This window comes from Mesoplodon bidens (genome assembly GCF_964165515.1).
Source record: "Mesoplodon bidens genome assembly, chromosome: 18".
NCBI classification, from domain to species: domain Eukaryota; kingdom Metazoa; phylum Chordata; class Mammalia; order Artiodactyla; family Ziphiidae; genus Mesoplodon; species Mesoplodon bidens.
Window position 1 is genome coordinate 27,689,369 of NC_138175.1, and position 143,693 is coordinate 27,833,061.

At 43.3% G+C, this 143,693-nt stretch overlaps 4 protein-coding genes across 9 annotated transcripts; 3 read left to right on the forward strand and 1 right to left on the reverse strand.

Moving 5' to 3' along the window:
- Positions 1–3,571: 3,571 nt before the first annotated feature.
- Positions 3,572–16,062, forward strand: PRSS54 (serine protease 54; the record flags this gene model as incomplete). The annotated part of the gene is made up of 7 exons (XM_081216004.1): positions 3,572–3,620; positions 3,763–3,858; positions 5,981–6,156; positions 10,649–10,903; positions 11,500–11,631; positions 15,324–15,587; positions 16,036–16,062. 7 exons carry the CDS (start codon positions 3,572–3,574, stop codon positions 16,060–16,062), a joined length of 999 nt encoding a protein of 332 aa, XP_081072130.1.
- A 201-nt stretch (positions 16,063–16,263) lies between these two features.
- CFAP263 (cilia and flagella associated protein 263) lies at positions 16,264–66,615 on the reverse strand. Of its 5 annotated transcripts, none has more exons than XM_081216889.1 (9): positions 46,784–46,956; positions 44,510–44,636; positions 43,366–43,527; positions 40,629–40,784; positions 39,575–39,655; positions 37,040–37,195; positions 32,246–32,353; positions 17,993–18,148; positions 16,264–16,397 (listed from the first exon to the last, which is right to left on the reverse strand). In XM_081216889.1, exons 1-9 carry the CDS (start codon positions 46,882–46,884, stop codon positions 16,269–16,271), a joined length of 1,176 nt encoding a protein of 391 aa, XP_081073015.1. In that variant the 5' UTR covers positions 46,885–46,956; the 3' UTR covers positions 16,264–16,268. The 5 variants fall into 5 exon arrangements, with proteins under 5 accessions (XP_081073015.1, XP_081073018.1, XP_081073017.1 ...); XM_081216892.1 differs by lacking the exon at positions 16,264–16,397 and adding an exon at positions 44,713–44,769 and having other exon boundaries at positions 17,475–18,148; positions 46,784–46,858; XM_081216891.1 differs by lacking the exons at positions 16,264–16,397; positions 46,784–46,956 and adding an exon at positions 66,103–66,615 and having other exon boundaries at positions 17,475–18,148; positions 44,510–44,769.
- Positions 66,616–82,845: 16,230 nt separating this feature from the next.
- On the forward strand, positions 82,846–121,824 carry CSNK2A2 (casein kinase 2 alpha 2). 2 transcript variants are annotated; one of them, XM_081216900.1, is made up of 12 exons: positions 82,846–82,987; positions 83,809–83,920; positions 92,722–92,823; positions 95,226–95,276; positions 104,820–104,879; positions 109,931–110,014; positions 110,825–110,935; positions 111,746–111,847; positions 112,717–112,817; positions 113,882–114,030; positions 115,459–115,552; positions 121,423–121,824. In XM_081216900.1, exons 1-11 carry the CDS (start codon positions 82,884–82,886, stop codon positions 115,533–115,535), a joined length of 1,053 nt encoding a protein of 350 aa, XP_081073026.1. In that variant the 5' UTR covers positions 82,846–82,883; the 3' UTR covers positions 115,536–115,552; positions 121,423–121,824. The 2 variants fall into 2 exon arrangements, with proteins under 2 accessions (XP_081073026.1, XP_081073025.1); XM_081216899.1 differs by lacking the exon at positions 121,423–121,824 and having other exon boundaries at positions 115,459–117,105.
- An 8,997-nt stretch (positions 121,825–130,821) lies between these two features.
- CFAP20 (cilia and flagella associated protein 20) lies at positions 130,822–143,305 on the forward strand. Its single transcript, XM_081216905.1, has 6 exons — positions 130,822–131,176; positions 139,974–140,053; positions 140,768–140,879; positions 141,708–141,896; positions 142,254–142,364; positions 142,877–143,305. The coding sequence occupies exons 1-6, from the start codon at positions 131,093–131,095 to the stop codon at positions 142,880–142,882; spliced, it is 582 nt and encodes a 193-aa protein (XP_081073031.1). The 5' UTR covers positions 130,822–131,092; the 3' UTR covers positions 142,883–143,305.
- The last annotated feature ends 388 nt before the right edge of the window (positions 143,306–143,693 follow it).

Here is a 143,693-nt window from a genome sequence, read left to right on the forward strand (position 1 = left end):
AAAATTTCCAAATCATGGCATGACACCATTAAAATATTTTTGTCATTTTCAAACAAGCACAATGACCTCTTTGGTATATAAGTTATAGATTTTTTTTTCTGGAATGAGGGCATTATAATGCTTTCTTGAATTCAAAATTCTTGCTTTTTTTTTTCCTAAGCAGAAAAGATATCTAAATGGCAAAAGCCTGATTCAAAGTTATGCTCTTCATAGCAGACATCATACCATGATTGGGAAGCCTTCAGTGAGCGACATTAATGAAAAATAACTCAAAAAGAAGGCAGCATGATCTAGCGACACAATTCCTGTTCAAGAGACTTTGTAGGATGTTGTCTCAGTATAGTAGAAAAGTCACCCCAAGCAGGTGAGCAATGACTATGACATATTTGGGTGAGTAGATATTTTGCTTAACAATTCAACAAACCAGGGATGAGTAGGAAGCAATGCCTGGAAAATAGGTGGTACATAAATGAAGAAATGCTTGATATTTTTTCTCCTGTTAATTTCACAAGAGACTTCTGAAGTGTGGTAAAGCTCTTATTGGCATGTTTAAAAAACATTTTCCAAAGCTGCAATGGGACATGAAGAAATATTTTCCAGAGGGAAAAGAAACCAAGCAGACTAGAAATCCAACCATCACTATCTCTCAGAATCAAACTTTCAACTTTCCAGAAGAAAATTTCAACTCCCCAGGTTTTGAGCATGGTGGGCAGGCCCCTGAGCACCCGAGAACAGTCATCAGTGAAAAAGCTCTCTCCGTGATTTTAGAGTCCACGTTCAATCTGAATACACTGAACTGAATATCTGATGGAGCCCCCAGAACAGGCTGCGATTTCAGACGTCCTTTGAGAGTTAGGATTTTTCTAACTTAATGTAAATAAAGAGTAAAAATAGAAAGTGACAGGTTGAAAAACTACATATGTTTCATGTTGTCACTGTCCTGGATATGGAGCCCTTGCTGTAAGATTGAAAATGAATTTCCTCTCAAAGATATAAAATAAAAATTTTATTATTATTAACCTTAAAGAATTAAATAATTATTTAAAACATTGTGATGAACTTTTAAAAAATTTACCTAAAGTTGGCAGTCTGTAATAAGTGGCCCAGAGAGGATGAAAATTTGAGGCCCACTGTCTATAAGGTCCGCTGGGCCCCTGCAGGATTCTGAGCCTTTCTTATCGTGGGTTATGCTACATTCTTCCTGTGAGGAGACAGAGTGTTTCTGGTGGTTTGCGCATGACCTCTTTTCCTGAAGAAATTTAAAGAGGAATCTGGAGAGAGTCAGGGTCTTGGGCACTAACCTCAGCATCTCCATTCTTAAAGAGCAGACTTTGACTTTGCCCCAATCACTGTTGCTACTTCCGTCCCCTATAACGTTGGCACGTGGTCCAGGCTGAGAAATGCAGACTTGGAGATCGTTGACCCTGGAGTTGGAAGGATCTGGGTTGGAATCCTGCCCACATTTTCCAGGTGTTCGGCTTTAGGGTAGTGACTTTCCCACCCTGAGGCACTGTGTTTCCATCTGGAAACTTGGGTAATTCCCTCATCCTGGCACAGTGATTGTGAATACTGAATGAGAAAATGTGAAAGCTCTTTGAGACCTGCAATGTGGAGCATACTGAAGGATCAACAGCTTCCATCTCTCCCACTGCCCAAAATCTTACCGATTCCATTCTCCCAGCAGAAGCCAAGCCCTGCTCGGTGCTGGAGGTGATAGAGGCTGGCGAGGCACACATGGGATGGGCGTCAGGGAAACCGTGAGGGGAAGGAGATAGTGGCTCCTCTCTAGTCAGGCTTCGCTCTCTATCCAACCATCCTTCCCCCATCAGCCATTCATTTGTCTGTCCAATGAGTGCCATTTACACACCTGTGCCAGCAGCCTGCGAGCCCTCTGGTTCCGTGGAGTTACATCTCACCACAAAGTTCTCGACACTTTCCTGAAGTCCTGGCATTTGTGCTGAAGCCAGAGCTGTTCGTAGCGGCCAGAGTGCAGATCCATCTGGCCCGGTGGTCTGGCAGGGCCCTTCTGGTAGCTCCACGTGGACCCACAAGCCATGGGAGCTAAAGAAAACTGGGCTGAGCCTCCAGAAAACCACAGAGGGAGTGTAAGAAATGTTGTCAGGGATTGGAAAAACCAAACCCACCCAAGTCGTGGGCTTCCTCCATCCAGTCAGACAGACTTATGTAGACACAGGGCAGGTGCTGAGGAGGCAGACAGACCACGGCCACGACTGGACCAGACTCTGTGATCTAGCGAAAGGGATGCCATCTCAGCCAGACTCGGGGAGAGGCAGGCTTCCAGAATAGCCCTGCCAAGTTTAGGAAACAGGCAGGCTTTTCATCCTGGCTCCTGCTGAGTCCCCATGTCCAGACGTTTGCTTGGTGACACCATGGTAACTATGATGCCACAATGGAACATTCTTCCCAAGGGGGTAGCAGGAATCCCTCTGTTGAGCTCTGCGGTGTAAGGTCAGGGTGAGTTCATTTCTCCTTTAGCAGGAGCAGTTCAGGGAAGAACTCTGAGAACCATCCTGACGACAAGAAACACTTGGTGTCATGAGCAGAACGTGGTGACTGAGGACGGCATGCATGGGTTCCTTGGGCTCTTGTGTATTGTCTGAGGTGACGGTAGGCCTGGTGGTGGGGCTGATGGAGGAGCACGCCTGGGCTTTGAATTCCAGCTCCACCACTTGGCAGCTGTGTGACCTTGGGTGGGATTCTCAATGTCTCTGAGTATCAGTTTCTGAATCTGTAAAATGGGAATGATGATAGTGTCCACCTCACAGGGTGATTGTGTGAATGAACTGAGTGACACGCTGGGGCAGTTACTATGTAAAAGGATGAGCTGTCACCAATTAGAAGAAATTCCAGTAGAGTTTAGTAGGAGGGGCAAAATCAGGGTAGGCTTTCACGGAACACCTGCTTTTTGTTTTCGGCAGCATTTTACGGCTACAGAGTTAAGGCTAGGGTCGAATTCCACGAATCAAAAGATGACCCTGGGCTTCCCTGGTGGCGCAGTGATTGAGAGTCCGCCTGCCGATGCAGGGGACACGGGTTCGTGCCCTGGTCCGGGAAGCTCCCACATGCCGTGGAGCGGCTGGGCCCGTGAGCCATGGCCGCTGAGCTTGCGCGTCCGGAGCCTGTGCTCCGCAACGGCAGAGGCCACAACAGTGAGACGCCCGCGTACTGCAAAAAAAAAAAAAAAAAAAATGACCCTTTTCTGAGACCCAGCTCTGTGGGAAAGCCAGAGACCCTGGATTGCAGACTGTGGAGAAAACTGACTGGCGTGGCCACCTTCTCTCACTGGGCTGTCTTACGCATCGCTGGCTGAAGAGCGGGGTTGGGCAGCTGGTCCCTGCCTCTTTATGGCACGGACCCCAAAAATAGGGATGTGACAGGTCTGTTCCCCACGTCTTGGAAGTTTTGTCCGTGGAAAGGAAAAGAGGCAGGGACTCTGACGCTGGGGGGAAATCATCACCTTGGGGAGGAGAGGAAAATCCCATGCGTTTGGCTGTTCTGTGTTCACAGCTGCCCGTGGGGTCTGCTGCGGCTCACTCTGGGGATGGCAGCGATGAGAGGGACGTTCTTGGTGCTGTTCTACGTCTCCCATGCTTCTGCCAGTGAGTGTGCTTCTCTCTTCCTTCCCAACTTTAGCTGATTGTGTGACATGGCAGGGGGAATCATCCCGGAAGAGGAAATGGTCCTTAATGTCCAGAGAGGGACTCAGGGTGTAGGTGACTCAGGGCATTTTGTTCTGGGCAGCTTGCGTTGGTGGTGGGAACCAGGGAGAGAGTGGGACGTGGGGCGTGGACGTAGGCAACTGTGGCTTCAGCAGCCTGATGTCAGGCCTAGTCCTTGGTGAGAGTACGGTTAGGGAGACAAGCCTTAGGCTATGGAGAGGCCCCCTGCGCGGAGGGGCTTGGCGTGAGGCCTGCCTCCCCTCTCACAGCCCTGCCCTGCTCTTCCGGGGGCACATTCCCTGCGTCCGTCAGGTGGCGGACATCCTTCCTGAGCCGGGGTGGGGGTCCGAGGTGCGTCTTACGCACTTGGGAACTGGGCCTTCCCTGTGTTTCTACTTCAGTATTGTTCCGATGAAGCCCTTTATCCTTAAACCTTATTGTTACCTCTAAACTGACCCCCAACGGCAGGGCCCGGCCCGGGAACAGGGAGGTGCCTGAGAGGCTGCCTGGCCTCAGTTGGCAGAAGTGGCAGCTGCAGTCCCCTCCCCGACCCCCAGGTTGTCCAGGACTAAAATTCTGGCCTGGAAAGGGGAGATGGAGGGGGGCACCTGACTAAAGCAGGCTCTGCCCCACCTTCTGCCACCCCAGCTGGCTCTCTCCTGTCTTCCTGGAGTTAGATGGGGGACAGGAGAGGCTTCCCGTGCACGCACACACGCATACACACACCAAAAGGACTGCCCCACTTTCCAGGCCTCCTCCATCTCCTTGCAGCCCAAGGAGACAAAACACAGACAGGGCCTCTCTCCTCTCTTAAAAAGCCTCAGGCAAGTGACCCGGGGCAAACATTTCATCTCTGAGGCAGATTTCCTCATTATATCCTGGCTGTTCAAGAGTTTTATAAGGACAAATGAATCAGCCAGCTAGAGCTTTGAAAAAGCAAAAATCATCACAAACCTGTAGGTTCTTCGTGGGTTAGGAAGAGTTGGTTAGTGCCTCGTTCACCACAGATTGCCAATGTCCTGTGAAAAAAAAACGGAATTCTTATCTTTGGTGATCCTGAAGCACTTGGTGGCCTTACAGACATCATCTTGCTAACAACCAGCTCTTGTCACTGTTTCAGCAAAGACTCCAAGTGTCAACTCACAGAGATGTTTGATCACATGACGCCCTAGCATGGAGAGGTCTGCTGTGGTCCTTTAATGACTATACTAAATGTTCAGTCAATTTCAGCGTCATGGTTTGGAAACTCTCTGTCATTGATGCTCACCTCAGAGGGTCACCTCCTGGGGGAAGCCCTCCCAGACTTCATGTTCTGGGCAGAATCCGTGCCCCCTCCTCTGTATACTCCGGGCACTGTCCCTTGTGTCACAAGTCTCTCTGAATGCTGTCACTCTCCAATGTGTCTGTCTCCCTTGTGCACTGTGACCTCCCCTGGGGTGGGGACAGGATCCTGAAATCCTTCCCTACCAGCCCAGCCCCTAACTCAGCAGGGCTGCGTGTGCGGTTGGATGAATGGCTGAAAAAGAAGCCACCAATGACCTGACTTTTTCAGCTGGTGCTACCCACCATGTGACATACAGAACCCAGGGCCACCAACTTAGAAAAAAGCACTGGGTACTCATGCAGCGGCTACCAGAGCAGTGGTTTACATGGGGAAAAGATGGAATTGTCCACTGGGCTTAGCATTATCAGTCATGGGGACACAACACCCCTCTTGTGAGAGGCATGTGTTATCCCACCTCTCATAAAAGGAAACTGAGGCCCAGACAGAGGAGTGCCTCTCCCCAAGTCTCAACACATAGGGGCCAACTAGACATGGGACACTGTGTCCAGGGACTTCCTGAAACACTAGTGGTTCTCAACCCCAAGTACACATTCGAATCTATCCTGGGGAGCTTTTGGAAAACATCAATGCCCAGGCCTCGTCTCCAGGGGTCTGGGTGGGGCCGGGCAGCAGGCAGATGAAATGTTCAGTCAGCTTGAGAATCCCTATACTCCACTCTGCATAGGCGAGGATGAGATGGGCACCCTTGGTCCACTAAGGAGGCCGGGCACGGGGACTCATCGGGACAGGGCACATGGACTAGGGAGGGAGACCCACCAAGGGTCTTTTATGGGGAAGAAGACCCACTAGGAAAATAAACATGGGTGGTAGAGTTAGTGGTGACCAAGACAGAGAGCCAGAAAAAGTGGGGAACCAGCAGAAGTGTGAGCGGGTCTTGGGGTCTGGTGCCGTGGCGGCAGCCCCAGGCCTCCAGCTCCTTGCCCCAGTAGTGAGGCCCCTGCACAACCCCCTGCAGCTTGCGGCATCCAGAAAAGCAACATTGTGGAAACTTCCGAGGAGGGTTTGGTCGAAGACGAGGAGTTCCCGTGGGTGGTGTCGCTGCAGGATGTCCAGTACACCCACCTGGCTTTCGGCAGCATCCTCAGTGAGTTCTGGATCCTCAGCATCGCATCCGCCTTTCAAAACAGGCCAGTACCCCTCCTTTGGAGTCTACGTGGCTCACCGAGGCGGAGTTGGGGGGTTCTGTTTCCTGCTCAGCTTGGGGAGTCCTGGAAGGTGGATGCCCAGTGACAGGGCAACAGGGCTTTTTACCAGCGCAGTGCTCGCTGTGAGTTTGGGGCTCCTGAAGTCACCAGTTGCCAAGGTTGGCGCAGTCTGTGTCTCCTCTGCTGTGAGGACTGCCAGCTGCACAACTGCAAAGTGAAATGATTGTTTCTCCATCTTCTACAGGAAGGATATTTGTTCCCATTTTATTACAATCACAAAGGCACTCTTTTTTTTTTAGACACTTTAAAAAAAATTTTTTTTAAACATCTGTATTGGAGAGGCACTGACTCTTGATACTAAAGATTCCTATTGCTTATCTTGTTAAGTGAATTGATAGGAGCCCTTACCTTAACACACTTACCTCAGGCCTTAACAATGTGACTGCCACAAATACATGCACGTAGAGAAAACGCTTGAAGGAAATACGCAAACACTTGAAGAGTGCCCATCTCTGGATGCTCAGAATGCATGTGATTTATTTTCTTCTTTGAACTTCTCTGTATTCTCCAAATTTTTTACAACAAATGGGCATTCTCTTAAATCAGAAAAAGAAAAAAAGCCTATACATGCTATTAAAGGAATAACTTTTTTTGGTAAAACATCTCACTTTCTGACCCAATGATTTCACTTTTGGGCATCAACATTAAGGAAATAATTTCAACCACTGGAAAAGTTTTATGCACAAAGTTGTTCATAGGATGTTTAATTACACACAGAACACTGGAAGTGTAATGTCTGATTATCATGGATAAGTAAATTATGCTATAGTTACTATTTTATAGTTTATAATACATTATATATGATACATAGTATATAACTTCTATATATAATTACATATAGATCTATCTACTCAATATATTATATAGATATATATTATATGTGATATACACTATATATAGTATATATTATACAGTATATAATATATACTATATATAGTACACATACTATATTATTTTATAATTTATAATTATAATTTATAAATATATAGTATATTATATAATTTATAGTACACATACTATATATTATATACTATTTATACATTATATATTATATATACACATATAGAGTATGGGGGGAGAGAATATAATTACTATAACTGGCCAATACATTATAGTGTAAACCCTTGATGAGATATTGTGCAATTGCTGAATTTTTTTTAATTGTTGAATTTTTAACATACGATTTGTATTTTTTAATTAAAAATACATGTATTTAAATGAAAATACATGTAATACTGTGATGTTCATGAGGAATCAAAGGGTGTGTAATGAAAATCAGCTCCTCCCCTTCCCTGCCCTTCAGTCATCATTTCCCTCCCTTGAGCCATTTCTGTTACCAGTTTCTTGGGTGTTCTTCCTGAAACACTCCATGCACTCATGGGTATCTATATACCTATAGGTCTATCTATATTGACTCTTATATCTATTGACAGAGAGAGAATTTTCTTTCTCCCCTGTATTAATCTGCTGGGGCTGCCACAATGAAATACTACAGACAGGGTGGCTTAGACAATAGAAATTTATTTCTTACCGTTCCAGAGGCCTGGAAGTCCAAGATCAAGGTGTCAGCAGGGTTGGTTTCTCCCAAGGACTCACTCCTTGGCGTGTGGACGGCCACCTTCTCCTTGTGTTCTCCCATGGCCTTTCCTCTGTGTGCACACGTTCTTGCTGTCTCTTCTTCTTATAAGGACACCGGTCCTGTTGGATTTAGGGCCCCACCCTATGGACTCATTTAACCTTAATTACCTCCTTAAAGGCCCTATCTCCAAACACATTCGCACTGGGGGTTAGGGCTTCACGTATGAATATGGGGGGACACAATTCAGTCCATAACACCCACCAATACAACTAGTAACACACCATATACATTATTCCACTCTTAGCTTTTTTCACTCTGTCATGAATGTTGGGTGATCCTTTCCTATCGATACATAGAAAGTTACCTCATTTCATGCATCAGTTAGCTGCCCAGTATCCCATATGGATGTACCATAACTACACAGTCCTCTAATAATGGAAATTTGGGTTGTTTCCAATCTTTCACTAGTAGCAAAAAATGCTGCAGTAGATATACTTGTACACACATTATTTCACATACATGGAAGTATATTGTTGCACAAATAAACTAAGAGTGGAAAAACTGGACTAAATCTTGATAGCTGTTGCCAACCAGCCCTCCAGAGAGGTTCTGTTTTCTATGTAGTGTTTTCATTACTGCTATTTTCTATCTGGTCTGCTGTTTTGGTTTTGATTTCCTCTCTGACTCTGGGTTTTATTAAAGACCATTTAAAAATATCCAGGTAATAGGGTGATTGTTTTGTATTTTAACATGATTTAAGTTTGAGTTAGACTGCATGGTGATCTATTAAGGAATTTGTTGATGTTATCTTTGTGGTCTACTATGTGGTCCATATGAATATTTTCCACAAGTAAAGAGCTCATTTTCTGTCCTTGGAGTACAATTTAATATATAAAATTAGGGCAGGGAGTCTACTTGATCTATCCTAGGCTGACTGAGGTGAATTACAAATTTCTGGCTTTTTCTCCTCCTATTTCCTGGAATTTAATTCATGAACATTTTATCACTTGCTGCAGATATTTATAAATGAACTCTTCACTGTAGACTGAATTCCTTATCATCATGAAAAGCCTTTCTTTGTCTTGTTGCATGCTCTTCTGCTCTGGTGTTCAGAATGAAGCTCCTGCTTTTTGTTTTTATTTTAGACTGTTCTGTTTTTATTGCTTGCTGTTTTTCTTTTCATTATATGGCTTTGTTTTGTATGTCTCTTCTGACAAATTTGGAAAGTTTGAACTTGTGTTCTCGTGGTCATCTTAGAATTAGAATTTCATGGAAGACACACAAATCTTCTGTTTCTCTCTGGATAGTCCTCTCTAGATTCTACTGTGGCTGATGCCAGAATTCCTGTCTTTTCACTTCTTCCCTCGTTCTTCATGACCACCCAATTTTAGTAGGTTATTTATGTACTTTAATGTTTACCTTGATTCATATATATATTTGTACACCCTTGTTATTTCATATAATAGCTATAAATAAATAATAGTTTAGATTCCCATAAAAGATGAGAAAATTGGTGCATATACCTACCTCTGCTGGTTTACATCACTACTCCAATCCATAACTTTAAAAGTTTCTCTTTTGTTTTAATTTTAGACCCATATTATAATGAATTCCACACTTACTGACCGTCGCTTTGCTGGATTTTTTCCATTCAACACTAGAATTGGCTAAAATTTGTCTTCAAGTAGTTTCTTTTCTTTTCTTTTTCTTTTGGCCACGTTGCACAGCATGTGGGATCTTAGTTCCCTGACCAGGAATTGAACGTGTGCCCCCTGCAGTGGAAGTGCAGAGTCCTAACTACTGGACCACCAGGGAAGTCCCTCCAAGTAGTTTCTTAAAGGGCTCCCAAGAACCATATTTCCTCGAGTTTTACATATTCAGAAATGTTGTGCTGCCCTTAAATCTGAACGACCACTTAAGTGTAGAATTCATGGATCATGCCTGCTTCCATTTGAAGACTTAACAGGCATTCTCACCCCCACCCCACCTCAGCTTCTGGTATTATATCTTGCTGTGGAGAAGTCTGAAGCCATTCTGAGTTTTTCCTCTGTAGGTGGGAAATTACACATCCTAGTATTCCCCAGGAGAGGCCTGGTTTACACCTGTTATCCTATTGTTAGCATCCCCTTTCACTCTCACAAGTTCCCCAGCTTAGACAATAAATTAGAGGACAAACTTAAGATGACTTAATCTGTTTTGTGTGGATGCCCAAGGATTCCTTCTTTGTCACTGAAGTCCAGCAACTTTACCAGCCATGCTGGATCTCTCCCATTTGCCCCTCCAGACCCACTCTCTACTCTTTTCCATTCTGCTGGGTGCCAGGAGGCTGACCTGTGTGGGTTACACCAATGGGCGCTCTTGCCTTCTGGGTTCCAGTTGGGTTTGGCCAAAGGGAGCACTGGCAAGAGATCAGAGGGAGGAAGGAAGTGAGGTCAGGTATTCCCCTGACAGGTACTGCAGACTGGATGCCTCCTCCAGCCAAGGGACCCACTCCCCATAGCTCTGTCTGACCACTCCCTCCCACCAACACCCTATTGTTACCTCAGCAGAAAGCTGCATATGCCACCCGGAACCCAGCATACTGCACTAGTCTCTGTGATTTCCCTATGTCCTGCGAGACCTTTGTAAAGAGTCCCTTTATTAAACTTTCCTCAGTTTACCTTATTTGAGTGTGTCATCTGTTTCCGGCTGGGAGCTGACAAGGGTATGTCTCAGTGTTGAGCATTCTGTATCGATTTTTCCCTATGATACGGAGTACGCTTCCACACTGTAGACACAAGTCTTATTTCTGGAAAACTTTCTTGGCTTCTCAAGATTACCTTGCTCTCTCTCCAGGAAGGACGCTGTTGCTATAGTTGGTATAGCTAAGATGGATGCAAAACTGATTGCTCACGAAGAATATCCAGTCAACACCATCATCATCCATGAGGACTTTGATGATAAAACAATGAAAAATAACATAGCCCTCCTGAAGACAGACACGGCGATGCAGTTCAACAACCTGGTCCGGCCCATCTGCTTCCTCGGCAGAAAGTTGCATATGCCACCAGCCTTGCAGAACTGCTGGGTGGCAGGATGGAATCCCACATCTGCAGTTAATGCCTTTCTTCTCCTAGAGGAGGCTGTGTGTGTGCTAGCAGTGGGGGTGACTGGGATGAACCATTCTAGGGCTTAGCTCAATAATTCAGGTGGCCTGAGGGTCTAGAGTTGGGCTGGAACCCTCACTTAATCCATCAAGATTCCCAGTGCTTGCCCTCTTGAGACCATTCTTACATCTGGTCCTTTTTCTTCTATTCCAACACCAAAATTGGAAGTACATGGGCAGCAAGCAGCCTGAAATGAGTGCAAGGTTACCGAGGGGCCAGGGGACATTATTCCCTGAACCAGAGCTGACAGTCCTCTTGTCTGAGCCATCCTTGTTTTCTTTGATTTTTGGGAAACAAACAAGGAAATGCATTCATTCTCTGTAGATGTGGAGGAAGGGTGAACATTTTCTCTGCCTATTTTCCATTCAAGTTCAAAGCAAAGGTAGTTTTCAGTAAAAACTGAGACACAGGTTCGGATTTCTGTGAGGAAAAGGGGGTTTATCAGAACATTTCCTACTCACTCCCATCTGGATACGTGAGTTGTAGTTGCGTTGACTCGGGGGATGTCTTCTTGTGAATAATTCTCGGGCTCTCTGTTGTCCAGACAGGAAATCACATGACGATGAGTATCCTGAGGAAAATCTCCGTGAAGGACATTGACTTGTGTCCCTTAAACAAAATCGAGAAAACAGGATGTGGCAATCACATAGAGATGGAAACTGATGCCGTCTGCTTGGTAAGAATGCAGTGGAACAGAAGCTACAGGCTGAGAGTAAGCAGTGGTCACTTCATGGGGGAGCCTCAGGACTCCCCCTCGCTGCATTGTGAGCTCCGTGAGGGCAGGGACTGTCACCTGGGAGTCACGGACGTCTCCAGGGCGAACAGCACTTGGCAGGTAGCAAGTGCTCAATGACAATCTGCCGAATGGACTAAGCAGTCACCGTTTTCAGTGTGACATGACTAAGCGTGGCTAAGTCACATGCTTTTTCATTAGCTAAAAGTTTGAAAGAGTGAGTCCAAACCACACATGCAGATATACGCTGCGCACGCCTACAGCGTGGGCTCACTGTATTCGGCTTCTTTGGAACCCAGCCTGATGCTATTGTTCATCAATTCCTGGGTTTCCCTGTGAGAAGCCCTGCCCTCTAGCTGACTGTGAGCTGTCCAGATGTGGCTGTCCTACTGCCACAGGAAAATGTGGAGAATTCACAAACACCTGTCTAGGCCCCCTCATATCTGTATCTGGAAAAAGTGTGGCTTACCAGGGCCACACAGTTCATAAACCTTAAAGGCGAGAACGCAGGTCTGCCACATTTCCAGGCAGAGTTTCCCTCCGCTCCTCTAAAATCGTCTAAGACACTCATCAACCACTTTTCTCGAAGTAACCTTCAGGATTCCCTGATGGGGCAATTTTTTTTTTCCAGAGGATCTAGGGAAAGTTTTTTAGAGAAAAGGGAAAAAATACTATGTGCGGACAATTCTTTCTCAAAGTCATTTTATTGCAAAAGCATGAGGGACTGCCTTTCATCAGGAAATAAGTTTGCCCTTCTAAAGCTGGTTCAACATTTATCAAGTGCTTACATTGTCCTGGGCTCTCTTCCAGGTGGAGGATTGTAGAAGCTTTTTAAATTAGAGAATGTGTTAAAATACAGTAGAAGACGTAGCTACTTAACAAAATCCTGCCATCAGCCACTCCATCAACCTAGTACCACACTTCATCAAATCCAGGATGCTGTCAGGTGCAGAATGCACCATTATTTTATGTAACACTGAGAAGGTAAAAACGCTGCCACTCAAACTCTGGAATCCACTGATTAAAAGACACATCCCGGGCTTCCCTGGTGGCACAGTGGTTGAGAATCTGCCTGCTAATGCAGGGGACATGGGTTCAAGCCCTGGTCTGGGAGGATCCCACATGCCACGGAGCAACTAGGCCCGTGAGCCACAACTACTGAGCCTGCGTGTCTGGAGCCTGTGCTCCGAAACAAGAGAGGCCGTGATAGTGAGAGGCCCGCGCACGGCGATGAAGAGTGGCCCCCGCTTGCCACAACTAGAGAAAGCCCTCACACAGAAACAAAGACCCAACACAGCAAAAATAAAATAAATAAATGAATAAACTCCTACCCCCAACATCTAAAAAAAAAAAAAAAAAGACACATCCCATTTCAAAGATGCTAATTTTTAAGAGCATCTTAAATTCACTGGAATATGGTAAGCTGCTTACCCTCTAAATGATCACCTCTTTAAACCATCCACAAAGGTCAGATTGGTTTTTAACTGTAGCACACCTGTGGACTGTCCTTTGTATTTTAAGAGAATTGTGCTTGCAAAAAAAAAAAAAAAAAAAGGTGCCTTGTCTACCTAGGATCCTTCCTAGGAAATGTGTTCTAGTGTCCAGAGGTCCTCAAAGCCACACTTCTCACATGTAGAATAAGCTACCCAGGTTCAGTGTCTGCCCTAATGGGTCCTCAAAAACCCAGCAAAAGTAGAATTGCTCTGAACTCACCCCTCCTTTTTTCCCACAACGGTTAGGGCTTTTGCTGGATGTCAAGGTTGAGGATCACGCTATGAAAGCGGGTCGCTCCCCTGGGAGATGAGGTGGTGCTGGAGCGCCTGGTGCTTTTTGCCTCCATTGCTTGAGCTTCAGAAGTCTCGGCCTTACACGCCATGGGGAAGAGAAACAGAGTGTATTCTACACCCAAGTGGAACAGCAACTTGCAAAACTACACAATAGCCAGGGATGTTGACCGCACAGTCATTTGTCAAAACTATTTGTCCTGAATGGCATTCTTTTTCTTCCTCAAGCTGTAAAAGCACAGTTAAAACAAATTGGGAGTGGAACTGGTGAACGGAGGGGAGACCACTCCATCCTTGGCCAGAGAGCCTCTGTGCCCCAGGAAGACACAATGAGGTGCAGATGAGAGCCAGTTCACCAGTCCCAGGAGGACCAGCCAGAGCTCAGGGATGAAATCACCCTCTGCTGTTTGGCAGCATGGGATGCAAACAGTAGAATGTGAAAAACGGAAAAAATCAAGAGTTCCACACTCAAGCACCCCCTTCCATCTAATTAGAAGCATAGAGCGAAGTATGGAATGTCATCCTCGTGCGTGTGCAGCTGTGGGACAACCAGGGCATTATGGCAGCCTTGCAGAGCATGCCTCCCATGGCCCTGCTTGCAGAAGTGTTCTTTGCTTCCCCCATTTGCCTGCATTTCTGTTCTGGTGTGGCCTCCTCAGAAAAAGGAGGGTTTAGTGAAAGAGGCTGCATGTGTGTAGAAACCCAAGAAAGCTCAAACACCCAGGCCTGGGAATGGGCAAGGGCTGAGGTGACCACTGTTTTGCCTCTTGAATTCTCACTGTTGAGTCTGTTCAGACTGTTTCCCATTGTCTGCTGCAAGCCCCCTCCCTCCATGCCTCAGTCCACAAAGTGAGAACAAACTGTGATCACCCAGCCTGTCTCACCTGGCAGGTCACATAGGTCAAAGGTGGCTGGCCAGCCTTTGATGATAAACTCCCTCTTGGACCAAGATGGACCACAGGCTGGTGCTGGGGGGCAGGTATTCCTTTAAGAGGAGGCCCAGGGGCGGGGGGTAGGGTGGAGCACAGGTAAGGTAAATTATACCTAGTAGCTGTCTTGTTGCTTTTCCCACATTTCTCAGTTTTTCACGTTAAAAATGATGGCCTTTTCTGCACACCAGGGTAATAGCAGCTAACTGTTTACTGAGTGCATCCCGTATGTCAGGCCCTGTGCCAGGAGCTCTGCCGGTGTTACAGGCACTAACCGTGTCCCCACTTTAGCTCATAGAATTAGCTAACCTGCTAGGGTCACATGTCCAGCCAAGTGTGCCGGGCTTCCACCCACTCACCTGAAGGGAGATAAGGTCTGTGTGGCAGAACTCCCAGGGCCCAGAGGACTGCTGCTGAGAGGTGCACTGGCAGGCAGCTGCCAGGTTGGAAAAGCTGTGAACCCAGCCCGGCAGCGTGTGCTTCCTGCAAGTCTGACTGACCCTAGCAGGACTGTGGGTAGGTGCAAGCAGCTTGAACGAAGGATGTAAACAAAATAGGGAAGAGAAGGAAAAACGGGAGCATTCCAGGCCAGAAAGGAACAAAATAACATTTGAGGAGTGAGAAACCAAAAGAGAGGATTTATTCAAAGGACTAGAAAGGGGCAAGAAAATGAAATGGGATCCAGGAAGCTACAGGCAAACTGCAGGAGCCTACAAATAATTTGTATAATGAAAGGAAAAGTCATCTTGTTGGAATTTGTGGTGGAGGTGGCCTAGATTGGAAATATTATCCTATAACTTACCCCATTTCCAGTGAGAACCAGTGTAAAACTTTTCTAGAACAGATAGTAAATTGCACAGGGACATATTAAAAAAGAAAACAAGTTTTTCTAAGACCTGAAGCTTTCTGTCCTTTGTCACAGGGGGACCCAGGAAACCCAATGATGTGTGAGCTGAAGGAATTGAATCTGTGGGTGCTAAGAGGAATCCTGTCTCAAGGTGGTGAGAAATGCCCTGGCCTGTTCCTGTACATCAAGGTGGAAGACTACAGCAACTGGATCACGTCCAAGACCAATAAGACCAGCCCTCCCCTGTCTTCCTTCCATCACTGGGAAAACCCGATTCCTTTCCCCAGCCACTCATCACGTGATGTTGTGACACAGAAAAAACATGCTGGGCTGAGCCAGGTTGGATGGTCCCAACCACACTTCCAAGGACAAAAAAGGGCCACCATGCATTCATGGTCACAAATGGCAAATGGCACGCCAGTGAGTCTAGACTTTAGGGAAAAGGGTCTGAGGGAGTCAGACAAGTCTGAGGTGGCCACCCAACCCATGTACTATGACTACTACGGTGGGGAGGTTGGGGAGGGCAGGTCTCTATCAGGCCAGAACAGGTTACATCAGCCCCAAGAAATTACCTTATTTTTCTTTGTGCTTGTTTTCTGTGGTAATGATATCTTAGTCTAGGAGCTAACCTTCCAAACGGAAGAGTAAGCTCAGAATGTTGAGTGCCAGGCATTCACCACGCTGCTTTGGTGTCTCTTTTTGAGAGTTGCACAGCTGCGTTGCCATGGACAGGCCCACAGTACAGACTCGGCTGGCTCTCCCTCCTCTGCCCCACTCCCACATGCAGGAAGGTCATTCTCATGTGTGCTTGTGAACTAAATGTGAGCTAACAAGTGTCAAACCATTAGAGTGCCCCGTGGTTCTTTCAGTATTTATGGTTCCCGGAGCCAGGCTGTGAAAACACTCCCCGGGGGCCGATGTGGCCTGGGAGGTGACCAGCAGCCTGGCTGGAGAATTGGGGACACCAGCCAGCACAGGAAACAGTGAGAGGACCCCATGACTAGAGAGGAGCTGATTACTTTAATGGATCACTTTTTGGTCCGCAGCCGTCGCCTCCCTCTGGCTATTTCCCAGGGGGCAAATTGCCTGCAACTGTTCATTGGTGATTTTCATTTTATTCCAAGCCTTGTGGTAGCCTTTTAAGGACATCTGCAAAAAGGAGAAAGGGGGAGGAGGGAGAAGGTCATTTGGGACAAACGGATTGTGCCTATTCTACCTGCATCCAGCCCTGTGATGGTATGGATGACCTCGTATGTGGGGCAGTGTCTGCATGCGTGCTGCGGATGCAGGCCACCTTGGGGCATCTGGAAGATTCTTCTAAAGAGCTTGTCTCTGTTCCATGAAGTGAGAAGTTGCAGGTTCCTTCTGCACTTCTTTGCTACTTCTTAGCCCCAGATGTGATGGGCCCAAGTATGGATCCTAATTTACTTTCCTGCTGCCAAGTGACCACTGGAAGGGCAGGTAAACGCACTGTGGAAAATGGAGCTGGGGTCTAGATGTGAGAATGCCAAGCTTCCCAAGTGACCTGACTGGGTTTTTAAGCTACCCTAAGGATGTCTTAAGTGCCCTCAGTGTGCAACCTGGCCTGTGGCAGTCTTGGTGCTTTCCTTTTTTTTTTTTTTTTTTTTGATGCCAGCGTATCATTTGCACTTTTCCTTTTTCTCTTCCATGGCTTACAAGGGGCAAGGGTGCTTCTGTGCACACTGTACCATATGAAAAGGCTTCGGGGTTAGTCAACATCAAAAAGACCCATGGGGCTTCCCTGGTGGTGCAGCGGTTGGGAGTCCGCCTGCCGATGTGGGGGGCACAGGTTCGTGCCCCGGTCCAGGAGGATTCCACGTGCCACGGAGCGGCTGGGCCGGTGAGCCATGGCCGCTGGGCCTGCACGTCCAGAGCCTGTGCTCCGCAACGGGAGAGGCCACAACAGTGAGAGGCCCGCGTACCGCAAAATAATAATGATAATAATAAATAAATAATAAAAAAAATAAAAATAAAGACCCATGGCAAATATGTAAATGTATGGAATCGGGTTCTGAGTGATATTAAAATCCATTATTGGGCTTCCCTGGTGGCGCAGTGGTTGAGAATCTGCTTGCTAATGCAGGGGACACGGGTTCGAGCCCTGGTCTGGGAGGATCCCACATGCCGCGGAGCAACTAGGCCCGTGAGCCACAACTATTGAGCCTGCGCGTCCGGAGCCTGTGCTCCGCAACAAGAGAGGCCGCGACAGTGGGAGGCCCGCGCACCGCAATGAAAAGTGGCCCCCACTTGCCACAACTAGAGAAAGCCCTCGCACAGAAACGAAGACCCAACACAGCAAAAATAAATTAATTAATTAATAAACTCCTACCCCCAACATCTTAAAAAAGAAATCCATTATTATCTCAATTTTTAAAAACTGGCTTCTCCATGTATAAAATAGCAGTCACTAAATTATCAGTGGTGGGGGAGGGATTCAGAAGCTTCCAGAGATCAATAAGAAAACAAGCAACTAAAAACACACCATTACTAGAGTCTCTTCCTGATAACCTGAAAAGACGCCCCTAACAAGAAAAAGGACCTTTAAGGAAAAAAAAAAAAAAAAAGCCATCCTTTATTTTGGTGTAAGGGTCGAAGCAACAGCTGAGATTTCTCACAGGTATTATGTGTCTAAAATCCTGTATTCTTACCTCAGAAAACAAAATCCTAAACAAAAATGTGAGGGGCATAAGATATCGCGGGTCTCGGGACTTCCTGTAACTCACCTCTGCAATCTCCACTTCCCTCTCCCACATCCTGATGGTCTTCTCCAGGTCCCTGTTTCGAATCTTCTCCCGGACGTACATCATCACCTGTGGCACTCGGAACTCAGACAGCTGCTTCCGGAGCTGCTTGTTCAGAGCCATGGCCTTGGCCCGGTCCTGGGTTGGGAAGGACAAATTAAACATGGGGGTCCCTGGCAGTTCTAGCCTCCTGGGACTTACTGGCCCTGGCATCTCTCCCCAGTTTCAATGTAGTTATAAAAATAACGTTTACATTTTCAAAGGAGTGGGTGAAATCACAAGATTCTTTTTCTTTACAGATCATGACATTTTCGTCCACTTTAGAAACATTAAGTAGAGTCTAAAACAGTCTTTTTCCCTCCCTTCCTTCCTCCCTTCCTTCCTCTATTAAGGAATATGCTTTACCTTTGATCGCTTAGGGGCTATTTTTGCTTTGGAAAAATTAGGTATTTAAGTATAATTTGATTAGATCAATTTCAATTCATTTTCCTGTCTTTTTTTTTTTGACAGAATACACATAACATAAATTTTCCCATTTTAACCGTTTTTAAGTGTACAGTTCTGTGGCATTCACAGAACAATTCACATTGTTTTGCAACATTTATCACCAGCCATCTCCAGAATTTTTTCATCTGCCCCAACTGAACCTCTATACCCATTATACGCTAACTCCCCAAACCCCCTCCCCATAGGCCCTGGCAACTACCATTCTATTTTCTGTCTCCATGAATGTGATTACTCTAGGTACCTCATATAAGTGGAATCATACAATATTTGTCCTTTTGTGACTGGCTAATTTCACTTAGCATAAATGTCTTCAGGGTTCATCCATGTTGTAGCGTGTCAAAATTTCTTTCCTTTTTAAGGATGAATATTATTCATCCTTAAATTAATATAAATAAAATAATATATACTATTATATGCATATACAGCTCACTTTGGTTATTCACTCATCTGTCGATGGACACTTGAGTTGCTTCTACATTTTGGCTATTGTAAATAATGCTGCTACAAACATGGGTGTACAAATACCTGTTGTTCAAGTTCATGCTTTCAATTATTTTGGGTATATATCTGGAAGACAACTTGCTGGATCATATGATTATTCAATTTTTTGAGGACTCTGTCTTTTTAATTTCATTTTCAAAAATTATTATACAGTAAAATTAACTAGTCTTTTTCTTCTGAGTGACTTTTTGAATTAGCATTGTCCTTTTAACAATTGTTTTGAATAGGCAATACATTCAATTCAAATGGTATAAAAGTACACAGTGACAAGCTCCCAACCCACCCCTGTCCCCAGTGCTGTGATTACAAATTTTCTGGGTACACATCATTTTGTAAAAATGCAAGTACAGTATATCAGTAGGATAAGCTACTGAAAGTGATATTGCTTATTCTAAGGCAGTGGTTCTCAACCAGAAGCTATTTTGCCCCCAGGAGACATTTGGCAATGTCCAGAGAAATTTTTGTTTGTCACTATTAGGGGAGTGCTACTGGCATAGGGTAGGTGGAGGCCAGGGATGCTGCTAAACACCCTGCAACGCACAGGATGGCCCCCACAACGAAGAATTATCTGACCTGAAATGTCAGTAGGGTCTAGGTTGAGAAACCCTGCCCTAAGCATATGTGTATGTATGGTAAATGGTGCTAACTTGCCTTCTATTATAATGATGAAGCCAATTATACTTCTGCAGCAATGTTTGAGACTGCCTGTTTTCTCCATTCTCGTGACACAATCTTACTTTTTCATCTTTGTCAATCTAACAGAGGGAAAATGGTACCTCATTATAGCTTTATTTTCTGTTCCTTATGAGCAAAGAGGAACATTTTTCATATGTTTGAGATTTTTTTAGCTTTTCTGTAACTGTTTAAATCTTTGGCCCAGTTTTTTCCTACTTTTTGTTAGATTTTTCTTGTTAATTTATAAGACATTTATCTTTTAAGAAAATTAGCTCCTTGTGATATTAAATACAATATTTTTCCAGTTAGTTATCTTTGGGCTTCGCTTATGATGGTTTTTGCCATGCAGAAAATTTTTAATTTTTATATAGCTGACTTTATTGATTTCATGGTTTATAGGTTTCACATTTTAAGAGTCTTCCATATTCCAAGATTACAATAAAAATGTTCCCACTATATAAGTTCAGGACTTTAATGGTTTTATTGTTAACATTTAAATCTCTGATATGCCTGGATTAATTTTGCTATTACATATAGTTCCAAATTAATTTTTTCCTAAATGGCTACCCAGTCATTGCAAATCATTTATTGAATAATCTGTTGTCTCTCATTGCAATGCCACCTTTATCATAAACTAAATATATCAATATCAAAACTATCAGAAACTTGATCATATACATATCATATATGGTCTGTATTAGAGTTCATCATATGGCTTACATTTTTTTCTTTTATCTTCCTGTCTATTCATGGATTTGTTCTAAATACTGTAACTTCATAACATGTTTCAGTATCTAGTAAGGCTAGTCTCCTCCTTATTAAGAATTTTGTGGATATTCTTATTTATTTTTACAAAAGAATTTTTGAGTCAGTTTATTTAAGCCTTTAAAAAAATCTCCTTGTGGGACTTCCCTGTTGGTCCAGTGGGTAGGACTCCACACTCCCAATGCAGGAGGCCTGGGTTCAATCCCTGGTCAGGGAACTAGATCCTGCGTGCATTCTGCAACTAGGTGTTTGTGTGCCGCAACTGAGAGTCCATGTGCCGCAACCAAGAAGTCTGCATGCCGCAGCTAAGAAGCCCGTGTGCCATGACTTAAAAAGATCCCGCATGCCATGACTGAGGATCTCGCATGCTGCAACTAAGACCCGGTGCAGCCAAAATAAACAAACAAATAAATAAATAAATAAAAATTTAAAATCTCCTTGTTATTTTAATTGGAATACTATTATTTCACAGATCACCTTAAACAGAACTAACGTTTTTTATGATGTTGAATCTTCCTAACCTAGTATTGTATTTTGATTCCTTGCTGTGACACTGGCATCACTTGGGAACTGGGTGAACATGCAAAGCCTCAGGCCACCGATACCTATCCAATCAGAATCTGCTTTTAACAAGATCCCCAGGTGACTAGTTCTCACCTTCTGGTTTGAGAAATGCTGTTTTAATCCAATAAAATTATTTTTTTATCAACTTGTTTTCAGAATGCAACAAAAATTTGTCAGGAAGTGTTCAGTGCATATCTATTATTGGTCTAGCATGACATACAACTGTGGGGAGACCTAAAAATGTACCCGGAACCATCAGTGGACACTCTTGTGAGAATGATGATTACAGAATACCTAAGATAAAGTATAATGAAGTAGCAAGAATTAAAGCATTAAAAAATAGGTACTAGCTATGAGGGATACGCTGAGACGACCCGGGACTGCAGTCCCTATGCAGCACCCCACTTGTAGAGCAGGGGTGAAACTACAGGAAAGACAGGCCACTGTTCCCACACCCAGCTCCAGTGCAATGGTGCAGAAATTTTGCCCAAGGAGAGAGGCTGTAAAATATAAAGCTCTGGAATACTGCCTAAGAAGGTGAACTTTATGTGGATCAGAGCGTGGGGAGTTCATGCTAAGGACTTTGTGGAAAACAATGGAGATCTTTGGGGTGAGCAATTAAGATCAATCTGATAGTCCCATATTAGTAGCAACAAGCAAAAAGTAGATTAGCTAGATGTTTAACTTAACCAGAGAAAGAGACAATTAAGGGCTTTATGGTGTTAGAGCAAGCCTCAGTGACTGGCAACACTTTGCCCCTGTGACAGGGCCTGACTGTAATTAGACCAGAATGTGGAACAATTCACGTCTCAGAGTGTTAAAGCAATAGAGCAATTAGCTAGTAATTAATAGAGGCTAACAGCTAGGTGTGATACCAATAGAGGTAGACTGGCAAGAAGTTTAGCTGGAAGATGGAGGAGTCAAAGAGAACTAAGCTGAAATCACACTGGTTGTCAGGGAGATTGTATCCATGATCAAGGCTGTACCCTCTGGGGAGCCACATCAGAGGCTACTAACAGCAGGAGAAATAGACTTTACTGAATTAGTCCAGCCAAATTACTACACAACAAGCAAAAACAATGACAAGACCAAGATGAGTATCTGGTGATACTAAAGTATATTATCTAAAAAGTCCAGTATTCAACAAAAATTATGAGATAGGAAAGAAACAAGGAAGTGTGACCCACACAGGGAAAAAAGCAGGCAACATAAACTGCCTTTCGGAGAATCCAGATGGTGGACTTAGCAAAGTCTTCAAAGCAACTATAATAAAGATGTTCAAAAAACTAAAGGAAAGAAGAATTTAAAGAATTAAAAGAATATATGATGATAGTGTCTTATCAGAGAATATCAATAAAGAGGTAGAAATTATTTAAAAAATAAAAAGAAGAACCAAATAGAAAATCTGGAGTCTTTCCAAATGGAATGAAAAATTCACTAGAGGGGATCAACAGTACATTTAAGCCAAGAGAGGAAATAATCAGTTAACTTAAGGTAAATTGATAGAGACTATGCAATATGAAGAACACAGAGAAAAAAGAAGAAAGAAAAGTCTTGGAGAAATGTGGAACACCCCTAACTGCACCAACACACATGAAAACTTCCCACATTTGATGAAAAACATTTACACATCCACAAACTTCAACAAACTCCAAGTAGGATTAGTGCAAAGAAATCCATGCCCAGATACTTTGTGCCCAAAATGTTGACTGACAAGGCAAAGAGAATATATTGAAAGCAGCAAGAGAAAACAATTCATCACATACAAGGGAAGCCCAATAAGATTAATAGCTGACTTCTCATCAGAAACAAAATGGAGGCCCAAAGGCAGTGGGATGACATATTCTAAGTGCTGAAAGGAAAAAAAAAAAAACTTCAACAAAGAATCTTACATCCAGCAAAACTATCTTTCAAAAGTGCAAGAAAGCGGGGCTTCCCTGGCAGCGCAGTGGTTAAGAGTCCACCTGCCGATGCATGTGGCACAGGTTCGTGCCCCGGTGCAGGAAGATCCCACATGTCGCAGAGCAGCTGGGCCCGTGAGCCATGGCCGCTGAGCCTGCACGTCCAGAGCTTGTGCTCTGCAACGGGGGAGGCCACAACAGTGAGAGGCCCGCGTACCACAAAAATAAATAAATAAATAAATAAAACAAAGCTGCTTTAAAAAAAAAAAAAAAAAAAGTGCAAGAAAGCAATGAGCAAGCACACCCAGATCTTGGTTTCCAATATTAATCAAATAAAAAGACCCAGGACTTCTTGGAGAAATGGCTAATTCTAGGACTGGGGCAGGAAATATACAAGAAGAGCCTGGAGCATCTTCTAATTCCAGAAAGGAAAGAGGTGCTCAAAACAAAACACACACACATACAACGACAACAATAACCACCCACAAAAATGGGGATATACCAGAGGAACACAGAACCTGACTGAAAGAGCTCTCAATTGCCAACTGGAACAATGGGAGCAACAAAATAAATAATGTTAGATTATAAACCAATATATAAAATTAATATTCATGAATTGATGCTGATATAAATAAATAATTTTTAAAATAAACAAATGGGGTAGAATTGACAAATCTTTCACAGAGAAGAATTCCAAAAAATTTATAACCCCTACTTCTTAAGCGTGGCCTGCACACAGGACCTTCCTTCCAAAGAGTAAAGTCTGAAAAGTGGGAAAGAGTAACTGCAGTGGAGAAACCTGTGGAACACCATCTCAGCCAGGTGATCAAGGTTAACATCAGCAATGAAAAGTCTTGTTGACAGGATGCTCCCTTGATATGAAAATAGCACTTTACTTCTGTAGAAGAAGGCTACATCCAAGAAAACAAATAGCACAAACACAGGTAATTATGTAGGTAATTATAAAAAAAACAGCATAATTGCATATTTTCCTTCTTTTAACTGATTTAAAAAGCATTTTCATAAAACAGTGTATATAATTTTATATTGGACTTATATAAAATGTAATATATTTGACAATAATAGCACAAAGGCAGGCTGAAATAAATCTGCATTTGAGTAGGAAAATAACACCAGATGGTAACTCAAATCTACAGGAAGAAGTGAAGAGAACTACACAAGTGGTAAAGGAAGGATAATGTAACACAGTCTATGAACATACTGCATCTCCTTTCTTCTTTCAGGTTTTGGATCCCTTCCTCACACCATTTACAAAGTAACTCACAATGGATCATAACCTAAATTTAAGACCTATAAAAGTCTTAAGAAAAGACATAGGAGGGACTTCCCTGGTGGCACAGTGGTTAAGAATCCACTTGCCAATGCAGGGGACACATGTTTGAGCCCTGGGCTGGGAAGATCCCACTTGCTGTGGAGCAACTAAGCCCATGCACCACAGCTACTGAGCCTGTGCTCTAGAGCCTACGAGCCACAACTACTGAGCCTGCATGCCACAACTACTGAAACCTGTGTACCTAGAGCCTGTGCTCCTCAACAAGGGAAGCCACTGCAATGAGAAGCCCGCACACCACAACGAAGAGTATTCCCCACTCGCCACAACTAGAGAAAGGCCTCATGCAGCAACAAAAAACCAACTCAGCCAAAAATAAATAAATAAAATAAATAAATTTATTTAAAAAAAAACTGGGCAAACGCCTTGAAGAGACATTTCTGCAAAAAAGATAGACATGTGGCCAAAAAGCATATGAAAAAATGCTTCATGTCATCAGTAATTAAGGAAATTCAAATCAAAACCACAATGAAATACCACTTCACACGCACTAGGACAGCATTAAAAAAAACACCTGAAAATAACAAGTGTTGGTGAAGATGTACAGAAATTGGAACACTCACACGTACATTTTCTTGTTTAAGTTCTAGGAATTTTCTTTATATTTCCACTCAACTTTCATGTATTTTTTTTTCTTATTAGTCATCCATTTTCTACACATCAGTGTATACATGTCAATCCCAATTGCCCAACTCATCACACCACAACCCCCACCCCCGCCACTTTCCCCCCTTGGTGTCCATACGTTTTTTCTCTACTTCTGTGTCTCAATTTCTGCCCTGCAAACCGGTTCATATGTACCATTTTCTAGGCTCCACATATATGCATTGATATACGATATATGTTTTTCTCTTTCTGACTTACTTCACTCTGTATGACAGTCTCTAGATCCATCCACGTCTCTACAAATGACCCAGTTTCGTTCCTTTTTATGGCTGAGCAATATTCCATTGTATATATGTACCACATCTTCTTTATCCATTCGTCTGTTGATGGGCATTTAGGTTGCTTCCATGGCCTGGCTATTGTAAATAGTGCTGCAATGAACACTGGGGTGCGTGTGTCTTTTTTTTTTTTTTTTTTTTTGCGGTATGCGGGCCTCCCACCACTGTGGTCTCCATCGCCGCGGAGCACAGGCTCCGTACGCGCAGGCTCAGCAGCCATGGCTCACAGGACCAGCCGCTCTGTGGCATGCGGGACCCTCCTGGACTGGGGCACGAACCCGTCTCCCCCGCATTGGCAGGCGGACTCTCAACCACTGCGCCACCAGGGAAGCCTGCATGTGTCTTTTTGAATTATGTTTTTCTCTGGGTATATGCCCAGTAGTGGGATTGCTGGGTCATATGGTAATTCTATGTTTAGTTCTTTAAGGAACCTCCATACTGTTCTCCATAGTGGCTGTATCAATTTACACTCCCACCAACAGTGCAAGACACTTCCCTTTTCTCCACACCCTCTCCAGCATTTGTTGTTTGTAGATTTTCTGATAATGCTCATTCTGACTGGTGTGAGGTGATATCTCACTGTAGTTTTGATTTGCATTTCTCTAATAATTAGTGATGTTGAGCATCCTTTCACGTGTTTGCTGGCAATCTGTATATCTTCTTTGGAGAAATGTCTATTTAGGTCTTCTGCCCATTTTTGGATTGGGTTGTTTGATTTTTTGATATTGAGCTGCATGAGCTGCTTGTATATTTTGGAGCTTAATCCTTTGTCAGTTGCTTCATTTGCAAATATTTTCTCTCATTCTGAGGGTTGTCTTTTCGTCTTGTTTATGGTTTCCTTTGCTGTACAAAAGCTTTTAAGTTTCATTAGGTCCCATTTGTTTATTTTTGGTTTTATTTCCATTTCTCTAGGAGGTGGATCAAAAATATCTTGCTGTGATTTATGTCAAAGGCTGTTATTCCTATGTTTTCCTCTAAGAGTTTTATAGTGCCCGGTCTTAAATTTACGTCTCTAATCCATTTTGAGTTTATTTTTGTGTATGGTGTTAGGGAGTGTTCTAATTTCAATCTTTTACATGGAGCTGTCCAGTTTTCCCAGCACCACTTATTGAAGAGACTGTCTTTTCTCCATTGTATATCCTTGCCTCCTTTGTCATAGATTAGTTGACCATAGGTGCATGGGTTTATCTCTGGGCTTTCTATCCTGTTCCATTGATCTATATTTCTGTTTTTGTGCCAGTATCATATTGTCTTGATTACTGTAGCTTTGTAGTATAGTCTGAAGTCAGGGAGTCTGATTCCTCCAGCTCCACTTTTTTCCCTCAAGACTGCTTAGGCTATTCGGGGTCTTTTGTGTCTCCATACAGATTTTAAGATTTTTTGTTCTAGCTCTGTAAAAAATGCCATTGGTAATTTGACAGGGATTGCATTGAATCTGTAGATTGCTTTGGGTAGTACAGTCATTTTCACAATACTGATTCTTCCAATCCAAGAATATGGTATATCTCTCCATCTGTTAGTATCATCTTTACTTTCTTTCATCAGTGTCTTATAATTTTCTGCATACAGGTTTTTGTCTCCCTAGGTAGGTTTATTCCTAGGTATTTTATTCTTTTTGTTGCAATGGTAAATGGGAATGTTTCCTTAATTTCTCTTTCAGATTTTTCATCATTAGTGTATAGGAATGCAAGAGTTTCCTGTGCATTAATTTTGTATCCTGCAACTTTACCAAATTCATTGATCAGCTCTACTAGTTTTCTGGTGGCATTTTTAGCATTCTCTATGTATAGTATCATGTCATCTGCAAACAGGGAGAGTTTTACTTCTTCTTTTCCAATTTGGTTTCCTTTTATTTCTTTTTCTTCTCTGATTGCCGTGGCTAGGACTTCCAAAACTATGTTGAATAATAGTGGTGAGAGTGGACATCCTTGTCTTGCTCCTGATCTTAGAGGAAATGCTTTCAGTTTTTCACCATTGAGAATGATGTTTGCTGTGGGTTTGTTGTATATCGCCTTTATTATGTTGAAGTAGGTTCCCTCTATGCCCACTTTCAGGAGAGTTTTTTATCATAAATGGGTGTTGAATTTTGTCAAATGCTTTTTCTGCATCCATTGAGATGATCATATGGTTTTTCTTTTTCAATCTGTTAATAAGGTGTATCACATTGATTGATTTGCATATATTGAAGAATTCTTGCATCCCTGGGATAAATCCCACTTGATCATGGTGTATGATCCTTTTAATGTGTTGTTGGATTCTGTTTGCTAGTATTTTGTTGAGGATTTTTGCATCTATATTCATCAGTGATATTGGTCTCTAATTTTCTTTTTCTGTAGTATCTTTGTCTGGTTTTGGTATCAGCATGATTGTGGCCTCATAGAATGAGTTTGGGAGTTTTCCCTCCTCTGCAATTTTTTGGAAGAGTTAGAGAAGGATGGGTGTTAGCTCTTCTCTAAATGTTTGATAGAATTCACCTGTGAAGCCATCTGGTCCTGGACTTTTGTTTGGTGGAAGATTTTTATCACAGTTTCAATTTCATTACTTGTGATTGGTCTGTTCGTATTTTCAATTTCTTCCTGGTTCAGTCTTGGAAGGTTATACCTTTCTAAGAATTTGTCCATTTCTTCCAGGTTGTCAATTTTATTGGCGTAGACTTGCTTGTAGTAGTCTCTTAGGATGCTTTGTATTTCTGTGGTGTCTGTTGTAACTTCTCCTTTTTCATTTCTAATTTTATTGATTTGAGTCCTCTCCCTCTTTTTCTTGTTGACTCTGGCTAATGGCTTATCAATTTTGTTTATCTTCTCAAAGAACCAGCTTTTAGTTTTATTGATCTTTGCTATTGTTTTCTTTGGTTCTATTTCAATTATTTCTGATCTGATCTTTATGATTTCTCTCCTTCTGCTAACTTTGGGTTTTGTTTGTTCTTCTTTCTCTAGTTCCCTTAGGTGTAAGGTTAGACTGATTATTTGAGATTTTTCTTGTTTCTTGAGGTAGGCTCGTATAGCTATAAACTTCCCTCTTAGAACTGCTTTTGCTGTATCCCATAGGTTTTGGATCATCGTGTTTTCATTGTCATTTGTCTCTAGGTATTTTTTGATTTCCTCTTTGATTTCTTCAGTGATCTCTTGGTTATTTAGTAATGTATTGTTTAGCCTCCATGTGTTTGTGTTTTTTACATTTTCTTCCCTGTAATTGATTTCTAATCTCATAGCATTTTGGTCAGAAAAGATGCTTGATATGATTTCAATTTTCTTAAATTTACTGAGGCTTGATTTGTGACCCAAGATGTGATCTATCCTGGAGAATTTTCCATGCACACTTGAGAAGAAAGTGTAATCTGCTGGTTTTGGATGGAATGTCCTATAAATATCAATTAAATCTATCTGGTCTATTGTGTCATTTAAAGCTTCTCTTTCCTTATTTATTTTCATTTTGGATGATCTGTCCATTGGTGTAAGTGAGGTGTTAAATTCACCCACTATTATTGTGTTACTGTCAATTTCCTCTTTTATAGCTGTTAGCAGTTGCTTACGTATTGAGGTTCTCCTATGTTGGGTGCATATATATTTATAATTGTTATATATTCTTCTTGGATTGATCCCTTGATCATTATGTAGTGTCCTTCCTTGTCTCTTGTAACATTCTTTATTTTAAAGTCTATTTTATCTGGTATGAGTATAGCTACTCCAGCTTTCTTTTGATTTCATTTGCATAGAATATCTTTTTCCATCCCCTCACTTTCAGTCTGTATGTGTCCCTAGGTCTGAAGTGGGTCTCTTGTAGACAGCATATATATGGGTCTTGTTTTTGTATCCATTCAGCAAGCCTGTGTCTTTTGGTTGGAACATTTAATGCATTCATGTTTAAGGTAGTTATCGATACGTATGTTCCTATGACCATTTTCTTAATTGTTTTGGGTTTGTTTTTGTAGGTCCTTTTCTTCTCTTGTGTTTCCCACTTAGAGAAGTTCCTTTAGCATTTGTTGTAGAGCTGGTTTGGTGGGGCTGAATTCTCTTAGCTTTGCTTGTCTGTAAAGCTTTTGTTTTCTCCATCGAATCTGAATGAGATCCTTGGCGGGTAGAGTAATCCTGGTTGTAGGTTCTTCCCTTTCAGCACTTTAAGTATATCATGCCACTCCCTTCTGGCTTGTAGAGTTTCTGCTGAGAAATCAGCTCTTAACCTTATGGGAGTTCCCTTCTATGTTATTTTGTCATTTTTCCCTTGCTGCTTTCAATAATTTTTCTTTGTCTTTAAGTTTTGCCAGTTTGATTATTATGTGTCTCGGTATGTTTCTCCTCAGGTTTATCCTGTATGGGACTCTCTGTGCTTCCTGGACTTGGGTGGCTATTTCCTTTCCCATGCTAGGGAAGTTTTTGACTATAATCTCTTCAAATATTTTCTCGGGTCCTTTCTCTCTCTCTTCTCCTTCTGGGACCCCTATAGTGCGAATGTTGTTCCGTTTAATGTTGTCCCAGAGGTCTCTTAGGCTGTCTTCATTTCTTTTCATTCTTTTTTCTTTATTCTGTTCCGCAGCAGTGAATTCCACCATTCTGTCTTCCAGGTCACTCATCTGTTCTTCTGCCTCAGTTATTCTGCTATTGATTCCTTATAGTGTATTTTTCATTTCAGTTATTGTATTGTTCATCTCTGTTTGTTTGTTCTTTAATTCTTCTAGATCTTTGTTAAACATTTCTTGCATCTTCTCAATCTTTGCCTCTGTTCTTTTTCTGAGGTCCTGGATCATCTTCACTATCATTATTCTGAGTTCTTTTTCTGGAAGATTGCCTATCTCCATTTCATTTAGTTGTTTTTCTGGGGTTTTATCTTGCTCCTTCATCTGGTACATAGCCCTCTGCCTTTTCATCTTGTCTATCTTTCTGTGAATGTCACACACGTACATTTTTTTAATCTTAATCATTTTATTCAGAGCAATTCTTGGCACATAAGTATTGTTGAAGGGATGCATGTATGACTACAGGATAGCAGATTCATGGCTGTGAATAAATCAAGTGATTAAGATCTAAGAGTCTGAGCCTGGGTTTGAATTGCTGATCTGCATGTAATATAGTGAGACTTGGAACAAGTAAACTTAACATTTCTGTGTCTGAAGTTATATATACAACGAAATGGGGATAAAAATGTTACTTGCCTCAAGTTTACTATAAGGATTAAATAAAATAAATAACTTTGTGACACATATACATTTTTGATGGGAATGTAAAATGGTGCAGCCACTTTGCAAAAGAGTTTGGCAGTTCTGTAAATGTTAAACCTAGAGGTACCATATATATAACCCAAAATTCCACTGTTAGCTATATGTCCAAGAGAAAAGAAAACATATATTCACACAAAAACTTGTACATGAATGTTCACAGCAGCATTATTCAAAATAGCCAAAAAACGAAAACAACACAAATATCAATCAAACTGATGAATGGATTAAACAAAATGTGGTACATGCAAGGAAACATTATTCAGCCATAAAAAGAAACAAGTACTGATACATGCTACAACATGAATCTTGAAAATATTATTAAAGTTAAAGGGTCACACTGTATGATCCCTTTTATATGAAAGGTTGACAAGAGGCAAATTCACAGAGACAGAAAGCTGATTAGTAGTCACCTATGTCTGGAGGGTGGGAATGAGGTGAGGTGAAATGGAGGATTTCTAATTGGTCCAGGGTTTCTTTCTGAGGTGACGAAAATGTTCTAAAATAATTATGCTGATTGTTACACAACTCTGTGAATATACTATAAACCACTCAAATGTACACTTTAAATTGGTAAATTGTTTGATATATGCATTATATCCCAATAGAGCTGTTTATTAAAAAGTTAAGAAAATGAAAATATACTAAGTAGTGAATGCTGGGCTTTTAAAAATTGATTTCATGTTTTACTTGTAATCTAATAAATATCATCCCAAACAAATAAGAACCACAGGAATTCTGCATGGAGAGAGCACACAGACTTTTGCTTCACCTTTGTTACCGGCCACTCTGCAGCGAGACCGACTTTTTTGAAAAGGGTACTGGTTCTCCTTCAAGGATATGATGCGGATGCCATGGCAAAACTGAGTCAGATGTAGTAATCCTGTGGCTTTTTGGCCGTTGTAGGCAGGTTTGGGGCCACACATGCTGCTGCGGACACTTCAGGCTCATTCAAGGCAATAATAGTAATAAATGAAATAATGGCTTTAAGAGGTTGACAAAGCATCGTCCTATCTGATTACTGCAACAAGGGCTGTGACGTCTTTTTCACAGACGTGGAAACAGTTCTGTTTAATTCAAAGGCTTGCTCAAGGCTAGAGACTGGCAACACAAACCTGATGCCAGGCCTTCTGAATACAAGTCCAGGGCTCATTTTCCGTCACCTTGCCCCCAAAGTCTCCTTTGAGTCATATCCTAGGTGCGTGTAACTGGTGGAAATTCAACTCTATGTGTTCAACAAAATAACGAGAGCACTCAATCCCAATGCAGATATCGGGAGCTCAGATGACACCACACATTTTCACATGGTGACCACAGGCCCTGGAGTGGACCTGGGACAGAGGTCACAGGTCTGCCATCTGAGCATCTGCCGTACCGAGTGAGAGCTCCATGTTTAAAGAGCTTTCTCTCCTTTACACAGAAAGTTATATTTTGCCGTGTGATCTTTTTTCTCATATCAGTTACATTATTACATGCATCATACATTTTTTTTGCCAGATTGAATACACTACACTTTGAATTTGGTACCTTATGGGTCACTTAAGGAATTCTTGAGAGTCATCTGGACTCTGTAGTTTCTAGATGATTTCATGATTTCTGATACTAGATTCTAACTCGGCAGTAAAATGCAACACCACAGACTGGAGCCTCCAGGGGCCACTTTCTCATTTGATGACCCAGAGCTATTTTGGTTTTTATAATCTAGGCTTTTCTAGACAAAAACCAAGGTGGCCTAGATCTTGGTGAATACTGACCCGAGCCCTTGTAGACAGAAGGAGAAAAACACCAGAAACAGTATGTTTTACTCTCTCCTACCTCCTCTACTTGCAGGGTTTCTTTTTCAACTTTTTCGAGTAACTCTTTTCTCAACAAGAACTCTTTGTCCAGATCGAGGGACATTTCCATGGCTCGGTGTAGCTTGCTCTGAAATATAACAACACAGCAAGTCTTGAGCAAAGATGATTGCTTAGAACTATAGGAAGGATAGACAGACAAACAGCTCTTTATTAAGCAGGAGAATAGCAGGACCAACCAGGAACTTGGGCCTGCCCTCTTGGCTGCCCAGATTTTCAGAATCCTGGTGTCTAAGTGGCAGGGGAGGAGAGGACCTCAGGAGGCTTGTCCTCACCTGCAAAGTAGCCAGATACACCTGGACCCAAATCCTACCCCACCACTTACTAAGAGAACCTCTCTAAACTAGGGCTAGTTGCCTTGTAGGGTTGTAGAAAGGCTTAAAGGGAGACAAACCTGGTAAAGTGTTGAGCACAGTGCCTGACACACTGAGAACCCACGGCAGATGGCCGCCATCACTACCTCACTTGGATGAAGAGGTGGATGCTACTGTGAGCCCACTGTACAGGTGAGGGAGCTGACTTTTAGGGAGGTGAAACAACTTCCCCAGGGTCACAGAGACAAGGGGGAGCCAGGTTTGATCCCAGGCAGCGTGATTTCACAGCCCACGGACTCCACCACTGTCTCCAAAGCCTATCAGGACTGGGCCTGCTGGTGCTGGAGAGATCCTGCAGGAGCTGCTCCACAGCTTCCTGTTGCATCTTTTGCTGCCGCCCCTCACCAGCTCCTCCCTGGTCCCTGCTTCTTAGGTTTGCCCCCTTTGGACCTCCATCTACTAGTGGTGGAGAGTCAACCTGGAGGAGTTGGGATGTGCTCTGCTTGGCTGAGGAGGAGGGGACCGAGGGACAGAAGCCAGTGACTCCAGGGGGCTGGCCAACAAACCCTGAGAACCCACCCAGGCACTGGTCGGCAAAACAACCTAGGCCCGGCCACCAAGGGGCCGGCTCACAGCCCTGACAGAGGTGCAAGGAGAAATGCCAAACTGCAACCGTGCCAAGCACCAAGAATGCATGGGCACTGGTCCCGAAGGTTTCCCTGGGGAAAGGGATGCTGGAAAAAGAGAGGTGAAGTCAAGTATGTCTAGGTAAGAGGGGTGGGAAGAACATTTAAAGCTAAGGAAAGAGCCTTGGGAGAGGAGGGTCCAAAAGGAGCCGGAGAGAGGAGGGTACTGGGGCAATGCTCGAAGGTATCAAATCTTAGACCTGGCAGAAAAGCCTGGAGCCACCTGCCTGAGGGAACTTAGAGCACCTGGGGCCACCTCCCTCCCCATTCCTCTCCTCTCCAATCCCTTCTTTTTTTTTTTTTTTTTTTTTTTTTTTTTTGTTTCGTTTTTTTGCTGTACGCGGGCCTCTCACTCTGTGGCCTCTCCCGTTGCGGAGCACAGGCTCCAGACGCACAGGCTCAGCGGCTATGGCTCACGGGCCCAGCTGCGCCACAGCATGTGGGATCTTCCTGGACCGGGGCACGAACCCGTGTCCCCTGCATCGGCAGGCAGACTCTCAACCACTGCGCCACCAGGGAAGCCCTCCAATCCCTTCTTTAAGGCTCATTTCCTGTTCCACATCTTGCATGAAGTTGCTCTTCTGAGGAAAGCAAAAGTGGATAAGAGGCCAGGCTGAGGGGGTCAGCTGTGGGGAAGGGAAGGCAGGACAGGTCTTCACTGCACACCAGCCAGGCAGGTGGGAGAAAAGGAGAGCAGAGGGAAAACAGTCATTCACCTGAGAACTTAGAGAGACAGTGAGAGACACAGGGCAGGAAAGAACGGAAGCCCAAGGCAGCCCCTGGCTCTGCTGGGGCGGGGCCTTCAAGGAGGTGTAATGAGAGTAATTTGGGATCCTGAGGAGGACGATGGTCATTGAGGCAGCTACTTCTGAAAAGGCATGTTAGCTTTCTGTTGCTGTGTAACAAGTTATCACAAATTTTGTGGCTTAAAGTAACACACATTTATTATCTCACAGTTCCTATAGATCAGAAGTCCAAGCACAGTGTGGCTGGATTCTCTGCCCAGGGAGTGACCCACCGTGTGGGCCAGGGCTGGGTCTTATCTGGACCTGGGGTCCTTGCCAAGCTCACAGGTTGTTGGTGGGAAGCATTTCCTTGAAGTTGTAAGACCGAGCTCTCCATTTTCTTTCTGGCTGTCAGCAGGAGGTGGCCCTTGGCTCCTGGAGGCCACCCTCAGACACCTTCCATGTGGTCCCTCTATCTTCGAGCCAGCAATGGAGAACTTCTCATCCAGAGAATTCCCTTCATGCTTCAAATCTCTGCCTTCCTCATCCAGAGAAAACTCTCTACTTTCAAAGGGCTCATGTGATTAGGTCAGACCCACTGGGATAATATCCTCATCTCAAGGTCAAGGGTGCCCTCTAATTTAACCTAATCATAGAGCAGAATGGAACCTAATAACAGAATCCGTCGTATCCAGAGCCCTGGGCATTGTGCAGGGTGAATATACCAGGGGGCAGGGAGTCTTGGGGGACATCTTGGAATTCTATCTAACACAAGGCACCACTAGTTTATACACGGATCACTAGTTTACAGTCAGTTAAGAGCAACACCTCAAAGCTGTAGTCACGTGCTTATATTCTACCAGTCTCCATCAGGCAGGGCTTGAAGGCATAGCACAGAAAAAGGGTTGACTGAGACCCACTCATAAAACTCATAGAAGAGAAGAGACCATGTCTGTCTCCTTCAGAGCTGTACCCTCATCACTTAGCCCTGTGCCTGGCATGCCATAGGTACTCAGTACATTTGGTAATAGAGGAAAATTATTCTACATATTTTTAATGAGGTCTCATACTTGGGTGTTTGACATTTATATGAAAGTGATCCCTCCTGCCACCCTTCCATCCCCTAAACATACACCTGAATTTTTAGCAGTTTTTGACAATCCATGCTGAGCACCTGCTTTTGCCAGGCCCTGTCCTCAGTGCTGGGGACACATCACAGACCAGCCGGAGGTCCGTCCTGGTGCTAAGTCACAAAAACCTGCTTCTGAGAGGTGACACATCGGCCCATAGGCCCCAGTAGAGTCCCCATTCAAACCCAGGTGAGGCCAGACTCTACAACCCACAGTTGTTGGGCCCCGTTTCCCCCAGGAGGCCTGAGAACTGAGACACAGAAAAGTGAGCCTGCTTCTCTCTCAGCCCCTCGCTGTGTCACCTTAGGACTCCAGCAGGCATCTCCTCCCAGCTCCACCATCTACTTGCTATTATTCTAAACAGGCCTACAGGCACCCTGGCCCCTGGGATTCTGACTGGAATGGCTCCCATTCTGCCCACCGTGGCCTGTGTTGCCGCTGCTTGGGTGTCACAATCAATAGGCACTGTGCATTTAGATGTCCTAAGCAGCGCGAGCCCTGGACCTAGCTGTTGCATTTTATAAACCAGTAGCTCCACTCCAAAGCCCTGGCTTTTCCCCACAAGACCAGACTGGCCCTGTGCCACTCAGTTGATTTCTCAGGATAAGATCAAGGTCCAATGTGATGTAACCACGTACCTCGAGGCTCTCCAGTTGGACACATGAATTTCAGAATGTGAGCATGGCCTTGTGTACACACGTTATGCCAGGGGAAGGCAGCTGGGTGAGGTGGGACACGCACTGGACTAGGAATCCAAGCTCTGTCACAAACATGTTGCTTGAATCCGGCAATTATTCTGCCTCTTTCGGCCTCAGGTTTTTCATTTGTAAAAGGAAAACGCTGGACAAACATAAACCTAGTCTAAACACATTCGAATTCACATTTTTAAATGACACTGTGTGGGCCAAATGACGCTTACCTGTGAGCTACCTAAGCCCGTGGCCGCTCTTGCCACCTAGACACTAGGCCAGGGGTCAGCAACCTTGCTCTGTAAAAGGCCAGATAGTAAATATTTTAGGCTTTGCAGGCCAAGGGGCAAAATTGAGCATACTGTGTAATTACCTACACTAACAAGAGAAAAAACAAATTTCCACAAATGTTTTATTGATAAAATTCAAAATAAAATAATTAAGTATAATATTTCGGAATGCAGGTCTACTATTGAGGAGAATGAAATTTCTAGGGGAGAAATCAATTTAGCTTAATTGGGTTTCAAAGGGAGTGTTCTCTATCAAATCAGTTGCAAATGTTCTGTAAAAACCATCCTTAGCTCCCAGACCAGTGGGCAGGATACACGGGCCCACAGTTAGCTGACTATTGCATCAGACAGTTGCCAGCAGGGTGACCAGGCAGCCTGGTCTGCTGAGGACAGGCCATGTTCATGCCCACAGTTTCTGCTTAATTATCAATAGTGCCTCTTTCTCTACAAAAAGGGTTCTGTGTGGATGAGCAATTATTTAGTAGTTTTCTGATTTATAGCTAAGACGATTTCCTTTGCAGGGTTTTAAGCAAGGAAGTGCTTATTACACACTAAATTAAACAGGGCCCTAAATGTGGCTGGTTATCAAAACTCACTGTGCATAAAAATCATCTGGGAGTTAAGGAAAAAAAAAAAAAAGATTCATGGCCCTCACCCCTTAATTCAATTGGTCAGGGTTGGACTAGAGAGTCTGTCTAATTTAAAAAAAAACAAAAGCCTCCTTGGATGGTTCTAATGTGCAGCCAGGATTGTGGGGACATTCGGAGTATTTTAGGAGACATGGCTTCGTCGGGAGAAATCAGAGAGCAACAGGGGAGTGGAGGACGCCTAGGCTCTCAGTGAAACCACAGTGGTGCCCTGGCACCTCTCTGTGGCTGGAAAGGTAGGCACAGGAAGCCCCGGGGACCAGCGCGGACCTTACTTTGTATGCATTAAGGATCTGCAGGGTGTTTCCGGATACCAGCTTCAGCTGGATCAGTTCTTGATTCCTTGCTTCAAATGTCTCTGAAAACTGAGCATTCTCGAACTTCAGCTGCTGCAAGTCAACATCGTGGAGGGCTTCTCCCACCTCTTCCTTCTACAGCTCAGAGAGAGGAAACGATGTGAGGTTGTGACTTCTGAATGTATGGCTCGCACTTTGCAATTCCTAGTGAGCTTTTGGAAGTCAGTCATCATTCAGACATTCAACAAACTTGGATTGGGGATCTGCTTGGTGCCAGGCATGGTGTTAGGCACCAGGGATAGAGATCTGAGTAAATATGATACTCCCATACTCAATGACAGTTCACAGACAGGTCATAGCACGGTGTAGTGGGACACACAGGGGCAGAGGGCAAACAGAAGCCCCTCAGCCAGCCCAGAAGAGAATGGAAGGCTGGGTCGGGGGAGGCTTTCCCCAGGAAGTGGTGCCTAAACAGGGCTGTGTAGGAAGAAAGGCCATTTAAAAGTTGTTTTTAACCTGGAAAACCCAGGACAAGCAGCCCATAAACGTCCTTCCTTTGATCCCATGACATTTCTGCATGGGGGGTGTATCAGTGCACTGGGTTCGCTCCCCAGCCCTGGTCCCACCTTACCTGCCCCACCAGGTCTGTGCCATCTTACATTTGTGGTACACAAGAGCCAAACTCAGGTCTGTTCCCCATCCCCACATGCTACCCATGCTCTACTACCTCCTAGAAGGCATCTTCTTCCCTTTCCCCCAAAACAACAGAACAATTTCCTTAAGCCCCAACTGACCCACCCTCTAGCTCAAATGTTCCCAGCCCATCTTCCACACCAGAGGGTAATCCCTCCCTCCACGCAGCCTCCTGAGGCTGTGGCTCCCGGCCCCTGTCACTGTTTCCTCTGTATGGCAGTTATGCATCCATGCCTTTTCTCACCATCACCACTCCCTGCTAGCCTGTGAGCCTGCAAGGGCAGGACCACATTAGTGTCATCTCTGTGTAGCAATGGCTTTTAGGTTAAAGGTCATCCATCTGCTTCCCTTCTCACGCTTCAGGATGCCTGAGCTTCCATGAAGCCCAGAGAACTAGGAACTCAGTATCAGGAGGCAGCTCAGCTGGGGCCACGTTCTTTCTTATGCTGAACTCAACTCTCCTTGGCTGACACTTTCACCCCAACCCAGCTCCACCCTGGGGGCCCTCCCAAGCAGTATGTTCTCTTCCCCACAGCGGCCAGCGCACTTGGAGACAGCAGCCATGGCTCTTGTGGGCTCCTCCTCCTTGGCCCCATCAGTTGCAGGTCCTCTGACATGCTTTCTCTCCCCTTGCTGTCCATTCCCTCTCCTACGTGGACTCCAGTTTACAGATTCTTTCAAGTGTGGCACTCTCCCTGAGACACAGTGCTCCAGGTGGGCTACTGAGAACAGAGTGCAGTGAGACCAACCGTTTTTGGGGGGCACTGTGGAGTGCAGCCTAGGCTGCAGCACTGCCCCCAGCTGAGCGGACTTTATCAGCTTCTCCATGACTAAGCCACCCAGCACCTGTGCAGATATTTGGGGGGATCAAAGTGGAGGACCTTACATTTGTCCTTCGTCACTTCGTGTGTTAAAGTTGTCCCAGCCTGTTGAGCCTTTGGGATCCCAAGTCAATCAAGCAATAATTCCCAGACATCTTAATTCTCCTGCCCAACTCTGTGTCACTGTCAGTGGCCACCTCGGATGCACATACCATCAGCGCCCATAAAATGAGTTAATAACACAAATATTGCGCTAAAAGAGGATGGAGCTATGTAACCACATCCTAGAGGCCCTGTGCCATGTCTGCCTTACTGCCTTTAATCAGGAGCCTTTAAGGTCAGCTGTTCAAAGACTTACCAAGGCATACTACTAACTGTGCCACCCAGGCCACATTCCCCAAAAGAGTCAATAAGTATGTCATGAGGGTCTTTTAAATTCAAGCCACCTCCATCTACAGATTTGCCAGCACAGAAACTGTATTAGTTTCCTGTTGCTGCTGTAACAAATGACCACAAATTCAAGGGTTTAAAACAACATAAATGTATTATCTTACAGCTCATGAGGTCAGAAGTCCAAAATGGTTCTTTGGACTAAAATCAAGGTGTTGGTAGGGCTGCATTCCTTCTGGAGGCTCAAGAGGAGAATCTGTTCCTTGCCCTTTCCAGCTTCTGCAGGTAGCCTGCATCCTTTGTTCATAATCCCTTCCTCTATCTTAAAAGTGCATCACTCTGATCTCTGCTTCCATTACTACATCTTCTCTGACTCTCATTCTCCTGCCTCCCTCTCATCAGGACCCTTGTGATTACACTGGACCCACTCAGATAATCGACGATAAACTCCCCATCTCAAGATCCTTGACTTAATCACACCTGCACAATCTTTATTCCACGTAAGGTAACATACTCACAGACTCCAGGAATTAGGACGTGGACATCTTTGGGAAGACGTTGTTCTACACACCACAGTAACCTTAGAAAAAAGAAAGACAAAGCCACATACCTGCCTCAATTGTAAAAGCATCTTTTTCCTCTGGACTTTGAGAGAGACATTTTTCAAACATAATTTATACTTCATATTATCCTGAAAAATAAAAGCAAATTTTAATCCATTGCTCTTCTTCTTCCCTGTTGGTTTCAAAAGTTGGCAGGTCTGGGGCTGCAAAACTAAACCTTGAGCCCTAACATTCAGTCACCTATTTTTAAGTCTTTTATGGCTACTCAAGCTGGTGTTGCTATGGCATTTTACTCATGACCAAGAAGCAGAGGAAACTGGGTCTGCTCCATACAAATTTTCTATTGATTTTAAATTCAAGATAACTTGGGTATATCTTTAGGCATAGGGGCCTTTACTGACAAAATGATTTATGATTCTTTGGTCTATTATTCTCTTGGTAATTTACATAATTTTTATTACATATAACATGTTACAGTTAGTGACTCTATCTATCTCCAGGATCCAAAGTCTGATATGCTACAAAACCTTTGGAAAAGAAGGAGCATTTTATGTCTCATTCTTACAATAATGGAACTCAAAGAAATTAAGATTTACTTGTTGCATGCCACGTAGTCACCTGCCTAGATAAGACTCACACCTTTCTCAAGATAACATCAGATCTTGAAACAAACAGCAAAATACAGTAAGTCCCCTACATACGAACGAGTTCCATTCTGAGAGCGTGGTCATAAGTCCAATCTGTTTGTACGTCCAACAAAGTTAGCCTAGGTACCCAACCAACACAATCAGCTGTATAGTACTGTACTGTAGGTTTATAACGCACGTTCACATCTTTGAAAGTTCGCAACTTGAAGGTTCCTATGTAGAGGACTTACATACGGTCTGAGATACTATGAATATTCATGCTGCCTGACTGATTTTAGACTTGATAAACTTGCATTTTAAGACACACATGCTGTGAGGGACACAAAAAATCTGCATATGTGGGCAGCATTTACAGTGGACCAAATGGAGTGGGGATGCCTCACGTGGGCCACTTCTGTGTCATCGTTCTACGAATCTATTTCCCCTTCTAAGCTCTAACCTCCTGCCCACTCACCCTCCTGCGGTTCATGTCCTCAATGTACTTCATCACTTTCTGAGTGTCCAAAATACTCCCTTTCTTCTTGGATATGGTCTTTAGAATATCTTTTTCAAACTCATGCACTTCTCTCTGAACTTCGGTCCACCGAATTTCAGCTTCCTCAATGATAGCCTGGGGGAGTCAGCACAAAGAGAGAACAGTTTACAAAATTTCTCAAGGATATAGCTGTCTAAGGAAACCTATATGTATTGGGTGACCTATTTGTGTCCCAATGCATAACGTTTCTTCTTAGTCTTAGAAAGATATCCTTAAGATACAAATTGGACAATACGAATATTATTATTTAAAAGCATTCCTCAAAAAAGTTATAGTCTCGATATAAAGGGGAAGAACAAACAAAAACAGGGCCTTGGGACTTCCCTGCTGGTGCAGTGGTTAAGAATCCGCCTGCCAATGAAGGGGACACGGGTTCGAGCCCTGGCTCGGGAAGATCCCACATGCCGCGGAGCAACTAAGCCCATGTGTCACAACCACTGAGCCTGGGTTCTAGAGCCCACGAGCCACAACTACTGAGCCCTCGTGCCACAACTACTGAAGCCCGCACACCTAAAGCCCATGCTCCACAACAGGAGAAGCCACCGCAATGAGAAGCCCGCGCACCGCAATGAAGAGTAGCCCCCGCTCGCCGCAACTAGAGAAAGCCCACGAGCAGCAATGAAGACCCAACGCAGCCAAACATAAATAAATTTTTTTAAAAAAGAGGTGATGAGGGTGGATTTAAAAAAAAAAAAAACAGGGCCTTGAGTATCTCCAGAAATATGTATTTCCATATCTGAAGCATTATTTATCCATTAAAAATTATAACATTAATATCATATCATATATATAAAAAATATCTAGAAGGCTTTATGCCAAAACATTAACCACAGTCATATCTGGAAAGATGGATTAGTGGGGAGGCAAAGAAGCACTCTGTAATTTTTAAAAAGATGCTATAAATGAATCTATGTATTGATATGGAAAGACATTATTAAGTGAAAAGTATGGTTTACAAAATAATGATACCTTTTTATAAAGAAATTCATACACACATAGAAAATAATATAAATTCTAGGAGAAAAATACAAGAGCCAAATACAAGTCTTAGGTGGTAAGACTGTGGATGTTTTCAAATGTTCCTCTTTTAGCTTACCTGTATGTTTAAATTTTGCTATGACAGAGATTGTCTTTAAATAAGAAAACACAGACACACATACATTATTTTAAAGAACGAAATTAGTAGCTGCAGAGCAAATCATCTTTGTTCAGGCTTTTTCACTGGGCACCAAGAAGCAAAAGCATCTTCCTTCTCCGGCCGGCGTCTGGCCCCAGCCTCCTCCCTCCCCATCATTTTCACAGGCCAGAACATCCATCCACCTTAAATGCTACTTCCTATGCATCGCTCTTCTGCTCTGTTATCCTCACTGGGGTCCTGATTTCTAAGACATCAAAGAGAAGCCCCTCTGCTTGGCTTTCAAGGTCTCACAGCCCTACTCGACCTTATTTCCTACCATAGCCCCCAAAGCACCCTCTTCTCTAATCACACCAGCCTCCTCAAGGTCCTAACTTGCCATGTTCATTCCTACCTCCACTTCCTTGTTCATGTCATTCACCTTACCTAGGGTGCCCTTGTCTTCCTATTCCTTAAACAAATGCCACCATTCTTCAAGGCCACGCCAAGTCCTATGTCCAGCCCCACCTCCTCAACACAGTCTTCTTTGACCACCCTAGCCCACACTGTGATGTTTAATCACACAGTCTAGCATATCAGGACAAAGCTACCACATCCTGACCTCCTTTAACATGTTAGAATTCAACGATGCAAGTTTGGGAAGAGAAAGAAGGAGAGAGGGGAAAGGGCAGGAGGGAGGGAGAGAGGGAGAGAGGGAAAGAAGGATAGGTTTATGCAGTACAGATGATTCTATCAATGGAGACATGAGTCCACTGATCCATCTCTTTCAAGGAAATGAGTGTGATTCTGTGTGTGCCTCCATTTAGAAATGGAAACATTTAGAAATAGAACAGAAATATCTATTTTTCATACAATATGGCTATCAAATGCAAGCCAACAACTTCATCCCATGGGCAACCAAGTTAACAGCAATGTTCCTCCTCTGGAGGAAAACTGATTGCAGTGGTCTCCAACAAGACATGAACCATGGTCAGGGATGCTGCATATGCAGGGTGACAAGGGATTTTTCACCCAACTCACTGACTTAAACCTCCAGCCCACTGTATTATTAAGGAATTATTATAAATTTTTAAGGGCATTTATGGTTATTATGGTTATGGGTTTTTTTTTTAAAGAATCCAAATCTTAGAGACATATATTGAAATATTTACAGATAAATGATATGTTTAAGATTCACTTCATAATAGCCCAGTGGCCTATTACGAGGGGGAAGTTGGTAGGGATATGGAGGGAACAAGAGTGGCCGTGCATCGATGACTGTTACATGTGGGTGTGGAATACATAAGGGTTCGCTGTGCTAGCTTCTCTACATTTGTGTATTTTGAGATTTCTCATCTTAAAGAGTTTAAAATTTGATATCTCCTCAAGCAGGTGGTAAGTTCCTTAAAGGTAGGCCCTCAACTTATCTTATCCTACTTGTGTTTCTCTCAAAGCACCAACAGTTATATGAACATACTATAGGTACTTCTTGCTGAGGTGGAAACGGGGAGCCCAGGGACGACAGCCTATAGGAAGGTATACCTCGTGATGCCGCAGGTCCCTTTTGGCATTTGCCCTTATGTGCCTTATTTCACTCTTTGTCTCATCCAGCTCTTTTTGCACAAGCTTGAATTTTTGGTCCACGCTGAGGCCTGTTACACGTTCCAGACTTACGCGGGATTTGGATCTATGCCTGCCTCGTAACTGTAACACAAGAAAAACAAAGCCATTGTCAAATAGGAATTGGCAATAAAGCAGCCTAAGGTGGGCATCAAAACGACCACTCAGGCCTGCTAGAAATCGCTCTGAATGACATCCAGAGAGAACCAATTCAATGGGAAAGGATTCTGGATATTAGGCCTGAGGTGATGTTCATTTTACAAGTCAACCTAAGGCACCGTGCCAAATACTTCAAAGGCCTATGCTTGACAATGAACTGAAAATAAATAAGGGAACGTGTCTTGAGGGTGGGAAAACCGTGAACCTGCTATAAACTAGCACTCAAGCCAGTGTCAGGGAAAGCCTGGAGCTCAGTGCTGCCCAAACTGAACACAGAAGAGAAATTGCATCAGGGGCCACGGTGTTCAGCAAAAACCAAAAAGACAAGAATTTTGGATTTCCTAGGCATTGAAGCCAAAGGTCAAAAGCAGGTGGCCCAGGGAATGTGTGGACCTGAAGATGACATTGTTTGGCCCTCAAAAAAATAGACCTATATGCAGTTTTAAATTAAAAAGAAATTAATTACTCACATTTGAAAATCAGAGGTTTCTACCAAAATAATCCAGATTTCCAGCTTCTCTTGAAAAATCAGCTGCTCTGGCAATACCAGGTTGTCTGGCTGGCCCTTTTAGATGAGGGAGGAACTCTCCAGTGCCCACACCAGGCCCATTTTCACTCCTGTATGTGGCTGGCCAGGCCTTGTACACGTTTGGGTCCCCAAAATGAAGGGAGTTATTTCAAATTAACTAAGATATTCTGTGAGAGTCAGTCCACTGTGAGTTGAACCTGATTCCCTTCATGCTCATTTGAAAGAGAAACCTTGGAGGGGAAGGAAGAATCAAAAGTAGAACAGTGAGAAAGTCATATGCTACTTGGCCAAGAGGGAACACCAAAAATGGATAACAAACACCACTTGCATCTAAAGGGACAAACAGAATAAAAGAATTCTTAGATCTCTCTTGCATACCTGTGCAATTTCTGCTCCTGATATTTTAATTTCTGATAATCCTGGAGGTCGCTGGTCCCTGGGCTCCAATTTATTGTAATATTTTTCAAACATCTCTGTCTCAGTTTTGAGAGCAGAGATTCTGTACCTGCAAGACAGAGGGTGCCTAAGTAAGTTCCACCAATAGGAGTTTAAACCCCAAATAACTAGTATTTAACACTTACTAGCTTTGTATGACCTTCTGCAAGATATTTAACCTCTTGGTGCCTCACTTTCCTCATCTGTAAAATGGGAATAATAACAGCACCTATCATTGAGCGTTGTGATAAGAAATGCAAAGACTTTGGGTCAGTGTCTGGCACACAGTAAATGCAATTTAAGTATTCTATATATTTTTAAAATACATCTAATGAGCTGCAAAATTCAGAGCACTGGGATTACAGGCATACCTTAGGGATATTCCAGGTTCAGTTCCAGACCACCTCAACAAAGCAAATATTGCAATAAAGTGAGTCATATAAATTTTTTGGTTTTTCAGTGCACATAAAGTTATGTTTATATTATACTGTAGTCTACTAAGTGTGCAACAGCATTATGTCAAAAAAATACATACCTTACTTTAAGAATACTTTATTGCTAAAAAAATGCTAACCATCATTTGAGCCTTCAGTGAGTCATAATCCTTTTGCAATAGTAACATCAAAAATCACTGATCACAAATCACCATAGCAAATATAATAATAATGAAAAAGTTTGAAATATTGTAAGAATTACCAAAATGAAGTGAGCAAATGCTGTTGGAAAAAGTGGCATCAATAGACTTGCTCAATGCAGGGATGCCACAAACCTTCATTTTGTAAAAAACACAATATCTGCAAAGTGCAGTAAAGCAAAATGCAATAAAATGAGACATGCTTATATATTTTAAATTGCTACAACCTTCTTCTTCAAGTATCTTCTAACCCATTTGTGAGTTTTCTTCTGAATTACTACTGAATACTTGAAATTACACATATCCACAATCTTCAGAGGTTTTTCCTTTGGTTTATATTTCTCAGCTCTTTCATTTCCAGCATGCAATGGATGAAGTATCCACTAGAAGTCTATTATAAATGGTGGAAAAGCTTTGAATAGATGGTTTTTAAACAACTAGAGATAATAAATCTAGTTTATTCTGTAGGTGCCAAGATTATGACCCTTTTAACTTATATAACATACATGTATGTTCTATATGAGTGTGTATAATACACACATATGTATGTAAATGTATATATGAGAGAGAACAACTCTGATATTTGCATACATTATTGAGCTGAATATCTGTTTATTGAGCTGAAAATCCTGTTTGGCTGAATTTTAAGATTAGTGGGAAAGGCTCAACAGAAAAGCCCAATATATCAAAGCATCTTTCTTTTTCAGCATATGTCATGTTCCCAGTGTAGGCTGGGGAGTTACACTTGAGTCTTAATCTTAGCCCTACCACTGACTAGTTGTGTGACTGTAGGAAAGTGACTTAACTTTTGTGTCTGTTTCCTCACCAACTTTCTAGGGTTATGTGCCATTCTATAAGGTCATATATGCAAAATACTTGGCACATAATAAGCACTCAAAAGATTGTAGTTATTTTAGCAATAATACCTCAATTCTGACCTAAACTATTTATAAATATATTGAAGTAACACCTATTCAGCTGCCAGGCCAGGGTATTCTGTGTGAGACCAGTAAGTTGTACAATTAACCTCAACTACATCATGGAATCTTGACATCCAATTTACTTGCTATAGTAGATATTAAAACAGACTGCTAAAAATACAGAATATTGAGCTAGTCCTTCTTTGCTGTCCACCTCCATGCTCATACTCAGGTTCAGAAATAAGTTGCTTCATACTAAAAACATCTCAATAGCCTCCTTTCTATCTGCTGCCACATTAATTTTAGCATAGAATCTTAGCATTGGAAAGAGGCTTAGAGGTCACCTGGTCCAAGCTGCCGCCGCACAGTAGAGGAGCGGCTAAGCACACTGTGTGGCACCAGACAGACCCACTAGGCTGAAGCTCTGGCTTCACCAATTACCCTCTGGGCTTCGCACCACCTTCTTTTTTTGGCTTCATCAGTGGCTTGTTAGCGCCATGGCAGTGGAAACACGGGAATAAAGAGCAAAGGTAAGCGTCTTCCCCACTTTGGGGGTCTCAGTTTCCTCAATGTTCAATGCGGACTTGGAGCATTCCGTGCTGGACCAAGCTCCGAGCCCACACGCTGAGGAGGGACCGCCCCCTGAAGCCGGCAGGCTGGTACCTGAGCTCCTCCACCAGCCCACACAGCTGGGTAACAGGCAGCTCGCTCTCATCCTGGGCTTGCGCCTCGCTGGCAGAAGTCTCAGGGTTCTCGTCCGTCATCGCTGCCGAAGCTACCCTTGTCAAAGCACCTTGTCAACGCCGAGTATGGCCGAGAGCGCCGTGGGGCTAGCGGCCTCACGTCACTCTGGCTGCGACCTAGCAGTGAGTTGCCACGGCGACCCGACGCGTGCGTGGAGGGGCGGGGCTTCGGAGGCCCCGCCCAGCGTTCCCGCCCAGCGCCGCGCTGACCAGAGCGAGGTTACCGGCCTTAGCTAGACACGTAAGTGCGTTCACCGTTCACTTTTTCAACAATAACTCTTAAAATGATGATAATAACAGCTACTGTTTGCTCAGCACTTACTATGCCCTTGGCACCGTGTTAAGCATGGTTTATGAAAATCCTTGCAGCAACCTTGTAATAGTATCTATTCTTCTCTTTTTCCAAACTGGGAAACTAAGACCCAGAAAGTTCATTCGATTTGTCGGAGTGTCTTGCTTCTTGCACCTCACTGTGAGGCCTCTACTCTGTTCGCCACCTGGCACTTCATATATACTCACTGCAGTTTCTCTCAGGTACTAATAACCTGCATTCCTGGAAGGAAAAAACTTGGCTGATTATTAAATGGGTATAAATTCAAGAGACATTTCTAAATAGTGATAATGTATTATGTCCTGAGTATCCTGGGGTAATGTATGGAGCAGACCATTCTGACCCTCAGGGGGCTTCTAGTTAAATGAGGAGATAGACCCTAAACCAGCTGTTGCAACCTGGAGTGATGATGGTGGCAAGCGTTGTGCCTCACACCATTTTATAGTCATTAACTCATTTAATTCTCAAAACAGTCTTATGAAACTGGTACCATTGTCTTCCTCTTACAGATCAGGAAACTGAGGAATATAGTAGCTTAGATGAGTGGCCACCCAGGAATGGAGTCACCCTCCAGCTAAACTCAAGTCCATGCTGTTGACTCCTACACCCATGTGCCTCCAGACAAGGGTCTGCCAGGCAGCAGGGTTGCTGTCTGTCTGCTCCCAACAGGATGGAAGAGGACAGAGGGCAGGATGGGCAGACTTCTTTGAGGGAGGGTGGGCCTGGATGTAGTTAGAAAGCAAGCTGTGATAAAATGCTTAGAATGAGGGTCAACCACTCCCTGACCCCCACCACCCCGCAAGAGACATGTGTTAGCATCAACACATAGTCACTGAAGTCCAAAGAAGGACTTTCGTTTTGCTGCTTAGGATGCACAATTTTAGGGCCAGAGTGGACTTACTAGAGAGGATAGCAGAGAGACTGAGCCCTGCCACCACCTTCTCTCTGCTGGTAGGCCTCTTGGGATGGGCTCAGGGAACAATGCTTAATATGCTCATATACCCCGTGGTACAGATGGGTGCCAGCCCCAAGAGGGCTCAAAGCAAGAAAGGGCTCTGCAGCAGGTCCGGCTATGGTGCCAACAGCCCTGTCAGTTGGGCTATGTGATACAGCAGGCCTTACAGTGTTGGAGGCATTCGTGGTGGGAAAAGCGTGAAGCTTAAAGCAAGATCCAGTGGGAGAATAACAGTGCAGGACCTGAGATTTTGGAACAAGACCGACCATGCAATCCACGGCAGGAATTTTCACACCTTCTAGGAAACAGCTCCTGGCCTGTTAGTAGACCCTGGTAGAAACAGAATACTTGACTATGTATCCAGTCCTGCCCACCATGAGCTGGGTTCTGTTGGAACCACCAAGTCATAAGTTGGACAGGCCCAGGGAGGTAGTGCCAAGTATCTAAAAGAAGTTAGGGAAAGGGTGCCTTAGAGGTGGGAGAGCAAGGAGCAGAGTGTTTTAGGGGCCCAGAGTTCCAGCCCTGACTTGGCTACTGGCCACTTGACTTGGATAAGTCACTCAATGCTTTTGTCCCTCAATTTCTACCTCTGTGAAATGAGGATGACACATTTTAAGTGACTGCCCTGTGCATCTTGCAAGCTTCCTCTCAGGCTCAAGTGGGATGGAGTAAGAGAAAGAAGGAGTTTGGAAACTAGGATGCCAAGATGGGAAACCCAGCACCTCCTCCATCTTTAAGAGCCACTGCCTGGGTTTCTCATCAGTCCATAGTAGATTTTGATGAGAAAAACTGACTCAGCTTGCAAATGGTAAATAATAATGATAATGATCATTGCCATTGTTATTTCTTAATATATTTATTACCCATTAGGTAATATTAGTATTGCTTAATAAAAACACAACAGTTACTCTTTCAGTCACTGTTTATTGAGCGTTCGCTAAGGGCTGGATGCTGTGCTAAGCACGTTTGACATATTCCCTCATTGCCTCAGCGTGACCCCGTGCCCCCTGCAGTGGAAGCGAGGAGCCCTAAACACTGGACCACCAGGGAATTCCCGAGAGAAGGGAAATTAAATAAAGCAGCTATCACGATTATAAAGCAACAAGAGAATGCTTTGAAAAATGAAAAAAATGAAAACTAGCCACTGGACCGCCAAGGAAGTCCCGCAAGTACCTTTTTAACTCCCAGTTTACTCACGCGGAGACTGAGGTTCAGAGATGCTTAGCAACTTTCCCAAGGTCACGTAGCTCTTCTGGGTGGGGCTGAAATTTAAACCCAGGTTCATCCCACTTTGCTCAGTCCTCTCATCATTTTTGCCCCATTAGAACGGTGTTTCTCAACAAGGGGTAGAGAGGGGACTATTTTGCTCCCTCAACCAGGCAACATTCTGCGATGTCTGGAGACATTTTTGCTTGTTATAACTGGCAGGGTACTCTTGACTTCTAGAGGGTAGAAGCCAGAGACAGTGCTTGTGTGCAATATTAGTTTCCCAAGGCTGCCATAACAAAACACCACAAACAAATGGCTTAAGACAACAGAAATTTGTTGTTTCACAATTTTGGAGGCTAGAAGTCAAAAATCAAGGTGTTGGCAAGGCTACACTCCCTCCAAAGGCTCTAGGGAAGAATACTTCCTAGCTTCTGATGGCTCCCAGCAATCCTTGGCATTCCTTGCCCTGTAGCTCTATCACGCCAATCTCCTTCTCCATCTTCACATGGCCTTCTTCCCTGGGTCTCGTGTGGCCTCTCCTCTTTCTATAAGGACACTAGTCATTAGATTCAGGGTCAATCCTAAATCCAAGATGATTTCATCTCAAGATCCTTAACTATTTACAAAGATCCTTATTTCAAACAAGGTCACGTTCTGAGGTTCCAGATGGACCTGAATTTTCAGGGATGCTTTTCAACCCACTGCACTGTTAAACACCCTTCAAGGCACAGGACAATTTCCCACAACAAATATTTATATCAAAATATCAATAGTGGTGAGTTTGGGAAACCCTGCTTCAGAGGGAGGCATTTCTTCTCTGGGAAGCAAGGAGAATTTGTCTCTGCTAATTCAGACAGCTACAAACAAAAAGGGTCTCAGAGCCGCTTAAAGTCCAGAGGCCACCCTCACCCTCCATTTTTCTGGGACCACTTCTGACAGCCTCCAGTATCTCCATGTGGATGCTGCCCCCTGCCTGGCATTTTTGTAGCACTCTGCATTTTGACTTAAGAATCACATGATCAGATCACCCAAAATACAAGCTTCAACCATAAATGAAAAGTGTCTGGCCTCTTCTTCCCCAAAAAGAAAGATGCTCAAAAAGCAAACAAAGGGGGCTTCCCTGGTGGCACAGTGGTTGAGAGTCCGCCTGCCGATGCAGGGGACACGGGTTCGTGCCCCGGTCTGGGAGGATCCCACATGCCGCGGAGCGGCTGGGCCCGTGAGCCATGGCTGTTGAGCCTGCGCGTCCGGAGCCTGTGCTCCGCAACGGGAGAGGCCACAACAGTGAGAGGCCCGCATACCGCAAAAAAAAAAAAAAAAAAAAAAACAGTAACAAAAAGCAAACAAAGGAACTCGGGCTCACAGGCAAGTGATATTTGCACGTTATGGGAAAGGGACCAGCCCTTCAAGGTGGACCATCATCCGATGACTGCCAGAGCACTTTCCTCCATTCTTTCAACAGATATTTGTCAAGCACCGACTGTGAGCTCAGCCCTGGGGATGCAGCAGCAAGCAGCAAGGCTGGTGTGTCTGATCACGTGGAGCTGCCAGTCTGATGTAAACAATTACAGTCCAGTGGGGGAGTGCTATAACAGGGAAGTACAAGGTGCCCAGGTTGCAAGGGGTCATGGAAGGCTTCCTGGAACAAGGGAGGCCTAATCTGAGATTTGAAGACTGAGTAGGATTCAAATCCAGGTGAGTCAGACTCATAAGTCCAAACTCAAGCACAACTTTAGCCCCTAAGTGAAGACCAAAAGAAGAGTAGTTTTGGGAGAATCGAAAGCTTGTGCAAAGGCCCAAAGAGGAGAGCGAGCACATTTGGGGAATTGAAGGATGGCCATCTATGCTTCACCCCTTTAGAAGAAAGCAGGGAAGATCATTACTAACATCCACCTTCTGGTTTTCCTCCAGAAAATCAGAATCAAAGGTGTGCAGGTAAGGGCTAGGAGCCATAGTCAACATCACTTGTGTCTCCTGCTTCCTCTGGATCATAGAGGAGCAAAGGTGTTAAGATCCTGGGCTCTGGGGCCAACACAACCTGAGTTGCAATCTTGCCCAACCAGTTACTAGTTGTGTGGCTTGGAGCCGGTCAGCTCACTGAGCCTCGTTCCTCATAACCACAGTGCTACCCCCTAGAGGTGTGTGTGTGTGTGCGCACGCGCAACTGAGGGGGCCATGAGACCACTTCTGTAAGAGCTTAGCACATGGCTTGGCACCCAAAAAGACCCCAGGCCTCGGGGCTTGTTTCTTTCTCATCTTTGGCTGTGAACCCAGGCCCAGCATCCTCCTGCATCCAGTTTCCAGGGAAGCTCTCTGGACTGAGATGAGGGATGCAGGAAGTGGGATAAGTAAACAGGCTCTCTCTTACGGTATTCTTTTTTTTTTTAAGGTAAAGAATAACATAGAAAAATGTGTACAAATCATAAATGTATAGCTTAACAAAATTTCAAAGACTGAGCACACTCATGTAACCAGCACATGGCTGAAGAAACAGAACATTACTCAGAAGCCCCCTCCCAAATACTCCTTTACTGTCACCATCACCACCAAGGGCGACCATGACTCTGACTTCTGAAGCAGACATTAGTATTGCTTGTTTTTCTATTTATACAAATGGAATCATGCAGCACATACTCCTTTGTGTCTGGCTTCCTTCCCTTGCCATCCTGTTGACAAGAGTCATCCACGTTGATGTGGGTAGTTATAGATCACTCATTACCGTGGCTGTACAGTATTCCATTGTGTTTATCCATTTCACTGTTGATGAGCTTTGGGGGAGTTTCCAGTATGAGGCTATTGTAAGAAGCACCACTACAAACATTCTAGTAAATGTCTTCTGGTGAACATATGTACACATTTATGTTAAGTACACGCTTAGGAGTGCAATTGCTAGGTCATAGTGTATTCAACATTAGTAAATATTACCAGTTTTCCAGAATGATTATACCAGGTGTTCACTTTTTAAAACAATCAGTGACATAGGGCACTGTGCCTTCCTGCCCCAGTGGTCAATCATTTGTTCACACATGTTTATGAAGCCTGGATCTGTGCCAGGCACTGGATGAGCTATTGGAATGCCAAGGTGGAAAGGCCATGGGCTAGTCTTAGCCTCTGTGCTCTGAGATCTGTTCCTTCCCCTTCTTCATCCGTGTGTGTGGGGTGGGTAGGGGTAGCCTTTCAGGCTGCACCCCCCAGGCTCCTGGGTCAACTGGAGGGCACTGGCTGGAGCCCAGGGGGCAGGTGAAAGGAAGAAGCTTGTGGCACTGGGGGAGGGCATGGGGGTGGGAGGATGGAGTTCTCCTCTCTCTCTGCCTTGGGCAACACCTCTGGTTGTGGCTGCATCTTTTCCACAGCTCCCAGAGGACAGGCCAGTCATGGTTACAGCTTCTGCAGGTGACCCTGGCCCCCGGCTCCAGTGACATCATCTGCCCCCTTGCCCCTCCAGCTGAGGGGTGGCAGTAACTTTCTCAGTGGCTCTTTGGCTTCCCCACTCTTCTACCACATGTGTATCTAATTCTCTGCAATCAGGCCCTCTTCAGATGCTTGGAGTGGTTTCTCTTTTTCTGATTGGATCCTGACTGATCCTGACAGGGACCTCCAGGGCCAGTGGGGAGATCTCCAGGCAAAAGGACAAGTCTCATTCACCCAGACCTTGTACTGATGGTGACAGATGAGACCTCTTGTGGGTTGGGGGGTTCTGTTAGACATATGCTAACTTGCCTGGAGAGTCACCACGAGGACTACTGCCAAATAAAGGCAGTTGCTTCTCCCAGACCAAGTAGCGATGTTGGGAGGCCTATCTCAGTGTCCTGCTGGCCGAGCCTGCTCCCTCCAAGGCATCCGTCTGTCTGGTTCTCTGGACCAGAGATCTGCAGGTTGGTCCTCAATGTGAGTTGCCTGCAGTGGCTGTTTATCTTTGTGGAGAGTAGCCCGGAGTGGAGAATAGCATCTTAGATCTCATGGTGATCTCAGTGCCTTAATGCACAGTAGGTAATAATAACAATTCACACATGAGCATTTACTGTGTGTAGGAACTGTTCTGAGCACTTGACGTGTCTTAACTTGATAAACGTGTTACTATGATCCCATTTTACAGATGAGGAAACTGAGGCATGGGGAGCTAAAGTAGCTGGTACTCAATTGATGTTTGTTGATGACAATAGCATCAATAATTTGTGTATCAGAGTGCTTAAAAACACTGGCTTTGGAATTCAAAAGACAGTGCTTTGAATCTGGATCCTGCCCCTTGCTAGTGTGTGACCTTCCTCAGTTTCCTTCTCTGTAAACTGAAGGTAATGATGCCCACCTGGCCAGGGTCCTGAGAGGATTAAATAATGGGTGAGCATCAGTGGTAGTAGAACTTGCAAAATTTACATGTATATATAAAATGTAAAATTGTACTTTACTGCATGTATACTACATCTCAATTTTTTTTGATCATGTACTTCTTTATTTATGATTAGTAATGGCCTGAAAATAAATTATAACCTTCAGATTTAACAAACCAGCAATTATTTTATTTAATAAAATAATATTTTTGATGAATTTGCCTATGTTATCCCAGACACTAGCCTCAAATCATGTTACCCATTTGGGGATCACATTAAGAATCCCACTCTATGAGGTATATATATATATTTTTTGGCTCCGGACGCGCAGGCTCAGCAGCCATGGCTCACGGGCCCAGCCGCTCCGCGGCATGTGGGATCTTCCCGGACCGGGGCACGAACCCGTGTCCCCTGCATCGGCAGGCGGACTCTCAACCACTGCACCACGAGGGAAGCCCTATGAGGTATATTTTTAACACTGCACTATTTTTAATTTTTAATTTTGAAATAATTTCAGTTGCAATATATAATAAAAAATTTGTCATACAACTTTTACCCAGAGTTTCCACATTACCCAAATATTAACTTTTTACTACATTTTCTTTACCATTCTCCCTCTCTCTCTCTCTCTCTCTCTCTCTATATATATATATATATATATATGACAAAGTAGATGTTCATCTATATTTTCCTTACCCAAACATTTCTTTTTCTTGAAACATTTGAGAGTAGTTGCAGACCTGATGTGCCCCTTCATCCCTAACTATTTCAGTGTGTGTTTCCTGAAAGCAAGGACATTATCTTATAAGATAATGTTAATCAAGACATTAACACTGATTTCATATTGTTATCTAACATGATCTTATTTAAATTTTGTCAATTTTCTCACTAATGTTTTATTTATTTTTGGCTGCGTTGGGTCTTCATTGCTGGCTGCACGTGGGCTTTCTCTAGTTGCGGCGAGTGGGGGCTACTCTTTGATGCGGTGCGACGGCTTCTCATTGCAGTGGCTTCTCTTGTTGCAGAGCATGGGCTCTACGTGCAGGGGCTTCAGTAGTTGTAGCACTCAGGCTCAGTAATTGTGGCTCACGGGCCCTAGAGCGCAGGCTCAGTAGTTGTGGCACACGGGCTTAGTTGCTCTGCGGCATCTGGGATCTTCCCGGACCAGGGCTCGAACCCGTGTCCCCTGCATTGGCAGGCAGATTCTTAACCACTGCGCCACCAGGGAAGCCCCACTAATGTCTTCTTTAGTAAAATAAATACATGAGTTCTTCTGGTCCAGCACTGCATTTAGTGGTCATGTGCCTTCAGTTTCCTTTGATCTGAAACAGTTCCTTAGTGTTTGTGTTTGGGACCTTGACATTCGTAAAGAGTCAAGGCCAGTTGTTTTGAACTGTGCTCCTCAATTTGGGCTTGTCTGCTGTTTCCCCATGATTAGATTCAGGTTCTATATCTTGGGCAGGAAAACCACAGAAATGATATGTCATTCTCAGTGCAACGTGTCCAGAGGTATTTGATATCATGTGATTTTAACTTTGATCACTTGGTTAAGGTGGTGCCTGCCAGGTTTCTCTGCTGTAAGGTTACTGGTTTTCTCTTTGCTCTTTATAAGTATCTTGTGGAGAGATACTTTAAGTCTGTAAATATTCTGTTTCTCATCATACTCTCACCCACCATCACTGGTGATTCTTGCTTGAATAAATTATTATGGTGACAGCTGCCAAATAGTGATTTTTCTAATTTCAGGATTCCTTTTACATTTATTAGTCTAGATTCTACTTTGTTTATATCTGTGTGGACTCATGAATTCTTAGTTTATTCTATGATTTGTAATCCCTAACTATCATTATTTAATTTAATGCTCAAATTATCCCAAATTTGGCCAGTAGGAGCCCCTTCAAGCTGGTTCCTTCATCCTTTTGACGTGTCCCCGCCATTTTCTGTGTGTGCTTGCTTAGTTTCTGGCAAACTAGATGTTCATCTACATTTCCCTTACCCAAATCTAGAATTAGCCATTTCTCCAAACAGCCCTAGTTTCCTTTAGAAGAGAATTTATCCTTCAGTTTTTAAAAGGAGGAAGGAGAACAAGGAAAAGGAGGGGGAGGGGAAATGCCCAAAAAGTGGGGGATAGGGGCTTGCACATATTGTAGTATGTGTTTAAGTGTTTACATTTAACAAATCAATAGTTTTTCAAAAAAAGATATGATACAAATATAATTGTACTCCACATAAGACGGTTATACCAAAAGTCTACATTTGAGGTCCTTCCTGAATATGGGTCCAAATCTGCTCCCCAGCGCACTCCCTCATAGCCCTCTTCTGTGGTGCTCAAATGAGAAGGAAAAGGGAATTCCACAGTGCGATGATGAACCTCAGAGAGCTCAGCTCTGGCTTCTCTGAACCCTGACCTTGACCCCACCCTCAGAGCAGCTTTGCTAATATCTGTTTATATCTTGATTTTACTCAGTTTTATTTGAGGAAGTTTTAGGAAAGTGGAGGGGGGAAGGTGGTTAAGAAGAGCCAGAAGAGCCAGACTGGCCCAGTGGTTAGGACTCTGTGCTCCCAATGCAGGGGGCATGGGTTCGAGATCTGATCAGGGAACTAAGATCCCAGATGCCGCACCAGCACAGCCAAAAAAGAAAAAAGAAAAAGAAAAAGAAAAAAGAGCCAGACTACCTGATTTCAAATCCTGGCTCTGCAAGTGACTTGATAGCTCTATGCCTCAGTTTCCTCATCTGTAAAATGGGCATGTACCACCCCCAGAAGATTTTGGAGAGGGTGGCACCATTTGATGTATGTCAAGCACAGGGAGATGCAGCTGGCAGATGAGAGTATTATTACACATAATGTTGGTGGTTGTCATGACTTCACACAGAGGCTTCTGCCTTTAGAGACACCTTCCCATTTTTATACTCCCTGCCCTCAAGATTTGGTGCTTACAAACTATCCCTCATGGCCCAGGACTGGAGGATCTCCACTCTGACCTATCTTCATCCCTGGACACGTGCAGGCAGCTGTGCATCAGTCAGGACCCTTTCCGGTGCAAGTGACAGAATCCCAGCTCCTACCAGGTTACACTAAACAAAATCATTGGCTCTGAGGGTGTTTCCTCAACCTTCAGGCATGGCTGGATCCAGGGACACAATTATGCCATCAGGATACCAACCCCCTCCATCTCTTCTGGCCTCACTTTTTCTCTATGTTGGCTTGACTCTGAAGCTTCACTCTTCTTATGTGCAGCAAGATGATCAGTGGCATCAGGTTCACATCCTACCAGCTGAGCAAGCCCAGCAGAGAGAGAGCCTTTACCCAGTGGCTCCATCTAAGGTAGTCAGGCTGATGGCTGTCGATCTGCTTGCATCTCATGCTGTGCTAGATCTTTTCTATTTGCCCCTCCATAGCTACTCCCCACCCTTTCCATCCCCCTCTGTGCCTTGAGGGGCTGACCCATGTAGCCTATAGAATCAGACTCCCCTGCCTTCTGGGTTTGGGTTGGACTCAGCAAATCGAAGGCACAGGCAGGAGACTGGAGGACACAGAGGGGGTACAGTCAGGGTGTGTATTTTCCAGCTCCTTCCCTTCCAGGTCAGCATGGGCTGTCTGTGTGTCTCCACTGAAGGTCCCAGCTCCTGCCAGGGTGCCTTCTTCATAGGGCCACCAGGAGCACCATTCCTCCTGGGCCCAGTAATCACTCCCTCTCCTTGCCCCTCAAGCTACGGGAGATAACGGCTCCCTGCCGATGCAGGTCCGGCACTAGGTCTTGTTGGTTTCCCTACATCCTGACTTCACCTTTATAAAGAGAACTTTGATTACACTCTCCTCAGTGACCCAGTTGAAAGTGTCACCTGTGTTCTGCTGATGCACACGTGAAGTCTGTCCTAATCAACCATAAAAGAAGGGACAGACAGTGTAACAAAGATGTGAGTGTCATAAGGCTTTGTAAACCTTACAGCCTCAGACCACGTTGGGGGTGTCAATCTGTAAGTCAGGATCCTCTTAGTCTTGGTTTCACCCTCCATCTTCTGAGTTCCATTGAGCAATGGGATGAGGAGGGGAACTGAATTTGGAGTCCAAACCCAACCACCCCCCTCCCTCTTATATCTCCCACTAGCTGTGTGACCTGAACCATTTACTCAGTTTCTCTGAGCCTCCCTTGAAGTGAAGAGACATTGCCTGCCTCCCCCAAGCGTTGCTAGTAGAACTGTTGGCTGTGGGAAGGGATTGCTGACGTCTGGAGTTCTCCACTCTGTGTGTTGTGGCGCCTCAGGACTTCTGGGGTATCCACAGCTGCCTCCTTCCTTCTTGCTTGTGGTTCTATTTGTTTCCATTTTGGCCACAGAGGATCTCAGTCCTCTGCCAGCCACTCTCTGCATGACCTCAGAAGTAACCTTCTGTACCATTCGTCCCCTCCCCTACCCTGTGGCTAGGATGCTATGAGGATCAAAGTGATAACATCCTTTTATGGTCTCTCTGTGCCACTCCCACCACAGGAGACCATAAGCCTCTTGAGGGCAGGGATACCATCTGTTCTGTCCACTGTTGTATGCTCGTGTCTACGAGAGACCAGCACAGACCAAGTACTCAGCAAACATGCGTTCCATGAACAGAGGCAAACAGGAATCGAGGATGTGTTAAAAAACAAAATGAAGAATTGTAACACAACGTTACCCAAATTGCCCACATGGCCATCCTGGTGATAATAATGTCTCCTACATTATAGGCTTGTTGTGAGACTGACATGAGATCATGTATGTGAAGCACTCAGCACAGTACCCGGCCAGGAGCAAGTACCCCATCAACGCTGGGTGGATCCATGAGCAACAACCTGCTCAGAGACCAGCATTGTCTGATGGTCCCTCTGCTCCTGCCAGCCTGGCATCATTGGATTCCAAGGAGGTGGACCATTGTCTTGGGGACAGAGATGTCTTTCTGTTTCCTTCTCAAGGAGGGACACAGTGGCAGATAAAAAGGCAAAGAGAAGCTATGGGCCAGGCTGAGAGGACACTGCACTCAGCTATTAACCTGCCCCTCAGATCTAATCTGAGGTCTAATCTCTCCAGGCCTCAGTCTCCTCATCTGGAAAATGGGCATATTTCCACCAGTTCCTTCTACCTCACAGGTGGTCCTGAAGGCCAAATAAGAAAATGACTGTACTTAAAAGCTCTTTTAAATTAAAAGTCATTAATGAAGCTCAATGGATGACAAAAACCTTTCACTATCCCAAACTCACCTCTCACAGCCCCAAGGGGTCCCCAGATCCCCATTCTAAGGCTCTTTCCCAGCTCCCCCCCATCCTTTGCTCTAATCAATGAACCTTTGCTCTAATCAATGAACCTCGGACAACCCCTACCCGCCCTCCCCAGGCTGGCTCCAAAAGAGCTTTGTGCAAAGGCCCAGATTGACATGGTCCCTTGTTTCTATTGATTTGGAAAGGACTCCTCCTTTAGGATGGCTGAAACAGGGAGCTCTGTAGTCTCTAGCCCCAGGGGCAGCTCACAGGGAAGGAGAAGAGGGAGTCATCTCCACCCCTCCTGAAAAGTGAGTCACTCTGTCAACGTCACAGCTGGTTCTACCAGACACCCCAGGAGCTGGGCCCCGCCCTTGCCAAGCCAAACCCTCACCCTCCTCCTGGGTCCAAAGCCAGAGACACACACCAGCCAGAACTACCAGGACCCCAGAACCCCATTCTACTCAAAAGTCTTTCAGACTATCACAGTCAAACTATTAATGCTGAATAACATGGAGGAAAAAGAGAAAGTTTTCTCTCCCTCCCTGCCCTCCACTTTAATCCACGCCCCAAAGGAAACCACTATTAATAGCTTGGTATAGAACATCCAAGATACTATATAAGGCATATTCAATTTTGTTCATTGGACTTTTAAAAAATTTTACAATGTTGTGTTAGTTGCTGATGTAGAGCAAAGTGATTCAGTTATACATATACATATATATTCTTTTTTCATATTTTTTCCATTATAGTTTATTACAAGATATTGAATACAGTTCCGTGTGCTATATAGTAGGACCTTATTGTTTATCTATTTTATATCATTAGGACTTTATTTTTTGGAGCAGTTTTAGGTTCACAGCAAAATTGAGGGGAAGGTATAGAGATTTCCCACACGCCCCCGGCCCTTACATGTGCACATCCTCACCCCCTACCAACATCCCCTACCTGATGATACATTTGTTACAATGGACGAATCTACACTGACGCATCATAATCACTCAAAGTCTGTAGTTTACGTTATGGTTTACTTTTGGTGTTGTACATTCTATGAGTTTGGACAAAATGTACAATGACATGTATCCATCATGATAGTATCATACAGCGTATTTTCACAGCCCTCAAAGTCCTCTGTGCTCTGCTTATCCACCCCTCTCTCCACCTCCAACCCCTGGCAACCAGTCCTTTTACTGTCTCCATAGTTTTGCCTCTTCCAGAACGTCTTATAGGTGGAATCCTATCATATGCAGCCTTTTCAGATTGGTTTCTTTCACTTAGTAACATACATTTAAAGTTCCTCCATATCTTTTCATGGCTTGATCGCTCACTTCTTTTTAACACTGAATAATATTCCATTGTCTAGATGTACCACAATTTATTTCTCCACCCACTGAAGGGCATCTTGGTTGCTTCCAAGTTTTGTTAATTATGGATAAACCTGCTAGAAACATCTGTGTGCAGGTTTTGGTGGGTGATTGCTGGATCATATGGTAAGAGTATGTTTAGTTTTGTAAGAAACGACCAAACTGTATTCCAAAGTGGCTGGACCATTTTGCAGTCCCATCAGCAATGAATGAGAGTTTCCTATTGCCCCACATTTTCTCCAGCATTTGGTGTTGTCAGTGTTCCCGATTTGGGCCATTCCAATAGGTGTGTAATGGTATCTAAGTGTTGCTTTAATTGGCATTTCCCTGATGACATACGATGTGGAGCATCTTTTCATATGTTTGCTTGTCATCTGTATGTCTCCTTTGGTGAGATGCCTGTTAAGGTCTTTGGCCCATTTTTCAATTGCATTGTTTGTTTTCTTATTGTTGAGTTTTAAGAGTTCTTTGCAGATTTTGGATAACAGTGCTTTATCAGATATGTCGTTTGTAAATATTTTCTCCCAATTTGTGGCTTGTCTTCTCAGTCTCTCGGTGTATATTCAACTTTTAAAATTTAATTTAATTTTACAGGTAATACAAAATCTTACCTTCTTTGGGGAAAAAAATGACACAACAAAATCTGCCTTGACTTTTACCCCCCATCTGAGTCCACTCTCGCCATGACCCATGTGTTATGCCTGTTACCTCTCCCAAGTGTACTCTTCCCCACTTTTCTCTTTGTGCTTTTATTTGTACATATTTCTATTCCTATGGGAAATATATAGCTCTATTTTGTGTGCATGTGGTTTACATAAATGCTGGCATATCGTACTTATTCTTTGCCAGTCACAGCCATGCCGTGTCTTGAAGATCCAGCCATGTCAGGACCTACACAGCTATCTTGTTCTAAGCATAGCATTGTACTCCGTTAAATGGTATATCACAATTCATTTAGCCTTTTCTTGTTGATGGATACTTGGATTGCTCCCAATTTTTTCTTTCGTCCCTTTATAAAATTATTTTTTAATCAAATTCATGATATTAAAAATTAAATAATATTACGATGTTTATAGCAAAAGTCAGTGATGCATTTCCCCACCCCACTCCCCCACATGCATATATACACACACCCATCCCTCTGGAGTCCTGCTCCTTCAAGAAAATGACTTACTACCCTTTCAGCTGTTTCTTCTGATATTTACCTCCATATTTCTGAATAAGATGCTTATGTGCTATTTCTTGATTTATCAACCTGAGGCATGATCTGCTGCCTTCCTCTTGTAGTAGATGCAAATTTCTTGCCACCCACCGACTTGCCTCCTCTCTTTTTGTCCTTCTTATATAGTTACATGACAACTTTCTGGTTAAATCGTATTCTCTGTTTACATTATTGTGACTGTGGAAGTATTTTTTTCCTGCCGAGCTGTGGTTCTCAATGCTAACTGTACTCAGGGAGCTTTAAAATCACCCAGGGAGATTTAAATAATCCTGAAGCCCAACCTGCACCCCAGATCGATTAAGTCAGGCTACCTTCAACTTTTTCCTTCTCAACCTTCCATCAAATGTTTTATTTCTGCTCTTATGTTTTCGTTTTTACATTTTATTTATTTATTTATTTTTGGCTGCATTGGGTCTTTGTTGCTGCACGTGGGCTTTCTCTAGTTGCAGCGAGCGGGGGCTACTCGGGGGCTACTCTTCGTTGCGGTGCGTGGGGTTTCTCATTGAGCCTGGAGCATGGGCTCTAGGTACACAGGCTTCAGTAGTTGTGGCACACGGGCTCAGTAGTCGTGGCTCGCGGGCTCTAGAGTGCAGACTCAGTAGTTGTGGCGCATGGACTTAGTTGCTCCCCAGCATGTGGGATCTTCCCGGACCAGGGCTCGAACCCCTGTCCCCTGCATTGGCAGGAGGATTCTTAACCACTGCGCCACCAGGGAAGTCCTACTCTCATGCTTTTAATTTGCAAGAACTCTTTCTTGTTTTCTGATTGCTTCTTGTAGCAGACACTGCTGCCATAAGCTCTTGGCATTCAACCCTGTGTGCTGCCCAAAGCTGTTGGCTGCAGATATCTATGACGCCTGCCCAAGGGCTGTTTTCTTCCAAGTAGCATCCTCTGCCTGAGTTCAGGACAAGTTAGAAGTAATGAAGGTCACTTCCCTCGGAAGCAGCGTGTTCTTATGCACTTTTTGGGATACTTCTGGGGGATGTTCTACACCATCTCCAATAAGTCCCCAGCAAGATGCCCACAGTAGTAACTGGCTGGAATAACACACCTTTTATTGTCTTCCTTTCTCTTCCTGTCTCACTTCCCAACTCCTCATCCAGTTTTTTCTGGGATTACCTGCCCCAAATCACTTGCACTGGAATCATTGTCTCAGATTCTGCTTCTAGGGAAATCCAACCAAAACACTCCTTCTTTTCAATTTAATAGAATCTTATTCATGTTTCATGGATGCAATACCTTATTGTCTCTCTGAGGATATTAATTATAAGTGAGATATAACATTTGTTTAAAAATTTTCACTCTTGCTGCTACATAGAGACTTAGCTTGACCCATAATATCTGCAGGTTGATTTTCTTGGGTTTCTCCAGAGATAGCACTCCAGTTTCCCACTGTGATGAGGATATGTGCCCTGCTAGCAGCATCCTTAGAGCCAAGTGGCAGGAGAGACCAGGGTTCTTCCTAGTCAGCATCTGGACTTTCCTATTACATTCCTGTTTGTAGTATAGTGATTCTGCCTACCTTCCACTGTGTCTGGTGTCCTTAGGTCTGGAGCCTCCCTGGTTCCATTTTTTCTGTAGAACGAACTTCTGTCAAGGATGGGAAGGGGTAGTTGCCTGGCTGTATCAGATCTGAAAGGGGCCCTAGGTGGTTATTATTCCAGTTACAATTGCTAAGTAAAAAGTCACCCAAAACTAATCAAAACAATAGGTATTTTAACCTCTGTCATAGTTTCTGTGACTAAAGAATTTGGGAAAGGCCTTCTGGCTTAAAATCTTTCACGAGGTTACAACCAGAAGGTGATTGAGGCTGGAATAGCAGGGGGCCAGGCATATCTCTCTTTCTGTCTCTCTCTGTCTCTGTCTCTGTCTGTTTTTCCTTCTCTCTCTCCTTAGTCTCTCAGGTCCACTCCATGGGGTTTGGAGGCTACCTTGAGCTTCCTCACAGCATGGTGGTCTCAGGACAGTTACAGTGCTTACATGGGGGCTTAGGATTCCAGCACCAGAGTTCCAGCTTCGGAAATTACACAGCATCACTTCCACTGCATTCTGCTGTTACAAGCCTGTCCCAATTCAAGGTGAGGGGACAGACCTTGAGGAATCCATGTGGAATGAGAGATACCGCTGTGACCATCTTTGGAAAATACAATGTGCCACCGTGGTCTCACTGCTTCTCATACACGGTTCTGAGCCGTGCTTCTGTTGGTAATCCCTCTCCACCTCTGACACATCATTCTGACTCAGTTCCTGGCATTTTTGGATTTAGTCCATAAATCTTCCTGCTTCTCATGGGGGGGGGCCCCATGTACAGATTTGCAACCTGGGCAGCACACAGTGGAACCACACCTTAGGGGTGCCATTCACCTTGTAAACATTGCCACTTTGTCTATTAAGATCATTTTCCAGCAGATGGCAGTAAAGGGGAGTGGGGGTGAGAAAGAGCATATTCTGTCTATTTCCCACCAGATGGAAGTCAAGTAAGTATCTAGCGCTACTTCCTCTTCATACAAAGAGGCTGTAAGGCTAGCAGGTAGCCTGGCTGCTTGTTGGCAACCCCTTCTGCAGGTATTTTCCGCTTTAACTCACCTGCTCTCCACCTCCTCAAAATGTAGCCCCTCTCATCCACTACTGTCCTCTCACCTGTTCTTTCTGGTTCTTTTTTGGGTTGATACCTTTCGGTTAGGTACTCTGATCTTGGTAGGGCTTTGGGAGTGGTCAAATACATGTCCTCAATCTATTATTTTAACTGAAACGCTTCCAACTTTTCCCTAATATAAATTGCTGCAATAACACCTCATTGTGCACATAAGCAAATGTTAATATCTCTTTGTATAGTTTACTTTTACAAAAATGGATCATGCTATACACGTTGTTGGGCAATTTGCTGTTTTACTTAATATATTCTGGGCATCTTTCAAGGTCAGTTTATGTAGTTCAACATTTTTCATTATGATAGCGTGTAATGTTCCATGGTAGGGACAGGAACTTTATTTCAGAGGAGAGCAAAGGAAGGAAAAACACCTTTTCATCACTCCTTATCCCCCAGGTGGAGGGACGAGTCCCCAAAGGAGTGCCCACAGGCCAGGCAGAGGGTCTGGTGAGTGGGGATGGGCTGTACATAGTTTTAACTACATCCTTGACTCTATGTATGTAATCATAACCATAGTGTGGACACTTCAGATCCTGTTTTTTCCTCCCTTGGCTTTTTGTTAAAAACCAGGATTTCTCAACTTTGGCACAATTCACATTGGGACCAGAGAATTCTTTGTTGTGGGCTGGTCTGTGCATGGAAGGATGTTTCACAGCATCCTTGGCCTCCACCCACTAGATGCCAGTAGCATTTCTCCACCCCTCCACCCAGTTGTGACAAATAAAAATGTCTCCAGGCTTTGCCTAATGTTCTCTGTGGCAAAATCACCCTCAGTTGAAAACTGATCTGAAGTTCTGTTAGCAACAAGTGACCCAGTTAGCTGTTTTTGCTTCCTTTGTTTCTGGTTAAACTAGGTATTTATGATTTTCTAGGAGAGGATGTATATTCCCACCATGCCATTCCCCTGTGTGCCCAAATAGGGGGTGAATTTCTCTTAATTTACTCTCAGATTTTTTATCAAGTTCATCTGCTGGTTTTCTTTTAAATAACTTTGAGGAACTTTCAAATGTAATGCATATTTCTGGTTAAAAGTTGAAAAATACAAAAAAGCACAGGAAAGAAAATTTAAATTTTCCCTTTAGGCTCCTTCCAGATAATCACTGATAATATAATTTTGGTGATTACTCTTATAGCCTTCCAGTCTTTTTTCTCTCTCTACTTCTGTGTAGAATGTGTGTATGTATATACACACATACATGTATATATACATGTATGTATAACATTTTGGGCAAACCCCTCTTTTTCATATAACATTGTAATATCTCTTCTTGCTTTAAGCCCCAGAGTCCTTTGCAATCACTCTCTTGCATCTGGAGAGCTACTCCTTACTGTTCAAGTTCTGATTGTTTATACTGATTAAGGTATAATCAGGACTATACAAGGATCACTTGTCCATACCATTTTTGAAATACAGCAAATGACCTCTGTTCCCTGTTAAAGTACAACTTTAAGAACATTAAAAACATGACTGGGACGGGAACCAAGATGGCAGAGTAGAAGAACGTGCTGTTACTCCCTCTTGTGAGAACACCAGAATCTCAACTAGCTGCTGGACAGTCATCAACAGGAAGACACTGGAACTCACCAAAAAAGATACCCCACATCCAAAGACAAAGGAGAAGCCACAATGAGATGGTAGGAGGGGCGTAAAATCAAATCCCATAACTGCTGGGTGGGTGACTCACAGACTGGAGAACACTTATACCACAGAAGTCCACCCACTGGAGTGAAGGTTCTGAGCCCCACGTCAGGCTTCCCAACCTGGGGGTCCGGCAACGGGAGGGAGAATTCCTAGAGAATCAGACTCTGAAGCCTAGTGGGATTTGATTACAGGACTTCGACAGGACTGGGGGAAACAGAGACTCCACTCTTGGAGGGCACACACAAAATAGTGTGTGCATTGGGACCCAGGGGAAGGAGCAGTGACCCCAGGGGAGACTGAATCAGACTTACCTGCTAGTGCTGGAGGGTCTCCTGCAGAGGTGGGGGGTGGCTGTGGCTCACCGTGGGGACAAGGATACTGGTAGTAGAAGTTCTAGGAAGTACTCCTTGGCATGAGCCCTCCCAGAGTCTGTCATCAGCCCCACCAAAGAGCCCAGGTAGGCTCCAGTGTTGGGTTGCCTCAGGCCAAACAACCAACAGGGAGGGAATCCAGCCCCACCCATCAGCAGTCAAGCAGATTAAAGTTTTACTGAGCTCTGCCCACCAGAGCAACAGTCAGCTCTACCCACCACCAGTCCCTCCCATCAGGAAACTTACACAAGCCTCTTAGATAGCCTCATCCACCAGAGGGCAGACAGCAGAAGCAAGAAGAACTACAATCCTGCAGCCTGTGGGAAAAAAAAAACCACATTCACAGAAAGATAGACAAGATGAAAAGGCAGAGAGCTATGTACCAGATGAAGGAACAAGATAAAACCCCAGAAAAACAACTAAATGAAGTGGAGATAGATAGGCAACCTTCCAGAAAAAGAATTCAGAATAATGATAGAGAAGATGATCCAGGACCTCGGAAAAACAATGGAGGCAAAGATTGAGAAGATGCAAGAAATGTTTAACAAAAACCTAGAAGAATTAAAGAACAAACAAACAGAGATGAGTAATACAATAACTGAAATGAAAAATACACTATAAGGAATCAATAGCAGAATAACTGAGGCAGAAGAACGGATAAGTGACCTGGAAGACAGAGTGGTGGAATTCACTGCTGCGGAACAGAAAAAAGAATGAAAAGAAGACAGCCTAAGGGACCTCTGGGACAAAATTAAATGCAACAACATTCGCACTATAGGGGTCCCAGAAGGAGAAGAGAGAGAGAAAGGACCCGAGAAAATATTTGAAGAGATTATAGTCGAAAACTTCCCTAGCGTGGGAAAGGAAATAGCCACCCAAGTCCAGGAAGCGCAGAGAGTCCCATACAGAATAAACCCAAGGAGAAACACACCGAGACACATAGCAATCAAATTGGCAAAACTTAAAGACAAAGAAAAATTACTGAAAGCAGCAAGGGAAAAATGACAAAATAACATACAAGGGAACTCCCATAAGGTTAACAGCTGATTTCTCAGCAGAAACTCTACAAGCCAGAAGGGAGTGGCATGATATACTTAAAGTGCTGAAAGGGAAGAACCTACAACCAGGATTACTCTACCCAGCAAGGATCTCATTCAGCTTTGATGGAGAAATCCAGAGCTTTACAGAGAACCAAAAGCTAAGAGAGTTCAGCCCCACCAAACCAGCTCTACAACAAATGCTAAAGGAACTTCTCTAAGTGGGAACCACAAGAGAAGAAAAGGACCTACAAAAACAAACCCAAAACAATTAAGAAAATGGTCATAGGAACATACATATCGATAATTACCTTAAACGTGGATGGATTAAATGCTCCAATCAAAAGACACAGACTTGCTGAATGCATACAAAAATAAGACCCATATATATGCTGTCTACAAGAGACCCACTTCAGACCTAGGGACACATACAGACTGAAAGTGAGGGGATGGAAAAAGATATTCTATGCAAATGAAATCAAAAGAAAGCTGGAGTAGCCATACTCATATCAGATAAAATAGACTTTAAAATAAAGAATGTAGGGCTTCCCTGGTGGCGCAGTGGTTGGGAGTCCGCCTGCCGATGCAGGGGACACGGGTTCGTGCCCCGGTCTGGGAGGATCCCACATGCCGCGGAGCGGTTGGGCCCGTGAGCCATGGCCGTTGGGCCTGCGCGTCCGGAGCCTGTGCTCCGCAACGGGAGAGGCCACAACAGTGAGAGGCCCGCATACAGCAAAAAAAAAAAAAAAAAAAAAAAAAAAAATAAAGAATGTTACAAGAGACAAGGACGGACACTATGTAATGATCAAGGGATCAATCCAAGAAGAAGATATAACAATTATAAATATATATGCACCCAACATAGGAGAACCTCAATACATAAGGCAACTGCTAACAGCTATCAAAGAGGAAATCGACAGTAACACAATAATAGTGGGGGACTTTAACACCTCACTTACACCAATGGACAGATCATCCAAAATGAAAATAAATAAGGAAAGAGAAGCTTTAAATGACACAATAGACCAGATAGATTTAATTGATATTTATAGGACATTCTATCCCAAAACAGCAGATTACACTTTCTTCTCAAGTGAGCACAGAACATTCTCCAGGATAGATCACATCTTGGGTCACAAATCAAGCCTCAGTAAATTTAAGAAAATTGAAATCATATCAAGCATCTTTTCTGACCACAACGCTATGAGATTAGAAATCAATTACAGGGGAAAAAAACGTAAAAACCACAAACACATGAAGGCTAAACAATACGTTACTAAATAATCAAGAGATCACTGAAGAAATCAAAGAGGAAATCAAAAAACACCTAGAGACAAATGACAATGAAAACACGACGATCCAAAACCTATGGGATGCAGCAAAAGCAGTTCTAAGAGGGAAGTTTACAGCTATACAAGCCTACCTCAAGAAACAAAAATCTCAAGTAAACAATCTAACCTAATCTACACCTAAAGAAACTACAGAAAGAAGAACATGCAAAACCCAAACTTAGCAGAAGGAAAGAAATCATAAAGATCAGGTCAGAAATAAATGAAAAAGAAATGATAGCAAAGATCAATAAAACTAAAAGCTGGTTCTTTGAGAAGATAAACAAAATTGATAAGCCATTAGCCAGAGTCAACAAGAAAAAGAGGGAGACGACTCAAATCAATAGAATTAGAAATGAAAAAGAAGTAACAACTGACACTGCAGAAATACATAGGATCATGAGAGATTACTACAAGCAACCCTATGCCAATAAAATGGACAACCTGGAAGAAATGGACAAATTCTTAGAAATGCACAACTACTGAGACTGAACCAGGAAGAAATAGAAAATATGAACAGACCAATCACAAGCACTGAAATTGAAACTGTGATTAAAAATCTTCCAACAAACAAAAACCCAGGTCCAGATGGCTTCACAGGCGAATTCTAGCAAACATTTAGAGAAGAGCTAACACCTATCCTTCTCAAACTCTTCCAAAATATAGCAGAGGGAGGAACACTCCCAAACTCATTCTACGAGGCCACCATCACCCTGATACCAAAACCAGACAAAGATGTCACAAAGAAAGAAAACTACGGGCCAATATCACTGATAAACATAGACGCAAAAATCCTCAACAAAATACTAGCCAACAGAATCCAACAGCACATTAAAAGGATCATACACCATGATCAAGAGGGGTTTATTCCAGGAATGCAGGGATTCTTCAATATACGCAATATGCTGCTTTTATTTTTTTTGGGCTGCGCTGCATGGCATGTGGGATCTTAGTTCCCCAAACAGGGATCGAACCCAGTCTCCAGCAGTGAAAGCGTGGAGTCCTAACCGCTGGTCCACCAAGGAATTCCCTCTTCTTCCTTTCTTACTTACTTTCATTTTAAAAAATATATAACTGCTTTACTGAGATGTAACTCACCATACACTCATTTAAAGTGTACAATTTCATGTTTTTTGGTTTATTCACAGAGTTGTGAACTAAGTTTTAAAACATTTTCATCACCCCAAAAAGAAACCCTATTCCCATTAGCAGTCACTCCCTATTACCTCCCAGCTCCTGGCAAACAGTAACCTACATTCTATCTCTATGTATTTACCTGTTCTGGACATTTTCTATAAATGGAATCATACAACATGTGAATCTTTTGTGTCTGGTTTCTTTCATTTAGCATAATATTTTCAAGGTCCATCCATGTTGTACCATGTATCAGAACTTCATTCCTTTTTATTGCCAAATTGCATTTCCTTGGATAGACATATCACATTTTAATCAGTTGATGAACATATGAGTTGTTTCCACTTTTTGGATCTTATGAAAAATGCTGCTATAAACATTAGTTACAAGTTTTGTGTGGACATATGTTTCGGTTTCTCTTGGGTATATGCCTGGAAGTGGAATTTCTGGAGCATATGGTAACTTTATATCTGACTTTTTAGGAGCTGCCAAGCTGTTTTCTAAAGTGGCTGCACCATTTTACATTCCCACCAGCAGGGTAGGAGGGTTCTGATTTCTCCACATCCTTGTCAACACTTGTTATTATCCGTCTTTTTGATTAAAACCATCCTAGTATTACCTAACCAAGTTCATTTAAAGCCATCCTAATATTACCTAACCAAGTTCATTTGCCCGACGTGCAAAACACTGAGACGCTGAGTTTTGCAGCAAAGAAAGGGTTTATTTAAGAGGCAGCCAAGTGAGGAGGTGGGAGAACAAGTCTCAAATCTGCCTCCTCGAAGGCGAGGGGTTTGGGATATTTATAGGATAAGGAAGTAGGTTGGTCTTAGGAATGGGGAAAGGAGGTAGGGAAAAGGTGAGGTAATCGATATGCTGCTCAGGCATATCTGAGTTACATGCCTCTTCATGGGATGCATGTTCAAAAATGGAGGCGCTTAGAGGGGGTGGAAGAGGATTGGATCCGGAGTTTGGGATTAGCAGATGCAAACTATTATATATAGGATGGATAAACAAGATCTTATTGTATAGCACAGGGAACTATATTCGATATCCTGTAATAAACCATAATGGAAAAGAAAAAAATAAAATAAAAAGAAAAAATGGAGGCATTTAACGTGACCTGAGGGTAGAGTTTGCGGCCCTCTGCTATCAAAAGATCACCAAGCGGACACTCGCGCATGCCCAGTTGGAGGGTCAGTGGTCCTATCCAGTCTTAACCTGCTCAGCTCTAATTAGACATAGCTGACTCCGAGTTCCTGGGAAACAGCTGTGGCAAACTTCCTATTGTTTAGTCTGTGTGCATCTTGAAGGACATGCAAGGTATTTTGTAGCAACAGTTAAAATTACCTTGATTAGTGAAGGCAGGTTACAGGTGTAATGGATTTAACTCCTGATTATCCACAGTTTCACCAGTGGGTGTGAAACGGTATCTCATTGTGCTTTTGTGGCTTTGCTTCTTAAACCAGTCTTGCACAGAAACGAATTTTGCACACAGTCAAGGTCCTCAGCCCAGTGGCCTCAAGGTTTAAGTCTCTCTTGGTGAGTTGAGCCTGATGGATGAGTGAAGACTGCCCTGCTGAGCCATCCCACAGATGGGGGCTCCCAGAGTGGCCGGGCAGCTAAACCAAGCCCTGCCCATCTTGGGGAAAGCATCTAGAATGCTTGCTCTTCTGGCCAAGTGTGGATCATGTAAATACCCAGGTTGTGTGAGGGAAGGGAGGGGAGGAATGCAGCCTGGCCCTGGGCTGGACCCCTTCCAGGAGGTCCCAGACTTCTGTAAGCTGTCTTTTGACTACTGGCCAGAACAAAATGACCTCCTTCAACACACTGCCACACCATCAGAGATTCCACCACTTTCCCAGAGCTAAGTAAATAAGTTGCTTTCTTTTCAAAAATGTGAATGCTTCTGGGAGGAGTAGGTATCTTGCAAGAAGTCAATACCTTATTGTGAATTAGCTTATCAGATGGTCACCCACATCCTGCAGAGACAGGGCAGAGACAGAGGAAGTGGGAGTTTTGACTCACTGGGAAGGATGGGGGAGGGATGGATTGAAAAGGGGTAGCTCTGCTCAAGGGGTAACATTGCAGGAGGCTAGGACAGGGCCAGAGTTGGCATAAGGAGCCTGCTGGGAAAGGTTTCACCTCCATTCATCAACTGATAAACAGTGATCATGATTAGTTATTGTATGCCCCATGTCGTGCATGACATAACTATTCTATTTTATTTATTTATTCATTTATTAACAAACACTTATGTAGCCCTGTGTGCCACCACGGATCTCTCACACTCCACCCGCTACATCTAATTTATTACAGATTCCATTGGCTCTCCCTGAAAAATGATCTTGGAATCTGACCCTTTCTCACCACCTTCCTAGCCGGGGTGCTCACCCACTGGTTTACTGTAGGTCTCTCTTGCTGGTCTCCCGGCTTCCATACTTGCAGTCAGAGCAACCCTTTTAAAACGATGTCTCTCCTGTGTTCGAAGTGCTCCAGTGGCTTCCTATCTCGGTCACTATAAAAACCAAAGTCTTTACAATGCAAGGCGCTACCTGAACTAGCCCCTCTTACCAGGCTGACGCCATCTGCCTACTGGCTCAGCCACGGGACTCCTGCTGTTCCTCAGACACACCTGCGTGCCTCTGCTGGGGCCACTGCAAGGACTGCAGCGTTCTGCCTAGAACACTCTTCTCCCAGAATCTGCATGGCTTATGCCCTCACTTGCTTCAAGTCTCAGCTTAAAGGTCACCTCCTCAGAGAGGCCTTTCTTACCACTCCCTCCGCCATCTAAAAGAGCCTGCGTGTGCCAGATTGCCCACTGTCAGAAAAGAGGGTTACAAATATAGAGAGGGAGAAAACTAGAATGAATTCTATGGTGTTAGATTGGAATTGGAGATATGCAGTGAACTCACGGTTTCCAATAAACACAGATAGAGAAATAAATATAGAAGGAAAATGAAGTGTGTGTGTGTATGTGTGTGTGTGTGTGTGTGCGTGCATGTCTGTACGTACATATATACATATTCTCTAGCTCAGTCGACTGGAGAAGGCTTGGGAACAGCAATAAGAAATAAGAAAGAGTGAGAATACCTTGTGTTCAGATCTTGGTTTCTACATACTCTTCTCCACTAAAAGGAATCAGGACACTTTGGAGAAATGGTTGATTCCAGGCCTGGGGAAGCGAAAGTACAAGACGAACTAGGAACATTTTTTTTGTGCCAAAAAATAAGGAAGTGCTCGAAGGATAATGGAACATTGAGAGGATACAGGAGCCAGCTTGAAGGAGCTCCCACTAGCCACATAAGGGACAGTTTGAACATCAAAATAACTAATGACAAGAATTGATTATAACTCATTGAATAAAATAGTAATCTATGAGTTCATACCAACATAAAGAAATAAATAGAAAATTTGATGAAGACTGAGATAAGTACACAGTTTTCAGAACATTTCTCCATAAAATACATATTCCTTAAAAAGGTAAAAAGAGTGACTTTACAGTGGAGAAATCTGGCAGACACTACCTTGATAATCAAATGATTGAAGTTAACATCAAAACTTTGGGTAACAGGATGATAGAAATTGTATGTCACCTGACAGGACGCTATGAGAACATGGAATTATTTCTGTAATATTTCTGCCAAGGATACATAATCTGAATCAAATCATGAAGAGATATGAGATAACCTCAAACTGAGGATCAGACTACAAAAGTACTGGCCTATAATTTTCTAAAAGAAACTGAGGAACTGTTCTAAACAGAGAGAGTAAAGAGCCACAACTAACTCTGTGGCGATGGATGTTACCGCGACTCAGTGTGGTGATCATTTCACAACATATACATGTATGGAATCATTATGTTGTACACCTGAAACTAATATATGTCAATTATATCTCAATTTTAAAAAAATGAAACATGACAACTAAATGCCACTTGTGGTTCTGGAGGGGATCCTTTTGCTCTAAAGGACATTACTGGGCAAATGGCAAAATTAGAACAGGGTCTAAGGATTACGGTGTCAGCAGAATGACACGATTCTTGGTGCTAATCAGGGTGAGTCCAGCAATGCCACCGGTGTCTACTGTGCTTGCCACCAGGGCTGTCTTCTCCCAACCATCTCTCTCACTGTGGTCTATGTCTCCTCCTCCATTTTCTCAGTGAAGGGATTGGTCCCCACTTAGGGTTGTGGAGTTTTCATTTTCTTCTTGGGCTTAGATAGTGCTTTCTGGAGCTGGCAGGTCATCCACAGGAAATTCTGTTGTACTTTGTGCTCTTGTGAGCAGCGGAGCTGGCAGGCCCCTGCAGTCATAGGGCTGGCCCATCACTGGCACTTGGGCTTTCCATGTCATCTTCCAGTCAAACAGGAAGACTTCTGCAAGCATCCAGAAATGATGCACTTCCTAAAACAAAAAGAGCTTGCAAGTGCAACATCTTTTAGTTTAGCTGGTTCTTTGTTGTTATTTTGTATGTTTTTTTTGTTATTCCTTAGGGTATATCCCCTAGTATCTGTTGGGGGAAATAAAAAGTATCAAATGTCTATCAAATGTTTATCAAATAAAAATGTATCAAACGTTTATCAAATAAAAAGCCTCACAGCCTTCTAAACAGATGCCTTATGTCCGGAGGAGGGACAGTCCCACTGTACGTTTTGCCTCTGGCAATCAGAGCAGCTGGTCCTTCTGGACAGCAATGGCTTTTAGTATAGTACGGAACATTTTTCCTTTTGTGCATTGGCATACTTCTGATGTATTGAGATGATCTCCAAAGTTCTGATGAAAACTGAGACCTCCAGGAAAATCTACAGACAAGGTTTGGAACTATCTTATGAATCAGTTGGATCTTTGCTGGTCAACCATCATCTATCATGAGCCTAACTAACTAGAAAACTCATCAGAAGTGACCCAAAGAAGCAGATCTAAAACAACATCTTAATATTTGGGTTTGTGCTGAAATTCTTCTGGATCACTAACAATAAGAACTAACATTAATTGAATATTTATCATGTGCCAGGAATATATTGAGGCAAAGTGAGATTAAGCAATTTATAATCAGAAACACAGCTAGTAAGTTTGAACAAGGGTTTAACCTGGCTGGGAAATGGACCAAGCAGAAAGATCCAGCTGCCAAGCTTTCACACTTGAGCACATGCTCCAGTCTACAGCCTCATGAACTGAATGACCAGCACCAAATGCCACCTTATGCTTCTATCAACCATTTTCTTCAATTCTGAGAGGATCCATTACAATCTAGTTAAGGATTAATAAATCTTACCTGTCAAGACTGCAGTGATGATATTTTTCCCTTTTAAATGTTTATGAAGATATGGCAATAAAACATGAGAATCTGAAAAACAAAACAAAACACCAGAGACTTACTTTCCTGGCGGTCCAGTGGTTAAGACTGCTCCTGCCAATGCATGGGGTGCAGGTTCGATCCCTGGTCAGGGAGCTAAGATCCCACATGCCTCGGGGCCATAAAACCCAAACATAAAACAGAAGCACTCTTGTAACAAATTCAGTAAAGACTTTTAAAAAAATGGTCCATATCAAAAGAACAAAAAAATCTTAAAAACAAAAATAATAACACCAACTGTAAAGTGACAAGCAAACATCTGGGATTTCTACTAGTGACATACTCGCAGGGGCCGCTAATACTACTGGGCTTTGTTTGTTTTCATTTTTATTTATTTATTTATTTATTTATTTATTTACTACATCCATAATGGAAGGAAATGCTCAATTTTATTTAGAGGTTAGTGAATAAAGATGTAATTTTTTTTCACCCGAGGTTATGAACCCAATGAGTTCTAGCCACTGACCCAGGTTAAGGACCCCTGGGTTAGTACGTGGTAAGTCTGACAGCCCAGAAATGGCTGCAGAAAAGGACCTGCAGAAAAGGCAAGGAGGAAATGATTCAGGCTTAAGTCAGGGCCAACTCTATGGGCATCAAGAGAGGAGGGTGGAAGTGAGCTGCCAGCTGGACAGAAAACCAGCTGGACTTGGTGATGGATGGGAGGCGGGAGTTGATGGTGATTGTGGACAATTTGGAAGAGCAATTGGTCTGCCCGGAAGAGGATAAATGTTTGCGAAGTACAATGGCCTTGCCAGGGGCTGTGGTGCCTGTTACTGTAGAGTTCATCCCACGCCCCTCCAAATGCCTACCTCAGTCTCTCGGGGTGGGTGCAGCTCTCAGGGAGGTACTGCCTGCCCTTCAAAATAACCCCTCCACCTACCACTCACACTACGTGATGAAGGATCCATTCTGCAGGACTTCTGAGTCCAGACCCTCCTTCAAATGCAAATCCCCTTTAGAGAGCTGTTATTGACATTTTAGTCTGAATGAGTTTATCTCTTTCCCTGAGAATAGGAGAGTTTGAGTTCACTGAGCTTCTCGGAAAAGATGGGTGGTGGGGGACAGGGGTGAAAAGTGTGCCCCCTTTTGCAGTCAAACAAGGCTGAATAGGGCTTCCCCGGTGGCGCAGTGGTTAAGAGTCCGCCTGCCAATGCAGGGGACACGGGTTTGAGCCGTGGTCCAGGAAGATCCCACATGCCGCGGAGCAACTAAGCCCGTGCGCCACAACTACTGAGCCTGCGCTCTAGAGCCCACGAGCCACAACTACTGAGCCCGTGTGCCACAGCTACTGAGGCCCGTGCCCCTAGAGCCCGTGCTCTGCAACAAGAGAAGCCACCGCAGTGAGAGGCCCGTGCACTGCAACAAAGAGTAGCCCCTGCTCGCCGCAACTAGAGAAAGCCTGCATGCAACAACAAAGACCCAACGCAGCCAAAAATAAAAAATAAATAAAATAAAATAAATTAATAAAAAAAAACAAGGCTGAATAAAAAGGGACCCCACTGGAGCACCGGCAGAAAATTTCTGTTTCTAGTCTGAGCAGGCTGTGCCACATCTGCTCCTGCCCCTCTGTGGGGACACCTGCTGGGTGGAGGGTGGAGTGGGTCACACTTTAAGGATGATTAAGAAATAAAGAATCAAAGTGTGTTATCCCTAAGCAAGTTGTGGGAATGGACCCAGGTGCAGTGCCGCCAGTGCGGCCCTAATGAACACACTTTATTCACCTGTCTGGAGCCTCAAAGACACAGAAATGAGAGCCCAGCATTCCCTGTGGATTCCTCTGATTACAGAGAGAAGTTAAGACCTTACTCCCCAACCCTCTACAACCTCCCAACTGGTGAAAAGCCCCCACTAACTCATAGGTTGTTGGGAGAAGGGCCAAGATAGTAAACAGCATCTAAACATTTGTTATTTTTTCTGACCACAAAGGAAAAGTCAAGTGATTCCCACACTCAAAGGCACTTATTGTAGCTCTTTGCAGTTCTTTTTCTATACATTTGTTACAAGCCTGAGAACTTATCTACTAAGTATGAATACACACTTTGGTACAAAGCAAAGCAAAGCAAAAGAAGATACATTGTATTATATGTTATTGTATTATATGTTCTTATTGCAGAGGAAAAGGCCTGGAAGGATACACACCAAACTGTGGGAATGTCCAAGGGAAAGAAGAACACTCTTCACTTTTAACCTCACTGACTGAGTTTCTTGAAGAATGTTTAGTAACTATATTCTACTGTATGAGTTTCTTGTTGCTGTTATAACAAATTACAGCAAACTTGGTGGCTTAAAACAACAGAGGTTTATTATCTTATAGTTCAAGAGGTCAGAAGTTCGAAATGGGTGTCATTGGACTAAAATCAAGGTGTTGGCAGGGCTGCATTCCTTCTGGAGTTGCTAGGTGGGAATGTTTCCTTGCCTTTTCCAGTTTCTGGAGGCTGACTACAATTCTGGGCTCATGGCCCCCTTCCACCTGTAGAGCCAGCAATTGCATCACGTTGACCTCTGCTTCCATCTTCATTGGCTCTCCTGCCTCTCTTTCCTTTATCAGGACCCTTGTGATTACATTAAGCCCACTTGGCTAATCCTGGATAATCTCCCCATCTCAAAATCCTTAATTTAATTGCATCTGCAAAGCCTCTTTTTCCATGTGAAGTAATATATTCACATATTCACAGGTCACAGAGATTAGAAAGTAGAGATCTCTGGGGAACAAGGCGGAGACTGTGGCATTATTCTGCTTACCACAATTACTTTTGTAATTTTTTACACAAGTAAACCTCATATAATAAAATTTTTCTCATCACTAAAAATTCCTGATAATCATAATTTCTAATGATCCCTAATATTTCACTGTAGGGATACACGATTTATTTAACTGGTCCCCCAATTGGGGATATTTAGGTTGTTTTACATTTTCATGATTTTATAGCTTTTTTTTTTTTTTTGGCTGTATGTGGGCCTCTCACTGTTGTGGCCTCTCCCCTTGTGGAGCACAGGCTCCGGACGCCAGGCTCAGCGGCCATGGCTCACGGGCCCAGCCGCTCCACAGCATGTGGGATCTTCCCGAACCGGGGCACGAACCCGTGTCCCCTGCATCGGCAGGCGGACTCTCAACCACTGCGCCACCAGGGAAGCCCCATTTTCATGATTTTAAAGATGATGATTTTCATGATGAACATCTTTAGGTCTTTGGGGGGATATACTGAATCAGAAATGGACTTGGTGGTCAGAAAGACCAGAGTTCAAATCCAGGCTCTGCTTCAATTATCCATGTCATTGGAGTCTTGGTTTCCACAACTGCAAAAAGGAGATCCTGGGCTTCCCTGATGGCGCAGTGGTTGGGAGTCCGCCTGCCGATGCGGGGGACGCGGGTTTGTGCCCTGGTCTGGGAGGATCCCGCATGCCGCGGGGCGGCTGGGCCCGTGGGCCATGGCCGCTGGGCCTGAGCGTCCGGAGCCTGTGCTCCGCGACGGGAGACGCCGCAGCAGTGAGAGGCCCGCGTACCGCAAAAAAAAAAAAAAAAAAAAAAAAAAAAAGGAGATCCTTACAATAGCTCCAACCTCACTGGATTTTTAAAGAGCTTTCTTGAGATATAATTCACATACTATACAATCCACCCAGTTAAGGGGTAAATTCAATGGTTTTTAGCCTCAGGGTTTTTGCAGGATTCAATGATATTGAACACACAAATTGTCACTACCATTAATAATTCTTTGATCATAATTGTCATCATTTTCTTGGGCTAGGTTCTAAGAATCAGCAATATAGCATAAAAGCCTGTAAACCTCTCAAATGTTTTGGAAATAGGCCTTGGAAAGATAGAAGGTGTTCTTGTGAGGGTTTTTTAATTTCGGGAGGGGGGTTGGGGGTTATTTTTTAGTATTTGGTTAGAATTTGGGGGCATAGGAGGAGCTGGTATTAAATTCTTGGGCCAGTTGACTCAAGATGCCCTCTTTCATTCTCCCTTGTGTAACCCTGAATTATGCTCATCCTCAGACCCACACACACAGAGTAATTAGAGGAGGTTGATTCTGGTTCACTGAATGTCCCTACCCTGTCTGCCATCCCTGCAGAGCCACTGGCCTGTCCTTCTCCATATCCAAGTGAATCTTACTCCTTCAGTAAAAGCTGCATTGGTACCATCTCCAATCACCCATCTTAATTCACACCAAGCACACTGCATGGCAAACTGGCAGGAAGGAGAGGAGGTGGGTCTCTACCAAGTCCATGGAATGCCTAACCTACCTACCAAGAAACCACAAAAGCATACTCCATTTGGCCGTGGGAGGACTGACTGCAAGTTTCAGGGCTGAGTTAGCCAAGTGTCAGCCAAATCCAAGGGCATTTTGCACCAGAGTGATGTGTGGGCAAATCCTCAGGCATCCCGGCAGGTGTGGGAGCAGGTTACGTGAGATGGGTGTGGGTTAGGTGGTGAGGGATGAGAGAAAGGTGGAGGGAGGGTAGGTGGGGTCAGAAGTGGGTGAGGTCGGAGGTAAGGAATGGAACCCCAGCTGGGACTGGACCTAGTAGTTAGACCAGTAGTTTGGAATCCTTTTTGGGCCATGGGCTCCTTTGAGAATCTGATGGATGCTAAGGACAGAATGCACACACACCCATATGCATAAACACACACACACACACTGACCCACAAATTTGCACAGTGTCAAGGTTTCCTTGAACCTAGGAAGCTCATCCAGGGCTCAGAATTGAAAACCTCTGGTCTAGACTAGTTCACAGGGACTTGTCAGAAAGAAATCCTAAGGCTGCATTAAGAATTTGAGAACGTTTGTGTCTTCTCATGCAACAGAGATTTAGGGAGGTTTGCAGGTTTGGGAATTAAATTCCAAAGCCCACTTATTCCATAAATGCTTTATTTATTTTTTTCCAGTTTTTATTTTGAAAATTTTCAAAGTACCAAAAAATTGCGAGCTCATGTAGTCCAATCACGTTCTCCAACTGTCAACATTTCTCTGTAATCTCTCCCCTCTCCCTTGCATGCTTGTGCTCTTAGGAACCTATGTTTTTCTGGAGAACCATTTGAGAGTAAGTTGCAGATATCATGATACTTCATCCCTAAACACTTGGCATATAACTCCTAAGATCAAGAGAGTCTCCTGCCTAACCACAACATAATCCTCGCACTCATAAAATTTAACATTGATACAATACTTTTATGTAATATACATCCTAAATTCAAATTTCCTCAGTAGTCCCAATACGTAGTAGTGTCCTTTTAGCTGTATTCTTTCTCCTTCCCTTCCTCCCTCCATCTCTCTTTCCTTTCCTTCCTACCTTTTTCATTCAGGATCGAATCCAGAATGATACACTTCATTTAGTTATATCTCTCAGGCTCTTTAATAAAGAGCATTACTCCAGAGTTTTGGTTTTTTGTTTTGTTTTCTCTTGTGACACATCTTTTTGAAGAGTCCAGGCTAGTTGTTTTGCAGAATGCTCCCCAGTTTGGATTTGTCTGATTAAAGTTAAAATCTGGGGGCAAATGTTGTGTCCCTTCTTGATGCATCACATCAGAGGGTCAGTTAGTCCCTTACTGATGATGTTAAGTTTGATTCATGATTAGCGTGATGACCTCCAGGTTGCCCTTTGTAATTAATACATGCTCTGTAGGGTAACACTGTATTCATTGAAAGCCTTGAGCTGTGGCAGATGCTGGGTGAGACAGTGGTGAGCAACCAGGCTCAGTTTTTGTTCTCATGCTGTTTCTACAGTGGAGGAAACAGACAATAACCTAGGAAACAAATAATTAGAAAATATGCAGTTTTCTGAAGAATGTGGATGGGTGCTGGGATAGAGCAGTATCAACTCTAACATTTAAAGTGAACTTAAAGGTGAGACTTGAAGAGGAAAAAGGAGTCAGGCATAGCAAGATGGGAGTGGAGGGGGTGGAGGTGGCCCTGGTCAAGCTTGGAGGGTAGAAAAGAACTGAAAGATGGGCATGTGGTGATCTCAAGGACAGAAAAGTGTAGGAGGAAGGCCCTGGTCTGATAATAATAATATTGAGCATGTAGTACCTGCTAGACACTGTTCTAAGTGTATTACATGGCTTACCTTGTCTAATTTTCCCCATAGCCCTGTGAAGTAGGTGCCATTACTATTTTTATGCTATAAAATCTACAGCACAGAGAGATTAAGTTATTGGCCCAAGGTCACACAGCTTGTAAGTAGCAGGGCTGGGATTCAGACCTCGGATGGATCTGACTCCACAGTCTGTGCCCTTAACTATATCAAAAAGGAGGAAACAGGGTCTCACCTAGAAAACAGAATATGAAAAAGGATTGGAGTCAGAGCAACCTGGGCTGAGTGAGGAAGTTTTGTTGACAAAAAAAAAAAAATGTGGGATGGGAAAGCAAGACAAAAGAAAGGCCCAGAAGATCAAAGAGAGAAGAGTGGGGCTTCCCTGGTGGCGCAGTTGTTGAGAGTCCACCTGCCGATGCAGGGAACACGTGTTCGTGCCCCAGTCCGGGAAGATTCCACATGCCATGGAGCGGTTAGGCCCGTGAGCCATGGCCGCTGAGCCTGTGCGTCCGGAGCCTGTGCTCTGCAACGGGAGAGGCCACAGCAGTGAGAGGCCCGCGTACTGCAAAAAAAAAAAAAAGAGAGAGAAGAGTGTTCAGGGCTAGAAGACAACATAATAAAATAGGCCAAAGTTTGGCTGGCTACACCACCCTCAGTCCATGCCCCTAGCCTGTCCCTCACAATTGTTCTTCTGCTCTGTGTGGCCCCAAACAAAACCAGGGTACTTACATGGTCCTAAAGTATCTCCCCACAAATTGCTTATTAATTACAAAGGGAAAAATAGGAACTTTACAGTGAGAAACCCGGCTGACTCCAACTTAACCAAGTGACAGAAGTGAACATACAGAGGGTTCTTAGGGAAGGTTCTGGAAGGAAATTTGGAGGAAAGCGTAAAAGAAGGGTTTCGTGAGGAAGGCTCTGGATGAGGAGAGAAGAGGAAGTCTTGAGGTTTAAGAGTCTCTGGGTGACAGGGCAGGGTCCATTGGGGGAAGACGGGGTGTCTGGGAGGGATGGGGAACTCTTGAGTTGGAGAGGTTCTGAGAGATAGGATCGAGTCATTAGGGAGGGACTTGATGGGAACTTTGTGTGACAAAAAGGTCACAACAGTGTCCGTTTGGGAGGTTGGGATGGGTAAATTCTGGATGACGAGAGAGTAGAGAGCTTTGGGTAGGGGTCTCCAGGAGAGTCCTAAAAGGGTATGCGAGGGGTAAGCCTCTAGGGCAGTAGCCTGTGGGTTGACGAGACTCCGTGATGAGGGCGTTAGGCCAGACCGAGGATGGGGAGACTTGGAAGGTAGCCTTGGAGGGCGGGGCCGGGGGTGGGGCCGGGCCGCCGGGCGGGTCCCCCCACGCAGCAGGGGGCGCTGTGAGCCGGGAGGCCCCGGGCCGGGCGACGGCCGCTCCTAGTGAGCGCGGCCTCTTTTCCGGGTGTCCTCCTCCTCCTCCTCCTCCTTCTTCGCCACCGCCGCCGCCGCTGCTACCCTTTCCCCGGCCGGCGGCTGCCGCTGCTGGTGCAGCCACCGCCGCAGCCACCGCCGCCGCCGCCGCCGCCGCTGCCGCGGGGCCGCGAGCCAAGCGGAGGCCGCCGCGGATTGCAAGAGCCTCCCGCCCCGCCACCCCGCCGGCCGCTCCAGGGCCGGGCCGGCTCGGCCGGCGCCCCCCGCGCCCCCAGCCCGCCCGCCCCCGCGGGCCCGGCCTGGCGCGGACGCCCGCAGCCGCGCTCCTCCTCCTCCTCCGGCGGCCCGCGGCCCGCCGCCTCCTCCGCCCGCCGCCCCGCGACCCCCGCCGCACCGCCGCCGCCTTCGGCGCCCCGCGGCGCCCCCCGGTCCCGCCCGCCATGCCCGGCCCGGCCGCGGGCAGCAGGGCCCGGGTCTACGCCGAGGTGAACAGCCTGAGGAGCCGCGAGTACTGGGACTATGAAGCTCACGTCCCGAGCTGGGGGTAAAGCCGCCGCCGTCCCCCGCCGGGCCCTCTCACCCCCACCCCCGCCCGGCCGCCCCCCGACGCAGACCGCACTCGCTCCCCGCGATCTGACCCCCCAGCGATCTGTTTCCCCGCTGGGCCCGTGCTTCCTCGGGTCTGAGGTGGGCGGCAGACCCTCCCCCATACACACACACACTATGTTCTCGTCTCCCTCTCCCCCCTTCTCGTTCCTTCCTCTCCGCCGTGCGCACCCCTCTCTCCCGCTCACCCCAGGGAATGCTTTCTTACTGATAAGTGTAGGGGTCCAGGAACCAGAGCCTGGTGGAAGTGAGGGAGCGGCCCTTCTCACGCTTTGGGGTTTCTGTTGGGGTGGGAAGTCAGCAGCTGTACTCTTGAGCTATTAAAATTCTCTGCCTTTTTAGTTTTTTGAAATGAGGCTGGGTGGGAGGAAATTTTTTAAAGACGTCCAGACTCTCAAAGGAGGAGCTGTCTACCTTCGGCGTGTGAAGTATAAGGCAGGTGCTGTGGGCAGAGGGGCACTTCTGAGCCTCCAGGATGGTGATGCTTTGCTCATCTCTCTAAATTGGCTCAGACCCTTGCCTTCCTACCTCATCTCCCCCAAGTTAATGAGGGACCAGTTAGGTTAGGAGCTGCGTCCAGTGAAGGGAGCCAAGTTTATGTTGTGGCTTTCATTTAGGTAATGAGTCGTGGCATGATGTATATAGACACTTCCAAGTGCTTGATTAATGGAAGCGGCTGGATGGGGGTGTGTAGTGGGCATAGGCTCAGTTAATCCCAAGTCCTGGCCTTTATGTGTCGCTCTTTCTTGCCTTTCACAGTAATCAAGACGATTACCAGCTGGTTCGAAAACTTGGTAGGGGAAAGTATAGTGAAGTATTTGAGGCCATTAACATCACCAACAATGAGAGAGTGGTTGTCAAAATTCTCAAGGTGAGTGTCTTATGAGTAGCGTTAAAATTTCTTTTTCACAGGTCAGGAGGATATAAACTACTCCAGCCACATTCTAGAATGAGTAGTACAAGCTCTCATTTTACGTATCTTCTGCCTGATGTCTCTCTGCTACTCCTCCCACCCCGTTTTCCTGTGAACTTTCAAGAAAATACGCAGACCTGTTTCAAATCTAAGCATGATAGTTCAGGAACGTTCTTGTTCTGAAATGTAATTATGGGGTCCCAAAGTGAAAATTCCAACGGGGCTCCATTTGTTACAAAATAAATAGGTGTTCGGGAGCAAGAAGAGCCTTTTCGTGAAGGTCCTGTCACTCCAGGAGCTCCCTGAGTACTGAGCTTCTTATTCCAGAGAGGAAGTTGGAAACAATTGAGTAGTTTCGAAGATGAGCTTGAAGCCTGAGCGGAGGGAAACACCTCAGTGGATAATCATTGTTTTTTTCTCCTTTGTTGATAAGTTTCAGGTGGGCTGAATATAGTGAGCCAATAGTGTCAGGAAGGTTCATTGTTGCTTATCAGCTAGTAAAAGTGAAGTTGGGAGCAGTGGAGGATACACTTATAATCACTAAAATAATAACGGGAACAAAACAGCCTGAATCTGGTTTAGCAGCCTAAGTTTGTTAAAGATACACCTTTGTCATCTCTTGAATGAAGGCATGATCTTAATGAGCATGAAAGGTTGGCTAAATTATCTTCCAGGTGACTGATTGTGTAGCTTTGATAATGTTTTTAGGGTGTACTAAAAAGTAATGCTTAGAATCTGTGAAGGGTATTCATCATTGCCAGATTATTTAATATGTGTGCATGTCATTTAGTGAAATCTTGAGATGACCAAAGAGTTAATATAAGCACTTTTACATATACAAGAGTTACATTGTGGCGACTTTTTTTTTTTTTTTTTTTTTTTGCGGTATGCGGGCCTCTCACTGTTGTGGCCTCTCCCGTTGTGGAGCACAGGCTCCGGACGCACAGGCTCAGCGGCCATGGCACATGGGCCTAGCCGCTCCGCGGCATGTGGGATCTTCCCGGACTGGGGCACGAACCCGTGTCCCCTGCATCGGCAGGCGGACTCTCAACCACTGCGCCACCAGGGAAGCCCGCATTGTGGCCATTTTGAAGAGGCTTTGTGAATAAGAATGTGGGATTGAAAAGCTGTTTTTGTATCTTAAGTAGAGTTAAGGCAGCTGTGTCCCTATTTAGAAAGAGGGGTCAGGCTTAGACTGTCTGAAAATCACCTTTCCAAAAAGTGATTATCTCTATTACGCAGTACCATCCTGGCCTAGTGATGAAGAGGCAGGATTGCAGTTGAGAGAAATAGGCAAATTATTTGTGCTGTCAGAAACACTGGGGTAAGAAGTGAGGAACTGATATTGAAGATGTGGAGTTTTTGACTCTCCTCTTCCCTAAATATGAATTGCACCTACAGAGTCATGTGATCTTTTTTGTTTGTTTTTCTTCACAAGCATAAATATTGAAAGAAATGTTCTCTTCAGAGAAATCACCTGGCAAAGGCATACAATTTTTTTCTTTATACGTTAGCATAAATGTTTTTAATATAAGCTGCTTAAAATCTCTTTAGGAAATTTTAAGCAAGGCATAAGTTGAAATTAAGAATATCCACAGTCCATTGCTGTACATTCAGAAGAATAAACTGCTGACTCTAAAGCAATTCCAGAAAAATGTCTAAACATTTGTGCGACGGTAGCATTTTTAGAGTAAGTGTGCAACTTCCTGTAGTGTCTTTTTTGAAAAGGAACAGCATTCAGGTGTACATGTAAATAACAGTACGTTCATTTAGGGAAGCATCACGTTGCCCTTTAGTCATCCTTGTAGAGAGCTTCATAGCCTCAGTTGCTGGATAGCTTTTCCCCTGCTCTAAAGATTCGCAGGATATGTTTAGGGAACCCAATATGGAAGCTGAAGGTTATTTTTAACCGACAAGAAATGTAGGCACAAAGAAACATATCTAACATCACTATGTTGAAATAGCCCTTAGCCAGAACTCCTGTTTCCCATTTCTTCCTGTCTCTTACTGCTCATTTTAGCACTGGGTTATAAGATCTTAACGTTGAGCACAGAGTAAGTTCCAGTGTTCTCGAATAAGACTTGGGAGGCCCCCTTGATGCTCTTGATGCCCCCTTGATGAAGTGTTGTTTCTTGTATCTTTTCCACACAAGTTCTTCTCAGAGTGCAGCCTGAACCACCTTGTTTCCACTGGTGAAAACTACACTCACTTTCTGTTTTTCAAAGCCCTGTGACATTTCTGTCCAGATTTTGTTCTGTCTGAAGGATGGGGTAAGAAACTACTAATGGTATTGTCGGGTTTTCTTGTTCTGACAGGCTGAATTAAAGTAGATTAAAAGTATTGTTTTTTAAAAAGAATAGGGTCTTTACTCAGTAAAGTGCCCCTATTCAGATAAGTCAAAGTTATGACTAATACCTACTGTTGTGGTGCTTGGCCACAGGAAATTAGTTCCTTAACAGAGTGCCAGTTGCTCGTAATTTGAAGGAATACAGAAAAAGCTTCCTCTTCATCTAGGCGTACTGTATTTCAACTTCAGGAAGGAATTATTTATTGATGTGCACATTGTGACTGAGACAGAGGGTACATTCCTTGAGGACAGGGGCTGCCTGCTTTTTTGGCGAACATTCCATCCAGTCCTTTTCAATATATGACAATGGTTGGGTGATGAATGACCACAGAGGGATTTTATATCATTTAATTTACATCAGTAGATTTCTCAATATTTTTGTGATCAAAAGATATTGGGGCTGTTAAGAGGTTTTAGGAATTTAGAAATTGGTGAGCAAAATGTTTCTGTCTATGCTGAAGTGAGATCCTGAGTTGGAAATCTTCAAAGAAAACTTTCCAATCAATAGGGAGGTTGTATCTTTTTTTTGACAGAAATTGTTTTGAGGAGAAAAGGCCGAGGTGGGGGGATGGTGGATGGTAAGTGTTAATATAGCAGGGCAGAAAAACACTTTTGTGCCTGAGGTTTCATCTTGATTTTGAAAAGTCAACTTTTCAGTTCCTTTATAGTACCTCTTAGGAAGGTATAGACAGAAATAAAAACATTTGGCCATTTTGGACAACTTTTAGCACTTTGTGAGTATCACCTATGTATGGATTTCATCTCTTCTTAGAGTTCTTGGGATCCTTCAAATTCAACTGCTATTTTCTAAGTAGAAGTTAAGAGCAATACCAGTTTTTAAAAAACAAATGGGCAGGCTTTTGGACCCATGCTGCAAGGACTGGAAATCCTCATATTAGGTTTCCTGTTTGTAGTCTTATTTTATACAAAGAGCTTGGCTGTCCATTTTTTCCCGCCAGAAATTAATTATCAAGCTTCAAACAAAGAATGATGGTAATACAAGTTTATTTTTTCAGCAGGTTTAGCCTACTTGTTTGTAGGTATATTTAAATTTTTGTACTTGCAGGAGGTAGTGTTAAAAGAACGATGTGGCTTCCCTGGTGGCGCAGTGGTTGAGAGTCCGCCTGCCGATGCAGGGGACACGGGTTCGTGCCCCAGTCCGGGAAGATCCCACATGCCGCGGAGCGGCTGGGCCCGTGAGCCATGGCCGCTGAGCCTGCGCATCCGGAGGCTGTGCTCCACAACGGGAGAGGCCACAATAGTGGGAGGCCTGCGTACCACAAAAAAAAAAAAAAAGGATGAGATGACTGTTGATTACGGATTTTTTTATTTACTTCATAGTGGGCTGGTGGCTGTTTAGGTTATATCAAAATGATGTTTGCTCTGTGCTTTCTCATTTATTTCTACTTCATCAGCTGCTAGGTTTTTAACCCTACATTTACTTTATTAGGCAAGTGTGCCAAGACATCATTGTTCTGAAACAAGACATTGATACTAATTTATCTAAATATTTTGGTGATTTCTAGTTTCTATACACATCTCATGGTATAAAAAGTGTTTAAAAGAGTATTATTAAAGTATTAAAAATAAAAATTTGGGGACTTCCCTGGTGGTCCAGTGGCTAAGACTCCGCGATCCCAATGCAGGGGTCTGGGTTCGATCCCTGGTCAGGGAACTAGATCCTGCATACAGCAACAAAGATCCCACGTGCTGTGACTAAGACCCGGCACAGCCAAATAAATAAATGAATAAATATTTTTTTAAAGTACAAATATTAAAAATTGTGAACTAGTCAGTGCTGTTTCTAATATTGTGGTTGTGGGGTCAGACATTGAGAGTGTGGTTAACCTGTGAAACAGAGTCACAGGATAGGGGAGCACGGATATTATTAGAACCCAGCCTCTTTTTTTACAGACCCAGGGGAACCTGCAGTTTGCTCGGGGTCCCATGGCTGGTGGGGGGCAGAAGCACTAGGTTCATGACCTTTGGTCCCTCCCATGGAGTCTTGGTAGATGTGAGGGGCACAAGTAGGACATTTGCTGGATGTTCTGAACTGTACTGGAAAGATGGCCAAACACTCACTGGAAGTCAAATGGAATTAATTTGTTTCCAATGATTTTTGGAGTTATTCTGAAGGGAAATATTTGACATCAGAGGGTTGCTGGTTGAAATGTGGGATAGATGAAAGCCCAGAGAGCTATAGGGACCCAGACTTGGGTTCTCTGGTTTGTATCCACAGCATCATATTTAATGTGTAAGTGAAATGTTACTTTCCTTTCTTGTTTGATACCACAAGAACCAGTGTTTTTATACTTTTTTAACCCATACAGTTCTTCCAAGTCTCATCCTGATCACTTGCTCAGAGAGCAGAACCAGTACTAGAAAGGACTGTACCATCCTCTCCATGAGATTCAAAAGGCCTGCTATGTGCCTCACATTTTTAAATAAAAAATTTTTTTAAATCTAGAATAAACAGTTCAAGATGTTGATAATGTAATTGAGAAGGGGAGAGTTGAAAGATTAGGGGCAAATTTGCTGTGAAGAAATAAACACTGCTCAGATAATGTTTATATTTAGGTCAGTCGTAATGGATTTTAGAGATGCTACCAGGGTAATAAAATAAAAGCCATCATCCAGTCTCAGCTTGCTTTCTACTCTCCTACATTCCTGACAACCATTGTTCATTGTAATTGTTTATTGCAGGTGATGAAATTAATCTTAGTGGGGCAGTTGTTGCTTTGGTAGTGGAATAAAAGTAATACCAGATTTGAAAGTTCTGAGCTATATTCCTGCCTCCCTTGAATTTATCAGTTCAGTTATGCTTGGAAAGAAATTAAAACGGGACTTTGCCTATTAACATTTGCTGGCATTTATTGAGGTCATAATTCTTATGCCTTTGGTAGACATTACTTTGCAAATTCAGTCACAATTAAACGCTAGTAATTGAAATCATTCTCAGATCTGGCTTCTTAAAAATCTGCTGTGAGTAGATAGGACAGATTACTGGCCTTATCAACTTTTGTCTTTCTAAGCAGCCAGTACTAAATTAGTCTTTTGTTTTAAAATGTTTAATGTTGGTGAATAGGGAAGGAGAAAAAGGACCTTATTCTTGGATTACATTGAACAAGGTTCTCCTGAATAGCTGGGAGTCTTCGCCTGTGAGCAGAAACCTTCTGAAAAAAAATCTGTTTTTCTTTCTTTTCAGAGCTCATGCACAGAACATTTTAAATGAGTTTTTCCCCTTTAAATATTCTCTCTAGGTGTGTGCCAAAATTAATTTATTATTGAAACTTGATTTAATACTTTAATTTCTTTTTTAGTAGCTTTTTTGCCATTTAATCTACTAGACTTTGAGTTTGAATTTTTTTGTTTTGTTAAACAGCTAAACTGATTCAGTTAGAACCAGATATTCTCTGAGTTGGAATAAATGAACCTTAGGTGAGACAGAGGCTTTTTCTAGCATGCAGGATGAAATGTGAAATGATGAGATTGTGATGGAAATGTATTCTCCACTTTAGTGACGGTGAATGAATGCAGACAGTGGGCTGGAGGGTCAGAGCATCCTTACTTCTATAAAAATTCATGGTCTCTTTTCCTTCGGATGCAAGGATCCTCCCTTATAAATCCTAACTTTTTCTCTTCAATTCTTTTTGTAGAATTTAAATCTTTGCTTTCACTGCCTAAGAGCTCATTGGTTTTTCAGCTTCTGGAGCATCTCTTAGGTTCAGAGGAGTGAGCTTGAGGCTAAAGGGAGTTACCCGTAGCCTGGGTCCTGTAGAGACCTGGTGCCCCTGCTTTGGAGGGAAGTGTCCTGAGCAGTACATCACTCTCCTTTTTCTTACAGTCTCTTGGTCTTTTGTCAGTATGTGAGAACTCCAGCTGCAGTGTGACTCCATTGTGCCACTTCAGAATTGTCCTGCTGTCCCCAGTCTCTAGTTTGGGAAGTTATTGGACAGGTGACAATTGGGCAACAAAGTATGCTTCACGTGCTCTATAGGTTACCTTTAGACATAATGAAAAATATGTTCATCTTAACTGGGTTGTCCAGGAACTGGGCGCCTGCCTGATCTGTTCCTGAATAACGGGAGAACAAAGCAAGGCTTTATATGGGGCATTGTCGTAGGAGCAACTTATTTAATGGGTTACCCCTGTACTAATTCACTGTTGGAGAAGAGGGATTTTGGTGAACACAGGCTTCTTCTGGCCGTTGTGTTTTTCTCCCTCTGTTGCCACTCCCACAGATGTGTAACTGCTTTCCAATAGTGACTCTAGAATTCTAGACTATTGACTCTAGAATTTTCTTACATTGAATATACTGGTATCGGCTAAATGTTTAGATATGATAACCAGCTTTTATTTTTCTTTTAACTTACTAACAAAATTTCAGACTTACAGAAAAATTGCAAAAATTGCCGTATCTCTCACCCAGATTTCTCAAATATTGACATTTGTTTTATCCTTCTCTCTCACTCTTTCATATATATACACACACATAGATGTGTGTGTGCATATAAATAATTATATTTCTTTTACATGTCTTAAGTGCCTGAGAGGAAATCGCAGTCATCCCTAATTTCCTCTATTTCCTAAAAACAAGAACAATTGCTAACATAACCCACAATGCCATGATCAAAAATCAGAAATTAACATTGATGCAGTGCTGTTAATCTATAGCTCTCAATCTCATTTGAGATTGAGGACTCTCTTGTCCTTATAATGTTCTTTATAGCAAAGGAAAATCCCAGACCATGTGTTATATTCAGTTGTCATATCTTTTTAAACTGGAATAGTTGTTCATTCTGTGTGTTTCATGAGATTGACATTTTTGAAGCTTATAGGCTACTTATTTCGTAGTATATCCTTCTCTGGCTGTTTTCTGACCAAGTTGTACTTCATATTCAAGTGCTTCATTTTCCCAAAGTATTGAGCTCTATAATTATGAAAAAAGGAAGTAAGGAGTAAAATTCCTAAGTGGACGTGGGGAAGAACCACAGTAGCCAGATCTATTCTGAAAACCCTGACAAAGTGGAGTGGACATGATTGTGGCAGCTGGCTTGGAAGGTTACAGCCAGATTCCAGTCTCTCAATTGAGCACCCTCTTACAGGTGATGCAGGTGTTCTGTATTTCATAATCTCTGTTTTGTTGTGTGTTCAAAGCTGTAGCTTGGTGACCAACAAGAGGTTTCTCTGGCATGTGTGTATATTACATCTCCCCCCATCCCACCAGCACCACATACACACAGGCTTTTTCAGTCTTGTTTCATGGCTAATCCATTGGACTCTCTTTGCCTGTGCTTTTATAACAGTGTCTCGGGGTGGAATACTCCTTTTCCTCAGTTATGTTTCTTCCATAGCCACACTTGGGAAATGAAAGCGCAGTGGCTAAGAGTGAGGCCTACAGTCAGATTGTCTAGATTAGAATCCTGCCCCCACTTTTTAGAATTAGCTGTGCGACCTTGGGCAAATAGCTCAACTTGCCTGCGTCTACTGCATAGGAATTTTGTGAAGATGAAATATGATTTATTACTAACTAAAACTTTGAAAATAGTAAAGCTAACATTTATTGACTGCTTCCTATATGCCAGTCACTGTTTAAGTACTTTATAAAGCATGATTGATTATGATAATGCTTATTTTTCCATAACTACTTTTATTCTTCTTCAAACTCTTTAGCCCATTTAAGACAAGAAATAACATGTATAATGCTAGTATTTCTGATTAAGGTTTTTGATTTTTCTGTCCAGCAGACTGAAAGGTTAGTAGGTAGTGGGAGTTTTCAGTCACTGCTGTGTCAGAGGTCAGTTTTCTCCTTTGCTGACCCATCATCTCTTTCTTTAGGAATGGGATCTCTTGGGAAGTTTTACTAGCTCTGAACTGATTTCAGATTCTAGATATTAAGGAAATGGGAGTGGAGACAGGACATGGGAGCCAGCAGCTGGGAAACAAGTTTGTAACTTGATGTCAGTGAACTGGTCTTCGCTCCTAGAAGACAAAATTACATGCACCCCGTTGGAAGAGCAGGTGTCTCACCATTTTGTTTCAGTTTTTCCATTTGTGAGTGCATGATAGACAGCTGTTCAGAGCTATAACATTTTCCATTTGGCAGTTAGTTATCTAGTAAGCATTTTATTTTTAAATATGACATGGCTATTCAAAATTTTACGTGCCCTAAATGTAACTACTTAAAGATTTGACACATAAGCTATATGAGTCCATGAATTATTTGATTCTTATGAGCAGGCCCATTGTATCTCTTTCTTTCTTTTCTTTTTTTCTTCTAATTTAGATATGCCCTTTAGCATAACACAGTGTGCAAGACAGTACAATATCCATTTGATATAAACATTGTTTTAAAGTTTTATTTATTAACTTCAAAAGGAGTCTTACTTCTGATTGCTCTTGTGTATTTAAGCCAGTGAAGAAAAAGAAGATAAAACGAGAGGTTAAGATTCTGGAGAACCTTCGTGGTGGAACAAATATCATTAAGCTGATTGACACTGTGAAGGACCCTGTGGTAGGTGCCTGGTGGTTGCGGGAGAGAGTGTGTGTGTGTGTTTGTGTGTGTGTGTGTGTGTGTGTGTGTATGTGTATGTCAAGTCACAAAACGTGATAATAATGGAATACATCATTATAATATAGTGGGAATGACTGTGTTTGTCTTTACTACTAACTGATTTTGAAAACCAGAAAAAATCATGGTGGCCCAATGATAAAATAGCCACCACCACTTTTATGGAACCTAAAAGTTTAGGTAGAAAAAAATTCCTGTCCCAGGTTTATTACCTCATTATTTTGATTTGGCCCACAAATGTTTGCTGAATATTTCCTTATGGCCCTGCTTTTCTCCCAACTTTGAAAGCTTATTACTGCCAATTAACATTATTTTACCTCACTTGAGTAAGCCTGACATTTGAAAATCTGGGTTTATAGAAGGAAATAGGAAGTGTCTCCATGTGGACGCTTGCCATAGAGAGCTGAACAGATCACAGCCCCACAGACCCCTTGAGGTCACTGTCTTGCTGTTTCTCATACTGGTCTTTAATTCAGCATCCACCATCGGGGCTCACATTGTATATGCAGATGCAATTTAAATATTTTTGTTAAAATGCTTAAGTTTTAGCCGTTTTAGATGTGCTGTTTAATTTTGTTTTCTCTCCCCTTTAGGAGTAACGTAACCTTAAGTGTTTATGATTAGCCAAGCTTCCCATTCAATTTCTGTTCTTTACCTGTTCTACCTCGAATATTTCCCGGTTCTCCCATGATAGCTTTTTAAGAAGTAGGTCTTTGCTTCTATCTGCTAAAGACATCCTCATAAAAATGTAGCTAACATGCATTGAATGCTTACTGTGTGCCAGGCACTGTTCTAAGTGTTTAACAGTATCATGTCGTTTAATCCCCACAACAGTTCATTGGGGCGGGTAACATTGTTGTCCACATTGTTACATTGTATAGATAAGAAAACTGAAGTCTGCAGAGGTTAAGTAATTTGCCAAGATTACACAGTATCATTGAATTGAAAAAAAGAAAAGTTTTTCCTTTTGGACCCTGAAAAGATTGAGAAGGATGATTGTATGCTGGATTCTGTCTGAGGCATTAAAAATGTATCCCAACCTTATCAGCTCAGATTGATTTTACATTCACTAACTCTGGACTACATAATCCTTGAAAATGGCCTGCAGTGTGGGCCAGTATGTAGTTTTATACTTAGAGCATCTTCATTTTGCTTTTCTTTTTTTTTTAAGTTAACAGAACTTAATGATTCCTGTCTTACTATTTTTGTAATTTGTTACTTAAAGCACGTATGTGTTTTACATGATATGTAACGCAAGTAAATCAAGGTGAATGAAAACCAATAGGGAACCCTCATCCCCTAACTTGTAGGGGGACAGGCTTGCTCCCAGCCCATAGAGAGATCTGGTGGTCTTATTGAAACTTTCAACGTTGGGCCAGTGAGGAATCCTTGCACCAGGTCTGCTGCTTGCTCAAAGACTTGCATGCATGCACTGTGGCCTATTTCCTAGGTAACTTTTACTTCCTTCCTTGAGCAAAACTTCACAGCCGTAAAGATTTCCAAGATGATTTTATTTCTTCCTATAACCCTTTAAGCCCCTGCTTTTCTCTCTATTTTGAAAGCTTGTTACTGCCAGTTAGCATTATTTTACCTTACTTAGGTAGACGTGACTTTTGAACATCTATATTTACACAAGGAAATATTGAACATTTTGTACTCATTGCATTAAAGATTACAGTACTCAAAAATACTTGATTTTATATGATTTGTAGGGGAAACACATCTTTGTAAAGTGAGACATTCTCTAATTGTCCCTAGCCAAGGCAATAATTTCACATTCTACCTTACTGATAATTATAGACTTTTCTGGATCCTAAAAAGACGAGTAATAAATTCCCAAGACCTATGATAATTGTGTAAAATGCATCTGGCTCATTAACCCAAGATGAAAACGTAACACTCCTTTTGTAGTTGGCAACCTGGAACACTGCAGAGTATAAATCTTCACATAATGTGCCAGGCCCACTGACAGGTTGGTCAGAGAATACAACTCTTCTTAAAAAACAAAAACAAAACCTTTATTATGAAATTTTGCAACCATTTACAAAATAAAATGAATAGTGTAATGAACCTCCCTGCACACATCACCCAACTTCAGCTCACGTTAATCAGCTTGTGGCCAACTTTGTTTCATCTATACCCCACCCACTTCCCAACAACCACCATCCCCAGTTGTTTTGAAGCAAATTCCAAACTTAAAATTTCAAGAGGATTCTTTCTTAATAGGCTCTCCCTGATGAGTGAATCTCTTTCATTTAAGTGGGGTTTGGGGGTGGGCCAGTACAACAGAAGCAAATTACATTTATTGTTTGAAACTTACAAAGCATTAATATTCTCTCTTGCAGTCAAAGACACCAGCTTTGGTATTTGAATATATCAATAATACAGATTTTAAGGTGCGTATATACTTTTTCTTTCTGGCATGGGGTTAATGGGGATTGGGGAGGCGGCGATAAGCAGTCTTGATACTCTAGAACACAAGGGGGCTGGGAAAGGTCATTGGTGAGAGCAGGAAATAACATTGGATTCCTTAAAGCATTACTACAGAATGCAGAAAGTGGTTAGGTTCTTGCACAGGTGAAATTACTCATCACTCTTTGCCATGCTTACTCTGGGGAGAGCTGCTGGGCTGGGTCTAAGTTAATGCCTCATTTATAACGCTCCTGTTGTAGACAACATAGTTTTAGGTAGGTGTTAACTTTAATTTTCGTACAAATCTTATATTACTGATAGGAAGTGATAAATGGATACAGGACTTGTGTGGAAAACAATTCAGTATAGTACCTTGGATTCAAGCTGTCAGATGGCAAGTGTATTCATGCACACTGTGTACAAAGCAGATGACAGAGTCACGGTGCTTTAGAAAAGCCCTATTTTGGGTTATTTACATTTCTTATGTTTATAAGGCATGTTAATTTAGACTTTAAAGTGTTCCAAAAGCGTGGTTTTAAGCTGGTTTTTCGTGAATTTGTTTTTATTTTTGTTCAAACACTGCAACCTTCTGATAAGAAGCCAGGCATACTGGACATGGTAGACCATAATATGGAAACCAATATAAAAACAAATAGTGGTGTTGATTTTTAGGGGCATTTAGAGAACTTTTAGGTGAATATAATTCTCTGTCAGTGTTTGAAAGGCTTGTGATTTTGTTTTGATGGAAGTTAGGACAAAACCAAATCAGCAGTTGAAAGTTGATGCTATGGGGAGTGATGCTTTTGGGTGAAAATAAAAGAATCTTGTCCTCACATTTACTTTTTCTTTGGTAATCGCTCTAAAATAATTAGTGAAAATAAGCAAAAGTGGATATTATGACCTATAAAACAATAAGCAAGTTTTATATTCAGTGCAGTCGTCCCTTGGTATCCATAGGGGATTGGTGATTGGTTCTAGGAGCCCCAGGAATACCAAAACCCAAGGACGCTCAAGTCCCTTATATATCAATAAAAGTGGCATAGTATTTGCATGTAACGTATGCACGTCATCCTGTATACTTTAAATCATCTCTAGACTACTTGTAATACCTAATATGTAAATGGTATGTAAATAGTTGGTGGAGCACAGCAAATTCAACTTTCTGGAATTTTTTTTTTTTTTTCAATCTGCAGTTGGTTGAATCCTCAAATATGGAGGGACAATTGGATGGCTTTTCCCCCTTTTAACAAGTTTCCTTGTTGACGTGACTCCTTAAAGGTGAACTCTAAAACGTGGGATGTAATTTTTTCATTAACTAGCAGAGCAGTGCTTAGCTGGTAGAGTACTGTGCTGATACACGTAACTGATCACACTTTTGCTATGAACAGCTGAGGTTTATCAAGATGTACATGATTGGGAATGTGTTTCTTAAGAAATAGGCTTTAATGAAACCAAACGTTTTCTTAATGCAAAAGTTTAAAAGCTGGTCTTCATGGAACTTCATAGTGAAATCCCTCAGGTTTCAGTGCTTCTGCTTCCTTAATGAATTTTTACCAGTTATCTAGCCACAGATGTAAAAATTTCACTTCAGTATTTTTTTTTAAATTTTTATTTATTTATTTATTTTTGGCTGCGTTTGGTCTTCGTTGCTGCGCGCGGGCTTTTCTCTCCAGTTGCGGCAAGCGGGGACTACTCTTCATTGTGGCACGTGGGCTTCTCATTGCGGTGGCTTCTCTTGCTGCGGAGCATGGGCTCTAGGTGCACAGGCTTCAGTAGTTGTGGCACGTGGGCTCAGTAGTTGTGGCTCACAGGCTCTAGAATGCAGGCTCAGAAGTTGTGGCGCATGGGCTTAGTTGCTTCGCAGCATGTGAGATCTTCCTGGACCAGGGCTGGAACCCGTGTCCCCTGTATTAGCAGGTGGATTCTTAACCACTGCGCCACCAGGGAAGTCCCTCACTTCAGTATTTTTGTGTTTCTTAAATTGACAGCTGTTCTGTTGATTTAATAACAGAGGATCAGTTTTTAATTCCTAGAGAAATCTTACTTCTTACAAAGAGGATGTTTTGATGGCATATATTCTCTAGGAGCTTCCTTTAAAAGGGTCATGGGAAATTGATGTTTTTTGAGGCTTGCATATCTGAAAACATCTTTATTTTATCCTCCCAATTAATACATTTGCTGTGATATAGAATTCTAGGTTGTAATTAATAATTTCCTCAGAATTTTGAAGAGATTGTTACCACTATTACCACTGAAGCCATTCTGGTTTCATCTTATATGTAATCTGGGTTTTTTGTTTTTTTTCTTCTGAAAGCTTTTAGTATTTTCTCTTTATTCTCAGTCTCTGAAATTTCACAGTGATGTGCTTTCATACAGGTTGCTTTTCATCCTTTGTTCTGGGGACTTACTTACTTTCAGTATAGAAACCCATGTCCTTCCATTTTGAAAAAATATTTTTAATGTTCTTTTATTTTTTTCCCTTTCTTCTTTGTTCTCACTTTCTAGAACTCATTCGAATGTTAGACTTCATATTATTGGCACTCTATTTTCTTCTCAGAATTTTAAAAATAGTATTCTGTTCTTTTATGTTTTATGTAATATCTTCTATTTTCTCACTGAGATATGTGGGGTTTTTTTCCCATTATGTTTTCTTCTTCATGTCTTTTTCTGTTTTCCTTCCAAATTCCTTTTTGGGGGGTGTTTTTGGGTTTTGTCTCTGCTGCAGTTGTCTGAAATGTCACAGTTTTTGAATGTCTGCTCCCTCTGTAGAGTAATGAAATTACTGACTACTGATTGTCAGCTCCTGTCTCAAGAGTGCAAGCCTGGCTGCCGGCATCCCTAGTAGCCTCAAGTTGAGGAGAGCTATAGGGAGTGCCATGTGGACTTTCACTTAATTCCCCCTTTTCAGTGTCGTGTTTTTAAACTCATTTTCCTGTTTTCAGCTCAATCTCTTTGCCCTTTTTCAGTGAGACCTGGGGTCACCAATTCCTGAGCCTTTCTGTAGTTTTTCATTGTGAAGTGTTTGCTACTGGGCCCCCTCTGCTGGCAGAATGTTGGGAGAATTCTCAGCTTTTTTGGTCTGCTAAGTCAACTGGACATCTGTTTTATAGCTTCAAAGTTTGTTGTCTCTTCCATTCTCTTAGCATTGTGAGTAAATCCCCCCTGTTCCTCTTACTTTTTTCTTTTTTAATATTTATTTATTTATTTATTCGGCTGCGTCGGGTCTTAGTTGTGGCGTGCAGGATCTTTCGTTGCAGCGCCTGGGCTTCTCTCTGTTGTGGCACACGGGCTCAGTAGTTGCGGCACGTGGGCTTAGTTGCCCTTGGCATGTGGGATCTTAGTTCCCCAACCAGAGAACAAACCTGCCTCCCCTGCATTGGAAGGCAGATTCTTAACCACTGGACCACCAGGGAAGTCCGTCTTACAGTTATTTTAGAGGAGCTTTGGGAACAAACAGAGGTAGGATGGGTTGGTTCTGTCGTGTTATTAAACTGTAGGTCCCCTTTGAATGTTCAAACGATGCCATTTTAGTCAACTTAAAATATCTTAAATATCAGGTAGTAGATGTGTGTTTTGGAAGAGCAAATCATAACAGGAAAATTACTTTTTTTTCCAGATAGTATGACAGACCAAAAGTGGGGAAATCAGTTGATTTAGTGTCCAGTGTCCTTCAGGCTTATTATTTTGTTCTGTGTCCATCTTATTAGGAAAAGATGTTTTTATTTATTTTTTAAATGTTACTGTTAAGTGTATTAATAACTGGTTTTAAGGTATCATCCAGAGAAGGTTTGTCCCTGGTTTAAATATCAGGGGTGAATCAACAGTGACACAGCCTGTTCTTTTCAGTATTTTTTATTGATACAATTGATAATAAATTTTGATCTATAATTTCTTTTTATGGTAGAGTCTTTCTAATTTTGGTATCAAGGTTATACTAACTTCATAACATAAGTTAGATAGCTTTTCCTTTCTGTTCTCTGAAAGTTTATATAAAATAGGGATAGTCTGGGTAGTAGGTATCTTTTGAGGTGGGGAGGGGAGACTTTGAACTACATTTTCCTTTTTAAAACATACTGTTGGTTAAAGTTTTATCCTGGTTTTCTATCTCTTCCGGAGTCTATTTGGATAATTATTTCTGAAGTTGTCTACTTTAAATTATATTCACATAAAGCTGTTAATAGAATTCTCTTAGGACTTAAAAACTTAATATGTCTGTAATTATGCTTTCCTTTACATTTGTAATATTATTTGTACCTTTACTCTCTTTTCTCTTTTTTTTTTTTTTTTAAATCAGTGTTGCTAGAGATCTCTTATTAATGCTTTCAGAGAATTGCCTTTTGGTTTTGTGCTCAGAGAATTTATATTAAGTTTTCTATTTCATTCTGTTTCTGCTCCTGTCTTAATTATTTTGTTCCAACTTTTCTTCTTTCTTCCTTAATTATTTTCTTTCTTGGGTTTTCACTGTTCTTTCCTGTTAGCTTCTTGAGTTGAAGTCAGCTCATTTGATTTGTTTCTGTCTTTCTTAATTGGTAGTAAGTGTGCTTTACGTCTGTACAACCCCAAGCACCATTGTAGCTACATTCCATGGTTATGTAACTCACTTCTGTATAGTTTTCAAATTACAAGTACAGATTCCAAACTTGTGGATTTGGGTTTTTCTCCCCAAATCTTTTACTTTGAAAAATTTTAAATCTACTGAAAATTGGGAAGGGTAGCACAGTTAATACCCTTACATTACCTAGATTTACTAGCTGTTATTATTTTGCCATTTGTAGTTATTTCTCACCTCTTCCCCACCCTCCCCTCTTTGTCTTTCTTTTTGTTGAAGTCATCTTAAAGTAAGTTGTAGTCATCATGATACTTCACTTTTAAATATGCCATCACTGGAACTAGGTAGGACATTTTCCTGTATAACCACAATACTGTTAGTATACTTAAGAAATTTAATATTTATATTATAATGCCATCTAATATACAGTATAGAGTTTATATTCAAAAGTTTCCCAGTAATTATTGTCCTGGGAATGTCCATTCAGGATCCACTTGGTATTTTTTTGTTTATTTTTTTTTTAATGATTCTTTTAGTTGGTTCCTAATTTGATTGCACTGGGTCCAGAAAACATGATCTGTATAATGTTGATTATTTGGAATTTGTTGATGGTTGCTTTGTGGCTTTGGTACACAGTCATTTTTTTATATCAAGCTTGTTAATTTAAATCTTGTTCAGACCTTCTATTGCCTTGATAATTTTTTCCCTTGATATTTTATTTGTGGTAGTGGTACTGGTTTGGTCAGTTTCTCCTTAAAATCATCAGTTACGCTTTGTGTATGTCAAAGTGATAATAAAAGATACATGGTGATACTTAGAACAAAAGACAAAATTTGAAAGCAAATGAATAGGAAAAGCCAATTTCTAAAAGTTGGAATGAATAGTTACAGAAAACTCCCAAACTCAAAATTGTCTCAAGGAAGCTAAGGTACTGTTTTAAGGTAGAAAGAGTTATTGTTGAGACATGCTTCTCAGTTTTCTGTGCCTTTGGAAAAGTATCAATAAAAATAAGTATACGTTTTAAGTAAAATATATATCATTTGGGCATTTAAAAAATGTTTAAGACATCCCAAATGGGCTCCATCTTGAGAAGATGGTAGACCCATATTAATCTGTAGGAAATTTCATATCATTCACATAGAATTAGGCCTTGACTACCTGATTATCTTGAGGCCTTGTTAATGCTGTTAGGGTCTAATGTGGAGATGGTGCATTCACAGACTAAATAAAGTTTCCTTAATTGGGGGAACAAAATTTACTTTTATTATAGATCACTGACATTATTTTGTCATTTCTTTGTAAGACATTTTCGGGTGATTTGTAGTAACTTTGATGTTCTTGATTAATGATTTTTTCTGCTTCCTTAAGTTCCTAAAAATGTTGCCCTTGGTTTCATTCTGGATCTTGGGGTTATGTGTGAACAGTGCTAAAATGGGTGCCTCGTGCATTCAGCACCTTTCACTTTTACTTTATTTCGCACTCCCCCCACTTTTTCTTCTCCTTACCTGGGGACCACTGGTTTCTGGACATAGACCGAGCTGTGTATGGCAGGGAATATGCAAGCTGTGTGTGCAGCGTGAGAGTTTGCTGTGCTGGTGATTCCCACATCTGGCTGGGAACCTTCTTGAAGTGAGAAGTCCTCCTGAATGACAGTCGTTAGGGATGGGGCCTTGGAATCTAGCTGCACCACGACTGGAGCCTGAAGAACTATCTGTGTAGACAGCGTGAGTGAGGCCCACTTGTGGCCAGTCCTTTCTGGATGTTGATTTTAGACCAAGAAGGCACTGATTCTCTTGGTCAGATTGCATTTTTCCCATTCTTCTTCTCGGACCTTCTGAGGTTACTTAAGAGTCCCAGGGGATTTCTACCTTTGGGCCCTTGGAATAGTCCTGGAGTATAACTGACTTCTAGGGAAATGGCAATGTGTTTGAGGCTTTGGAACCAAACTAGGATTGGTGAATAGTTTCTTTCTCAGCACCTTTGTAATCTTCCAGGAAGTATAGGCTTGTTTTGTTTTTGGTAAGTCACTTACTTTATGAAAACATAAAAGAAACTAACTTCCTGACAACATTTTGCAGTTGGTTGGTTAAGGATGTTCTCCATGTAGCTGACGAAGAAGAATGGAGGAGAAGTGTGCTTCTTGTGAAATTTCCCTTCCTAATTTGTCATGGAATCTTAGTACTTCTGTTTCTTGAAGACAGTTTTAATTTTGTCCCATTGACTAGTGACCATCCTCAAAGACATTTATTGACTGCCTTCTGTGTACAAGCACAGAATTGCCACACGTGGTGTGGGCTATATAAAACATGTTATTCTGCCGTGCAAGGACAGAGTTGCTGTCCACAGACAGAGTTGCTGTCCACAGACAGTTGTATGGTGGACCCTTGACATGCCTGAGGGAGGGAAAGTTCAGAGATCTTTAATCACCAAATTGGTGACTGCCAGCAGCTGTGGCATCCGTTGCTCCCCAGCATGCATATGCCTCGATACGCAGGGGTGGTGGCTTGGGGCTCTTGGCGTGTGGGCAAGGTGAAGAAGCCTCTTGTTGTTCACAGCAGAGTGAGAAAATATCCTAAGAACTTCGGGTCACCGCCGGTACCCGAGTGCAGAACATTAACTCTAGGCATGCTGCTGCTCTCGGTGTCCTGTGAGCGCCCCAGATAACAGTGAATAGCCTGGGGGTTCAGAGAAGGACGAGACCACTGTGGGCTCTGTGGCACCCGGATGGGATGGTTATGACTTTACCAGCTAAGGGGGAGGGGCAGGCATTCTAGATTTGGGGGAGGGAAGAACAGAGGTGGCAAAGACAGGTTTCTTTGGTCAGAGTGGGGAACTCCTGGGGGCTGCAGTGGAGAAAGAGCTACAAAAGTTGGAGGAAGCTACCCCCTGGACTCTGTTGAGTCCTGAATTTCAGGCCCGGGTGGTAAAATGTTACAGGTGTAGTTTGGTCTCCTTCCCAGAGCTCCTGAAAAATGAAAGTGAATATTAGCCTGTCACTCAAGACTTTGTAATGTATTAGGCCTAAACGCTATAGTCAGCTAGTGTTTTTTGTGTCACATAAAATTGATATTGGTTAGAGTAGCTAGAAATACTGTGTTGGCAGTCCGAGGACATTTGTTTTTATCCCTTAATACTCGCATGGGTGCTTGGGATAGATACCGCATGGTATGAGAGGAAAGCCTTCCGCGGATAAAGGTCCAAATAATAAAATAGCCCATGTTTGTTTTCTGGAAATAAAATATTCTAGCCCTCTGAGGGTTATTAGAAAATGCCCTTTTCACTTTCATTGTCTGTTTATTGACTTGAGGTTCAACTTGGCACAGTCTCTGGGAGTGATCTCCTGAACTCTCAGAGGAAGAGCTGATTTGGCACCCGAAGAGATGTTATCTTCGGCCTGTGTCTGTACCTACAGACTGTCAGTGTGCTGCTGAGAAGCCTTTCTTGCTATGCAGAGCTGGGGGAGAACAAAACACTTGGGTGTTTAGCTGTTATGCAGTTGAGTCTCTCGGGAGCAGAAGTGGTGGCACGTTCATGCCATTGGGCCTAAATGCGGTTCAGTCCCAAGCAGGGTCAGCCTTCAGTAGTGGAGCAGCTCCAGGCCACCACCAGTATGCTGGAAAGTATGTGTTCATTTTCTGCAGCGCCATGAGTGAAATCAGACACTCTTACTAAGCTGGAGGGAGAATTACACTTACTTAAAAGGGGAAATTTGAGAAAGAGGCTAAGTCCTGGTGTTCGAAAATGTTGGATTCGATTCTTGGTAAATCTGTTGTTTTTCGTAAAAAAATTTTTTTGAACAGGTAGTATGTTTACATGGATCCAAAATATAAAGTGGTACACAGTGAAAAGTCATTCTTGCAGATACAAATATGCATGTGTAGTTTTAGTTTCCCCTCCTTTTTTACACAAACACGTTGTATATGCTGCTCTGTGCTCCTTGGAGAGATTCCCTACATGGCTTGAGTCTTCCAGTAAAGAGAGAAACAAAAAAGGTTTAATAAAGGTGTACTGATTAATTTTACAGAAGGTGCTGCTTGGACTGATGGGGAAAGAGATTTACTTGGAATTGATTGTCTAAAATAATCATATAGCTTCTGATGGGGGTTTGTGATGATTTAAATGAACCTGGATGTGTAAATTCTACTCCGTCTCTTAGAAATTGAAATTAAACAAATAAACAAAACTCCCGGTGAGTGGGTCTTTGGATTACCAATTATGAAAACTTACATTGGTATGTCATTTAGGCCTGGAATCATTTTCAGAACTGGTGTCCATCCCTCCCTCCCTCCCTTTTTCCCTTTCTTCCTTCCTTTTTTTTAAACATCTCACTCCACCACTCCTTTTTTTCCCCCCTAAACATTTTACATCTTTAGCTCCCATCAGTTTTTGCCTATGAAGTGTTCTTTTTTCCAGCCTGGAATTGGTTTTGAGGGAGTGGAGGTTATAGATTTTTTTTTTTAAGTCTCTTGCCATCTCCAAATGCTAAAGGGGTTCATTTTCCTTGGGTTTCATGAACAGACTGTCTTGCCATCATTTTACCATGTGGGCTGATGAAGTTTTTCAGATTCTGCTATCTGCTCGGAACTTGGTTCTCCAAAGTAAACTGTGGTGCTGTAGTGGGGATAGTTTGTTTGAAGTTCAGTAAGAATAGGAGGACAATTGGACAACTTGGACTTCATAATAATGTAATTGTGGGTGTTGAAATCATGGAGCATCACACAGGTTTTTAAAAGATCCAAGTTGGTGTAAATGGTTTTTTTCTTCTCCCCTTGGAATTCCTTTTGTTTTTTCTTCTGAAGACCAAAGTGTTAGACCCTTGTCTTTAGTCTTTGCCCTCATTTGTTCCAGATCAGGTAGTAAAAAGTTCTGGGATTCTTCAGTGACTTAAGCACTAAGTTTACAGAGAATAATGACCAACTTTGGATAACAAGATGCAATAAGACTAAATTAACTTAATGTTTTCTGAAATCTGTTTCAGCAACTCTACCAGATCCTGACAGACTTTGATATCCGGTTTTATATGTATGAACTACTTAAAGTAAGTGACAGTCATAAACGGTGAAATATTTCAGGATTATTCATTAAAGAAGTTTTCGAGAGGACCCAGAGACCTCAAGAATATTTCTTGATACCCAGAGAATTTAATGGTGTTTTTTGGTTTGGGCTGGGGGGTTAACTTACAATGAGGCCTCCATTGTGGAATCTTTACATCGACACCTCAGTGGAACTGAGAAAAATGGCTAAGTTAGTGGTACTGGGGACGTTATACCAGAGGTTAGAACATAACTTGTTGGTCCTTGGTTTTTTGTTTACTGTTTTTCATTTTGTTTTGTTTTTGCTGCTTAATTAATACTTACTACTAGTTTTCATTACATTACAAATCACCCCAAACTTAGTGACTTTTTAAAAATGATTTGTTATTTCCCATAATTCAGTGGGTTGGCTGAGTCTTTTGGTCTGGGTCAACTTGACTAGGGCAAGATGGTCCAGGATGGCCTCATTCACATATCTGGGGATGGCAGCTGGGATAGCTGAGGTCTCATTCTCCAGAGGATGGTCTGGGCTGCTTCCCATGGTGGTCTCATCAGGTCCTAAGAGCAAGAGAGGGCAAACTGTGATATATGTAAGCACTTTTCAAGCCTCTGCTTGTGTCACGTTTGCTAATGCCCTATTGGCCAAAGTAAGTCACATGGCCAAACCTAGCATCAAAGGGTGGAGAAGTACTTTTCATGGGCAGAGCATTGAAGTCACATCGTGGAAGGACATGCATACAGGGATGGTGGGCATTTTACGGCCATCCTTTTCTTGCCATTTAGCCCCGGCTAGTTAACCTTAACATGCAAGAAGAGGTGATGGGTGGACCTTCTAGGAGACTGAAATTTTCAAGTGTTATTGATTGACAGAGGAATGATCTTTTTTAATTTGGTTAGGTAAACGCTTAAGTAAAGAATTCTAAAAAGGTTTGTAAAATGGAATACAGTGTTTTTTAGGGTCATGGATCACTAAGAATCTAATGAAAGCTATGAACCCCGCCCCACGCCCCATGCCGCCAGTGCATGTAAAAATATACATACAGCATTACTTAAAGTTATAGGGTGGAATGGATAGGTCTCAATTTAAGAACCTCTAAAAGAATATAGAGGTGTCTAAGGTATTGGTATTATTGAAGAAAATTGTCAAGATGGAGTTTTGATGGGATTATGAACAGCTGCTCGAAGAAAATACAAGTTAAATCAAGGCTTAGGCTTTAAGGAATGGGAATTTGAAGGACTAGCTTTATGTGAAGTGAATGTGTTTTCTTACAAGCACTTACACAAACTACTTATCATTCGAGCCAAGGTGGTGGATTCACTCTTATGGCGAATGGGTCTTTCTTTGTCATTAAGATGAGAAAGATGAAGAAAGTCGAGCTTGGTTTATGATACCTTTCTACCTTTCTTGATGTCCCCTCCGGGCTAGAATGGAAGGCCTTGGTGGGCAGAGGTTTGCAGTGCTATGAACTGTCAGGCTAGTCTGTTTCCTAGGGCTTCTCAGAAAATCCCAGGCATTCACTCCATGAGAGCAGCAATCCAAATCTCACAGTTGGTTATTTTTTTTAAGTAAGGTATTAAGATTTTGTGGTTAGCTAGCACACCAAAGGTAAGATATATAACCTAGTGCAGTTGTCCTTAGATCAGGTAACAGCATCGCAGTGATACAGGCTGGTCGTCCCGATGGCAGTGTCTGATGTCCTTTCTGCCTTCTGGGGGTAGCAGCTATGCGGCGGGGCATACTTTGTGCTAATGAGGCGGAGCCCCAGATGGAACTTGAAAAACCTCTTTCATGCTTAATGGTCAGAAACGATCGGATTTTTAAATTGAAATAATTCCCCCAAGGAATTTAAAAGCAGTGAACAACTCTGCAGGGAATCTGACTAGTGGCAAAAGAATTTATTCCCTTGCTGTATTTGTTCAGCCTCTGCTTTCGTCAGGTATTTTTCACACCTCAGGTACTGTGGTCCTAATTAGTTTATTCCTTTGGACAAAGACCAGGCAAAATAACAGAATCAACACTTGCTAAATTTTCTCATAGAAAAGAAAAAAAAAAAAAAAAAAACGGGGATGGGAGAGAGGAAATATAGGTGGAATGTAGAAAATGCAGAAGGAACTAGACTGAGGGCTGCAGAGTGATTGCTCAGTGGACTCGCTGAGGCTTCCCACCAAGTCTGAGCTCCTGATTCACATTTAGGGAGGTGTGTCCTCAGGAGCCGTGGTTCTCTAGAGCACTGCCACAGAGCCACTGTGGAATCTTGCTACAACTGTTGGTATAAAACAAGACAAAGAGAAAAATTAAATTGAAGTAGAACCTACGTAGATGAAATGAATAAATCCTAAGGGTATAGTTTTTTGATTTTACTTAAATGTGAAACCTTCACCCACATTGACACAGAACTATGCTGTCCAATACAGTAGCTACTGTCCGGAGGTAGCTATTTAAATTAAATAAAATAAATTCAGTTCCTTAGTCACACTAGTCACATTTCAAGCATTTGATGGTCTCATGTGGCTGGTGGCTACCATATAGGACAGTGCAAATATAGACTGTTTCTCTTCTTGCATAGCTTTTATTCTCACCTCTACCACCATAGTTTAGTTGTGCCTGTTCTTGACCTTCATATGAAAAGCATTGAACACTGTATACTCTTTTGTGTCTGGGGAAAGCAAAATTTCCTTATTCTTGGAATGCTGGTTCTATGGATCATTCTCTGGATTATATATTCCCTCCCACTTAAAAATGCCTGGTACAGTGCCCTTGCTGGTCTAGTCCAGTGATTCTCCACCAGGTTAACTTTGTCCCTCAGGGGACATTTGGCAATGTCTGGAACCATTTTTGGTTGTCACAGTTGGAGGGACACTACTGGCATCTCATGGGTGGACGCCAGGGATTCTGCTAAACATCCTATAATACACAGGACCACTCCCCACAACAAAGAATTATCTGGTCCCAGATGTCAACAGTGCTGACATCGAGAAACCCTAATCTTGTCCCATGGAAAACTCCACCTTGCAAGAGCTCTCAGCGTCAAGCACACAGTAGGTACCATATGATTATGGGTTGCTGTCATTATTCAAGGAGTATATTATGGGCCTCATGTAGGCTTCAAGTGCTTTTTAAGACAAGCCAAAGGGCCCAACATTGAAATTTATGAAAATAGTTACTGTGTTAGAAAAGGGAGATTTAGGAGCAAAGTTTTATACTGTTTAAAACAAAAAACAAACTTAACCCAAATAAGAAATGGGTGAAAGATCTGAATCAACATTTGTCCAAAGAAGATATGGGATAGCCCAAAAGTATATGAAAAGATGTGCAACTTGATCACTCATTAGGGAAATACAAATCAAAACCACAATGATATTCCTCATCAAACCCACTAGAACAGCTGTAATCAGAAAGATATTAACAAGTGTTAGCAAGAATGTAGAGAAACTGGAACCCTCTCATATGGTGCTGATGGGAATGTAAAATGGTGTAGCCACTTTGGAAAACAATTAGGCAGATTCTTTAAAAGTTTAATGTAAACGTACATACAACGTAGCACTTCACCCGTAGGAATCTACCCAAGAGAAATGAAAATGTGTGTCCTCTTAAAGACTTGTACATGAATGTTCATAAGTAGCATTAGTCACAATAGCCAAAAAGTTAAAACAAACCAAATGTCTATCAACTAGTACACAATGGAATACTACTCAGCAATGAAAAAAGCAACATGGATGAATCTTAGAAACAGTATGCTGCGTGAAAGAAGATAAAGTACTGTGTATTCTATTATTTCATTTGATGACTGTCCAGAAGAGGCAAATCTGTAGCAACACGTGGTAGAGCAGTGGTTGGGAGGAGAGGGGAAGGAAGGAAGGAGGTAGGAGGTAGATGGAATTGGGGGTTGACTGCAGGCAGGCTTAAGGGAAATTCTTGGGATGATGAAAAACTTCTAAAAATGAATTGTGGTAATGGTGGCACAGCTTAAGGAATTTACTAAAAAATCATTGACTTGCAGAGTTATCACATAATTCTTAAAGACCAACTGGCTCAGGGATTATTTTTAAGGAAAATACTAATATTAGAATATATGTTAATCTAGAAAACCCACATGGGATGCTTATCTAAAGACAAGTCATATTGCAGATATATTTAGATGTCATTCTTCATGTCCACAGGTACTGTTTTCATGTCATTGAACTCATATGAGAAGTGACTCCAGTGTGGTTCCTAGATCTGGTTTTAAATACATCAAATTAGACCAACAGATTAATGTATGATTTCTAAATCCAGGTGGCTGATTTATTGCTACCAGCTACAAGTAAGAGAGGAGTGCCTAAAGAAGTATATCATTCCCCCTTTTTAAGAAACCTTCAGGGCCTCCCTGGTGGCGCAGTGGTTGAGAGTCCGCCTGCCGATGCGGGGGATGCGGGTTCGTGCCCCGGTCTGGGGGGATCCCATGTGCCGCGGAGCGGCTGGGCCCGTGAGCCATGGCCGCTGGGCCTGCGCGTCCGGAGCCTGTGCTCCACAACGGGAGAGGCCACAACAGTGAGAGGCCCGCATACCGCAAAAAGAAAAAAAAAAAAAAAAAGAAACCTTCATCGTAGCCCTTGGTGTCCTCTCCACAGCCGCCTTTCTACCAGCTGCCAGCATAGTGTGCTCAGGGAGCAAGGGGTGCCTTCTGAAGCATGTTTTTTCTTTTTTGTTACAGACAGTAAGGCTGCCCCTTGAGAGGCTGTATTGAGATCAAGCTGTCACAAACAAATAAGAATATGCTTACAGATGCTGAAAATCAAATCTCTTGCAGTAATTCAATATGCCAATTCTTAAAATGTTAACAGAATTCTCAATTCAACATTTTCAAAGATGATATTAAGGGCAAGAATTTCACATCTATGGTAGCACTTACGGAAGGGCATTTATAAATATGATGTCCATACCTATGAAGCTTACAAATTTGACAATGCTCAATAAAAGCTTTCAGAATCAAAAAATAAAAATAAAAAGAATATGCTTGCATTGGGGGTTGGTAGAGGGTTTGCTTACTTTTCTCTGTGCTTTCTTATCTAATAGGCTCTGGATTACTGCCACAGCAAGGGAATCATGCACAGGGATGTGAAACCTCACAATGTCATGATAGATCACCAACAGAAAAAGGTACCATTACAGCCAGGCAGTGAAAAACCTTTCATTGGAAGGCTTAGGGCCAATCAAAACTCTGGCCAGTACCTAGGTGGTTTCTGAAGACCCATGCTGTTTTCTTTGGCAGACTTGTGATATTATTATTTCTCTAGTCTCCAGTGTTGGTTTCTCCTTCGCATAAGCATAGTACACAAGAAGAGTAGACAGCTGACCCTAACTGTAGTGACTTGTTTACTTTGGTCATGATTTTCTGGAGGGCCTCAAGACAGAAACTACAGCTGGTGATTTTTACTTCCTTTCTTAATGACCCTCAAACCAACCTGCCTGGCCTTAAAAGTATACTCGGGTCCCTCCTATTTTCTATTCTCAGTTCTGATTGTCCCTGACTGGTGAGTAAATGAATCAGCTAGTGTTAGATTAATGAAACGCTAGAGCAATGCTTCAATCCTGGAGTGGGGCACATGTCCCCAGCCTTTTCTGTTAATGACTAGAGCTTATAATGAAAGCTATCAGTAATGAAGGGGGTATGTTAACACATGCAGCTGGTATGGAGGCAGAAGACAAGCTTACGCTTTGTTGATCTGGAGAGAATGAAAAGCCAGGATCATTTAAATTTAAAAAAAGAAAAAGCAAATAAGATTCCAAGTGCTCTGCTCTGGAAACGACCTCTTAGCAGTTGCTGAAAGTGTATCTTTTTAGCCAGTGCACTTGCTAACATTTTTTATGTGGCCAAATAATTGTTGTCTAATTAGATGTGGCCTTGTTGTAAGACACAGGCATCTGGAGACACTCCTTTCACATGTTTTATTTCTGTCGTATTTATAGCTGCGACTGATAGATTGGGGTCTGGCGGAATTCTATCATCCCGCCCAGGAGTACAATGTCCGCGTAGCCTCCAGGTACTTCAAGGGACCAGAGCTCCTTGTGGACTATCAGGTAAAATGTTAGTGAAGCACCTCTGGGTTCTTTTTACCTTTGCTTAGGGCTTTTCCTGGCTTTTTCTTTTTCCTGGTTTTTATTTAGTCAATTTGGATACATTTAAAATCCAGTCTTGGCTACAAAAGGTATGTATCCAGGATCATTGTAGATGATCTTGGTTCCCGGGGAGACAATTTAGGAAAAAACAGCTACAGAACTGGGCCTACATTCCATCCACGACCTCACTACTTTTTGGGAAAAGGTTTGCCACCTTTTGGGTACCATTCCCAGCAATCTGTCACCTGGCTCAAGAAGTTAGACTTGGGACTCCCCTGGTGGCGCAGTGGTTAAGAATCCACCTGCCAATGCAGGAGACAAGAGTTCCATCCCTGGTCCGCGAAGATCCCACATGCCGCGAAGCAACTAAGCCCGTGTGCCACAACCACTGAGCCTGTGCTTTAGAGCTCGTGAGCCACAACTACTGAGCCCACGTGCCACAACTACTGAAGCCCGCGCACCTAGAGCCTATGCTCCACAACAAGAGAAGCCACCACAGTGAGAGGCCCGCGTACGAAAACGAAGAGTAGCCCCCACTCGCTGCAACTAGAGAAAGTCTGCACACAGCAACGAAGACTCAATGCAGCCAATAAATAAAATAAAATCCAGTCTTTATTCTACCCCAAAATGATAATTATGGACTTTTCTCAGCCACTTTTTTTTTTTTTGAATTTTAAAATATCTGAAGAGGTCAACTGAAGACTAGAAACTCAGATCAGAAAAATGACATTTGTAACACCCTTGACTGACTGGTTGTCTTTATTTCCTCAGATGTATGATTATAGCCTGGATATGTGGAGTTTGGGCTGTATGTTAGCGAGCATGATCTTTCGAAAGGAGCCCTTCTTTCATGGACAGGATAACTATGACCAGGTAAGCAAACATCATCTGGCTCCTATCCATCTGGGGGCAGATGCCAAGAAAATATAGCATCTTGATAGGGATGCTGTTGTTGAGCCACTAAATATCATCCAGTATCTGCATATAAGCTTTACTTCAGGGTAAAGAGTTTCACAAAATCTTGTCTGTGGTCCCCAAAGATAGAGACAGATAGTGTGCTGTGTTATGCCCAACTTCCAAATTGTGTCTATGAGGAAGTCAGGTACCTCCTTGTCTAATAGAACAAGATTCTAGTCATTAGGGACTTCACTGGTGGTGCAGTGGTTAAGAATCCGCCTGCCAATACAGGGGACATGGGTTTGAGCCCTGGTCCGGGAAGATCCCACATGCTGTGGAGCAACTAAGCCCATGTGCCACAACTACTGAGCCTGCGCTCTAGAGCCCGAGAGCCACAACTACTGAAGCCCATGTGCCTAGAGCCCGTGCTCCGCAACAAGAGAAGCCACCACAATGAGAAGCTCATGCACTGCAATGAAGAGTAGCCCCCGCTCGCTGCAACTGGAGAAAGTCTGAGCACAGCAACAAAGACCCAACGCAGCCAAAAATAAATAAATAAATTTATTTATTTATTAAAAAAAAAGATTCTAGTCATTAGGTTTTATGTTCCCATAATCATCAGCCTCTAGAATATTATCGTCATAAGTTGTGTTATCATTTTAAAGGCATTTTCGAAATTTGCATTCATGTGAACTTCATATCTGTGAGTCTGCTGCCTGTCCACCCCGGGCTCAGATCTGTGTCTGTTCCCTGGAAATTTAGTGATGTGGGAGTCTCCTAATTCTTTGGTCCAGCATCCCCGCGGGCTGTGCTCAGTAATTTGGTCAGTTTGTTTTGTGTTTCAGCTTGTTCGCATTGCCAAGGTTCTGGGTACAGATGAGCTGTATGGGTATCTGAAGAAGTATCACATAGACCTAGATCCACACTTCAACGATATCCTGGGACAGTAAGTAAGAGAGAGAAAGAAAGAGGGTCTTAATTTACCCAATTCAGAAGTGAAAAGGTTAGCTGAAATCACTTTCTAAAGCTCTTTCTCCTTTCTAATTATATCAAAATTGAAATATTCTTTTTTTTTTCCCCATATATATTTTTTAACTTGAGAAATTTGGGCATTGTTTACATGTGTCTTCTAATCATTTTACTTCTCTAAGTGATAACCTGTTTATCAATAGAAAATGGAAGACAAAATCATGCTACAGAAAAAAGCTTTCTGGAACAGCATATGGCTTATTTTAATGGAAAATCTTAGAAAGCATGATTCTTCTTTGAATAAGAGATTTGTAGTTTCTTCTTGTTCTGTGTAATGGATTTTCTGTAAGGGAGCAAATTTTAAAGCATATTTTCAGATACAGTACAATAGTGTTGAAAAGTAAATGTTGTGTTGACAATTTTCAGACAGCAATTTTATGGGACCTCCATGTTTCTGAGGCTAGCTCTTTAAATATATCTGCTGAACAATAAAGATTACTCAGCTACCTCCGTGCCTCACCCAGAATTGACTAAAAGTCTGGGGCGTAAAAAATTATCCAGAGGGCTTCCCTGGTGGCGCAGTGGTTGAGAGTCCACCTGCCGATGCAGGGGACACGGGTTCATGCCCCGGTCTGGGAAGATCCCACATGCCATGGAGTGGCTGGGCCCGTGAGCCATGGCCACTGAGCCTGCACGTCTGGAGCCTGTGCTCCACAATGGGAGAGGCCACAACAGTGAGAGGCCCGTGTACGGCAAAAAAAAAAAAAAAAAAAAAAAAAATTATCCAGAAAGGTTCTACAAAGTTCAAATCAGATGCAGACATTATAATTAATTCTATGTAGCAGTCACAGAGCACTGTTTTGTTTGAGCATGCTGTGATCATAACTATGGGGGTGGGGTGGGACAGGTAACATTAAGAATGAGATTTAATGAGCTTGTAATCAACACAGTGTTCTAAGACTTTGTTGGCTTTAACCCTAATATGTAAGGATTCTTGCTGAATTTAATCTTAGAATACCAATGCTTTCCTTTTCTTCTCAGACATTCACGGAAACGCTGGGAAAATTTTATCCATAGTGAGAACAGACACCTCGTCAGCCCTGAGGCCCTAGATCTTCTGGACAAACTTCTGCGATATGACCATCAACAGAGACTGACTGCCAAAGAGGCCATGGAGCACCCATACTTCTGTGAGTTTCCAGGGGCCTGATTTGTCAAAGGGAAATTCTTCTACTCTTTATCTTTGAGGCCAGACAAGAGAATTCTGGGTATTTGGATGAATCATGCTTGGGATTTGGCCTCATTAGTTCGACTCTTGAAACAGCTCTTCAGATCTGTTTCTAGATGCCCAAAGGTGTTTGCTTGTTCACTGTAGTTCCCTTGAGTCTGATCTGGTTGACCATTGCCCATGACCCTGAGTTGATAGATGACAAGTATCTAAAGTTTTGTCTTCAAATATATACATTTGTGTGGAAACCTAATCAAAGATTTTTTCCCCCTCAAAAAAAAAAAAGTGATTTGTTGAAAGTAGTAAGGTGACCATAGCATATTTTTAAAGAAGGAAATAAGATAAATAAACACAAGGAATTTGAGGAAAGGAAAGCAGGTATGGAAGGACCTCACTAAAATCCTATCTGAATTACAGACTTCTTAGGTCTCACTTTAAAGTATGTGTGTATATTCAGTTTATGTGGTTGCTTATCGGTCTGCATGCATATGGTTCTCCCCACTGATAAAGTATGCCCCAGACTTTCCTCTCATTATAGGCAGTGTGAGGTCATTTAGTCCAGTCACAGAGGAGACTGAGAGTGAGGGGGGTTAAGTGATCTGTCTCAGTTTTCTGTTTGAAGTGAGATGAGAACTTTCAGCCTATCTCTTGCTTGACCAATACGCTCTTTCCTTCTCCTTTTTTTCCTCTCTGGAGATTTAACTAAACCTTGCCTGAAGAATACATTGCTCTGTGGTCTTGAGCCTGGTAACCCATAAGTATTAGTAGACAGCAGATTTAAAAGGTGTTACCCTTCATTCTTCCAGACCTCAGACAAGTGTAAATGGATGTCTTTCTGTCACAGAAAGCTATTTTTACACTCTGAGTTTGACTGAATTAAGAACACTGATGTTTATATTATGCAAATCATGATCTGTCTACTTTTCCAAATACATATTATACTTCTATAAAAAAATTTTTATTCTGTTGCTTAAAATCGATAGTTCTTCTAATAGCTCTTTTTATTCACCCTTTCCTCCGAAGTGTTTATTATCTATCGCACATACTTTGAAGAAATGGGAGTTGGATATGATGTTAGTATTCAAGGAAAAACAACACATAAGAAAATCAGTAGAAATTTTGAACAGTGGGAAATGGGTGTTTCTGTGCCTCTCTTTTCCCTGAGTCTTAGCAGTTGAACTTGTACTCTGAAGAGGTAGGCGCGTTGATTGTGAGAGCATTTCCCCCTGATCATTTCTCAGTGTCTGTAATTTCTGTTGCCCTCCTGACCCTGACTTCCCGGTAGCCTGTGTCTCTATCTCACTGTGGAAGAAGGTTGGGTCTGTTACGGTGTTCTCCCCTGGCACTGGCCAGCCCTGCCTCTGCTGACTGTCCCCCTGTTTGCTTGCAGACCCCGTGGTGAAGGAGCAGTCCCAGCCTTGTGCAGATAATGCTGTACTTTCCAGCGGTCTCACGGCGGCCCGATGAAGACTGGAAAGCGACGGGTAATGCGGCATTGATGCTTGCCAATAAAACCAACCAACCAAACACAAACCTTGAAGGAAAACTACAGTGTGATAAAAAGAAATTCTAGCCATTCCTTCTAAACGCAAAGAAGAGTAAAGACCTAAAAGTCTGTCAAAAAGAAAGAAACTCCCCAGCACTAGTCTACAGGGAACTGCTGTTTGGCAGCCTGACGATGCACATAGTTGGGTATCTGAGGGGACTTTCCCTTTGGAATGCATGGGAGATGAGAGACTCGGAGTTGTTGTACATTTACCTTTATTTAACAGGAGACCACTGTTGAATTAACCTGTTCAAGTCAACAAGCTCTGAATATCTGACTTCCTATCTATTCCACTGTGGTCTGGGTTTCCTTTGGTGAGATTCAGGCTCAAGTTTTAGCAAAATGTCAGCAGTCTATAGTGACACACCAGCCTCATTCACGAAAAGGAGATACTAAAACAGTGACAGTATTTTTTTTCTAAGCTCTTTTACAAATTCATGTTTTATGTATTTTTTTTTTCTTTTTAATGACATGAGCTCTCTGGGAAATGTACCTCATCCCTGCAGTTTTCTTCTAAGTGTATTCATTTGGGAGCAAACTGCAATCACTCTCACAGGAGTCCCCTTTGATGTCAGGAGGCATCGCTTTAAACCTTCTGATGCCATGGACAGGTCCATCTGTCTCATCAAAAGTTAGATGCGGGCTTCCCTGGTGGCGCAGTGGTTGAGGGTCCGCCTGCCGATGCAGGGGACACGGGTTCGTGCCCCGGTCCGGGAAGATCCCACATGCCGCGGAGCGGCTGGGCCCGTGAGCCATGGCCGCTGAGCCTGCGTGTCTGGAGCCTGTGCTCCGCAACGGGAGAGGCCACAACAGTGAGAGGCCCACGTACCGCAAAAAAAAAAAAAAAAAAAAAAAAAAAGTTGGATGCTAAGTGCATAACTTGGAGCTCAGTGTAACCTTTGTTGATTTGCCTAACCATAAAATCTTGTTGCTATTTTTTTCATGTAGCTTTTTTTTCCAGCCTCTTAAGGAAAACTTCATTTCCCAGCACATCCCTGTGTGTGCACCTATTTTAACGCATGTCTCTGAAACAAAGACTTTTTGTTCACAACCATAACTAAAGCTGGAAAGTCAGTCTTCAGGGAGGTCAGGGAGGGAGAAAGAAAAGCATCCTTATTAGAATTTATTCAGGAAAGACGGATTGGGTGGGAATAAAACAAGTACTCCCCTCCCATGCTTTACCCCTTTTTATCCCCATGAGAAACAGTTTCCCTCTGTAATCAGGGTAATCTGCGTTTTTAAGCTCTGGTAGGTAATACATGAATGTGTTGGCAGAGAGAAGTCTTTCTCGCGTGCAGGGACTGGAGTTGTGTGGGCAGGGCCACCCACCGATAACCCAAGCGACCAGAGAGAGTAGCATACAAGGGACTTGGGGAAAGGAGTGGAGCTGCTGGGGCAAGTATCAAAGCTTGGGATCCATTGTGCTGGCCTTCACGTTAGCAAAGGAAACTATATTTTGTTTAAGAAAATAAAAAAAAAATAGAGCTGATATCACTCTGGGGATTTGTCATCAACATGGTTTGCAAGCAGTCCCCTGACCCCAGCTGCAGGGCCATGCTACAGCTGTGGGGACCTCACACTAGGCTGGAGCTCTACCACCACATCACACTTTAGGATTTCTTTATTACTATTTAATAAATAATGCCATACATTTTTATAAGGTTAGGTTGTTTGAAAACATCTGTTTACATTCCATATCCCAATAAAATCGTATTGGTATCGGTAGCAGGTCCTATCTCTAAATGTAGATTCTATTTTTGTCGTTTGGTCAGTGGGAACTTCAAATAAAACAAGATCCCAAAGCCAGGAAATGCATTCAGTTAAGGTTCTCATACCAATGCTACCTGCCTTCATTGCACATTCTGTATGTTAATGTATACATTTGTTCTACCTGAAAATCAAAAACAAGACAGGAGCTCTTGGGTGAACCTATATTGATATGTCAGGCAGCAAAACTCAGTGTTTGGGATTATCAAAAGCCTTCTAATGTGCCCTTCTAGGCAACATCGAACTGTTGGTTATTATTTATCAGGGAGATGTGCCACTGTGTGTCTTTCCTGCCCCACCCATCTCCTCCTTTGTCACCCATTCCCTCCCCCCACCCTTCGTGGTTTGTTTTTTGTAATTGCCGGTCTGGACCAGGCAGAGGAAGCCTACTGGAGGGTCTTGGTGAAGTAGTAACCCCGTTTCTTTCTCTTGGGTCCCCCCAGAGGCAGTAAAAGCAGCTGGAGAAGAGTCAGGTGACTGACTTCTGTCTCTCCTCTGGTCATGATGTAGTAGGTGCAAACACAGCTCACCTGCCTGTCCTTGGGTTCTGTGACTGCAGCTTGGCAAAGGAGTAATTCTTCCATTTTATGCGTACAGTTTACTTTTCCACCACCTATACTTTTTACCTCTCTTCATGCCTTAGACATATAGAATAACTGAGTTTAAAATGCTCACTCCTTTCTGAGTCTGGTCTTGACACCCAACTTCTGGCTGACTGACTGTGGATGGTTCTTTCCCAAACTGAACTGAGTCTCGTCCAGACCTTTCCTCTTTTACCTATCTCCAAAACCATTTTGTGTCCAGATGGACCTAGCTCCCCTGAGATTTTAGAGTATTTACCTGGGTTAGGCAGTCTTGGAGAGTTCCAAAAGAGGGATGAGAGCGTGCGTGTGTGTGAGTGAGTCTAATCTTATATTTAGACAAAGCTGTGGTAGATTTACCCACCCAATATCCTTTTCGGTTAGCATATTATTTCTTAAATTCATCTCAGTAATTTTCATTAGACATTTTGTTTGCTTCATTACCTTGTAACAGGTTAAAAGTGCCTATGATAAGGACCTATTATTTCCTAAAGAAAAGCAAAAAAATGTGGGGAACAGGGTAGTGTTACACTGTCATCTCAGGTACTGCCTGTGTTCAAGAACATAGACCCAGTATGGTGAGAACGGAAGGTTCCCGTGCCAAATACAGATCGGTGTATCAGAGGTCATTGGCCACAGGTGAGCATAACTGCAAGGTTTTGCTTCAGCTGAGAAATCCCATGGCGAGAGCAGAACTGATGAAGTGCAAATATTTTCATCAGGTTTGCCTGCAGTTCACTCTCCCCGTGATCCTGTCATCTGGCCTGCCCCCGTCCTATCCTAGCCCCGTGGTAAGTGACCAGGTGGGAGAAGCCAGTGAGTGTATAACGCAGACCAAGCATTCCCGGGTCATCTTACCACTTAGAGGAGTGCCAGAGCCAGTTCTGTGAGGCACGTGAACATCAGTCACTCTGCTGGGTCTCCTCACAGGCATTCTCCGAGGCTCAAAGCATATGTATTCCCTTGCAGAGAAGGAAGGTGCTCTCCAACTGATTGATTAGAGGAGACGGAAGAGCTTATAATCCTTGGGGGTAGGGAGAGAGGACAGGAGAGGGGGCTGTTAAAAGAAGAAAGGGAATCAGTAAAAACAGTTGAAAGGTAGATCTTGAGGTGGGGGAACATGACTTCTTGAGGGAAGAAAGCAAGGGAGCACAAAGTTCAAGTTCTGGAACGTGCCCTGAGTTCTGGAACGCCCCCAGGATTGGTTCCAGTGGGACTGCAAGGTGGTGCTCTTGAGGCAGATGCTGAGTCCCAGAGAGAGCCAGCCCATGGCCGTGGGTCTCAGTCTGCGTCTACTCAGGGAAATGACTTAGCTTCTCCCAGGTGCTGCTTTGATGAGGATGGAAGCAAAATTATTTTGGGACACAAACAATTGGAAGAATTTTTATATATGCATTGAAATGGATCTGAGAGAGCCCCGTTGACAGTCTCCTTTAATGCCAGTTCAGATTAATGATTCGTTTAGGAACCTGTGTTACTGCATGAGCACTCACAGGAAAAAGCAATCTTCCCTCCTACAAATTAACAGGAGTGGATAGTAACTGATCAGAGTCAAGGCCATTGAGATATAAACCCGAAAGCAAAAGCAGGGTCCATATGAGCACACAAGAAGCCAAAGTTTGTCAGTGAGCTTAATAAATCTAAGACTGAGTGACATCTTGCCATTAAAACTAACCCCAGGGTGGGGATGAGGGGAGGGGAGGTGGTGAGGAAACATCTGGCTTAAGAAAACCAGTGATAACATACGCTTTGGAGCTATGTGGATGTGTCAGTGAAAATGACCCCAACCAGGTATTGTAGAGGCAGGGGGAAGTGATGTTATGGGATTATACAGGTGATGCATACTTTTGTGTAGAGAATCAACAATGTGCTACAAATGTGATACTTAATCCTGAACTGCATGTATTGGGGATTGTTTTTTTTAAAAAAAAAATCATTGAATCAATAAATTAACAGTTTTTCACTTGCTGGCTTTTCTTGCTGTAAATGGTGACTAAGAGGTTGGGACAGAAATCTTGACACCCAGTGGAAAGCTTGGATAAATCTTCAAGAACCATGGAGCCGACTATTTTCTTCTGTTTGCAGAAAAGCAACACTGCCTGGGTTGTGATCCTTTACTAATGACTACTTCAGACACAATTGACCACCTCTTTGTATCACTGGATGACTGATGTATGATTTATGTGCTGCTGCCCTTTAGAGGAAAGAAAAATGCCATGTTAAATCCTGTTTTCATAAATAAAAATGTTGATAATCACCAGCATGTTGAGAATCACCAGCCTTCCCAAGTGGGAGACAAGCCACTGCTATGAGGACCTTAAACTTGTATTTCCTGTCTCTTGGGGGAGAGGAGGAATAAACCTTGAACTGTGAAGTTGTGTGGGTGGGCGGTTGCAGTTAATCACCTTGGTGTGAAGACTTGACTAGCAGAAGTGGTGGGACTAGGGTGGTGTGGGGATTGTTTCTTGGTACTTGCTTCTGAATTGTACCACTCAGAACCTGTCAATCCTGCTTGGGATTGACCATTTCATTGCACAGCTTTACCTTGTGGCAGCATGTTCTGCATTTATGAAAAGCGCTCCCCAGCCCCACTTCTTGCAACACAAGTGGGCACACGCCATTGTTTGGCAGATGGCGGAGTCTTTCATCAGTGCGCTTGCTTCTCACTGATCCCTCTGTGGAGTGGGATGCTTGAAAATCATCTACTGAAGAGTCATTTCTTAACCTGTGTACCATGCAGCCTTTCTCAAATACTAAGCAGTAGAACCCTTCCTGTACCCAAAGAAAGTTTGGGTCATGAAATGTTTCTGTGTGACAGCTTCCCAGATACATTGTCCTTTCTGTCGGTACCCTGCTGTGGCACCATTCTGAGCTGCTGCTTCTAGAGTTCTGCTGGAATCTCACAACCCACAACGCTGTGCTGGACATGGAAGGAGGAACGAGGTTTTCCGGCCATGCCAGACAGCTCCTTCCAGGGGGGAGTTAAAAATATTTGAGCTCCGTTTTTGCTCTTTATTAGTGAACTGGGCCCTTTCCCTCTGTAAATACAGTCATCTGATTCTTGGTCCCAGGACATAAGTAAGTTAGTTCAGGTCTGATGGGTATCTGGAGCTGGGCTGCTGAACCTGTAGCTTGGCTTACACAGAATAGACGAGGCTTTGGTGCTTCTAGATCAGCATCCTGGACCCGAGAAAAGGGGAGGGACTGGGTCACAGTAAGGCTGGGACCAAGACTACCTCTGTAAGTGGTGATCAGAAGAGGAAGAAAAAGGGTGCTATTTGAAACCTGAAACTGGTCAGTTCTTCCCTGGTTTTCCACAAAGTGCCATGGGAAAGTCAGGCTTGTATACCATTCCCAGTGCTCCCCAAGAGAAGGGAGCCACACGCCAGTGGAGGCCTGTCCTCACTCCGGGTCAGAATGATTAATGCCATCTTTCCCCTCCTCCCATCTCTCTCCCCAGGTCTGTTGCGGTTCCTCCCACTTTTCCATAAGCAGAACAAGAACCAAATCAAACGTCTTAACGTGTGTAGAGAGATCACGTTCCGTGAGCAGACACAAAACGGTGGCAGGTTTGGCGAGCACGAACTAGACCAGCCGAAGGGCAGCCCACCACCGTATATCAAACCTCACTTCTGAATGTAAAAGGTTCACACGCCTTTGGCTTCCTGTTGACTTCCTCCTGACCCAGAAAGCATGGGAAATGTGAAGGGTATGCGAAATGGTTGTTGGTTACTGTTGCTCCCCCGCGCCCCTGGCTCGTCCCCGTGGCCGCCTGTTTTTTCCAGCAGACCATGTTAACTAGCTGACCACAGACTCCAGTGGGGGCACGGGGCGTATATGGCATGATGGGCGGTTACATATTATAATTTTAAAAGTATATATTATTGAATAAAAGGTTTTAAAAGAAATGTATGGAGAGTTTTCAGTGTGGAAGGGGCCATTAAACGAGACCTGTGGCCACAGAAGACAGAGAAGAGCATTTGAGCCAGGTTCTAGCCAGAGGGAAGAGGGCCAGTCCCAGAGGTGAGGAGGGCCATTTCCAGGACGCCCTTGACAGAGATGAGAAGTTGAAGAGGTATGTGAACCAGTCCTGGCAATGGGGGACCGCAGGTGATTCCAGCAGACTTGGCGAGCCAGGAAAGCCAGGCCTCGGCCTCGCCTTGATCGCGTCCGTCTTCCTGGACCCCTCCTTCCAAAGCAGGTGAGTCAACCAAATATTTAGGTGGTAGGTAAATGTCACCTCCAGTGAACTCAGGAAGCTGCCTTAGCCCATTCTTTGCTTTTCCTTTGCGCATCACCGTGTTCCATTCCACCTCTCAATACTGCCCACCACCCCGCCACGCCCCCTTCTGAAAAAGCACCTTACCTTGGAGGCTGGTTGAGTCTGCTGCCCCGAGGCAGGGGAAGGGGTTGGGTCTGGGGTTCAGATTATCCCGAAGCTCCCGTGAATGGGAGGAGAAGCAGCCCACACACAGGTGAAAGAAGGTGGAATAGAAGCACCAGGTGTGTCTGTTAAGTGAGAAAACGAAAGCTGTTTTACAAATGAGATTCCCTGGCGCCCTCAGTCCTCTCCCAGGACAGCTGTGTCACGGGGAGGTGAAAGCAACAACCTGGTGGCTGTCCAGCCTTGTGTCTGACTGAGGCCTGCGTCCTCCCACCGCCTGTAAAGCAGAAGCGGCGGGCAGACCTGACACCTGGGCAGCTAGATGGGGCACCCGCTAGTTCTCCACAAAAGCCACTGGTTTGCCCAACATCCCTTCTCTTGTCTTCTCTGCTGCTTGTCCTGAACAGGTGACTATGGGAACCCAGGTGTGGACGCTCACAGTTTTTGAAGCAATTATAGGGGGAAAGCAAAGAGGTCCCTCAGGGCCACCATGGCGTCAGTGTCCCTTGGACCAGCTCCTGTTGTATCCAAGCCATTCCTCAGTTGTGGGAGCTCAAGACTGTGCCTGCCCCGAGACACCAGCAAGTGAGGGCCCGCAGGCCCCCAACCAGCTGACAGGACACCAAACGTATGGACTTGGTCCTTTCCAGCTCCATCACCGGCCTCGTATTCTCAAGCGGTCTCTCTCATGAGGCCCTTTTTGACTCAAGGCTCTGTAAACTTCTTTTGGTCTCCCACGTGTCTGAGACAGCGTCTCAATACCTTGTTTTAATGAGCGTGTCCCTGAAACTCTTACGAACGTGGTACTTCCTATGTGTGTGTTAATCTACATAGCATGTTACCACCATGTTGACCTGCTGGCGTTCGAGGGCCTTCCCCGACAGGGAGGGTCTCTTCAGAGCACATACACGGTTGATTGGCTTGGGAGTTCTTTAGATGCCATGCAGAACTGAAACCCTAGCTTTATCCAATTTCCCTTCTCAACCAGTGGGAAAGTCTTATCTTCCAGAAACCTCTCAACCAAGATAAACTTGGGTTTTGTGGATGATAATTGTTGGGTAGGAGAGTGCTCAGTTGTAGGAAGAAGGTGAAGGAGGAGTTTTTGCTGAGGTTGTTTTGGCCTTGAGAGAAGGAGACAAGGAACCCACTAACCCAAGAACAGTCTGAAGCTCATCCACGATGTGCTTGGAAATTCAGAACATCAATTCACACCTTTCCGTAGTCCTGCTTGTATTGGGATTGTTTAAAGTAATATTTATTGAATTTTCTTGATTACCAAAGTAATGTATATGTTCATGGCAAAAAATTAAAATGTTACATAAAAATAAATAATGACGGCCTCACCCTAACCACATACCCACACATCCAAAAACTCTTTCCTCCTTTGGAGGAAACCACAGTTAAATTTGGCATGTATTTTTCGACTATTTTCTATGCATTTACTAACATTTTAAAATTATAATGATTTTTATTTGACAGAAAGGTAGTCAGATTTTACATTCTTTTTCTGCAACTTGTGCTTTCACTTAGTTGGGAAAATTTTACTGTTATCATGTGTAGATCTACCTCACCCCTTTTCATGGCTGTATTGCATTCCATTGTATAATGTACCACAGTTGAAGCAATCCCTTATGGATAGATGCTTACCAGTATTGTTGCAATGAACAAATTTGCACATACATTCTTACACAGTCTGTATGTTTGTGAGATAAAATCTTTTCAAAAAAACAATTACTGTGCCATATGCTTTTTTTCTTTTTTCCTTTTTTTAGGAAGGGCATTGTTGAAATTCAGAGAAAGTAGTCTTCCATTGCTTTCTCTCACTGGTGTAGGTTGGCACCGTGATGCCTTTAGTTATGGAATTCTTGTGGGGCTCTGTCAGGCACTTGGGGCATGGTGTCCAAGGTCTATGAGCTTTCCAGGGACCTACAGAATATTTGAGACTTGAAAAAAGGGTGTTGGTTCTAACATAAGAAAGTTGCAAAATAAAAATTTAATAAATGTAAGTAAATGTCTCTCCAATCCTGTGAACTGAGAATTCCAAAAATATTACAGGGAAAAAAAGTTACCTTAAATATGAAAAATGGCTGCCTTTTAATGTTTGAAAATCTATGGGGATGCCTTCAAATGTAACCATGCAGAGGGCTGGTAAATGTTTTAAAATATCCCTGGCCTGAATGATCTGGGTGTTGGAATGGATGAGCAACTCTTTGCAGAATATTCTACAAACTTTTAAAATAACGTGCATCTCAAATGCATTGTGCTAAGTGAAGAAGCCAGTCTCAAAAGGCTGGATGATTCTATTTATATGACATTCAGGAAAAGGCAAAGCTGTGGGGATGGAGAACAGACCCGTAGTTGTCAAGGGTTAAGGTTGGCGTGTGGGGGGTTTGACTACAAAGGGATAGCATAAGGGAATTTGGGGGTGATGGAGCTGTTCTGTATCCTAAATGTGGCAATGGTTATATGACTTGGTACCTTTCTCAAAACTATACCAAAGGGACTTCCCTAGTGGCGCAGTGGTTAAGAATCCACCTGCCAATGTAGGGAACATGGGTTCGAGCCCTGGTCTGGGAAGATCCCACATGCTGCAAAGCAACTAAGCCCGTGCGCCACAACTACTGATGCTGCACTCTAGAGCCCGCGAGCCACAACTACTGAGCCTGGGTGCCACAACTACTGAGCCTGTGTGCCACAACTACTGAAGCCCAAGTGCCTAGAGCCCGTGCTCTGCAAGAAGAGAAGCCACCGCAATGAGAAGCCTGCACACTGCAGCAAAGAGTAGCCCCTGCTCGCCGCAACTGTAGAAAGCTGGAGTGCAGCAACGAAGGCCCAACACAGCCAAAAATAAATAATAAATAAATTTATTTTAAAAAAACTATACCAAAAAGAGTACATTTCCTGTATTTAAGTTTAAAAATAAATTTAAAAAAATAACATGCAGGGTCCCAACACAGTCCCCTTTGAGCTTCACTCTCAGATTAGCAGGAGCTTCATCTGCCCGCCACTGGCTCTTTTAACGATATCTTTGGATATAACCACTGAGCTGGGATTCAGTGGTCCTCCATCTGCTAGCTGAGCACCCCAGTCATTCGGGCAGTCTTCCGTCTTTGCTCCCAGCTAAGGGGTGATTCTCTAAGCACAACCCCTCACCTCATTCCTATATCTCCCCATTCCCATCAGCAGGGAGGGGTGAAGAATAATCTCTGCCTTACAGTGTGTGGCAAGTCCCTTGTGTCGTTTAGTGGCCAGGTGCTTGGAGTTTCTGGTCTCAGACTGACATAAACAGATGCTGTCCACTGGATTTTAGCAAGTAACCAGGGCTTTTGTGCTCTAAAAGGGATTCTTGGAGTTCTGGGTGTTTTATATAATATCTTAGTAATTAAAGCTGTACGTTTTGGGATTTCCCTGGTGGCACAGTGGTTAAGAATCTGCCTGCCAATGCAGGGGACATGGCTTCAAGCACTGGTCCAGGAAGATCCCACATGCTGTGGAGCAACTAAGCCCTTGAGCCACAACTACTTAGCCCGTGTGTCTAGAGCCCGTGCTCTGCAACAAGAAGCCACAGCCATGAGAAACCCACGCACCAAAACGAAGAGTAGCCCCCGCTCACTGCAACTAGAGAAAGCCTGCATGCAGCAACGAAGACCCAAAGCAGCCATAAATAAATAAATAAATAAATTTATTTTTTTTAAAAAGCTGTACGTTTAAAAATCTAATTTGTCTTGTGTCTACAAATCTTGTTATAACTACAAACTGATTGGTTTTGTATGTAAATTTGAACATTTATTTTGGTTAATCTTTGATGCTCAATTAATTCAAAACTTAATGGGTTAAACCATAAACATTGCTCACATACTTAATCTAGTTTCCTTAGACAATTTCAAAGTAAACCACATATTTAATCTGTTTGATTTGCACAAACACTTCCAACAGCTAATATGAAAGACCTAAAATCTGCTGAAATCTTCCTAAGCATTCAAATACTAACTATCTAAGTCTAAACTCATAGATTTAATCAATCAAACGTTGTTTACAAACTTAATTAAATTTTCTTAGCATTTTAAAACTAAAATTGCAGACCTAATTTCAAATTCCTTTAAGCATTTCAAATTAAATTCAAAGTACCATATCCTCTAATCCTCTAAATGAGTTAACTATTTCAAATATCTTAAATAACAAAATATCACAATAATCAAACTTATTCCTCTGTTTGACATGGATTACTGATATTACGAATTTGATTCACTTCCCATAGTCTCTGTGTATATTTTGACCCCTATCCCACCAAGGTGAGATATTCTATCTAAACGCAGGACTGTGATTCGTTCATGGTCAGAGATTCTGGGCTGGGCACAGAACTGCTTGCTGCTTCTGCAATGGTTCTACCCAAACTGCAGGTTAACAAACTAAGCCCCTTCTTTTTTTTTTTTTTTTTTTTGGCTGCGTTGGGTCTTTGCGCGCGGGCTTTCTCTAGTTGTGTCACGCAGGGGCTATTCTTCGTTACGGTGCGGTGGCTTCTCTTGCTGCGGAGCATGGGCTCTAGGCGCTCAGGCTTCTGTAGTTGCAGCACGCAGGCTCAGTAGTTGCAGCACGCGGGCCCTAGAGTGCACAGGCTTCAGTAGTTGTGGCTCGCGGGCTATAGAGTGCAGGCTCAGTAGTTGTGGCGCACGGGCTTAGCTGCTCTGCAGCATGTGGGATCTCCCCAGACCAGGGCTCAAACCCGTGTCCCCTGCATTGGCAGGTGGATTCTTAACCACTGCGCCACCCGGAAAGTCCCCATCTATTGTTGATGGACATTTGAGTTGTTTCTAGTTTAGGGCTATTATAAATGACATTGCTAAGAACATTTCCGTACATGTTTTTTATGGACATAAGCAAGCATTTCTGTTTGGTACCCAGCATTAGAATGTCTCAGTCACAGTGTATATATATGTCTAGATTCAGTAGACATTATCAAACAGTTTTCCAAAGTGGCTGAACCAATTTACACTTCCATCAAGAAGGTATGAATGTGGGCTTCCCTGGTGGTGCAGTGGTTGAGAATCCGCCTGCCACTGCAGGGGACATGGGTTCGATCCCTGGTCCGGTAAGATCCCACATGCCGCGGAGCGACTAAGCCCGTGCGCCACAACTACTGAGCCTGCACATCACAACTACTGAAACCGCATGACGCAACTACTGAAGTCCGCGCGCCTAGAGCCCCTGCTCCACAACAAGAGAAGCCACTGCAATGAGAAGCCCACGCACTGCAACGAAGAGTAACCCCTGCTCGCCACAACCAGAGGAAGCCCGCGCACGGTAACAAAGACCCAACACAGCCAGAAATAAATAAATAAATTTATTTTTTTTAAAAAAAGGTATGAATGTTCCAGTTGCTCCACATCCTCCCTATCAGTGGCTATTGTCAGTCCTTTTAATTTTAGCCATTCTGGTTGATCTGCAGCAGTGTCTCATGATTTAAATTTGCATTTTCCTGATGACAAGATATGGTGAGCATCTTTCCATATGCTTATTGGTCATTTGAATATTTTCTTTGGTTTTTCAAAATTGGGTTTTCTGTCTTTTTCTTATTAATTTGTGGGAGTTCTTTGTATATTCTGGATAAAAGGGTTTTTTTTGTCTGGTGTATGTATTGCACATACGTCCTCCCAGATTGTGGTATGCCTTTTCACTTTCTTAATCTTGTCTTTTAATTAACAGACTTTTAAAATTTTAATGACATTCAATTTATCAATATTTTCTTTTATGTTAGTACATTTTCTGTCCTATTTAAGAAATCTTTGTCTACCTCAAGGTCTTGAAGATATTTCTAAGGTTGTTGTTTTTAAATTAAGACCTTATTTTTGGAGCAGTTTTAGGTTCACAGTAAAATTGAGGGGAAGGTACACATTTTCTATATATTTCCTGCCCCCACACATTCATGGCCCCCATTATCAACATCCCCCACTAGAGTGGTACATTTGTTACAATTAATGAGCCTACACTGACACATAATAATCACCCAAAGTCCATAGTTTATATTAGAGTTCACTCTTTGTGTTTTACATTCTATGGGTTTGGACAAATGTATAGTGACATGTATCCATCATTATGGTATCATACAGAATGTTTTCACTGCCCTAAAAATCCTCTGTGCTCTGACTATTCATCGTTCCCCACCCCCCTACCCCTGGAAAGCACTGATCTTTTTATTGACTCCATGCCTTTTCTAGAATGTCATATAGTAGAAATCATACAGTATGTAACCTTTTCATATTGGCTTCTCTCACTTAGTAGCATGCATTTAAGTTTCCTCCATGTCTTTTCATGGCTCGATAGCTCATTTCTTTTTTAGTGCTGAATAATATTCCACTGTCTGCGTGTACCAGCTTATTTAACTGTTCACCTACTGAAGGATGTCTTGGTCATTTACAAGTTTTGGCAACTTTGACTAAATCCGCTATAAACATCTGTGTACTGGTGTTGATATGGACATGAGTTTTCAACTCCTTTGGGTAAATACCAAGGAGTGGCGTTGCTGAATCCTACAAGAGTATATTTAGTTTTGTAATAAATCTCCAAGCTGTCTTCCAAAGTGACTGTACAATTTGCATTCCCACCAGCAATGAATTCCTGTTCCTGTTGTTCCACATCCTAACCAGCATATGGTGTTGTCTGCATTCAAGAGAGCAGAATTTAAAAATCCTGCAGTAGACTCAGGTGCACATGAACGTCTAATGTACAGTAATTGTGTTTCCCCCTAGGATATTTTGAAAAATTTAATAACCTTAAGGGATAAATTGTTCACTGACCTGAATTATACAGAGTCCTCAGAAATCATCCAAAAATAACAGCTTTGTATAAACATTTTTGACTTTCTGCTGTAATAAGATCCATATTTTTCCTTCTGTCTGGAAATTCTGGTTGGACTGTTCACGGCATTGCCATGAGGATTAAATGATTTAATAAAGGCTAAGGCACTCTTTTATATGCCTGACACAAAATAAATGCTCAATTGATGTTAGGAATTAGTAGTTATTACAATGATGACATTAGTTGTTACAGTGAAGTTAGCTGCAAACTCCTTTTCTGTCAGCCACAATACCCAACACAGGTCTGAACACAGAGTAATATCCAGGTAAATGCTCAGTGAGTGACTGGTTTCCAACATTTGGGATTTCTTCCACACTTGAAATACCATAGCTTATTTTATGTCTTTTAAAAAATGTTCTCGGGCTTCCCTGGTGGTGCAGTGGTTAAGAATCCGCCTGCCAACGCAGGAGACATGGGTTCGAGCCCTGGTCTGGGAAGATCCCACATGCCACGGACCAACTAAGACTGTGTGTCACAACTACTGAGCCTGCGCTCTAGAGCCTATGAGCCACAACTACTGAGCCCGTGTGCCACAGCTAGTGAGGCTGTGCGCCTACAGCCCATGCTCCACAACAGGAGACGCCACCACAAGGAGAAGTCCATGCACCGGGACGAAGAAGGTTAGCCCCTGCTTGCCGCAGCTAGAGAAAGCCCGTGAGAAACAATGAAGACCCAACTCAGCCAAAAATAAAAATAAATTTATTTAAAAAAATTCTGAGAATTAACTGATTTTTTTTAAAAAACCAGCTGTTGATTCAACTCAACCAACTCAATTTTTTTTTTTTTTTTTGCGGTGCGGGCCTCTCACTGTTGTGGCCTCTCTCGTTGCGGAGCACAGGCTCCGGACGTGCAGGCTCAGCAGCCATGGCTCATGGGCCCAGCCGCTCCGCGGCATGTGGGATCTTCCCGGCCCGGGGCACGAACCCGTGTCCCCTGCATCGGCAGGCAGACTCTCAACCACTGCGCCACCAGGGAAGCCCTCAACTTTATTTTAATTGCATTAATTTCTGCTTTTATCCTAATGTTCAGGCCTTGTTTTCAAATCATGCATTTAAGACGATAAATTTTCCTCCAAGTATTGCTTTGACTTCATCCCACAAGTTATGTGGAGTATTCATAACGATCCTGTCAATAATTAAAGCAGATGCCTATAAGGCATTTAGCACAGTTAGTGCGCAATACTGGTTAGCTGCTTTAACCTTATCCAGTACTCAGCCAACAAGTATTTATTTGTCATTCGCAGGACACCAGGTAAGCTTATCCGAGCCACCTTCCGTGCCTTTCCTCACTTTTCTTTTGCCTTTGTAACTCCTCCTAGTCTCTTAGGGGGCGGGGCCTGGCCTCACGCGCTTTGACCCCACCCCCGCCAGGTTACCATGACACCACGTAGGTTGCTAACAACATAATCTATAATCCTGTCTCCTTCCGCTTTCTAAAAACAGTTTTGGGAGAGGTAGGGAAAATAGTCCCTTGGCAAAGGGGTTCTTTTCACGAGGAGGCGGAACTAGGGCGGGGCTTAAGAGCGGAAGGAACAGGAAGTCTTGTGAACACTGTGGCGTGATTGGGCTCAGCGCCCTCAGGGGGCGGGCTCAAGTGGGCGGAGGGATCTATCGCAGGCGGCGGGCGGCCGCCGCCTCCATTTAAGCAGGGGAGAAGGGCGGGGGCGGCGGTTGCTGTGGTTTCTGTGTTGAGGTGGCTTAGTATTTATGGGAGCTGAAGTTAACGGACGCAGCGTCCCTTGTCCAAGTCCAGCTGTCTGTGGCTACCGATTGGGAGGTCAGGAGCGCAGCGTCCCTTCTTCGGACTAGGGCCAGCCCCCTGTTTGCCTTCGCCACTTGGTGCCCATATTTAGGTCGGCTTCGGCGCGGCTGAGGAGAAGGCCGCGGGCGAGATGTTCAAGAACACGTTCCAGAGCGGCTTCCTTTCTATCCTCTACAGCATTGGCAGCAAGCCCCTGCAAATCTGGGACAAAAAGGTCAGGGGCTGGGGCGGGGGGGGCGGCGGCGGGGCGGGGTCCCGGGGCTGGGCCCGGGGTAGCGGGTAGTTGTGTCGAACTGGCGCCTGGGGGAGGCCGGGCGGTCTCTGCTGTCCCCTCTCCCCAGCCTGGCGTGACTGAGGCGCGAGGTGGGGGCGTCGTGTAAGCAGCGGGGGGTGCATTGTGGGGTGGGCGTGCCTGGGGTTTAAGTGTCCTGCGGCAGTAGTGTGGTTAGGACAGTGGTCCCTCAACGCAGACTTGACTGGGCCAGTCGGTTCCTCAGCCTCGGTTTCCGCATCTATATGGTGGGGTCGATAGTGCCCGTCTCACGGCATGAAAAGCGTAAACTCACGTGAGGTTGCTTCGGGAACGCGCAGATGAAAGGAACCGCTGTGAAATGGAGTGCGCAGATGAAAGGAACCGCTGTTCACTGATTTCACAAATATTTACTGACATCCTGTGTTGTACCAGGCACTGTGCTGGGCACTAGACACAGAGCCTTTGTTCCAGGCCCCCTTATAGAGGCACAACCAGAACTCAGTTATGTTTGGGTTTCATTCATTTGCACCCTTCCTCCCACTGATCCCAGCCAAGCCGGAATTCGGTGGCCTTTGGCACCTGCTCCACACTCACTGTGACTTGGGGTCTGTACTCTGCCTTCAGTGGCTGATCTCCATCAGAGAAATTGCAAAATGGTGATAAAGTGTTGTCTGGGTTAACAAGCTGAACGCCAGGTACAAGCCTCATCATCTTTATTCAGGCATCCACTAGCTATAACTTTCACTGACTCTGGGAGATGGTGACCCTGTCCACTTTTTGGAGGTGTTGATTGGGGGCATGTGTGCCTAGCGATCTATGAGTTGGTCTGCATTTAATTACTTTGATATTTCCTTTCTCATGCAAATTCCCAGTCATCTGTACCATTTTTTGAATATAAGTTAATATAAAGCACTCTACATTGGAAGACAGGTGATTTAGGGTATAACCTTAGTACTGCACTCCTTCGGGGACAGTGGAGAGAGGTGGTGTGTTGAATGCTGTTTTTATAGAGAAGAATGTAGGATAATCTAAATAAGCAGTTCATTGGTAATGAGGCCAAGAATTTTGGATATCATCTCAGAACAATTCCCTGTCTTCCCTTATCCACAGATGAGGGTTTGGGGCCACATAGAGATTAGGAGAGAACATGGACAGCCTTCTGCCTGTTGCCACTAGGGAATTCTGCTTTCTGAGAGCAGCTTTGGGGATGGTGTGTTCACAGTGTCATTTTTATAAGACAGTTGAAAGATCTGAATGTAATGAATTTGGCCTTATGCATGTGTGAGAAATCTGACCAGCTCTCCTCTTTCACAGTGATTCTGTCCACAAACTAGAGCTAATGCCAAGAGTTACTTATTACCCAAGAGAGCAGTTCCTTAACTGTTTTCCTACATTTTACTGAGTTTTTCAGTTCCATGGTTTTGTTCACATTGGAATAAAAAACCTTTAAACTCCGAAAGTGTACCTCTACAAAGAGAACCTGGAATGAGTGTACCTGGGAACTTTGTAAAGATGATGGCTTCTCAGCTGTGGCTTGACTTAATTTTGGACTGTCCAAAGGCAAGGAGAGAGTGGATTGTATGCCAGTTGAACTTCGGATTGTAACCAAAGTGTCAGTATGAGGCAATTGATATAGAGAATGGGGCTTGATCTAGGAGGAGAGGTTTTCAGAGCAGGTCAGAGAACTTACCAACACAAAGAATTCCAGTGGTACAGAGGCCTCAGCATTTCTATCAGGTGAAACTTTTATCAGAGTTGCCCCATTTTAACCCTCCTGGGCTTGATCTTTTGTAGTGTGTTTTATTTTTCAAACGCAGCTTTTTGAGTAGTCAACATGTTTGCACATGGAATATAAAAGCAAAGTAACCATGGTGCACTGCGTCCCTTAACAACGCCACTAGAGGTTGGATGGTACCCTAATGACATAAACCTGTGTGAAAACATTGTTAGATCGACTGGCAGGGTTACATGGAGTAAATTAAGCAGACATTTTGGCAAAGAAAACCTTTAGAGGAACACTCATTTTAAGCAAAATTCTCATAATAATAAATGTGAATTATATGTTTCTACTCTTCTTATTTAGACCAAATTGAAAAGTGTTTATCTGTGAATTTTTCCCCCTTGAGGCAAGAGAAGGAAAGGGAGGAAAAAAGGAAAATTTGGGGCCAGATCCATAGGCTTTGGTGTATGTGTTCCTTTACTCAGCTGTATTATAAAGTCCTCAGAAAGTGTTGGGAATCCAGTCCAGAAGGGGAAACACTGGGAACTGATATTCTTATCAAAGATTTATTGAGCAACAGCTAAGTGACAGGCATTGTGTAGATTTGGGGAGATACAAAGTTAGGGAAGAGAAGACATTGTCCCCACTCCCATGATTCTGAATAAGGCAAAGTTGTAATAAGGGCAAAGTTTGATGGAGGGAGGGAAGGACTGTCCACATTTATCTAGAAATGACCCTGCTCTCTGCTAGTAGGTACATACTGGCTATAAGTGCCTGTTTTTAGTTGTTACATATTTTTTTTTTTTTTTTTTTTTTTTTTTTTGCGGTACGCGGGCCTCTCACTGTTGTGGCCTCTCCCGTTGCGGAGCACAGGCTCCGGACGCGCAGGCTCAGCGGCCATGGCTCACGGGCCCAGCCGCTCCGCGGCATGTGGGATCTTCCCGGACCGGGGCACGAACCCGTGTCCCCTGCATCGGCAGGCGGACTCTCAACCACTGCGCCACCAGGGAAGCCCTAGTTGTTACATATTTTGATTTCACAAAACTTTACTATTCTCCTTCCTGAGTTTATGGAGAGAGAATTTCTGTTATTTGTTTACGGTGAAGAGCAGTCTTTGAAAACTTAGGTTTGGCTTCATTTAGGCTCTGTGTCTCCTTATGAATATGAGGAGTGAATGCCATATTCATAATAACAGTAATTTGCAAATTCATTTTGGGGGTGTGGCTACATTTGCAATACCTGCATTTGTCTGACACTCTGAAGTTCTCAGCCCCTCCCCCATCTCATCCTTCAAATCTCAGCTTAACTTAAGTTCCCAAAGAAATAATGATTATGTCTCCTGTGTGCTCCTGTGGCACTCTATATCATGCTGAATGGCAGTTGCCTATTTATTGTATATCTCCCACTAGACTACAGGTTCCTTAGGGGGAAGAATAGTATCTTACCTTGAAACTCCAGTGCCAGAGTGTGGTCAGACACCTTGGATTTGCGTCCTGGCTCTGTCATATGTCCTGTGCTGTGTAACCTTGGGCAAGTACTCAACTACTCAGTTCTCTCATCTTGTAATCAACCTCCTTCTCATGGTTATGGAGATTAAATGAAGATGTATATAAATGCTTAGCAACAGTTATGGCACGCATTATTAAATAGGGCAGGGAACTGAGGCAAATTGCTCAAGAGTAAGTGAAAAATTTATAACTGAGCCCGATATTCAGATGCCTAGGAATAGGAAGTACAGTAACTCCAGACTTCTGAAATGAGAATAATTTAGTCAGTGTACCATGGCTTTCCCAATCCCAAACCTTAACATGGCTCTAAAGCCACACAGACTGTGGTCTGGTACCTGCTTAACTAGCTCTCCAGGCTGACGTCCCACAGGATCCCCCTTCTAGTATTGACCTCCCACTGAACTGAAAGAAGTCTGTTCTCTCCCGCTTTAGGCTTTTGTACTTGCTGGCCCCTCTGCTGGGACCCACTGCTACCCCTCTTCATTAGTCTCTAGGTCTCAGCTTAAAGGCACCTCCTCAGGTTAAGTTAATTTGTATCCACTTATAGAACCTCTACTTCCTTCTCATCATACTTGAAATTAGCTTCTCAAGATCTGTATTCCTGGCTGGACAGTAAGCTTCCTGATAGAGACCTTTGTAATTTTTCAAACCAAGAGTTTAGCAGAAATTAGGGATTTCTTAATGCTCCCTTAACTTCTGGGATCAGCAAATACTACATTATTAAAGGACTTTTTATGTTTAACGTAAACATTACTTCCGGTTTGTAAAGAAAATACCAGGAGGTTCTTTTCCCACTTACACCTGTGTAAAACATGTGACTTTCAGACTTTACTGGTAATACCCTAAAAATCTACTACCTGAGATTGTTGATTCATACAGGCTTCTCTTTCTTTCTGCTCACCTTGTCTTTCTCTGCTGCTGATCCTCCCCATTCCCAAACGAAATATTAGAACCAGAGTTTTGTGGCTGTTGCTGGAAAATATTAGATTCCCATTCCCAGTTCCTAATTTTAAAAATGAACAAAATCTCTCTCCGGAAAAAAAGTTCCCACACCCTAACTTTTAATGAGCAAACCTTGTTGGTACATGTTAAATTTCTAGTAGTAGAATTGAGAGCATTTGGACATGAAAGTACTAAAACTATTTTTTTCAGATTATTCCTGGGTCAATCTGAGGATGTTATTCATTTTTCCAAAAAATAGCTTTTACTATAATTGGGCAAAGGCCTGGGTTTTAGTTACACTTGCCCTTTCAAGGCATTCTTAGGAAGAGACTGGTTAGAATACATATAATTGTCCTTACTTTAACTAAAGAGCTGTTTGCAAATGTCCAAAGTTGCCTGTCTGCGGTTTGGATAGTCCCAAGTGCCGCAAAGGGAGAGAAGCCTTTAACCCACTGGAGCCTACAAGGCCCAGGGCTTGAGACAGAGCTATACCCAGCTCTCCCCACAGAGGTCTCCCTCTGCCTGTTTTCTGACTTAGAGCCCAGCCCCTAGCTCAAGGCAGAAACTTTCCTGCTGAAATGGACAGCTCTAAAGGCTTAATGTAAATTGGAACATGTGTCATTAAGACTAGGATGCCAGATGGCTGAGGGCTCAGCTGTCTGCCAGGATAAGTGGGTGGAGCCACAAAAAAGAAAGGTGGGAGTAGGGAACGGATACAACTCATGTTATTTTTAAAGCACTTGATGAAATATAGAGCATTGGCCAGCTTCCTCCCTATCCCAGTAGTATTTCCCCCCGCTCAGCTTTGACCCTCCTCCCTGGGGCTTACACTGGGGGGAAAAAAAAATCAGTGTTCTTTATTAGTTGTCCCAGCAACCATGGAAAGCCTGGGAGAGTGATTGCAGAAAAGGGCTTGAAGGTTCCCTTCTTGGTGCCTGCAGAGGCTGAGAACCATTCTGATTGTTAATTGACAGTAGCCTGGGTTCTGAAGGTTCTAAAGTACCTCCACCTCATTGTTGGGGCTGGGGGTGGGGGGGGGAGGAGATCATGAAATTAAAAAATGTAAGATTGGCTTTATTTATTATCATTATTTTGTAGGAATAAAACACTCATAGGCCACACTACAGGAATGTGTCATGAAATTTAAAAAATTAGCAAGTCAAAAACAATAGGCACTTTCTAAGTTAGAGAGGGAAGTAAAATAAAACCTACTTCCACCATGTGCAATAAATGCTGAGCAGTTCATTTTATCTTCATTTCAAAGCCAGGCCTGCCTAGTGGCCTCTGAACTGGAAGAAGCTAAGGAAAGGAAGTTGATGCTTTCTGAGTCCATGTGTCTTGTTATACATGTTTGTCAGAAGCTGGACTGGGGAGGGGCTTGCTTCCTGAAGACCTTTACAACTTAAGGCAGTGACAGCCAGATTGCCAGGGTGGTTGGGAGGCCTTGCCCCAAATTATCCACCTCTCTTTGTCCTTTGATCGTAGTTTTAGAGCCTAGAGAGAAGTTTGGGGATGTTTCCCACCCATATCTCTGGTTAATTGCACCCCTGGCCCCACTCCACTCTTCTTCCAGTGAATTTGTATTTACAGCCCTTTGAACTTAATAAAGAGGAAAAATCATAATTCACTAAGAAATCAACTTAATTTGATTTTAAAGCTCTGGCAGCTTGTGATATGAGAATACTTTTCTTCTTTGAGGACTGAACTTTCTCCCTGGGCAAAGCTCTATTTAGACTGTTCTCACCACTAGGCAGGTTAAAACTCTAGAGAGACTGTTGGGCATTCCTTCGAAAAAGCTGCCTTTTCCTCTGGGTTCTCGTGTTTTACGGGCTATGTTAATTAATTTTGTAAGAATTAAGTTTGTGAGTGTGGTAGTTTATGTGTTGTGAAAGAAATTTCTCTTAAGAAGTAACTGACAGTCCAACTGAAAGTTAGTTTGCTCTGGGACAGAAGTGTAAGAATACACAAAGTCTGTTTTGGCTTTTAGTCTGTTGGCTTCTGTGTGCAGTGTAAGGCATTGTTTTCTTCTGTAAAGACCTGAGTAGTCACATTTACTGGAGCGCTATAAACTTTGAGATGGGCAGAAGGCAAATGTCCGAACATTTCCTCCCTGTGAAATCTGGCTGGGTTTTCTGGAGCTGAGGGAGGCTTCCCGTGACTGTGGTCAGAGAGACCTTCCAGGATGTAAGATCTGAGGTCCCACTTACAATGTTGGATAAATTGCAACGTGTTGCCTTTTAACAATAGTAGTCTTTGGACCCTGATTACTTAATCCTTTCCACTTAACCGTCTGTTTGGTTTGTTGCATTTGGTGCCTTTTTAAGCGAGAACGAAGTTGTAGAGAATAATTCGTGTGTGTTATAAAATCAGTGCTTGCATCTTGTTGGGGTACTGTCAGCTCTACTATATGGAGAAACTTCTTGATGAATTCCTCCTGTACCAAGAAGTCTGCCTGATTTTCCACAGCAGCTGTGGGCTAGCACATAGAGGAGGAATATTGCCACTTTGGGAACATTTATATGGGGAATGAGGTGGGCAGTGTTGGCATGTGCTACAGGTCTTTGTGATCCAAGTCTTTGTGCTTTTACTCTCCCTTGGAAAGAGGCCCAGAATTCAAAGCAGGAGGGCATTGGATGTCGCCAGCTTTGTTTGAGAAGCACTTCAATGTGATGTTTGTGACTTGAGAATCCAGAAATGCTACACTGGCAGAAATCTGGGGCCCATCCACCCAGCATTCTGTCTCTGACAATGGGTACCAAAGGATGATTTGTGGGAAGGCATTCTTTATGCTGGTAACCTCACTGGCTTTGTGATATACCTTAGGATCTCTGGCTTCTCATAATAGCCCATGGTGGATATGTTCTCCAGGAATTTTTGAAAAATCCTCCTTGAATCTCTTCATATGTGCCAACTCTTAGGGTGACAAATTCCAGAAGTCAGCAAATATTTGAATGCTTAGTTTATGCCTAGCAGAGTACTAAGCATTATAGAACATATAAATGATGTTTAATACTTGGTCCTTACCCTTCAGCTTATACTTTTTTGAGGAGACAAGACTCAGTTGCATCTGGCAGAAAAAGATGGGCAGTGATATCAGATGTTACCTGGGGAATACCACACACACCACAAGTGGATCAAATTAACGGGAACGGAGCACACAGAGACTGATGTCTAAAGACAGTATGCCATATTATTAGTAATTGTGTTGAACAATACAACTATCAGACTCAACGCTGTATTCTCTCCCCATATGCAAGTCTCATGGAAAGCCACATGACGAGTTGTGGAATATGACAGCTCAGGCAGCCGTTTTCACTATACCTAGAAAAAGACCACATGCTTGTCGTTCTGATGCATCCGGTTCTAAACCTGGTTGATCTTTTTCACGTGCTAATACATTTCAGCCCTAACAGTCCAGCCCTGTCTCAGAAGTGCCTTTGCATGTCTCTGCTCTGTCCATATAAGGTGCTTGGGTGTAATGCTTGAAGATAATTGTGCTTCCCTAAATATGTTTTGAGAGGAGGAATCCGTATCGAATATTGATTCCTCTCCATCATATTGTCCCTACATATGCAGCAAACAATGCAAAACAATGTCGGATGAAGTGCTAAATTATGTAGTCTAGGCTACATGAGCAAGAAGAATGAATCAGACAGAAGAGAGGTCAGTGTAGGCTGAAAATGCTAAAGAAGGCTTCTGTGTGTGGCACAGATGGGACTTGAATTCATACTTGAAAAAGTAGAAACTTAGGGAAAAGAAGATAAGGAAGCATGAAGTAGGAGTAAACCTGGGGTAGTAATACGTTCGTTTTTTGGTTGCTACCCTCCCTCTCAGTGACACTCAGCATTTGGCCTTTCTGGCCAGAGAACTATGTGAGGCAGTGTAGGGCAGTGGAAAGCCTGGTCGTTAATCCTGCCCCTCTTACTTAGGGTCTGTCATCTGCACTCCCTGAGTGTCAGTGTCCACGTCTGTAAAGTGGAAACAACACCAACGACCTTGTGATTTTTGTTGTTGTTGTTAGGACTGAGCTCGTTGTTGTTAGGAACGTTCCTAGTGTATAGTAGATGCTTGGTAAACGTTAGCTGGATCTAAATTGAGTTGATTTCTTTGGGAAGAAATTTGTCCTGATTTATAGGTTGCCAAATTGCCTGCAACTCCTGTGGTGGTTGATTGGGCCCTGTATAGAGGTAATAGCATGGCTTACTTTCACATATTGTGTCACAAACTTCTGTGTTATGCCCTTTGGGCTACTGTGGTTTTCTTTAAATCAGGGGTCCCCAACCCCTGGGCCGCGGACCGGTACTGGTCCGCTGCCTGTTTGGAACTGGGCCACACAGCAGGAGGTAAGCGGCGGGCGAGCCAGGGAAGCTTCATCTGCCGCTCTGCATTGCTCGCATTATCGCCTGAACCGCCATATCCCACCCCACCCCCAACCCTGGTCCGTGGAAAAATTGTCTTCCACACAACCGGTCCCTGGTGCCAAAGAGGTTGGGGACCGCTGCTTTAAATAGTCCCATTCAGTCTTCAAAATCTTAACAGTTATTTGTCGATATTTCAGTACTAACCAGTTTAATTTCATCCCTTGTAGGTACGGAATGGCCACATCAAAAGAATCACTGATAATGACATCCAGTCCCTGGTGCTAGAGATTGAAGGAACAAATGTCAGGTAGGTTGCCACTCTGTTCTCCCAGAGACGTGGAATGCCAAGAGGTAGTACATCATAAAGGTTAATAGCATGGGCTGCAGAGTCAGACTGCCTGGTGTGAATCCAGCTCTGCTACTTAGAGCTCACCTTGGGCAGGTTACTTAATCCCCCAGGCTTTAGTTTCCTCACCTGTGAAATAGGGAAAATAACAGTACATCTTCCTTGTAGAATTATTGTGAAGATTAAGTAAGTGAATGTGTATAAAACACTTAAAACCTGCTTAGCACTTAGTCAGTGCTGTATAAGTCTTAGTTATTAATATTTAACCCAGATGTGTTTATGTGGAGGTATGGGTTTTACCGTAATCATCCAGTGGGTGGCCAGGGTAGTTTTCAGTGTTACAATGGTCTTAGTTTTGGTTTTCTATCATTTGATAGTTTCTTAGACCAGAATTAAATCTTTTTTTCACTGGAAGAACTTCCAGATCCATGGGTCTGGCTTTGTTTTTCATATATTTTATTGTTGATGTCTAGTGCTATGTTAAGTTTTTGTTTCAGAGTCCAGCACTTTTTTTAACGCATTAGCTTAACTTAAGGGTTGAGGGATCATTGGATGACATATCTGGATCTTTTAGATCTGCCTTCCAATTTATCCTCTTGGACTGAGTGTTATTGCTGTGCATACCACAAAGGAAAAGACAAGTAGTGTGTTTATTGGTGTTTCCTCTTTCTACAGCACCACATATATCACATGTCCTGCAGACCCAAAGAAAACATTGGGAATTAAACTTCCCTTCCTTGTCATGATTATCAAAAACCTGAAGAAATATTTTACCTTTGAAGTACAGGTAAGTGTGTGCACATGAATCCCTACACTCTTGGCTGTACCAAAGAGGTGTCCTGTCAATTTATAGGAAAAAAGTGGCCGCAGAAAAGTGTCTTTATCCCTTTGTATGTATTCTTTTCTGCCTCTGCTGTATACCTGATGCAACCATTTTTTTTTTTTTTTTTGCGGTACGCGGGCCTCTCGTTGTGGCCTCTCCTGCCGCGGAGCACAGGCTCTGGACGCGCAGGCTCAGCGGCCATGGCTCACGGGCCCAGCCGCTCCACGGCATGTGGGATCTTCCCGGACCAGGGCACGAACCCGTGTCCCCTGCATCGGCAGGCGGACTCTCTACCACTGCGCCACCAGGGAAGCCCGCAACCATTATTATTATGGCATAATTTTGGTATTATCAATCAAAGTTTAATGCCAAGTTTTAAAAGAAACAGTAAGCATCTAGAAAATCTAATCAATAGCTACAAGAGTTCAAAGCTTGAGGGTTAGAGCAGTGTCCATTTGGGAAGTTACTATTTAATACTGGGCTATTGTTGGTCTCAAGTCTAGCTTTTTTAATTTTTCAAAGGGAAGAATGTTTATGGAATCATGCTATGGTCTGGGGGCCTGATGCATGTGTCATATGTCATAAGCAGCTGGTGTTGTCTTGGCAACAGACAAGATAAACTAGCTACTTCCGGGCCGTCTGCATCCAGTGTGACCTGTATGTGGTTTGTTTATTCTCCCTTGGGTCTCAGCCTTGGGAAATCAGGCTGTGGGAGTTTCAAGTCCTTGTCTTATCAAGGTGGTTTGCTTCTTCCAAGATGGAGTTAATGTCATTCTTCTCTATATTTCATAGGTACTAGATGACAAGAATGTGCGTCGGCGGTTTCGGGCAAGTAACTACCAGAGCACCACCAGAGTCAAACCCTTCATCTGTACCATGCCCATGCGGCTGGATGACGGCTGGAACCAGATTCAGTTCAACCTGTCAGACTTCACTCGGCGGGCATATGGCACAAATTACATTGAGACCCTCAGGGTGCAGGTACTGGCTCCTTTTCCAGATGGAGCCCCATATCGGAGAGGGGTCTAGGCTTTGTTACTGGCTTGTGACCCAGGTGACAGAACAGTGTGGGTTTCGGGCTGAAGTTCCCAAGTCACTGTCCAGGGGGCCTTCACCTCAGAGAGGCCCAGGACCTACTCAGGCATCTGCTCAGATACAGTGGGAGAATACAGCAAGTAAAATCTCCCTCTTGTCAGGATCTACCCCTAAGCCATGCTGAGGAGATGCCAACGAGGTGAAACTCTGACAGCACCATGCGGGGGGCTCAAGGAAAAGGAGGAAAGGAGAAGAGGAAAGACAGCCGTATGTTGAGACTTACTTTAAGTCTTGTATCCACAGATCCATGCAAACTGTCGCATCCGACGCGTTTACTTCTCAGACAGACTCTACTCAGAAGACGAACTGCCAGCAGAGTTCAAACTGTACCTCCCAGTTCAGAATAAGGCAAAGGTAAGCCAGCCTTCCTCAGAGGAAGGCCAGCCGGTGAGCTGGAGAAGCTCTGCCCCTGGCACGTGCTCTGTTCTACAAGTTCAGCTGCGGAGCCCCTCTCTGTCGCCGTGGAGTCTGGAGGACTGTTACTTCAGAAGGTCTTAGGTCTTCCACCACCAGCGCTGGCTCCGGAGTGAGCGCCCGTGAAATGTTCTGTTGCTGCCGTCTCACCTCCGTGGAGGGGTACTGTCCCTCCTGGGGGGCATCCCGCTGCTTCCTGCTCCCAGGCCTTCCTTGCAGAATATCTCCATCTGAACCTCTTCATCAGCCCCAAATTACTATCAGCCGATCTGTCCCCTCTGACACGACGATGGGTGCTTACATGCCTGCCCACTGGTGACACATATGTATCTCCCCACAGTCCAGCATCCCCTTGAGTGTCACTAGAGGTAGGGGGTCAGTGGTACTGACCGTCTGTTTTCTAATAACTTAAACTGATGCCTTTGTTCTGTTTTTTTTTCTTTCCCCTCCAGCAATAACTGGAATATGCAACTCAAGGGATGGACCCTGGATGTGACTCTTAGTTTAAAAAGGAAACTATCTGGAGGACAATGCAAAAAACAAATATTTATATTAGTTCACTGTGCTGCGGTTCTTCTACCTACTCCTTGGCGTCCCTGGTCATGGCTACCAGTGACTGTGCCGTGCATTGTAAGTACAGTGGGGGATAAGCTGTCCTTTGATACATGAATCGCCAGAGTTTATCTTGCTGCCTGCCTCGGTGTGTGGGGAGATACATTTACCGTGAACTTACAGAATTAAAGATGTCCTGTAAAGGCAATTTCAGACCAATGTTTCTTCCTATGGTTTTTTCTTTGTTTTATATATTATCTAAATATATGCATATGCTGTGTAATACTCATAATCCGGCAATGAATAAAATGTTATATCCTTGGTTTGTATATTTGTTCTTAGTTTGTGTCTTTTTTAATGGTGACATTTCTCTCTCTTTATGGTATGAAAATAGAACTCTTTCCAAAGAACATCCCATACATTCATGCTGTGAAATAGCTTACAATAAGCACTTGAAGAACAAGACATCTATAATAGATACTGATTTGGAACAACTTCCAAGAGAAACTAAATGGAAAGAAACTGAATAGTGTATCACCAGTAGAATCGTCTTACTGAGGGGTGGGTCCCAAGTGGAGCTTTAGGCAAAACGGCATATATTCCAGATTGCTCTTAAACACCTTAGGGAGGTGTCTTGTTGGAACCTCACTTGCCCTTTTGTAACAATCAGCACATCTAGTGTTCCTCAGCATTGGAACAGATCACCCTCTCCCAATC

What these genes read in the sequence shown, in the direction of transcription:
- CFAP263 (XM_081216888.1), bottom strand. Translation starts at nt 46,884, where the DNA reads ATGACGGACGAGAACCCTGAGACTTCTGCCAGCGAGGCGCAAGCCCAG. An exon ending in AGGACATGAACCGCAGGAGG is followed by an intron (nt 39,656 to 40,628) that starts GTGAGTGGGCAG and finishes TTTATTTTTCAG; the next exon opens with GATAATATGAAGTATAAATT. An exon ending in TGCTTTTACAATTGAGGCAG is followed by an intron (nt 37,196 to 39,574) that starts GTATGTGGCTTT and finishes TCTGAGCTGTAG; the next exon opens with AAGGAAGAGGTGGGAGAAGC.
- CSNK2A2 (XM_081216900.1), top strand. Translation starts at nt 82,884, where the DNA reads ATGCCCGGCCCGGCCGCGGGCAGCAGGGCCCGGGTCTACGCCGAGGTG. An exon ending in TGGTTGTCAAAATTCTCAAG is followed by an intron (nt 83,921 to 92,721) that starts GTGAGTGTCTTA and finishes TGTGTATTTAAG; the next exon opens with CCAGTGAAGAAAAAGAAGAT. An exon ending in AGCTCCTTGTGGACTATCAG is followed by an intron (nt 110,936 to 111,745) that starts GTAAAATGTTAG and finishes TTATTTCCTCAG; the next exon opens with ATGTATGATTATAGCCTGGA.
- CFAP20 (XM_081216905.1), top strand. Translation starts at nt 131,093, where the DNA reads ATGTTCAAGAACACGTTCCAGAGCGGCTTCCTTTCTATCCTCTACAGC. An exon ending in ATTGAAGGAACAAATGTCAG is followed by an intron (nt 140,054 to 140,767) that starts GTAGGTTGCCAC and finishes CTCTTTCTACAG; the next exon opens with CACCACATATATCACATGTC. An exon ending in TTGAGACCCTCAGGGTGCAG is followed by an intron (nt 141,897 to 142,253) that starts GTACTGGCTCCT and finishes TTGTATCCACAG; the next exon opens with ATCCATGCAAACTGTCGCAT.